The sequence below is a fragment of the Prosopis cineraria genome, unplaced genomic scaffold (assembly GCF_029017545.1).
Source record: "Prosopis cineraria cultivar Desert tree isolate PC_DT_omini unplaced genomic scaffold, ASM2901754v1 PC12, whole genome shotgun sequence".
NCBI lineage: Eukaryota > Viridiplantae > Streptophyta > Magnoliopsida > Fabales > Fabaceae > Prosopis > Prosopis cineraria.
This window is the reverse complement of record NW_026555343.1, coordinates 5,291,524-5,435,702: the sequence shown is the minus strand read 5'-3', so window position 1 is coordinate 5,435,702 and position 144,179 is coordinate 5,291,524. Positions and strand designations below refer to the sequence as shown.

General features: G+C 32.3%; 9 protein-coding genes and 1 pseudogene across 12 annotated transcripts; 4 read left to right on the top strand and 6 right to left on the bottom strand.

The window, feature by feature from the left end:
- The first annotated feature begins 7,141 nt into the window (after window positions 1-7,141).
- On the top strand, window positions 7,142-12,350 carry LOC129288337 (putative disease resistance protein RGA1). The gene is made up of 5 exons (XM_054924857.1): window positions 7,142-10,434; window positions 10,596-10,659; window positions 10,979-11,129; window positions 11,229-11,291; window positions 12,042-12,350. The coding sequence occupies exon 1, from the start codon at window positions 7,142-7,144 to the stop codon at window positions 10,430-10,432; it is 3,291 nt and encodes a 1,096-aa protein (XP_054780832.1). The 3' UTR covers window positions 10,433-10,434; window positions 10,596-10,659; window positions 10,979-11,129; window positions 11,229-11,291; window positions 12,042-12,350.
- An 11,533-nt stretch (window positions 12,351-23,883) lies between these two features.
- On the top strand, window positions 23,884-26,357 carry LOC129287521 (uncharacterized). 3 transcript variants are annotated; one of them, XR_008587725.1, is made up of 3 exons: window positions 23,884-24,590; window positions 24,669-25,841; window positions 26,131-26,357. XR_008587725.1 is itself a non-coding variant. In XM_054923709.1 (2 exons), the coding sequence occupies exons 1-2, from the start codon at window positions 24,069-24,071 to the stop codon at window positions 24,801-24,803; spliced, it is 657 nt and encodes a 218-aa protein (XP_054779684.1). In that variant the 5' UTR covers window positions 23,884-24,068; the 3' UTR covers window positions 24,804-26,357. The 3 variants fall into 3 exon arrangements, 2 of the variants coding, with proteins under 2 accessions (XP_054779684.1, XP_054779685.1); XM_054923709.1 differs by having other exon boundaries at window positions 24,669-26,357; XM_054923710.1 differs by having other exon boundaries at window positions 23,889-24,590; window positions 25,522-26,357.
- An 8,617-nt stretch (window positions 26,358-34,974) lies between these two features.
- LOC129288611 (probable sodium/metabolite cotransporter BASS3, chloroplastic) lies at window positions 34,975-38,118 on the bottom strand. Its single transcript, XM_054925278.1, has 5 exons — window positions 37,583-38,118; window positions 36,844-36,939; window positions 36,443-36,749; window positions 35,990-36,237; window positions 34,975-35,525 (listed from the first exon to the last, which is right to left on the bottom strand). The coding sequence occupies exons 1-5, from the start codon at window positions 38,110-38,112 to the stop codon at window positions 35,288-35,290; spliced, it is 1,419 nt and encodes a 472-aa protein (XP_054781253.1). The 5' UTR covers window positions 38,113-38,118; the 3' UTR covers window positions 34,975-35,287.
- A 31,422-nt stretch (window positions 38,119-69,540) lies between these two features.
- Window positions 69,541-72,340, top strand: LOC129288669 (uncharacterized). Its single transcript, XM_054925377.1, has 2 exons — window positions 69,541-70,061; window positions 71,235-72,340. Exons 1-2 carry the CDS (start codon window positions 69,659-69,661, stop codon window positions 71,930-71,932), a joined length of 1,101 nt encoding a protein of 366 aa, XP_054781352.1. The 5' UTR covers window positions 69,541-69,658; the 3' UTR covers window positions 71,933-72,340.
- A 549-nt stretch (window positions 72,341-72,889) lies between these two features.
- LOC129287952 (fimbrin-2-like) lies at window positions 72,890-81,630 on the bottom strand (annotated as a pseudogene).
- Window positions 81,631-86,009: 4,379 nt separating this feature from the next.
- LOC129289425 (uncharacterized) lies at window positions 86,010-88,842 on the bottom strand. Of its 2 annotated transcripts, XM_054926196.1 has the most exons (5): window positions 88,467-88,842; window positions 88,161-88,379; window positions 87,709-87,738; window positions 86,599-86,763; window positions 86,010-86,408 (listed from the first exon to the last, which is right to left on the bottom strand). In XM_054926196.1, exons 1-5 carry the CDS (start codon window positions 88,470-88,472, stop codon window positions 86,355-86,357), a joined length of 474 nt encoding a protein of 157 aa, XP_054782171.1. In that variant the 5' UTR covers window positions 88,473-88,842; the 3' UTR covers window positions 86,010-86,354. The 2 variants fall into 2 exon arrangements, with proteins under 2 accessions (XP_054782171.1, XP_054782172.1); XM_054926197.1 differs by lacking the exon at window positions 87,709-87,738 and having other exon boundaries at window positions 88,467-88,830.
- Window positions 88,843-112,675: 23,833 nt separating this feature from the next.
- On the top strand, window positions 112,676-113,606 carry LOC129289477 (putative lipid-transfer protein DIR1). Its single transcript, XM_054926248.1, has one exon. It carries the CDS (start codon window positions 112,691-112,693, stop codon window positions 113,060-113,062), a length of 372 nt encoding a protein of 123 aa, XP_054782223.1. The 5' UTR covers window positions 112,676-112,690; the 3' UTR covers window positions 113,063-113,606.
- Window positions 113,607-115,118: 1,512 nt separating this feature from the next.
- Window positions 115,119-118,938, bottom strand: LOC129288335 (laccase-17-like). The gene is made up of 6 exons (XM_054924855.1): window positions 118,804-118,938; window positions 118,526-118,677; window positions 117,802-118,046; window positions 117,392-117,520; window positions 116,293-117,267; window positions 115,119-115,437 (listed from the first exon to the last, which is right to left on the bottom strand). Exons 1-6 carry the CDS (start codon window positions 118,936-118,938, stop codon window positions 115,307-115,309), a joined length of 1,767 nt encoding a protein of 588 aa, XP_054780830.1. The 3' UTR covers window positions 115,119-115,306.
- Window positions 118,939-121,559: 2,621 nt separating this feature from the next.
- Window positions 121,560-133,294, bottom strand: LOC129287576 (AUGMIN subunit 3-like). The gene is made up of 18 exons (XM_054923782.1): window positions 132,779-133,294; window positions 132,380-132,416; window positions 132,021-132,124; window positions 130,433-130,628; window positions 130,178-130,244; window positions 129,513-129,616; window positions 128,693-128,777; window positions 128,315-128,369; window positions 127,548-127,679; window positions 126,909-126,978; window positions 126,171-126,228; window positions 126,030-126,085; window positions 125,334-125,486; window positions 124,697-124,805; window positions 124,444-124,585; window positions 123,935-124,010; window positions 123,211-123,306; window positions 121,560-122,003 (listed from the first exon to the last, which is right to left on the bottom strand). The coding sequence occupies exons 1-18, from the start codon at window positions 132,952-132,954 to the stop codon at window positions 121,872-121,874; spliced, it is 1,848 nt and encodes a 615-aa protein (XP_054779757.1). The 5' UTR covers window positions 132,955-133,294; the 3' UTR covers window positions 121,560-121,871.
- A 2,951-nt stretch (window positions 133,295-136,245) lies between these two features.
- LOC129288334 (uncharacterized) lies at window positions 136,246-142,084 on the bottom strand. The gene is made up of 5 exons (XM_054924854.1): window positions 141,990-142,084; window positions 139,153-139,597; window positions 138,293-138,454; window positions 137,185-137,287; window positions 136,246-136,638 (listed from the first exon to the last, which is right to left on the bottom strand). Exons 1-5 carry the CDS (start codon window positions 142,082-142,084, stop codon window positions 136,532-136,534), a joined length of 912 nt encoding a protein of 303 aa, XP_054780829.1. The 3' UTR covers window positions 136,246-136,531.
- Window positions 142,085-144,179: the final 2,095 nt, after the last annotated feature.

The window sequence follows — 144,179 nt, the reverse complement described above, 5'->3', positions numbered from 1 at the left end:
AAGAATCCTAGAAAATTGCCTACAGTTACACCGAAAGCACACTTAAGTGGATTTATTTTAAGGCCTACTTCCCTTATTCAGAGGAAACTAGTCCTCAAATGCTCAATATGATCGTGTGCCTTCTTAAATTCAATCATTATATCATCTATGTATACTTTCAGACATTTTCCTATCATATCATGGAAGATGGCATTCATAGCTTGCTAATAGGTGGCCCTGATATTTTTCAAACTAAATGACATGACTACCCATTCAAATGTCCCAATAGAGCCCGGGCACCTAAAAGTGGTTTTGTGAATGTCTTCTTTTATGATAAATATCTGATTATATCCAGAGAAGTAATCCATAAATGGTAATAAAGCATTCCCGGCCCCAGCATCTATTAACCTGTCTGCAATAAGCATTGCACACATGTTTTTAAGTGTGGCCGTGTTTATGTTTTAAAAATCTACACAAACTCATAGCTTTTCATTTTTCTTGATTACTGGAACTATATTTGAGAGCCACTGGGTATACCTGCAAGGCCATATAAATCTAGCTCGTATGAGGCATTTGATCTCCTCCTTTACTCATAGCTCTACCTCAATTGACATTCTTCTGGTGGGCTGTTGGTGCGATATGTAATTCAGCTTTATAAGAAGCTTGTGTTCAACTAGCTATCTCACCAGCCTTAGCATTTCATCATAGTCCCATGCAAAGCAATCCTTGAACTCTTGCAGTACTTGCTTGATGGCATTCTTTTGTTCTTCATTTAATAGTGAGCTAATGAAAGTGATCCTCAGCTCCTTTAAGAATCTAAGGTTTACTTGTTCTAGTAGATCTTAAACCTCCGAGGTTATGTTTTCAAACTTCAGAGGTGCAAGGTCTAGCTTGTGCAGTTGCATTACTCTCTAAATTTCATCTTCATATACGACTTCGGTCCCAAGGATTTTAGGTTCGTAGTCTTCCAGTCTCTCTTGCATGTTGTGCAACTATAGTTTTTGGATGGCCGTAGCTATTACGGCCTTTCTTTTATCTGACTCAGTTATCTACCAGTTCTATGATGGACTTATGCCTCTACGATGCCAAAGGCACTATAGAGTTCGTTATTGTTTTACAAGAAAGGACTCTGTTTGGATCCTCTTGTGTCCTTCAAAATGTGAACGGGCCCACATCAGCGTCATAATACCTCACATCTACAAAGTCAGTGACTGTCGTGAATGGTTTATCTTTAGCTCAGACCACTTCTACCTCTTTCCCTTTCCACATAAGAAGCATCTAGTGTAGTGAGAAGGTACGCATTCGTGATCATGGATCTAGTCCCAAACTAAAAGGGCCTGATACTGTGCTGTAGTGCTGATCATAAAAAAGGCCATCAAGGATTTAGTCTTGATGTCAACCTGTAATGGTAATACGTCGAGGACCTTAGAGGCGGTCCTGATGAATCCTACCACAGACATCTCAATTGGCATCAAGTCTCGCTCTTCTCACCCCATCTTGAGCATCATACGGGCTGGTAGTATATTCAACACTGAGCCATTATCCACTAGAACCTTAGTCATTAGCTTCCCATCGAAGTATGCCTTAATGTATAAAGGCTTCAGGTGTTAGGTCATCTTAGCACTTGGTTTCTTTAGAACAGCCCATTTCGGCTTTCCTTCTACAACTTGTAAGGTGACCTGGTAAACGGACTCTACAACCTTCTCTTTTTATGTTTGTATCTTTTTAGGTTTATATTCTTCCTCCTTTTTAGGTTCCATCGGGCAGTATCTATACAGGCCTGTGTACGTCGGCCCTGAGGAGTTCTACTAATACTGGTCTTGGGTCCTACTGGTGGTAGACCAGAATTGAGAAGGGAGCATTAATGAAACCATGCAATAGAGATTAAGAGGTATCTCTCTAATGTGAATAGTCCCATCATACTGATTTTTGTTCTCACTCCCCTTGTCCTGATCATCGGTGGACTTCCTTTTGAACTTGTTAGTTTCCTGCATGTTAAGGCCTTCTTGTACCTCAGTCTTCTGCTACTTGAGGTATCTTTGTGCAGCTTGGTTTAGCTGGAGACGTCATTTCTGAGTTTTGGTTAAGGCAGCTGGGAATTTCTTATGCCTCACGACTCTCCATTTTAGATGTGGCACATTACTAGGTGGCGTAATGAACCTGCCTAAGTTCGTAGTGAATTTTAGTTTTGAAGGAAGCTCTCTTATGCTCTCTGATAGCATCAATGGCATTAAAGGAAGGATGTCAGGGCTTACATCCTATCCCACCGGCATTTTGTGAAAGGTTCACCTGCTCCTGGTGATGCTGAGTACTTAATGAAGAAGTTGAATTTTCCAGATAGCTCCCCCAAATTATCCCAGACCACCTTACACCCATCTGGCTCTGTCATTATCAGTCCCCCCGGGCCAATATCACATCCTGAGGGTTGTTTGCTGTTCTTGGTTGCACTCTGCTGGTTGTTAATTTTTGAGCTGCTCGTGGTTTCTCCCAGATGATCTCAAACTACCTTAAAGTTATCCAGGCTCTTTACGCTTTTCCCTTCCGAAGCCAACATCCTGTCTAGAAGACCTGTTCCTATTAAACCAGTCCATAAGTTTCTCCAGGCTATCCTATACTGTCCTTGAGCTTTCTTGAGCTACATCCTCCTTGTGCCAAACATTCCAGGGCCTCCTATCTCTCCACTTACCATCATTTCTCCTGATCTATCATCTGCCAAAGTTTATCTCCTCCATGTTGACTATGGCAAATGGTGGAAATGAGCCCTCGTCTACGACCATAGATTCCTCCTTAGGGAACTTAAGAACCCCTTTATTGATTCGGTCTTTGATGATGTTCTTGAAGCCCCAATAGGCCTTAGTGTTGTGACTCCACAAGTAATAGTACTTATAGTATTCCTTCCCTCTCTACTCTTCTTTCGAAGGAATTTTGTGATCAGCGGATAGAAAGATGAAGTTTTTTTAGGGAGAAAATCAAAGATCTCCTCTATTTTAGTGGTGTTAAAGGTGTACTGTATGGCGTTCGGCCTTTGAAGAATCTCTCTTTAGCCTTCCTTATCAGGGTTGGGCATGTGTAGTTGCCAACATTTTTTAATTTTGCCACCACTATGTCAAGGTCCCTAAAGTAGGTTCCTGTCGTAGTCCACCGGCGATGATCCTCTTTTTTGAGCAACTCCTTATATCCCTATACTTTGGCTGCGAGCTCGTAGAAATCTTGAAATTCCATCCCTTAGAATTTCTTTCAGAGCTATATATCCAGTCCTGCTTGTGTCAGTTTGACGAATTCAGTTTCTAAAAGTGACACATGGCACCTGTTCCTCAGTCATTTGAACCTCACTAAGTATTGGTCCGCCTTCTGCCCAGCCCGTTGGGTGAGTTTGTAGAGTTTCGTTATGCTGACCTTTGGCTCTACCTTATAGAACTGTATGTGGAACTTCTGCTCACTTCCATCTAGCTGATGATTGAGTTGTGGGGCAGTGAGGTATACCATGTAAACACCGAGCCCATAAGAGTGTTAGGGAACAATCTCAGCTTTAAGTTGGTAAAGTTCTTATAGTTGGCAATCTCCCCATATTGGATTGTGAACCTCCTGATGTGCTCCAGGGTCAATTGCATTCCGTCTCCTGAGAGTAGTGTGAAGTCAAGGATCCTATATCCCCGAGAGTACGGGTTATCCCTATCTATGTACTCTAGATATGGCTTCGAGAAGGTAAGGTGGTCAATTGGCCTTAGCCTTGGTCCATATATATCTTGAATAGCGTCCCTCAGGGCTTCCACATTCACCAGCTAGTTCAAAGGCACGTTCTGACGCTCCGGGACCATTACCATACCCCTAGGCAACTCGTACCAGGCTCTTGTAAATAATACAAAGGATTACTTAAAGGATTAGTATGAGCAAAAATGTGGGGGTTAAGGATGTCCCTTACAAGTGGGCGGCCCCGAGGGCCAACACCTATATTTATTCCTGCTTGTTGCCCTCCATATGGCCCTGGATTTAAGCCTGCTTTTAGAGAAGCGCTTCTCAATGATGCGGTATGTTCTTCATGCCATCATGCAAAGCCTACATCATGATCTGATGTCGTTCTTTGTCCCTACATTATGACGTTTTCAGGGACAGAGCAAAGAACCTTTGGTTCTCTTCCAACTACTTATCCATCTGATCTTGAATTCCCTATAGCACTTCTGCCATAGGACCGTTGGATATGATCGTGGGTTTGCTTGTCCACTTTCTGGCTTTGAATCAGGGATTGTACTACTACTTCCTATCGACATCGACACTATGTGCTCACGATGTCCAGCCGCTTCAGCATCAGGTATCAAGTGTTTTGACCCTGCGTGTGCAGAGGTCCCTTCTGGTTTGTGAGAACCAACACCTATTTCACCAGTTTTTTTATCTTTTCTCGTCCTTGCCATCTTTGTTACACAGGTCCCATCGGGCGTGCCAAATATTAATCGTCATGAACAATAAATACCAGGCATGCTAGAGATGCTGAGTCTTAATTGATAACAAAAGGGTCTCGAGCTCCCTTACTACAGTTCACTCAGATGTAAAAGATACATAAGGCTTTGGTAGAACAAGTGTTTGATTTTTATTGAAATGCAAAATGTTACAAGTCTAGATTGAAAGTAAAACTAACTGATAAAACTACAGGCTAAAGGTGTAAAATGCAAGTCTTTGATCGAGTGTTGACTATTTTCTTTTATGTCTTCGTCTCTTATTTATAGTGTTAAAGTGGTGGTAGCCTCTTCTTTAAGACTTAGAATGTTTTGTCGAAGAATCAAAGATCTCATAAAACTCATGGCACAGTCTTTATTCTATGTTCTCCATTTTTGGTAATTAGCCCATCTCACCAGGATACTTGGGCATGATGTCCGTAGATTCTGGCATTACTTGGGATCGTATCTTTACATGCCAACAGTCCAATGTTTTAACAAGTGGGATTTCAGCATGTTTATTTTATTGTTATTGAGCTTTGGGGCTAGCCCTTTTGTTCAGATTGAGCCTGACTCTTCAGTTACTCAGTCCAACTAACTCTATGATCTATTTGAGCAACGTTTCATATTTTAGCCCAAACACTTCTCTTTTTTTTGTTAATCATTTCGTTCTCCGAACTCTGTTTTCAAAGAAGCTAATTACACTATTTTTATGTATCAATTGTATTTTTTGTTATACTAATTGTGTGTGGCTTGTGATTTTTGCAGTGAAAAACCTCCATTTGTTTTTCCTTACATGAATGCATGTCAAGTCCTCCCCATTGACAATTGCCATTTGTTTAATCTGTCCAAGAAGTGCTATCTTTTATCTGTAAAGTGCAAATACTTATATATGTCAGACCAACAAATGTTTTCTATTATATATTGGTAGATTCGTTTTTTATACATTTCCCCTGCTAATGTTTTTTCTAGTATTATATATTTTTTGTTTACTATTGTTTTTATCATTGCTAATTAAATTGTCAACATTACAATATAATGCAATTTAAATAGTAAATGAATCATTATTATATATTTATTTGTTAAATATATAAAAAAAGAACTTAATAATATTATATCTAACATTATCAATGTTTACACCGTAAAGCTCATGTGATAATTTGCATATTTAAAATTAGTTCTAACTAAATCATTCAAATATTTTTAATTATATTAAAATTAATTTCAAAAAAATAATATTTAAATAAATATAATTATATTATGGAAGAATTACATGCAAGTCACACTTAACACAATTAATTACTCACAAATCCATTAACGTCTAAGCCTAGAAGATTGAGAACATATCTCGTAAGCTCATTGATCTAGGAGTAATTAATTGTGTTGAGTGTTAAAGTAATTTTTCCTTATATTATAACATAATTCATTATAATAAAAATTAATTATATTAGTTAATTTTCTTATAATCAATTATATCCCATTGAACAAATAAAGACATTCCTCTTCCTGTGCTCCTCATTCTCCTAAACGTGATCCCGAAATCGAAGTCGCATACGGCCTCCCCCCTTGATCCCTCCCTCGTCCTTCGGTCCCTCCTCACAAATCGCGGATGGTCCCTCCTCGGCCATTAGCTGCCGACGGCTTGACCTCGCGTTGCAGTTTGATGGACCTCTGCTTGGAAGGCCCCTCAGGAATTTCATGATGGGAATTGCTGCAGCAAAGCGCCTTGAAGAAACCAAGTCCCATGGCTCCCTCGATCTCTAGCTCTAATTTTTTTTCAACTTAATCTGGCTGCCTTTTCACTTCAATTAATTGAATACGATAATCACAGCTGGATAAACGTTATCAGTTAATCAATTTATCTCCAGTACAGTTTTTTATTATTTTTTTCAAGTTCACGAGACCCAGCCAAATCTAGATGGCTCGGTTTTCTAATTCAAGAATCAATTAATGGCGACCGATGTAGGTTTCTTGGAGGACGTTAGGCTCTTTCCAAGAAGCATCCTATGTGATAGAGTATCACCAAAATTAAGTTACAAGGAGCAATTCACAAGTCATCCTCATAATATAATTAATTTGAACCTTTCCTTTTATCAAACATTTGGGTCATACTCATGGTGTGAAAAGAATCGTTGATTAATCCTTATATTATCTCATTATAAACTTTATTTGATTAATTAATTGCAGAATCATTGGTTCGTGCTGTCACCCCATGTGGCTTAGATCGCACTAGTAGACACTGACAACAATTTGATATTTTTAATTCACAAACGAAAGTTATATAAAATTGAAAATTTTAATTATTTCGCAAATTCCTAGCTAGGTGCCTCATCAAGTTTAGAGCAATTTTCTTTCAAAACAATCCGCACAACTTTCTTGAGCGGTAAAAGGAGCCCAAGGAAAGGAGCATTAATTTACTGTCCAGGAAATTTTAAAATGTTCGTTTTAGTCTATATTCAACAATTAATGATATTTTTTTAAGTATATTAGAACTAACCTCCAAAAAAGAATAACACGTTTAATCAACGTAGAATTATATGACGGAGAAAACTTGAAATATTACCATTGTATTTTTTTCCCCCCTACTTACAGTTCTTTCTTCGTTCCAGCTCTATATAAGCATATATATTACTTGAACTTTCTTCCTTGCTTGTTGCTGATCATTATCAAAAAGCCGATCGAGTTCCAGTTTGATTCTTGTGCTTGATCTCCTTTTGTGTCCTTTTTGAAAGATGGCTGAACAAGTCCCATATGGTGTGGCTACCAGCCTGATCAACACGTTGGCTTCATTGGCCTTTACAGAGATCGCATCCATTTATGGGGTCGAAGATGACATTGAAAGGCTGAAGGAAACTGTTGAAGCCATCAAAGCTGTGCTCGTTGATGCTGATCAAAAGCAGCAGAATGATGAACTCATCAAGCTTTGGATAAGGAAGCTCAAACAAGTTCTCTACGAAGCAGATGACTTGCTCGATGAACTCCACACTCAGCATTTGCTACACATGAGGGATGGAAAAGGAAAGGTACGCGACTTCTTTTCATCCTCGAATCCGATTGCTTTTCGCCTCAAAATTGCTCAGAATATTCCAAAGATTCGAAAGCAGTTTAATGATATTGCAGAAGATGTGGCTAGGTTGAATTTAGATCGGGGAGTTGTTGTGATGGGGCATGGTGAGAGTAACTTGAGGGAAACAAGCTCTTTTGTGTACCATGAGGATATTATTGGCAGGGAGGAAAACAGGAAGGACATAATTGAATTATTGCTGAATAGTAATAATGGCAATCAAAATGCTTTCTTGGTTGCTATTGTTGGTATTGGGGGTCTAGGTAAAACTACTCTTGCACAATTGGTGTTCAATGATGCTAGAGTGAAAAACTTTTTCACAAAGCAGATGTGGGTGTGTGTTTCTGAAGTCTTTGATGTCAAAGAACTTGTTAAAAAGATATTAAAATCATTAGTTGGCCGTATAAAGGATGATCACTCATTAGAATCGCTTCAATATAAACTTCAACAAAAATTAAGTGGCCAAAATTTTTTGCTAGTTTTGGATGATATTTGGAATGAGGATGGTGAAAAGTGGCAACATCTGAGACAATATTTAATGTGTGGTGTTGAAGGTAGTAGGATTTTGTTGACTACACGTCATCAATCGGTAGCCAACAACATGGGTGTTAGAATGCCATATGTTTTGAGAGGTTTGACAAATGATCAGTCTTGGACTTTGTTGAAAAGATTGGCATTTGATAATAATAAAGTAATCACCCAAAATCTTAAGTCTATTGGCAAAAAAATTGCTAAAAAATGTGCCGGGGTTCCACTGGGGATAAGAGTCATAGGAAGATTGTTGCAATCAAAATCAAATGAACGTGACTGGGAAGCTATCTTGAAAGGTGACTTTTGGAAGAAGTTATCTGAAAATAATGATTCAATTATGCCAATATTAAAGTTGAGCTATGACAGTTTGACAATTGAATTAAAACAGTGTCTAGCTTATTGTTCTTTATATCCAAAAGATTGGACATATGAAAAGGATAGTTTGATTGAATTGTGGATGGCACAAGGCTTCCTTGGATGTCAAGAGGAGCAACAATGTCTAGAGGATGTTGGTGAAGAGTATATTCATATTTTGTTGATGAAGTCATTCTTCCAAGATGTTGAGATGAATGAATATGGGGAAATACAATATTTTAAAATGCATGATTTGATGCATGACTTGTCCCAATTAGTTGCCGGCTCAGATTATTGCTCAAATTTTGAGGATAGGAAAAATGTTACAAGTAGCCCTATGCATGTTTCTTTTGAACAGCATAACTCCAATTGTTCATTAGACATGATGGGTGCAAGTAGATTGAGAACCATTCTTAAGACCAACAAAGTCTCTGGAATGAGTGATCCATCTAATTTATTAAAGTCCAGGCGCTTGCGAGGTCTAGATTTGTCATTATATAAGATGAGAGATATGCCTGAATCAATAGGTAAAATGAATCATTTGAGGTATCTAGATCTCTCTTATTGTCTCAGTTTGATAAGTTTGCCCAAAAGTATAAGCAACTTAGTCAATCTGCAAACATTGAAATTGCGTGGGTGTAGCAATATGAAATTTTCCATAGATATTGTCACAAAACTGATAAACTTGCGCCGACTTGATATAGAAAATTGTGAGGCCTTCGAAGATGGGATGCCAATCGGATTGTGCAAGATGACAACTCTGCAGAGTTTGTCAAATTTCGTAGTGGGGAATGACGATAAGAAGAGAAAGAAAGCCAAATTGAATGAATTGCAAGAACTTAACCTCAGAGGTACGTTAGTGATTAAGAATCTTGGTTTAGTCAAGGAAGTCAAGGAAGAGTCCAAGGATGTTAATTTGAAAGCAAAGAAGAACCTCATGTCTTTGACACTTGATTGGGGACATATAATAGAGGTGGAGAACGGTGATACTTTGCAATTATTGCGAAACCTTCGCCCTCATCCAAATCTGAAGGAATTGAATGTGCACGATTACTCTGGGGAAAGGCTTTCCAATTGGCTTCTGTCACTTAGAAATCTTGTTGAACTAACTATCTCAGGCTGTCGTAGCTGTGAATACTTGCCAGTGTTGGAAGGATTGATTTCTCTCAAGACGCTATGCATATCAAGTATGGATGCTTTGAAGTACATATGCTATGAAAGATGTTCCTCATCAATGGCAAAAGACACAACTAGCTTCTACCCATCTTTGGAGGATTTAAGTGTGAGTTTTTGTAAAAGATTGAGGGGATGGAAAAGGGAGACAGATGTGAAGAATAGTGGAAGAGATAATGAGAAGCATCATTCACTACCACCATTTTCTTGCCTTTCATCTTTAAAAATTTCACATTGCCCAAACTTGACTTGCATGCCTACCTTTCCAAATCTTGCGAGGCAACTCGAGTTTAGTAACTCTAACACAGAGCCATTGCTAGGCACATTAAAGATGAGTAGGACTGGGCCATCTACACCAAAAGAATTGGATGCGTCTTATTCTCTTTCCATGCTCAAGTATCTATGCATTGAGGAGATAGACATGAATGCATTTCCAGACGAATGGATGCAAAATTTTACCTCTCTTCAGCATCTTAGTATCAAGCGTTTATCAAGTCCAGAAAAACTATTTCATCAAATGCAACATTTATCTGCTACACTTGAACAACTCAGTATTTCAAACATTGACAAGCTTCATTCATTAAGGGCTAAGGACCTTCGTTGCCTTCATTCTCTCAAACGAATCGAGTTTGAATGGATTCTTAAACTCAAGGCTTTGCCGGAGTGGATTTGCGATCTCCAGTCACTCCGATCAATCTTTATTTCTGACTGTGAAAGCTTGAAGTCACTTCCAACACGAATGCGTTGTTGCCTCAATAATTTACATTCACTACATTTGAGTGGAGAAGATATGCCTTTAATGAAAAGATGTAAGAGAGAAACAGGAGCAGAGTGGCCTAACATTGCTCATATTCCAAATGTAGTGCTCGATTTCCGCAATTCTGAACGCGCAAACTTCTGAAGGTAAGCTCAATGTTAAGAAACCATTATGAATATTGAGAGTGTGTGTGTGTGAGAGAGAGAGAGAGAGAGAGTTGTATATATCTACTTTATTTCAAGGATTAAAAATAATTACTCAGTTTTTTTCACCTTCACTCCTTTTGCTAATAAACTTTTGGCTGCAGCTTGCCATTTTTCAAAGAGAAGAGTTCACAGACCATGCTTTGGTCGTTGCATATTTTGAGCAAAGTAATCTACTGCTACTCAATTGGATGATTACTTGTGTTTTGCCAACTTCCTTGTGTAGCCTTCAAAGTAATTATATCCGGCTACGTGGATTATAACATTTCAAAAATATTTAAAAAATTAACGGATTACTTAATGATTACTTGCATACATTTTCTCTGTTTTTACTGCAAATTTAATACATTTTTCCTACTTTACTTAATTTGGTGTCTTTTCTTACCTGATCATAAATTCATGGCTTCAATTTGATTTTGAAAGTTCTATGTAGGTTTATTTGCAATTTATTGTATAATTGTATGCTAATTATTATTTCATAACGCAGGTATTAAATTTGGATGCAGTAATTAAGAGGAAGATTTGTTAGACTCTTGAGCTTACTCATACCAAAACATGCTTGATACTTTCTATGAAGGCAAAGCTTTTTTAATTTAAATACATTGAATGTCATTGGAGAGAATAACAAATCTAGACAGGTATAATAGAAAGAACCCTAGATTTTCAACACAAATATTTTGTTGTTTCCCTTGTTATTATTAATCTAACACTAATTAATTATTGACACTTATCAATAGAAATTTCAGGTGAAGATGGCCATGTTCATATTTGATTCCTGGGATAGTCATGATTACTGCTTTGTAAGTTGTTTTCTTATTGAGATATAATGAAGGAAAATACTTATGATTAAAGCCTATTTGTACAATTTACAGGGTTAAATGACAAATTTGACCTTAAATTTTTTTATTTGGTAATTTTCTTAGTTCTTTTCTATAATTTATGAGATCATTTTTTGTTTTTTTTTTCAACTACCAATCAAAGTTAATATTTGTTGATAGCAGGAGTAATATTGCATCGTTTTGAAATGTTGAAAGGTAATATTGCATCAAAAATGAGTTTAGGGCTTCAAACACTTTTGAATTTATAGTTTAAAGGCAAACTTTCCCTTTAATTAACCCTAATTTATATTATCTAGAGAAATAATTGGGTAAAGAATTATACTATCATGTCTTCTTTTTCTTCACTGATATGTTCTTGTTCAATCTCGGAATTGGATACATGTGACAAGCTAGGAAACTAAATTCCTATAAAAGTTTAATGTAGAAATCAGCTACAATGGATATTATCCCTTACTGTTCAAGCTGGAAAGCCAGTGCAAACTGAACTATAACAATAATATAATTATATCCATGCTTGCTTCTATAAAAGTCTAATGTATTCATAAGGTTAATTCTTAGAGTTATGAATTAGTTAATTAGATTTGGACGCTTAAGTTGCTGTTCGCCTATAATTAGTGGGGAAATTAAATTTCGGAGAAGTCAGCAATTGATAAACTAACATATATGAAATTTGTGGCATTTATGGGGTTTTTTTTTTTTTTTTTTTTACAGGGTGAAGAGCTGATACTTGAAAATCTCAGGTTTCATAGCTTTGGGTGAACAGTAATATCACTTAATTAAATCGAGGAATCTCCATGATGAAGGGTAAAGAGCTTATTGGAAGTTTATGATTGTAATTTTATGAGGACATGCCATATTTATCTTTGTGTTTAAATGTCATTTAAGAATATTGTAAGGACTTTTGATATAGTGGAATTTTTCGGATTTGGTCCCGTGGTTTTTTTCCTCAATATTTGAGGGTTTTCCACGTTAAATCTATGGCGTCTTCTTTATTTGGTTTTTATACATTAATTTTTCATATTTTTAATACATTTGCATTGGGGGCTGAGTTTAAGTAAATAGCAAATAAAAACCATATATAAGATATGTAAATTAAAGATGTTTCACTACTCTACCTTTTTACATATTTGACAATCAAAGACTGAACTTGAAAACAATGTTTCGCCTGAAAACAATGCTTAGTCCTAAATTGTAGAATTTTAATTAACCAAATAAAGAATAAGATAGAATCCATGACATATTCCACTGACTTACCTCACAATTAACTTAATTAATTTTTGGAACTTTTTGAATGGAAAAAATTGCAAACTCCTATTTCTGTATTCCAACAGGCTATTAATATCTTATATTAATAGGTGGAACTTTTTGACATATTCCACACACAAAAATATCTTATATACAGTGTATGTGGATTCCAACAGGCTATTAATAGAGATCAAGCACTCCCTCTGTTATCAAATATAAGAATAAATTAAGTGAATATTTTGTTATCAAATATAAAAGATATTGTTAACTTCCATAAATGTCCACTGTCATATTTACAAAAATGTCCCTCATCATGGATGAAATGCCAAGTTTACATTTTTTTTTTTTTTGGGTAAACAAGTATACATTATTATTGATGCTTTAATACCCTCACATGTCATTCAACCTAACAAACACTTCATGAATAGGGTGGGCCCAAATCGGAAATGACAAAAATGAAATGGGTACTGATATGTTAAAGTACTGAACATTAGTAATTAGTAATGAAATAAAGCTTGAAACTAATTGGCCCAAACTCATGAAAAAAAAAAAATAATCTTTTAGTCATTTAACTTTAACTTACCTATAATTCAGTCTCTCAATTATAACTCACTGTACTCAATCTCTCAACTATAAATTGCTACGATTCAATCATTCAACTTTTGTCTCACTTATAACTCGATCTTTATTTTTTAATTTTTTTAAAAAAATTTCCTTATCAAATAAAAGGATAAAGGAAATGTTCATATTTTGCTCTAAAATATCCTCCTCTTGCTCTTTGACATGGGATCTAAACTAGCATAAAAAAAATAAAGCTAACAAAAGTTGAGAGATTGAATTAAAAGTGAGTCAAAAGTTAAGGGATTGAGTCATAGGCAAGTTATAGTTGAGAGAATGAGTTGCAGTGAGTCATAGTTGAAGGATTGAGTTGCAAGTAAGTTAAAAGTTAAAAGATTAAAAGATTAATTTTATCAAAACAGAAACAAAAAAAAAATAAAATGAACTGGCTTGTGAATGGACTGGAACAACATGCTAGGCCATGTATCACTCATCATGGCCCAATCTAGACTGATTTTGGGAAGAAGAAAATTTTATTTTGGTCTTCCACGAAATATAATTTCTTTTTATTTTTCTTTTATTATACCTCTTTTCAAATATTTACATTAAATCTAATAAGTCACATTTGAGATCAGACTAATCTGAATTGAGTTAGATAAAATCATAAATGCGTCAAAAATCTTGCAACATGTTATTAATACAGTTTGCATATCAAGCTGGGCACTAAGCCTTAGACCACAATGGCCAATGTTTTAAAAATAGGTAAAATAGTAGTTTAAAAGTCAATGACCAACTATGGTCGAGTTAGTTATAATTAAATTAATAATTTTTTATTTTATAGATTAAATACAAAATTAGAAATAGCATTTTGTAAAATATTATTTTACAAATTTAAATTAATATTCAAGAACATAGGTCTTTAAGATTACATTAAATCAGTTTAATATTCAAAAATATACATTTATTATATAAAGCAAATGACCAATCATGCACTTTTGCAAGACTTACCAAGACTAAATTAAAAAGACAAATTTTGAAAAATATATATATATATATATACAGATGAATAACTGGAAGTTTAAAGATTAAAGTGTGTTGTTACAAAAAAATAATTATTGACTTAGGTATAATAAATCAAGAAAAATTTTGGGTAAAAAACAGAAAAAGAGGAAGAGCACCGTGGGAACTGAGAATGTCTATGGGTTTAAAATTTAAATTTTCTGATTCTTGTGAATTACTTTTTTAAAAAAAAAATTGACTTCCCCATCTATAGGGACGGAACCAGAATTTTTAATTATGGGAATATACTGTAATTGAAGAAAAGATATATATATATATATATATATAAAATATAACATGAATATTTCAACATACATATTTATATTTAATTTTATAAATATAGAACCAAAATGTATATATATTTTTATTTTTCAAGTTTTACTCATTAATTCTTCAAAACAAAAAAATTATCAATAATCATATTTGTGGTAAACTTTTCAACAATCTCCTTTTCAATATAAACTATTATTAAATTGGTGAAAAACACATGTTTCATCTTGTTATGAAGTCATTAATCAATAATTTTTTGCTTAGACATTGTTTCTTCATTCCTAAAAAATATGGATTGTAAAATATATTATGTAAAATATTAAAAAGAATAAAAAATAAAAAAATCATAGCACAAATTACATGATATTATATATATATATATATATAAGGCATTGCAAATCAATTGCACAATAAAATAATAAACAATGAAAGAACAAGTCAGATGGAGATTGGGGTGGCTTATTACCTGAACATTGTCATTTGTATTTGCCCAATTGAGATACTGCCAAGGTTATGAGATTGGGATTGTAGCCAAGGTCATCAATTCAACAAGAATGGGATAAAAATAAAGAGAAAGGGAAGACTGAAGCAAAGCATAGAACAATTGCTTTTTTGATTCACCAATTCAACCAAGATCATCACTTAATTGACAGTGAGATAATGAAATTGCTTGAATATTTAATAATGGGGTCACGGCAAATTCTCATACAATAGTATATGACATATATTCCTCAAATCGAATGAGGAAACTTACCTAATATAATATTAATATATCATATTATATTTATATATAAAGAAAACATATTTTTTAGATATTAATTTTTTTAACATTTTATACATTAGTTTATATTCATTAAAAAGAAAATAAGCCTTATATTTAGTTCAAATACACACACAATATATTTGGTAAAGTTAAAAATATATAACTCTTATATTTTATTAAAAAAAATTAAAAAATTAAAGAGGCCGTGATCTCCCGATCCATCCTTATCTCCATCACGGCCTAAGACAAGAGTATGCAATTGGCAAAGTTGTACACCAAGAAAAACTATCGCGCTAAATTATATTTTCCGTTTCACATGAACATACATATCACTTTTCAGTTTTAACTTCAAATATATATATATATATATATATATACACTAAATCAGGATTTATTATTGACACATAAACTGAATTATATATAAGAAACTTTATTGAGAGGAAAAATAAAAAAAGCCAACCTTTGCTTTCCCATCACCATGTGATTTTCTTTGATAACAGGGAAAATGACAAGTAGGTGCCTCATAAAAAAATTAATGTCAAATTAAGAATTTTAATACTGGGATATGAGAGAAAAATGTTTCATTATTCTAAATTTTTTAATCCCCAGAAATCACCAAAAGAAATAAAATATTCACAGGAAATTATTCACAGAGTTTAATTTCGGTTTACTTTGACAACATTGGTTGCTAATAATGTTAATACCCTTCTAAAATAAGTCATGATCATTTCTGAGCAAGTTCTTACTATATTTTCAACATGATTAATAATCATAATTAACATGAATAACTTTGAACAATTGTATTCTATACTAATAGAATCCATGATTTGACATTATTTTGCTTAGGTGAATGAACAAGTTCTAACAAATCTATTTATTTATTTCTCTATAGTTTTGGGTCCCTTCACTGATAAGATTATATTGACCTAATACCTAAATAATTAGATAGATTTTTTCAAAAAAAAAAAAAAAGCTTCAACGTTGACTTGGTTAACCAATTGGAGTTTATTTAGTAACAGAGGAAACCTATATGATTTTATCTTATAGGTAGGACAGCAAATTTGAATTCAATTGTTTACCAATTTACTAGCTAATTCGTATTCGTTGAAATTTTTCTAATAAATTTATTTAGTTCTAGAACAATTGCTTTTAACTAATTAAGTTGCACGTGGATTCAAATATTTATTAATAATACAAATAATTTAATCTTAAAGGAAATTTTTTTCCGTATATTCTGGCCGAATTTTCATCTAAATACATCCTACTGGCTGAATCGTAAATTATGCTTTACATAACTTCCTATCAATCAAAATTTGGCAATGATCCACCAGCGAGCGTTTGGTCTGGTAATAATAATAATAATAATAATAATAATAATAATAATAATAATAATCACTTGCATTGTGACAAACCAAAGTTTAAATTTTTGTTAAAAAAATGTTTATATTTAGTACTATATTTAGTACCCGATAATGCCTCTAACAATAATGTCTCCAATAAAAAAAATAGAATAACAAAAGGGAATTTGGCAATGATCCCGTGCAAATATTCATGATTATCAAGAAAATTATTTATATGTGTAAATAAATAAATTTTGTTGCGCATGATTCGAAGTTTTGAAGACCTGACACTATAAAATATCTATTTAAACCTTAACAAGTTATCTACTCAAATTTAAAAGTTGAGAACTTGAGATGTTTAATATCAGCTTTTGAGTGTCATAAATTTAGACGAGCCGCCGCAAAGTAGCAAAGTTTAATTAGATTCTATATATTTTAATAGGAGAGATTCCATATATTTTAGCTTATTCTGTTTTTGTTGGGAAAAAAAGGTTATTCTGTTTTTTTAGAAAAAATGACAATAAAATTATTTTGAGTTATATAAATGATAATTTGGTTACTTGAAATACCATAATTTCACTAAAGTCATTATGAACTTTTTTATCATTAATAAATTTATATAAATGATTAAATTATCTTTATTAAAAATAAAATGATCATAAATTTTGTTTAAATAATCACAATTTTTTTTGTTATATTCACAACAATATGACATCAAATTACCACTTCATATCTCAAATTCCTAATATTGCTACAAATGTTGGAAATAACAAATAATGATCACAAATTTTGTTTAAATAATTATAACTTTTCTTTTTATATTCACAATGCGACAACAAATTACAAGTTTGTATGTCAAATTCCTGATATTGTTACAACTGTTGAAAATTAATAACAAGTAATTATCACAATTTTTATTTAAATAATTAAATTTTTTTTTTATATTTACAACAATGCAACAACAAATTACAACTTCTCATGTTAAATTACTAATATTGCTACGAGGACAATTTAGTTATTTATATAAATTTATTAATGACAGAAAAATTGTTAAAAACTTCAGTAGAATTATGATTCTTTTAAAAGACCATATTATCATTTATATAATTTAGAGAAAATTTATTGTCATTCTCCCTCTTTTTTTTTATCATAACTTGAAAATAATTTATTTCTTTAACAAAATTCACGGGCAAAAGTAAGAGAATAAATAAAATATCTAGAAACAATGAGACATGCTATTTAATTTTTTTTTCATAAGGTGAGTTATATTATTTTTTAACTCACATATAAATAATAAAAGCTTGTTATAGATTCGATATATAATTAGATATTCTCATAAAAAAAATTGATTTGCAAGATTTTTTTAAACAAAGATTAACTTATATTCTCGACCTAAAAAAGAGAAAATTCATTTTTTTATTTTTATTGAGATTATATCATTTTTATTTAAAAAATATTTACAAACTCTGTTATTAAAATTAAAAATATATACCCTTCATCGATTGTAATAAATTTGGGTATTGTACTAAAATAATTTCATTAACTCAAATGCATTATTTCAACTAAGATACCTCCATCACTGGCCAAAAAAAAAAAATTAAGATACCTCCATCATATCTAGTAATTCAACAGAGTAGATTTGGTGATAAAAAAATGTATTAATTGCTGGGAACCAAAATTCTTATTTAAATCCAACTTTAATAAACTGGCTTACTGGCATAAATTGAGTTTAAACGAAGCTTTACACGCATGATGGAGACATATATTAATATCTCAGTTGTTCATTGATTGATATGTTTAAAATTTATTAAACATTTGGTGGAAGAAACAAAATCTTTCATTTATATTTGTATTTTTGTACACTTGAATATCACTCGTTCATTGATCGCCACCATGAAAGTGAAGGTATTTATATCATCAAACAATAATATGGTTTATTTATTATTTTAAAAAAATACACCTAAAATGCATTTAAGTAACTAAATAGATTTTTTGTTATGAAATTTAAAATTAAATTAGAACATACAAAAATAATACATTAGAATTTCATTTGTAATTACTAAAGAACCTATATATAATATTTAATGAGAGTAAAATTAAAAAAATGTAAATTTTTTTGAGAAATTATGGTTTTACCTAATTTCTTTAAAAACTATTACCATGTTCTATATTATGATCTAAAAGAAGTACTTTTTAAAAAACTAAAATATAAAATATGTTCTAAAAACCTTATTTGATTCAAAATATGAGGCATTAAGTAATTTTTATAATTAGAACTCTTTTTAAAAAAATGATGTGCATTAGAATTTAAATTGTAATTATTAAGGCATATATATTATATTTAATAAGATCATAATTGAAAAAGTGTACTTCCTCTATTAAAAAATGTAAGATATTTTTAATTGAATTTTGCTTTTCAATAAAATAATTATTTATTTTTAAACTAACAATATCTTTTCATATTTATCCCTATTTAATATGGTGTTTCACCCTAAAGTAAATAAAAATAGTTTATTTAATAGGAGCACTTTTGGAAAAAAAAGTAATAATTATACCTTAAAAAATTAAAAATATCTTACATTTTTTAATATTCAACCTCTCAAAAAATACCTTATATTTTTAAATGAAGGGGGTAATTTTTTAAAAAATTAAGGTCTTGTTTAACTTTTTTAAAATCATAAAATAGTTACTAATATCCTATATTGTGATTCAGAGGGAGAAATATTTTAAAAAAAATAACAATATAAATCAACTAATATAAAGTTTCTATCAAGTTGAATTTTACACAATTATGATAAGTTTTAAATTTATAAAATTCATGTAAGATAAACATACTAAATTCTATAAAAATTCAATAAAAAGTTGGGGGAATAAAATTACAAAAAATTAATAACCTACAAGTCCTCAACAATACAATTAAAGACTACAATATCTATTAACAACTTAACAGAATAAAATGACCCTGAGTTTGTGAAAAACATCAAAGTAATTCTGTCTAAAATTAATAATGCAGTTAAGTCTTAAATTAATCACTGTTCATAATTGTGTATTAACTCAGACAAGACAAAACTATAATGATTGTGTACTCCATAAAACTACACTCCTTGTCACGCCATCCGCATCTTGTCTATTGCGTGGACTTTGGTAAAAAATAATTATTCCCAAACAAAAAACTTGATTCTTTCTTTTACGTTTAAAATTAGGAAAATAACACAGAGGAATGATTATAAATCCATGTTTGGCTATGTGGTCAAAATTCGCCCACATAGGGCAATTTAATAGGATTACTTGCCATTCTACCTTTTGGATCGGCAAACGCAGCCTTTTTAAACAGTCACGCGTTCCTCGCCTCCGATGACATAATATTCTTGCCCCTAGGGCTCAACCTCTATGCAAAGTTCGAACGACGTCGCTTTCATGGTTCATGCATATTCACGATTCTGATTCGTTTCTCCACGCTCCTCTCAGGCGCGTGTAGTCACTATTGCCGTCTTTGCTATTTTTGAACTCCATCCCCACCCCATGTGGCCGAATACACTGATCCTTCACGTCATTTAGGGTTTCGTCTGGAAATATGCCCTCCCAATTTCTTTTAATTACAGATTTACACCTCACCCTTATGTCTTGTTTGCCTGGCTTTTGTTTTGGGAAAATTTTACTGTAAATAGCTAGACCAAAGATAATGAAAAAAAAACCCTTTATATTTTTAAAATTTTACTACAAATCTAAGATACTGAATTAAAATTAAAATTTTCTGAAAAATGATAAGATTATCTCTATTAAAATTATTTATTATAACTTGTTTGTGTCCTTACTACATCTACATATGGTATGTTACTTGTTAGATTATTGTTCATTACTTTATTATACTTATTCATTATAACGCTTTCACTTTAATTAATTAAAGTGTTAGTTTCATGTTAGCATGACTTATTCATGTCCCCATTATATGTAGTTTATTGTTCTTTAAGTCATTGTTCATTATACTACTTCACTTTCTCATTACAAATGCATTCACTTGACTTAATTTTAAACATTGCTTTCATATTAGCACTACTTGTTCATATCTCTACTATATATTGTTCATTATCCTTTAGACTATTATTCATTACTCTACTTTACTTGTTTATAGCATTACCTATTTATAATTCATTTTTTCCTAAATTTCTTTTCTCTTTTAATAGAGACAATTTTTTCATTTCATAGATAATTTTAATTTTAATTCAATACCCTAAGCTCTTGCAATAAAGTTTCAGAAATTTTGGGATTCTCCTTGTTATTATCTCTGCTTCAGAGGTTTTTAGTCAAATTTTCCCTTTTATTTTTTATACAATCATATGTATCATTACCTACTATTTTCAAGTTAAAATTCCAGTATCATTATTATTTTGACCAAAAGTATTATTAATTGGAAATATCTTCCTTCTATAATTTTTTTCCCCGCATACCGCAAGATTCCAATCCTTAATTTACCTAACCTTAGGGTGAGCAAGTATATATGATTCATATGCATTCTAATCTAATGTTAAAATTTAAAAAATAAAGCATAATACATATGAGAATACGTGGAACTGGCGACTTTACTCATCTGAATGTTTTATACTTCCACAAATGTATGTTACATTTAAAAAGAGACAAAGAATTTATATAATAATATACATTATGTTAGCAAAGTTAAATTATAAATTATTCAAAAAGTTAAATTATAAGATCACGTTAAGTTAGCGCCTAGTTGGCTTTGTTATTTTTTTTTTCCAAAAAATTATTTTGCAAAAAATTTTAAAAAATTAATTTTTAAAATAAAATAAGATGAAAATTTGTTTAATTATGTTAATTTTAAAATTTAAAAGTGTGACAGTAATTATCACAATAGCCTTTAGTTAATCATAATTAAAGATAATTTATAATAGTCAAATACTCCCCGTTCAAAAATGTAAGACATATTTAATTGAATCTCACCTCTTAGTAAAGTAGTTACCAACTTTCAAACTAACCATATTTTTTTATATTTATTTCTATTAAACACCTTACGATAAATATAAAATCGTTATCAATAGGAATACTTTAAAAAAATAATTATTATATCTCAAAAGATTACAAATGCCTTAATTTTTTAACACCTAACTCTTAAAAAATGCTTTACATTTTTTAACGGAAGGATTATAATATATTTTAAAAATAAAAACCAAAACGAAAACAGTTCTAAAATATTTATCCAAATTTTTTTATTTTTTAAAATAAAAAAATTAAGGAAAAGAATCAAACAATTGTTTAATTCTATTTTTACACTATTTTTTTTAATTTTTAGAAGCTTATACGATAAGATAAACATGAATTTAACGAATTCCCATAAAAGTGGGAATCTTGAGTTATAAATTTTTGTTAATTAATCCAATTTTCTAATCCCAACTCCGAAGACACCATAGTTCCAGTGGAGAAGAATTATTTCCATTTTACATTCATTTTAAGAAAATATCCAAATTAAGACAAAAATATACAATGTGAATCCTCATTGACATATTGGGGAAAAAAATCAACCCATATCGCACCACCCATGGTACATATCTTAATTTGGTGATCAAATGACTATTTACGTATGTCAATTGTATTAATCATTTGATATTTTAGTGGAAAATCTCCTTTCCTTTTACAATCAAATAGTAGAATAAATTACTTTTGGCAAAAAAAAAAAATAGGATGCATTATTTAAATACTACTTGAAAACGTGTTATACTTTAGGTAAAATGGTGTAACTATTTTAGACTTTTAGTAAATACTCTATTACAATACAATATCACTGACATGTTAGTTTATTTTGTCTTTCATAATTTTTATACACTTTATTGAAAGCCATGTAACAAGTGTTAATAGAATAAGTATGTTAGCCTTAAAAAACATGCGTAAGATGCATTTTCATAAATTTGATTATCTGACATTCTAATAATGAGTAAGAAATTAGAATAAATATTTCCATCCATCTTTTTCTTTTTACAGAAATTTGTGTTGAATGATTATACATTTATGGCATGAACAATAAGTTCTTTTGTCATTTTTTTTTTTTGGATTTATGGAACGAATGTTTGTTGATCTTGACATTACTGTCCTTATCATCGTGTCATCTTAATTGTATTTTTAAAAATAATATAATCATGTTTAATTTAAATAAAATAAAATAATATTATATAAATAATAAGCACTATATTTTTTTTTTACCATTTTTAGATTACAAAAAATAACTTAACATTTTTAGGTTAAAATCTTCCATAACAAGCGGTCAAACAGAAACTACAGGATACTAACTAAATGTGGCATGTCTGATTTGGTTTCAGTTTTCACATTCCAAAAATCATTTGTGAAAAATTAGTTTCAAAGAAACTTTGGAAACAAAATTTTCATTTTTTTTCTTATTTTAAGAATAATGCATATGTAATTTTTTGAAAATTTCTAAATATTTGGTTTACTTCCATATTTTTCCAATGATTTATTTTCATTCAAATAATGACTACAAATATTAAAACATAATGGTATACATTAAGAATATTATTGTTGTTAATTTTAACAGTAGTATAATCATCAATTAAATCAGCTTACAAAAATACTCATAAAAATACCTTCTCTATATGTTTTTACAGTAAAAGAAACACAGGTTAAAATTATTTTTCAAAGAATTAAAAATCAATACATGAATAATTAATACACACACTCATATACAAATATCCATATAAATTTTATAAAAAAAAAATATTCATAAGTCATAAATAATAATATTATTTCTTTAAATGTCTACAATGCACAAGAAATGTATTTAGTATAATGATAAGATTTGTAATAGAATATTTTATTTAAAATTTATTTATATGAGTTATTGTATAAATTCTGTGTAATGCAAATACAGTGTGTGTGTATAAATAGCCAGTAAAAAAATAATTCCTCCATTTAAAAATATAAGATATTTTTTGAGGAGTTGGATATTAAAAAATTTAATATATTTTTAATCTTTTGAGATATAATTATTACCTTTTCTTCTAAAAGTGCCTCTATTGATAGTGACTTTATATTTATTATAAGGTATTTAATAAGGATAAATATAAAAAGGTAAAGTTAATTTAAAAATAAATAATTATTTTATTAAAAGATAAAATTTTATTAAAAATATCTTATATTTTTGAACGAAGTTTAAGTTAGATTTTCTTCAAAAATAGAAGTGAGGCCAAACAAGGCGTTAGGATTCTAATCAATCGTGGGATCAAACGGTAGAAGATTGTAAAATCCAAGGACCCCACAGACCACCAATAATTGATCATCCTCCTAATCCTCCCTGTATTCAAGCTGGCGCCGTTGTCTCCCTCTTCCTGCTTCTCATCTGTCTCTCCCTGCTCTTCATCCTTCCTTCTATTCCTTCATTCAGATCCTTAAACCCGCAATAAGTATCCACTTTTCTTTGCTCTCTACCTCCAAGTTCCCAATCCCAATGCTTTAACAAGCTTCAAGCTTCAACAAACAATGGCTTTCTTCTCTAGCATTCGTTTTCTTCCTCCTCCTCTTCTTTTTCTACTTTCAATATGTCTCTTATTCTTTCTCACATTCGCAGCAGCTTCGAGCTCTGCTAAATTGTCTATCTATGAAGTTCTTCGCGCCCATGGACTCCCCATGGGCCTGCTTCCAAAGGGCGTGAAGGAATTTGACATTGACAAGGAAGGTCGCTTCTGGGTGCATCTAGATCAAGCTTGCAATGCCAAATTCGAGAGCGAATTGCATTTCGAGCAAAACGTTTCGGGGACTTTGAGTTATGGCCAGATGGGGGCGTTGTCGGGGATAACGGCGCAGGAGCTGTTTCTTTGGTTTCCGGTGAAGGGTATTCGCGTGGACATACCGAGTTCTGGGTTGATTTATTTCGATGTAGGCGTTGTTCGTAAGCAATTCTCTTTGTCCCTTTTCGAGACGCCACCGGATTGTTTGGCGGCTCCGTCTGGAGAGGCGGATGGTTTCCAAGATGGGTTGATCATGGCGGACTCTGTTTCCGAGGTTTGATTAATCCGATTCTTTCATTTTCTTTGGTTATTGTTTGATTTTCGATTGATTTAGTGTTTATGTTGATGCCAGCCTCATGGAGCTAAGCTAAACATAGATGGTGTGTCGAATTGGATATATATTCAACCGATACTGCGCATCAACTTGTATTTAAATATAATATATCTTGTCACGGTGATAGTGTTTGTATGGTCTCTTGAGTCTTGATATTAGTGGTCCTTAATCTTGGAGGAAGAGCCAGGAAGGAAGCTCTCAGATTAGCCAACTTCAGCAGTTGTGGTTTTTGGTTTGGTGGAGGGTCATGTTCCCAACTATTCCTTCATGTGATCTTTTCCTTTTCTTTCGGTGGTTAAGTAGAGTCTCTTAAAAACACTGAATAATTGGTTAGGTTATGCTTTTGTTTTATCTTTGTCCTCCTATGTTGTCATGCAACAATGGAAAGTTGCCTTTTGACTTTACAAACCGAAGAAAAGGCTTTCCACTACTATTCTACTTTACTGCTTCATTCATATATAATGTTTTCCTCGGACCTCAGGTGATCATGCCATGATGTTGGGGTCAAATATGAGTAAAGAGTGATAAAAAGTCTCACAATGGATAGAATTAGACACAGACTGGTTGAAGAGGTATATAAGTAGAATAAACTCATAAATTTTAGCGTGACTTAATGTTAAGGTCAAGAATTGATATCAAGCTCATTTATATATTTCCTCTCAAAGTCCAATGAAGAAAAAGATATATTGAATCTTTCTAGTATATGAGGTTCTCTCAGGTCTTCTTTTGATATTAGGATAATGACCTTTGGTGTGTTATGTGATGTAATAGTTTCACACAACTGATACAATTTCTGAATTCTATTTAGTGTATATCTTTGGAAACAATTAATTGAGCTGAATATTCATGCTGCAATCTATTCCTTGTGCAGAGTCAATCTGGAAAGCTTCAATATCAGCTTGATCAGGAAAATTTTGGAAGGGAGGTTCTGTAGATGATGTAAGAGGAGGTGAATGAAGTTGTGTTGTAGTTGGATCGTCATGGGTTCTCCAATCATATAGTATATATCTTTGGAGAGTATAAATTAACAGGAGCAGTGTGGTACTTGTTTGTCTTTTCTTTCCTCATATAGTGCAGAGTTAGTGTAATAGAGGCAGCCCCTGCATCTCAGTGATTAATTGACAAGATACTCGAAAAAAGTGCAGCAACATAATAAAGCTAGACCAGAGCATTTGGTTGAGATGAATTCGGGTAACAAGTCTGAAAAGATTCTTGCTCTATGTCAAGTTTTCATGTTAGTATAGTTAGTTACATTTTGAGATGAATCAAATTGTGCATTCTATCTTCAAGAATATAATGCACTGATACAACATATTTGGTGTGTTACAAACCTGCATTTCAATTGTGAACTATGGTTCAAGTATGAGTAGTTTCTTAGGGTTCAAATATTCAGATTGAGTGACTTGACGAAATCTGATGTCTGATTAGGAAGCTTCAATTTCTTCAAGGAACTTATGTTTCAACTTCTTCTTGTGCTCAGGTACATACATGGTGGACACAATTCAAGGCAGAGGGCTTTGAGTAATTTTGGTCTTCTTGTGTATATTCTGATTTGGTGTTCTCTGTATATGGATACTTTTTTTTTTTTTCTGAGAAACAATAAAATTTTATATTCTGGAATTTTCATCTATATCTTCTCTTTCTGTGTTGCCGCTATAATGCAAGACCATCATGTTGATAGAAATTTACAAACTGGTATTTTCATTATGCTTCCTTCTCTAGGTTCGCAAATGATCAGATGCATGAAGATATTTCTGTGTACAGAATCCATGAATTTTTGTTTTTTTTTAAAGGAGAATGACATTTACGTCTCTTGTAACTTGTTAGAGAATTTTTAATATTTTGGTTCTTCTTCTTTTTGGAAAAATATATTGTTAAAACAGTATATTATGGTTGTCAATCTATAAAAGATCATGTGTTCAAGAAACCAAAGTGTTAATGTTTTCCTTACAAGAAATGCAAGTGTCATTTTTCCTTTGAAAAAAAAAAGGATTAATGAGCAAATAAAACTTTAAATTTTTGTTCGAAAATCGTTTTAGATTTTAAACTCTTAAAATATATAAAATAAATATTAAATTTTTAAGTTTATAGTAAAATAAACCTGACTGTTAATTTTTTAACATCATTACTATTCATGCAGGTACTATTCATGATTTATTTTTTTACAAATTCAACCTTGACTATTACAGTATTTGTATGGACAATAACAATATTAAAAAAACTAACAGTTAAGTTTTATTTTACCATAAATTTAAAAATTTAAAATTTATTTTGCATATTTTAAGAGTTTAAGGTTTAGGACGATTTTCAAACAAGAGTTCAGGTTTTATTTACTCATTAACAAAAAAAAAAGAATAAATAATGAATGAATAATAATAGATGCATGGTTTTGGTTTTATATAATACGTTTGATGATTTCTATAATATGTTTATCTCAAGGAGGGAAAATCTTGTTCAGCTTTCCCTTGGCAATGGAATGGATCATGCATTACATATTGTTACAAATAATTTAGGAAAATCACAATCATCCATCCTTATGGTATCATTTGGTTTTGTTTTAGTTTCTATAATTTTTTAGTATTTTCTGTTTTTATAATTCCAGCAAAATTGAGTAATGCTTGTTAATTAGGTTTTTATAAAGACTGAAAATATTAAAAAAAATTACAAGAATTAAAAATAAAATTCAGTAAAATTATAGGAACTAATAATTATATTTTTTTTCAATAATTTTACTCAACATAGCTTTTGTTAAAAGAGCTTATATTGCTTTGTTTGGTTTTGTCCCATCCGAATTAATTAATCTGATCTCATCTAATTAATTATTCTAATTAAATTGCGATTCCACTAAGAGAAAATAGATTAGTCAATTTGCTTTGAGGGCGCATTTGGTAATTGGCATGAAATAGGAATTGAAAAGGGAATCAAAATGAGGAAGTTCTCTTCTATAAACATGAGCATCTCTCTCTCTCGGTAATTGGCATAAAATAGGAATTGAAAAGGGAATCAAAATAAGGAAGTTCTCTTCCATAAACATGAGCATCTCTATTGGCATAAAATAGGAATTGAAAAGGGAATCAAAATAAGGAAGTTCTCTTCCATAAACATGAACATCTCTCTCTCTCTCTCTCTCTCTCTCATCGTCATCTATCAGATACAATAAAAATACTTATCATCACTTTTTTTCATTTTTTTCATAGGGTTAATGAGTGAATGGGACCATGAATTCTTACTTGAAAATTGCCATAGATCATAAATTCTTAAAATATGCAGAATAAATCTTAAAGTTTTAAATTTATAGCAAAATAAATCTTGAACGCTAACTTTTTAACAATGTTATTATCCACACATGTATTGTTTAGGGTTTATTTTTCTACGAATTTAATCCTGATTATTACAATACTCGCACGAACAGTAACAATATTAAAAAAGTTAGCAGTTAAAGTTTATTTTGTTATGAATTTAAAAGTTTAGAGTTTATTTTGCATATTTTAAGAGTTCAGAATTCAGGACGATTTTCAAGCAAGAGTTCAGGGTGCTATTTGTTTATTAACCCTTTTTCATATACAAAATATAGCCTAACAGATTTAATACTCTCTCTCAAAGAAAATTCTCCAATGCAAATGAAAAAAGAGTTGATAGCCAATTTCACTTATAAACTATAGGTTAAGAAATGTATGGGATTTTAAACTTATTTTTTATATATATTTTCTTTCAACTTCAAAAAATAGTAGAATACTGCCCTCACTGATAACAAATGTTAATAACTATTAGTTATTAGAGAATTATTAAAAATGACATAAAAAATGATGGGAAAAAAGGACCCAAAATAATATGAAAGGATCTCAAATTATAAAAAAGAATTAAAAAATTTTCCTTAGTCCTTTTCTATAATTTATTGGTTAACTGATGGTCAAAACTAACATTTGTAAATAGTAGTATAATATTGTATCATTTTTAAAAATTGAAAAAAAATATCATACAAAAAATAAGTTTAAGATTTTAAATGTTCTTGGTCCTATAGTTTAAATGCAAACTTATCATTTAACTCAAGGGAAAAAAGAGAGAGAGAAAAAGAAAGGTGAGACGTAAACATCCACATTTTGGAAAAATATTTTCATGGACGGTTCAAAAACACAAAAGCAGACAAGACTAACATTCTTTTACTAGATTCGGGAATATCGAAAGAGGGCATTTGACACCAAATGGGAAGAAAGAAAGCTTATGAGAAAAGAAAGAATGTTGTATTGTGAAATAGGAACAAGATAGATTGGAGGTGGGCTATAGTCAGTATTAAATGTAGAGTTAATTGGGGACATGCGTCTGGGAGATATTTATGACAAGAATGAAGGAACCAAAGGAAAGTAGAGTTAATGACTCCCAATTATATACTTTATTCGTTAAAAAATATAAAATATTTTTTAAAAGGTTGAATATTTAAAAATGTAAGATATTTTAAAATTTTTGAGGTGTAATCATTATTTTTTTAAAAAGTGTCTCTATTGATAATAACTTCATTTTTATTGTAGGATATTTAATAGAGGTAAAAATGAAAAGATAAAGTTAGTTGCAAAGTAGGTAACTACTTTATTGGGAGGTGAGATTCGATTAAAAATTTTTTATATTTTTAAATGAAGGGAGTATTTAAATTATATCACTCTCAAGCTTAACTATCCCATAACTTCTAAAACTGTATTTTATTGTATTATTGGCTTGTTTTTAATTTCAAGATAGTACCTAAATCATTTGTTAAATTGGAGGGTAAAACTGAAAAAAGATTGATATTTTCACATTCCATTTGTTTAATATTATAAAGCATTTCTTAAAAAATAATATATTACAAAATGTAAGAAATTTTGAATCTTTCAAAATGAAATTAATAAAGTTTATCCAAAAATACCATTAATTAGAGGAGTAATCGATAAGATTTTTTTAAACTAAGAATCCTTATTAAATAAGAATAAATGTAAAAATAATATAATTTTAAAATAATTAACTATCTTATAATATTAAATAAAGAGAAAGATGAATAATTAAAGAAAACTATGAGGCTTTGAAGAGTCACATTCCTTGATGTATTGTTGTTGGAGAAGAGGACAAATAGAGTGAATTTTATTTTGGGAGGATTGAACAAAGTTATGAGGTGTGTCGTTAGTGGAAGTTGGTTGATGAACTCAATCTTATCCCATAGACATGCTCAATGGGGGGCTTACTTATGTTGTCTTGGTATTTGACACTTAAAAACTAACAATTGACGTCAGTCAATTGTGTGTGTGTGTTGCTGTGATTGGTGAGTTGTGTTATAATTAATTAATGCTTTATTTATTATGCTACTTTCATTTCATGTTGTAGTTATTACAGTATTGCTCGATGTTTATTATAAAGCACATCTGATTATTTTATTAAAATCAAATTGAGAGGATTAAGTTATTAATTTTATTTAAAAATAAAATAAAATTTTAATTTTATTCATATTTAAATAAAATTTTTTAAATTCATATTACGTTTTTGCTCATAATTAATGAGTTTAAATGAGAGTAATATTAAAAGAATGTACTCCTTTCAACCCTATTTATAAAATAAAGAAAGAACATTTTTCTCATAGTTATAGGTTATGTTATTAAATTTTTATTATAATTTTTTTTTTACTTTTCATTAAATGTTGGACAAAATAAAATATGTTATTTAAATGTATATATTTGATATGGGTAAAGTTAAAAATTTATTAAATTTTTAGATAGAGTTAATGATTTTTAGAATTTTTATTAGTTTCATTAAAACATATTAAAAGTGACTTATAAATAGAATTAAAAAAGTAATTGATATTCCATCAAATAATTTGTATTATGAACTGAAAGAATCTTTTTAAAAAGCGTTTTATAATAGAAAAAACAAGGAGTATATAATAAAGTTAACCTCCAAATCATTCAATAAAGTTGTAAATTTTGGAAGGATAGTCGTGAATTTGTTATAACAAAGTTTTTCATGATAGTGAGGAATTTTTTTGTGAATTTAATATAATGAAGATTAATTATAATTGGATAATTGTTAATGGAATTATTTTAATTTAGTTGACATGAAAAAGAACTTCTTATTATGTAGATAACTAATAAATTTCAAAAAAATTATATATGTAAATTTTCTATAATTAAATTGTAACTAGTAACAGTAGTTGTGAATTTGTTATAATGAAATTAATTCTAATAACATAATTGTTAATAGAGTTGTTCAATTGAAAGAAATAATAGTAGCTTCTTCCTCCTCTTCTACTAATGCAACTCCATTGACAACTATTCTATAAAAATTGATAATTTTATTGTGGAAAATTCACGAGTATGTTTATAACCGAATAAACCCATTGACAATTATTCAAATTATAGAATTAAAAATTATCATTTTGAAATTAAGAACTTCATTATAGCTTATTCATAATTATCCTTTTGAAACTTATTAGTCATTCACATAAGAAAAATTTTCTGTTTTTGTCAACTGAACAATAGATCTATTAACAACTTATTAGGACGGACAATTTTACTATAGCAAATTCACAAAAATATTTATGACTAATCCTTTTAAAATTGATAATTCCACTATATCCACTTTTACCCAACGAAATTTACAATTTCCTTAAATGGTTTGGAGGCAAAGTTAATTATATATGTGTGTATAATATTTTGCATTATAATATTAAAAGATATTAGGGATCCAATGTCTGATTTTTTTTTTTTCAATAAATTAAAAATGTTACAAGTGCAAATCTTATCTTAATCACTTTAAAATCATTTCACTTTCAGGTGCCATCGGTTGAGAGTGGCTTCAAACTAATGCCGGTGACTTTAGCAGCCGCTAGTGGTGACTTTGGCTGACAGCCATGATACTGTCTCTGTTTTTATATATATAAAAAAATTACATCATATAATTTAAGAAATTCAATTAATTATAATAATGATGTCTAAAAATAAAAAAAATAAATTAAAATGTCTTGTGTTAGTAAACACAAGTATACATTAATGATTTTTCATTAATGTAAATCATGAGGGTTGATTTAAAAAATATGTAATAAATATTTATTAAAATGAATAATTTTGCTTATAAAAAAATATAAATAAAAAATAATAATTTCTCTAACAATAAAAAATAAAAGGAGCAGAAGGATGTGACTTCAAAGGCATATATGTAATTGTCCATCAAAATTTATTTTGAATTGAGGACTTAGGGACTACGCGAAGTTTCATAATTTTTAAAGACTAAAGTGTTAAAAAAAAAAATTCTTCCACAGAACTTGAATGAAATTCTACAAATTTTAAATTTTACTAGATTATTTCGGAGATGAAATATTATTAATATATCTTACAAATTTATAAAATAGTCTTATTATTTATTTTTTCTCTAATTTTAAAAATGCTTTGTTTTATATAAAATCCAGTTAACTATAAATTAAATTATATTCCATAGTAGATATTATTCACTGATTAACTTGAGAGAGCCTAATCCAAGTGTTTGATTTATTATTTTTTTTATCAAATCAATCAACATGCAACTCTCACTTTCTATTGTGTCATTTATTTGTATGATATGAAATGTCATTTTAAAAGTTTTTATATATTGTTTAACTTATTTTCTTCCCGTTAGCTCCTCCTATAATACAACAAAGTTGGAAAAGGTCGTATTCTTAAAGTCGTTATTAAATATTGATCCACAAATCGAGAAGCCAATTGATTATCAACAAAACAAGGGAAGCTGATGAAGCATCCTAGCTTGAAATTTGTCGTCTTATATGTGAGTGAGTGATTGTTAGGTAAATAATTCAAGAAAGACAAAAAAAAAAATTGGGAAAAAGAGGGATGTGACAAAGGCAACAAACCATGTGAGGGTTGTATCAACCTGCACTGCACCCGTCAATATGTGAATGTACTACGTAGGGCCCAAGCGTTATGAGTACAGAGTTCAAGAAATTTTTTGAATGCGTAGTCAAACGTAAACCTATTTCCTATTGACTTTTACTATCGTTCGGCTTATTTGTCTTACTTTTGGATCAGAACCAGACCTTCCTTCCGTACCCACCCAAATTTTTAATACATTTTTTTAGGATAAAATTACGAAAAATTAAAAATAAACCCCATACTGTTACCCCCTCTATTTAAAAATATAAAATATTTTTTAAAAAGTTAAATATTTAAAAATATAAAATATTTTTAACCTTTTGTGATGTAGTCATTTTTTTTTAAATGCCCTGTTGACAATAACTTTAGAGTTATTATATGATGTTTAATAGGAATAAATATATAAAGATAAGGTTAATTGAAAGTAGGTAACTATTTTATTAGGAGTGAGATTGATTAAAAATATCTTACATTTTTAAACGGAGGGAGTATTTATTTACAAATAAATTCAAAAAAATTTTAAAACTACAATCAAGTTCCTCAAAATTTGAGTGTAATTTATGATTAGAGTATAAGGACAATACTGCCCCTATTAATTTGACTTTCACTTACAACTATCAATTCACAATTTACAAGTAAAACTTCATGCTTCCTTCAGATCACAATATAATGCATAGCTAATTAATTCATGATTTATGAACAATGTTAGTTGAAATATTAAATTCTCAAAAATGTCAACATCTTACCATTTATACCCTCATTAAATACCCTAGCCTTGATAATAGTGATTAAAATTTTAATGCATATTTTTTTTAAAAAAATAATAAATGAAGTAAGGGTATAATTGGAAAGACAAATATAAAAATTATTCAATATCCTATATTTTGAATCAAGCAAGGTTTCTAAAAAATACATTATATTGTGGTCTTGAGAGAGTAATTTATAAGTCAAATTTCTTATTTAATACTTGATATAATATAGTCTTTTATAAAGTCAATTATATTTACTTAAGTTATAATTACATGGTGAATTACATATTTTACATCTCAATTAGACCAATTATAGTTTTAAATAGAGATAATCAACTCCAAAGAGACTTCATATTATATGAAGTATTAAACGAGAAATTTGACTTTTAAATTGTAAAGTTATAGTTGTAATTAAAAACCAAATTAATAGGGATAGTATTGTAGTTTTTAAATTTTACAAGACTTATTTGTAAATAACTCTACTGTATAGGTCCTATTTGTAATTTTTTCATAAAATTATAAATATTTTTTTATCAAAATAAAATTATGCATATTAATAAAATTTATTAAATATATTTTATAATTTTATTTTTTAAAAAATACAAATATAAATGTCTAAAAATATTATTCATTTAAGATAACCCTATTTGTGAAATATTAAATAGAGAGAAAAAATATTATAAGGAGGGAAAAGTAATATATTAGAATAGGTATACTTTATAAAATTTATTTTTATTAATATATTTTATTTTTGGAGTAGAGAAAGAGAAGCATATGTTTGTTTTCCCCTTTTCTTTTGGGCCTAGTTTGTCTCTTGGCATCTCCTCCTTGGTTCCCTCCTAAACTCGTATTAGCAATTTTTTTTTTTTTAAAAAAAGAATCTCCCTATGTGAGTACTGGAGGGAGACTTTTGAATACACATAGAAACAAACTAAACTTGACATACCTAGCAGGATCGAACCTGCCATTTATCACTTGTATTTAGCAATGTTAAGCTTCATGGCACTAGATCACAAGATCATTGATAGTACAGTTTTATTTCACGTTGATTTTGACCCAAAAATAATGTGATAGTAACGCCGCCTTAAACTTGTGAAATCACTTTTGCACTAGAAAATAAACAAGCAATTAATCCTCATAATGTGATCTGTTTTATTTGCTACACTTCTATGTTATTGCCATCAGATCATTCTTCACAATCCTTATTATAAAACTATCAACAAGTCGTCTAATATTTTTTTTTTCCCTAAATGCCTTTTACTCCAGTATTTTCTATCTAAACAACTCCTAACTAATTCATTAACCTCTATCTAATAAGCTTCATTGATAGTAATTCAAGAAATTTAAGATAATTAACTAATTTTAACTGAATTTCTTAATCTACAAGGACTTATCAAATAACCTATAATAAGGATGAAAGGAAATACATCCTAGCTTGGATTAAGAACCTTACTTTCCCTAACAGGGTAGATCCATGGTTAGTGACTTTTGTTTGCCAATCAGCAATCAATTACCATCCTTTGATTAGCAGAAGATTTGAGTCTAACAGAAAGGATTAGCATTTCACGTGATAAACTAAGATTTGAATTTTGTTGGGAGAAATACCCACATTTAATGATCAACAGGCGACAGTCCCAAATAAAATTACCTCTAAATAGAAAGAGAGCGCAGTAAGCAATAAAATATCCAGCAACAAGAGTCCAAAATTCTGTTAGTAATGTATTAATAAATAAAATGGTTCGAGTCTGTACAGAAATCAGTGCAAGCAGCTAAATAACAAAAGGTGGCCTTCTCTACATATAAATACATCCATTTCTATGAAATTTCAGCTCTGATCATGTGTATATTATGTTGTCATTTTAACCTATTTCCTAGTAGGTTCATATATGACTGACCTTTTGTACAATTCAAAAGCTTTCTATATCACTATCATTCCTAAACATCTCTAATGAGTGGCTATAAATTAGACGAGAGCTGTCAGACTGACTTAAACTGCAAGTAACAAAACTTAACCCTTCAAAGTAGAATTGGGTTGCAGAGGAAGTAATGATGGAAGGTCTCTTATTCTGAAGCCATTTCCCCAGAAAGAGGCAAGACAGAGACCCATTATGGCCATAGCTACTACAGAGCATGCAGGTGGAACTGCCTGACTACTTCCCAAGAACTGGGTTGCAAGAAGACCTGCAAGTGTGGAGCTCTGCATTCCTGTGCATAGCGAAATCGTCCGGCTTACTTTTTCACCTTGCCTGTGTGATAATTTGTGGTGTCAGATATTTCAAGGTAATATATTTGCATGTAAGAATGATGCATACAAATATTACTTTTATAACTATTCAGTGGTACTTCTCTCTTTATTACTTTTTATATAGCATACAAAGATCGTCTGATAAAAACATAAACGCTTGATATAGTCATTCGGCTTCATTTTTAAAACAACCTAAAAATTTAGCCAATATTAAGATAGTCTATCATCTGCTATCATAATATTCATCTTATGATCTTAACCCAATGAATATTATCATATAACAGAATTTGAACCTCATATAGTCAGGTCTATAAAGAATGAGCAGCTGTGACTGACTAGTCACTAAAAGGTCGCAATAAAATGTACAGTTAATATCCAAGCCTTAAATCTGCATCTAAGGAATGGAATTTGGACTGCTTTGATTTTGTTTAGTTTCTAAATTTCAAATCTTGGACGTGAGCATACCTCAATGTTGGAATGTTTGAGATCCAATATCCTAAAGTGAAGGCAACAGCATGAAATGTCAGCACAGGAAAAACCAACCGAAGACCTTCGCCAGACAGAATCTGACTCCGGTTTATAGCAAGTGGGCTGCCAATGCACATCGAAGTACATATCATTGCAACAAAGGGCATCACAGGTTGAAGAACAGATACAACTGGCTTTGCATATGTATTGAGCAGAAGTCCAAGAGTAACTGGAACAAGAACAACCTGCCAAATATTTCCAACTACATCCATCAAATTCAAAACAAGTAGAAGATTTTGAAAGCACTTAGCTGGTGAAAACTTCTGAAGCGTGGAAAATGTGGCAACTGGCAGCTAAAGCAAGCTTTGCAAGTGGTGGGGGTCCACTAGCACAGTTGCTTTGGCAAATTTCTCCTTGGTTAGACAGTTTTCCTTGTAGGGAACTAATTACCTGTAGGATTGACTTTGAGATGGCAATGGCATCAACAGGAACTATGGATCCAATAACAAGACCTGTTAATACAGGTGTTAAAAGAACTGAAGCAATTGTGGTACAGCTTGTCAGGAGAATGCTAAGTGCAACATCCCCTTTGCTTAGAAAGCTTGCATAGCTGGATAGCTGAGCCCCCGAAACACAAGCTGTGAGGACAAATCCAGCATAAAACACCCTTGGCATGCCAAACGCCTTTGCGATCAAGACACCAAGAGCAGGTTTTAGCACATACTGTGCAATGAACCCAATGGAAAGTGGTAAAGGTCTGCCACAGATAAGAGAACAATGAAACTTGCAAGTAGATTCATGATTTCATAAAGTTGAATTAAGCAGAAATGAGGCGGTATTGAAAGTCACACCTTTTAAATGCAAGAGCAAAATCATCAATGGAAAGTTTTATTCCAATAGACAACATAATCCCACCAAGAGCAGGGGCATATAACTCTTTAGATACCCTGGAGAAGTTGAAAGCTCTTAGTTCTTCCATTATCAAGCTATTTCAATACATATTTTTTTCTTCAATTTACTCATAGAATGCCAAATTATTGACTTCAAGAGCAACCAAAAGAAGAACGAAATAAAAATAGAAGAATATCAACTTCGTTTCTTTGAGAAGAATAGGAAAAGGGGCAGCCATGGCAAGTACCACAAACAAGTTCCCAATACTCTCTTTAGGAGCGTTTTATCAAACACGTTAAACCTGTTAGACATTACAACAACAATAACAACAACAACAACAAGCCTTTATCCCATTAGGTGGGGTTGGCTACATGGATTGCAAGAGACTATCGTGCGGTTAGACATTCTAATAACAAAATATCGTCACCACTCAATAATCAAAACAGTTAAATCAATTTACTTTCTAATTAAAAAAAGAAAATTTAGCCGTCAAAGTATGAAAGGCAAGGTCCAAAACTCAATTATGAGAAGTTGAACACAAACAATTGAAATACCACGTTAACAATGGACAAAGGATAATAATAATAAATAAAATCAGCGCGAACAGTTTCAATCGTTTTCCCCCCTCACATAAAAGTCCAATTCAACATGATAAAAAATTAACATCACATAAAAACGATAATCACCGAGAAAACCCACCAAGTAAAAGTGGAAGGTTGAGCTAAAGCAGCAATTGCAGTGGCAAGAACAACAAACGGAAGCATCGATGACAAAACCTGGGACCAATCCCTTTTACCCACGTCAACTACGGCACTCGAATCAATCCCAAAATAAAGCAAGGAAACATTCCCTTTCCTTCTGGGCAAACCAACTCTTCCTATGAAAGGCGAGGTCGAGCAAGCGTACGTCGGCAGAGTGCCATTGCCACAACCCCTCGGAATCTTCAAGAATGGATAAGAAGAAGAAGGACAAGAGGGAGAAGAGCATGCAAAACTTGAAATTCGGAGCTTAGGCTTAGCGTGTACTGTGGACGACAGAATGGGAGTTGACAGTAATGAAGAGGAACAGAGAGCTCTTGCCATTGAATTGAGAAATGGCGCTTTCACCGGCTCTAATGGTGTCGCCGGCAGTGGCTTCTTCTTGCCGGCAAGCTTCCGAGAAACCAGGGGAAGTGGGAAGATAAGTGCGTGTTCTAGAGCGTACGGCAGATGAAGAGATAGAGCGAGCATCTTATATCTATGCCTCTCGAAAAGATTAGCGAGAATCACACTGCGAGCCTTAAAATAGTAAAAAATTTTTGTTTTACACCCAATATATTTTGATATAGGCTCTAGGGCTTTTGTGATTTTTCTTGAAAGTAAAAATATAATTTTATTTTTTTATGATTTAAAAATTTAAATAATATATAACATAATATTTATAGATATATAATATAGTATTCATAAATTTTCAATACTATATCTATGTGCATTCAATTGATTTGTAACTTAAAATATATAAGTCAAATAAAATATATATATATATATATATATAATATAATATAATATTCATGAATATACAATATTATATTCATAAATTTTTGACACAATGTTCATGTGTTTAGTTAATATATAGATTAATTAAAATAAAGTCACACAGAGCATATACAATACAATATCTATGAATCTATAACACGATATTCATACATGCACAATATAATATTCATTAATTCTCAACACAATATCCATGTGTGTCATGCAGAATATTCAGTTGAGAATACATGAACATTATATTGTACATTCATGAACATTTTATTATATATTATCTGCGTCACTTATACATTTTATTAAATATATTGATTAATTAAATATATATAAATATTGTGTTAAAAATTCATGAACATTATATTATATATCAATAGACATTATGTTGTACATTATCTAAGTTTTGAAATTATATAAGGGTAAAATTATATTTTCACTCTTAAAAAAATTACAATAAGGGCCCTTAGGCATGCAAGGTAATATCAATATATTGGGCCGTCAGTGTAATTTTCTACTCTTTTGCAGCTTGCTGTGGGATTCCCTAAAAGTGTATGAGCAAGATCAGACACGTGAAGGTACACGATAGGTTGTAATCGGTTTGGACAGTGGGCTTTAATTTGGCCTTTGACTAAATTCAGTTAAATGTATACAGACGGCGGCATGAATTTTAGGTGTTTGTTACCCCTAAAATTATGATATTATTTATAAAAAATAAATTATAATATTTATTATATATATTGACATGTTAATGCAATTTTAGTCTAAAAACCATGATAAATGTTGTAAATATTAGTAATTATTTTAATTTAAATAATAATTATTTTTATTTTGATAATAATTAAAATGAGATAGTAAATAATGAATTTTAATTTGTACTTTTTTTAATTACTAATCCATTTCCTTTTTAATTTAAATTGGACCATTATAGTTATTTCAAAAAATATTAGCATAAAAAAAGGTCTCAAGATACTTAAAAAAGAATTACTACATTTTAAAAGATTTCATTATCATTTGCATATTTTTTTTGGAATGTTTTAGTCATTTTCATCCATATTATTATAAGTCTTTTAACTTCAAAGATGAAATATTTCAGTTTTTACTCGGTCCTTATTGTCAATGTGGATTCTTGTTAACATTTTAATTGACATGTAAACTTGATGTTGGGCCTGCTTATTTCATTAATATCTAAAAAATGAGTAATGTTCACTTGTAAATAATATAATTTAATATCAATAGAATGTTCTATTTATATTGAATGATATTTTTAATTAAAAAAAGATGGGATGAATTGGGCTTTTTTAGAGACTCACAAGTTACAAGGATTATAGCATGTTTTTATGTGCAAAGAATGCTTATAAAAATTTTTAAAAGTTGTCCATAAGTAAAGCTTTTTATATTAAAGGCCGTATTTCAACTCAAGACTTTATTAATTATAGACTAAATTCTTAGCAAATAGAACTTTGTTGACACATTGAATGATTTTGTATTTTCATTAGTTAATGTAGCCTTAAGAATTATATAAGTGTGCTAATTTAGTCCAACCTCATTGGTTGAACTTATTTGCAATAAATAGAAGCAGTCATATTCAAAAATTTCTTCCACATGAACTCTGATGGGGTAATGTGTGGTTCTCCTTTTGTTCAATGCATCAGAGCCGTTTTCTTTATTTTTGTTTGCTTCTCGTATATTCGCATTAAAACCACAAGCTCCTTTCTGTATTCGCAAAATTAGGAATCACGTGACAACGGACTTTGACGTGTACCTTTTTTTTTTTTTTGTTGGGGTATTGATTGGGATCAAATCAACTTCATCTTATCTAATGTATAAGTCGCCTTCTGGAAGATATTCATAATCTTTTTTGCAAGTTAATTTCCATTAAAAAATAGATTATTAATTATTTTCTTTCAATTTCACCGTTTCATAATTTTCGATGGATAGAGAATAAAAAATTACATGAAAGAAATCATATTTTTATAGATGATGTCTTCAATAAGGATAAGTTGAGAATTTTTTTTTTACAATACTAATAATTAGGATACATTTCCTTAATTTTGATAAAATAGTTGAAAATAAAATAGTTGAAAATAAGATAACTTATAAATAAGATTAAAGAAAATATTCCTTTTAATATATGGCCACTTTTGCTTCAATGGAATAAGCCTGATAGAATGAATTGGAAGAGGGATTCATAAAGCTTTAGGTTTCTCAAAAATAAATGTTTGTCTAATTATTAAAAAAATTAATTTAATATTAATATTTATGAGATTTTTGCTTATCATTTTCTCAAAATTTTATCGTTTGGTGTATGGGAGTGCCGTGGCCAATGGAATGGCGCACACTCTCATTTGTGGCAAAATGGCCATTTCATCATAGGACCAGAGAAATGGAATCTATTCTTGGAAATGACTATAGTATCCGCTTTTTATTAATTTTTCGGACAATCATGCCTTGCTCCAAGCCGCTGGTCTTCATCTCTCCTTCATTCATCACTTCACCATGCTTCCTCTTCCTCCTCCATCATACGGTGCCACCCTCCAATTTTTAACAAAACTCATGTCTAAGCCTCCTTCTACGCTCGTAGCACCACCTGTAGGCCTACTATAATTAACCAACTAATTAAACCATACTATCATGATAATTAATATTAATGTTTTAAGTTAACTATTATCATAGCAGGAAAGGCTTGACTGTGATTATAAAAACAGGATCTCAATGAAAATCAATTTTTAAAATCATTGAGTTTATAATATGTAAGATCAAAGTGGTCTAACCAACGGAAACATGAGGTAACCCAATTCAATCCATAGTCCATCCATGGACAATAATATCCAAATCATAATTTAACAAGTATATCAACATTTCCAAAACCAACTCACGACACAATAATCTCTAGCCAAACATAAGCCCTACAAGCTTGATTAAACTAAGTGGCTAGTTAGGTAGGGTTCAACAATATAACCAACATACTCCCTCTATCCATATATATAAGATGTTCTCTAAAAACTTATTTTGTCTTTAAATATAAAGGTTATCATGATTTTTTAGTAATTAAATAATTTTGCTCTTATATTAAAAAATAGAGTAGATATTAATTGTGTGTTTTACTCACCACCACAATGATATTAACTGTGACATTATTATGAGAAAAATTGAAAAAAAAAATATTATGATTTCATATGATTTCAACTAAATAACAAATTTTTATTGATTTGTAAAATTCAATTGAAAACATTTTGTTTATAGAGACGAAGGGAGTAATTCCTAACAGTCCGCACTAATCTCAACACAAGCTTAAACTAGCTTAGTTCATTGAAATGGCTAGGCAATCAACGGTTCACATCATAGATCCGAATTGCAATTATAATGCTTAGTAGTTCCTTAGTTGGCAATATATAAATAAATCCAAAACTTCTACACATAAATTAAACAAGAGGCATTACAAACTATGAATAACTAGTTGTTGGCCTCTGGTTCCTTTCTTTTGCCACTAACCAAAACATTACCTACAAAGTATTAAACAAAGAGGTGAAAAAACATCTTAGTAACCAGAAGATCCTAATTATACAAGCATAAGCATTTAAGATTGTGTAAAGTGTGTATGAGCAAATATAATTCACATTATCACATTAATTGGGCATGCATGATTATTATGACCTCGTATCCCTTCCTTATTCCTTTTGATCGAGTTTATGGGTTATAATTCATAATAAGACTAATCCGTGTAACCGAATTAGTTCAAGCTCTCCATTCTCCAATATTTGAGGGATAACTTGACCAAAGGCCACCACTCCTAAATTTAAACTATAAACTTCCCTACTAATTAAATTCTCACAAGGTGTCATTTGTTGCTGATAATAAATATCCACTCCCGCAGTAAATATTATCGACTAAGCCAAAACCACACCTAACTCCTATTAAAATAGGTGTCATAGCTATATAACATTGGTAGCTATCTAAGTGTTGTTTATGAAACGTGAACTTATAATACAACAATCTCCTGTTTAGAATGAACTCTTGTCCATTTCACTTTTATAGTCATACCATTATGTTCATTAGTACATGCATGCATAATATCATTATAATTGGCATATTTACCATGCCAATAATATCATTCTTTTCATACATCATACTGAATTTCATAAACATAGGCATTTTTCTCAAACTCAATTCTTAACATAATCAAATTATTCTCATTGTACTTAATTTATCCACAACTTCCAACAATTTAACTTATACCCACTTTACACTTTTTTTTAAAGCATCAAAGGAGCATTTTCATATATAAATATACATTTCACAACTTTATAATACTAAAAACAGTTAGAACATGCATATAATAGAATTTAGGTTTTCAGTTATCCCCACCTCTTAAATAATTCAAAAGGAGCACCCATGGATTCTTGGTACAACAATGCTCCCAAATGCCCCAAGAGCTCAAGAGAGTTAGTCTACAATTTAGACAACTCAAATTATCAATTTATAGCTGAAAACATGATTTTCCTAACTACTCAGTTTACTCAAAAATTCCAAAATTCATTTTATTAAATAACTTTGCTATCTAATAGTTCCATTAGCTTCATTAGAGGTTAACGAGTCTAATTAAACCCGTTATCCATTTACTTAATCCCCAATTTCCTCAATTTTGAGGTCTTCCAACTTGCTCAAAATCACAATTAAATTCAAACTAAAAATTGTAAATCAATTAAATCTCAATTCTAACCTATATAAACACAGACCAATCACTAACTTCATATTTAAATAGTTAAAATATCATTAAACACATCAAAGCCCTCACTTTATTACAAATTTTAACCTCAAATTCTCTAAATCAAACATTTGAACAAATATAAACTGAATATATACTTAATATACCTCCATTAACATATTTAAACTCAAATTAATCAGTTAAAACTATCTCAAATTTAAAATTATAGGAAACTCAATTCTCCCACTGTCAAAGATTGATAAAATAAGGAGGAAAAATATACTTAAAAATATTTAGAAAATTTAAATCATCCTCAAACTATTATATAATGGAAGCTACTTGTAAAATTCCTCTCCCTCTCAGCGTGTCGCTCATAGCTTTGCTCTGCCTAAGGCGAAGACCCCACTAGAGATGCAAAAAGATGAGGGGAAAATGGGGTTGAATTGAAGGGAAATGGGTTTAACCTTTTAGCCATATACTTGGTATGAGGGAATTGAAGGTTGGTTTTGGGAAAGGCCCATATTGATATGTTTGGTATGAGGAATTGGGGCTAACTTGGGATTGCTTAATCCCACTTACATGGGATTATTTAAACCTAACCTCCCCCTCATATTGGGAATTCAGTCCTATGGTTAGAAAAATTTCAGACAAAACTATCCTTAGTTATAATTATTTTCAGACAAAATGCCCTTTTGAATTTCATCACTTGATCTCATCGTAATACCTCAGCAGATTATTCTCTCCATCATCACGAAGCCTTGAATCTGTGGATCTCCATAGCCGCTGTGAAGCCCTCCACCTTTCAAACTTCATCCGTCTGTCAAGAACCTCTATCAGGTACAATGGACATCATCAGAATGTTTCTTCACCATTAGGTACGATGAAATATGCTTCCAAAGAATCTTATTCCTCAAAACTAGGATGAGTCATCAGGATTTTATTGCTCATATAGCCATGTGATTGGAGAATGGAGAGATGGCCTTCTCTTTTGGAAAGAGATTTCTTGTATCATCTTGTCTATGTATAAGGGGAGTTGGGAGGACTTTTTCTTGGTTGGGGCAAGGGGTGTGTGCACCCGTTTTCTCCCTCAATGCCTTCAAACAATTCGCTCTACACTTGCTCCCCATGCTTCTTACTTGCAACTCAGAAGAAGAGAGTGATCATGACAAAGGAGGGAAGGGTTGGTAGGGAAGCCTCCGCTATAGTTGGAGATAAATCCGGACTATGTAAATTTATTCGGATATCCCACATTTAATAAAAAAATTTATAAATTATAAAAAATTTTATAAATCTATTCTAGGAAATCTAGATACGATATTAAAAATTTATTATTTTTATAAATTAACTGTTTAGATATACTTTAAATAGTGCAGCTTTAATATTAAAATTTGGACTATCCATCATAAATCTGGCTATCTAGATTGGTGAATAGATTTATTAAAAAATTTTATAATACCTATAATTTTTATTTTAATAAAATAAAATAAAATCTGGACCATGCAAATAAATTTGAATGGTTCAAATTTATCTACAATTGCAATGGAGGCTTCCTGTCCGGAAATGTTGGGGTCAGATCACGATAGATGAAGGCATTTTTTTAGGGCTAGAATTTTTTTATTAATTATAAGGGGTATTATAATCTTTTCATAAATTACATTTAATTGAAAAACAAAATGAATGTAAATATTCCCTGCAATTATTAATCTATATTAAATAAAATTTTAAAGTCTCAATCTCACTCTCAATTCTAATTTCAATTTCAATCATCCCAAGTTTAGGCTTATGTGCCAAATAGAACATTCAAGTCATTAAGTATGACATAGTGGGCTTTAGCCCATGTGCTACCGACTTTAACCATATATATATATATATATATATATATATATTTATTTATATATTATTTATTTATTATTTCTTTACTTATTTTAATATAATTTCTGATTACCCTACAAATTTTATATCATGACCTAATAAATCTATAAAATTTATTTTCAAGAGTCTCATAAAAATTCAAATGATTAAATTTAATTTATATATTTTTTAAATATAATTTTTCGTAATATATATATATATATAATTAGAATCACTCAAGTGGAGAAATAATTTATATAGTTTAATTTAATCTCACTTAATCTTATTAACTATTTTTTCCTAAAAATTATGTATGGAAATTAATATTTCAAAATTTAACTCAAATAATTACATAATAATTATCATGAATAATTCTCTCATAATATTACTCAATTCCTAAAAATAAAAATTGAGATGTTGCAAATCAACAAATCAACAACTATTCCATCAACATACTAACATATTTTTAAAATTCATTCCTATTGCTAACAGATGTGCCCATTCATTAGCTCAGTTTTATCACAGCCTACCTTTGATTTTAAACATAATCAAACAGATTTTTTTTATTTTTTTTAAAAATAATTTTTAAAAATTGATTCGCACAATAATATTTTTTTAAGTGAAAACAAAACCAAACAAATCCTTAATTATCACACAAGAGGTCCATTTTTTCCCTTTATATAAGATGAACAATCTCAACGTCCCGGTTAGAGAAAATCAAAGATCTCATGTCAATGATCTCGTCTAGCAAGGATGATTGATATGTACTTATAAACGCCGTATTTTATTCAGATGCTTATAAATAAATAAGATAATATCTATAATAAAATAATAATAAATAAATAATGAAAAAATAAAAAATAAAAAAATATTTTATAAAAGCAATCACTATAAAATAATAAGAATGAAAATAAAACTAATTTATTATTTGAGAATATTATTTGTATTTTATTCTACAATTTATTATTTTTTCACCTTCACAATTTATTATCTTATACATACACAAAATATACGTGACAATTAATGTCTCATGCCTATCAATTTTAACATGAATCTCATATCCACGGTCATGTTGTATCATGGATCTCATAATTATTTTTCATCGTGGTCCTGCATGATCTTTAAATATATAGAAATTAAAATAATATTACTACTCATCCAACTAGAAATTAATGGTAACAAATGAAAATTTTATCACATGTAAGAAGATAAGATAAGGATTTTTTTTTTTTAAAAAAAAAAACTTCACCCCGCATGGGGAATATTTTACGTGCGCGACTTTTTCACTTTCACTTGCTAAAAAAAAAAATGATGTTAAGGTGTTAATTTGTCTTTTAATTTTTTTTTAAGTACACTCAGACTCCCTCGAATTAAGAGCAGCATAATATTACCTCTCATGTATTACAAAAGGTACGATGACTCATCTGTTAAATATTTATTAATTTGACCAGTAGTTTACATAAAATTACAAAAATAAATAGAAAAAATTTTTAAAAAAATATTTAAAATTAAAATAATATTTTTATTTTTTTTACACGTATAAGAAATAATATTACTCTATTGGAAAATTTGTTTGTAACTTAAATGATTTAACCCATATTAATTTTTATGAGTTTTTTCCTATCATCTTATAAGTATTTTTTTTATAATTCTTTGTAATTTTTTAAATCAACTAAAGATCAAATTAATGAATATTCAATAGAGAACAACATTACTCAATTTTTAATATATGAGCAATATTGTGCCACCTTCAATTTGAGGTACCTAAAGCACAAAAAAAAAGAGAAAAAATTGGTGAAAATGATCAAGTTGGAAGAAAAATTAGTCCCAAGGACCAAATACAACTAAAGGATCAAGACTATTTTTATTCATTAATAATTTGAGCAAAGGGTTGGAATACTCCTATATGTTAAATTTTTCTTTTCAAGAAGGCACAAAATACTTTTGCTAGAGCTCTGGTGGCCAAAGCTCCGGCTATCGGAGCTCTGGTTACTGGAGTTCTTGTAGGTGAAAGTACGCCTATCGGAGCTCCAGCCGACAGGTGATTGAAAAGTATCACCGAAAAGTGTCAACATCTCTTAATTACATGTAAACATCAAGGATTACATGTAAACTCAATAACTAGAGGGTGTAAAGATTTTGACTTAGGGAGCAAGGGTTCTAGCTTAGGCACAAGGGATTTGGCTTAGGTGTAAGCCTTCTGGCTTGAGGTACAAAGGTTATGACTAAAGTGCAAGTCTTCTGGCTTAGGGTGCAAGGCTTCTGATTTAGGTGCAAGGGATCTAACTTAGGATGCTAGTGTTCTGGTTTAGGGTGCAAGGCTTTTGGCTTAGACAATTACATGTAATATCTTGTAGATTACATTTAAATCAAATACATAGAAAGCATACCCTTGTCAATCCCCCAGAATTATATGAAAATGACTAAAGTTTACATGTAAATCAATATGGAAAAATTCACAAGCATGCCTAAGAAAAAATTTACATGTAATCTTTAGTGAATTACATGTAAATCAATCACATAGAGAGGATGCTCCTGTTAGTGCCTTGAATTTACATGTAAACTACCATTAATTACATGTAAATTGATATGGAAAAAAAATTTGCAAGCATGCCTAAGGAATAATTTACATATAAGCTTTAAAAGATTACATGTAAATTAAACATACAAAGAGCATACCACTGTTAGTGCCCTTGAATTACATGAAAACGACTATGAATTACATAAAAATGACTAAGCCAAAAGCTTTGCACCCTAAACTAGATTTCTTGCACCCAAGTCATAGCCTTGCACCTAAGCCATAACACATGCACCTTAAGCTAGAAGCTTTATACCCAATTCATACTCTTGCACCCAAGCTAGTGTTGGATAGGGAGGCGCAGTGAAAAATTAAAATTTTAAAATTTCTATCCTGATATGGACCAAACAAACTCATTCAAGTCAAGATAGATAGAAGAGTTACCTTTTAATTTTTCAAACTTGACGTGTGTTCTCTTCAAGTGTTTGGATCTCAGGAGTTGAGAATGTAGATCTGCTCCCTCTACTAGTATCCACACAAATAACTTTCTAACTTGAACAGCGTACTAACGCTCCCAACGTTCGTTCTTCTTTAAATGTGGGTTTTCCTTTTTCTAGGGTATTTCATGGCTCTCAAAGTGTTTAGCCATTATAACTTTTCTAACTCTCTCCCTTTGCACATCTCCTTCTATCTATTATATATAGATTAGGGTTTTTGCTTTCATCTTGAAGAGCCAACCGAAATTTAAATTAAATTTATCTCATAAATAAATCTATAATATCATATTTAATTTGAATTTGTCTTATAAATTCAAACTATAAAATTGATATGATATTCTTTCATAGCATGTTAGTTATTAAATTTAACCTATCATATAAATTAAATTTAAAACTAACATAACATAATATAATATAACATAAGATAATATTATAATATATATATATATATATATCACATATACATATTATATTATGTATATACATATATATTTCAATATATATATATAATATATATATATTATATTATGTATACACACACACACACCACACACACACACACACACACACACCACACACACACACACACACACACATATATTTAATTTTATATATCATATACATATACATATAGATCAAATACACACACACACACACATGAATATATATATATATACACACACACATAATATACATAAAATTGTACTTTGAATTTCATATTTTATATATATATATATAAAATAAATATTCAAATATTATATATATTTATATATAAAATTCATTCACCCTATATTACATTTATTGAATTTAGACATATTTTAGATTCAATAAACTTAGACATTATAGCTCAAGTTAGGCTGTTTTTGTGTGTGACCCCGTAGGTCCATATAAAGTTGGCAATAGGCTAATTACGCTACTAGCCCACAAGTCACAAGTGATCTCTAGCAAGACATTGCAACTACCCAATTCATATAAGGATCAATGATCCGATGTAATCTATCATGCAACCGTATCACATCCCTTTCGTCACGCGATATTTCGGTCAAGTGTGAGACATGGAATTGTCATTGTCCTTTACCTAACCATTACTTTTTCGATCTCTGAGTGGACTGACTATAACAATGAAAAAATCCTTTTCATTATGGTATGACTAACATTTTTTCAGTCTTACTCATCAAAGGGTTTAGTAATATCTCTTACTTAATGTGAGGGACAAATTTCATCTTGACCACTTATATTTCTCTACATGAATATCACTAAATTCAATCATAGCCTTTATGATCACCTGGTCAAAAGTGACTTTTGACTAGATCAAAGTTCAGCGGTCATCATGTAGGAATCCATGATGATCTCAAGTCAAAGGGCTTAGTAATATGGTTACATGTGTGATAAACTTATGACTTGTACCATGTAACTTTCTCATAACAGATCAATCTAGCACCTTGTACTCTTTCAAGTGCTTATGACTTTGATTTGTATTTCTATAATTAATCAAAGTCATACTAGTCTTATTTCATTTATGATCCCTCATAGATGACTGACTAGGAACATTTAGGACAATCATTATAGTTTGTCCAAGGATACAATTATCATAGTAAACATGTAACTGATATGATAACAAAAGAAAAATTCATTAAATAACAATGTGCATAGTACAATGATTAGCCCTAAGGTACAATTTCCAACAGCTAAAACCCTTATATTGTAAGGTAAAATCCTTACACCCTTTGATTTTGGTACTCCAAATCAAATATATATTATGAGGAGTAAGAACAGCATTATACCTATGTTAAACTACATCACCCCCTATACAAAAAATAAACAAGACAACGATCACAATAAGTTCTCTCTTTTTAAGTATTATACATTATATAGCAAGCCATGTTAACTTGTAAAAGATACAGATTCAATAATATAACATTGAGAACAATTGAATTGTCTTAAGAAAACAAGTAAATGTGAAAAGTGAGAATAAACAACAATAATTTCAATGAAAGAACATTAATTCCATTAGGTTTGTTTCATCTTTCTTTCAAATACAATGAAAATGATAAATAAAGACTGTAGGGCACCTCATATCAAAAATATACCATAAGAGCTTAAGAATAACATTATGCCTATGTTAAACTATCTCTTATCCTATATAAAGAAAAAAAATAGGGGGATGATTATAAGTACACTTCAATGTGTAATCACAATTTCATTCAATCTTTAAAGAAAATTTCTTGATCAGCATTTCCTTATGGCTCATTTGACCTATGATATGCATAAGTTGAATTTGCAAGAGCTTCTTGACTTGAACTTATTTTTTCTCATATTTGAAACCTTATGCTTAGTGCCTCTAAAACATTATGCTTGAAATAAAAATTAGTAGCCATCACAAGTGAATCATTTATGCCATGCTACATTCTGGTATAAGATGTTTATCTAAAATGGAATGGGTTCAGTACTATTACCAATTCTCAAACTTATGACTTTTATGTCAAGGTACTTCTGCAAGGGTACAGCCCTTTCTTCTAGCATTCTACTCTCTACAATAAAATGGTAAAAGGAATATCAACATAAAGGACACTGTAAATTATCCCATCATTAATATTAAGATGCAAATAGAAAGTAAAATTTATTGCTACAATTGATGTTCAATCAAGTAATAGAAGATATCAACACATGGCAAAAGGAATCATTATTGGAGAAGCCTTTTTATCAATAAATATCATTATTAAAGCCTTAAAATCAAATGCAGCAGCAAAATCTTGACAAGATATTATTACACACTTTTAAAACAATTCCACTACAAAAATCAGATAGTAAACTTCCCACATATTGCAACTTTGAAACAAGATTAACAACATCCAACTTCCACCAGTGCAGCAGTACTATTGATAGTTTCTATGCACTACAAATCAACAAATGATGTTTAATTTGTAACCTGAATGCAACTAGACCATACAGTTCAATTCAGAAAATATTCACTAACTCCCTTTTAAAGTGAATGGCACGACTCCTAACAAGCTTAACGAGCTGGAGCCGTGTTGCACAGCAAATTAGTAATAGAATATTCAAGGAAAACAACCCTAAAAGTTGCACACAACAATATGAGGTGCAAAGTTATTGTTAACCTCTAGAAGTTTATGTTATTTCATCACAGTTTTCTTAGATTCTAGTCCATTTTGGTTTATTTGTATATGTTTTTATTGCCCAATTTAGGAAAATGTGCATTTTGTTTTAGGCTTGTGTTCTTGGCTTTAATTTGATATTTTTAGCCTAATTTCATGTTATTTTGATTAGAAGCATTTTTGGAGCTTTGTGGATGTTTTTGGAAGGCTTTTGGATGAAGAAATCAAGAGCAAAATGAATGATTTTTGTTAGCTATAAAAACAGTGCAAAACTGCCAAAGTCGTCTCAAAGTCGTGACTTTCATTCGCGACTTTCATCGCTGTCAGAAAAATGCTGCGTTTCATTTATCAGAAATTAGTTGGCTAGGACACATATAAGCTGAGAGCTCGACCCAGAACGTATTCTTCAGACTTTTAGACACTTTTAGAGCTTGGTTGTGCTAGGATTTGGGCATTGGAAAAGTTGGGATCAAGAAATTGAAGCTTTGAAGACATTTGGAGCTCATTTTCTTTGGTTTTTCTATTCCTCTTCCCTTTCCTCTCTTGTAATCTAAAATGGGTCCACTTATTTTGTATATTTGTAGCTTGTGGATGATTATGAGTGGCTAAACCCTTTGTTCTAGGATTATTTTGGAACCCTTGTATGGATTAACACTATATTTCTCCTCTCTTTTTGTGATTAATGATATATATGTGTTTATTTTACTCTTTCCTTAATGCTTCTACTTGATTGGCCACCATTTAAATGTTGGGTTCACTTAATTGATGCTTGAGAGGGCTAGGTTGAGTGTAGAACTTGGGTAAAATTGTGTAAGAACTTGATATTTGCATGTTGAATAGATGGTTTTGCTAGTAAGATAGAGATATACTTGCTAGCCTTGCATAGCCACATTAGGGTTGGTTTTTAAATTGAGTTTTTATTAATTATAACTAGAGATTGTGCAATCAATTTAACTAAACACTTGTTCATGACTTGAGAGAGCTTGTCCAAGTATTTTTAGAACCCTAGGTTAGCACTTATTTTCATTAAAAGCATTTATGAGAGGAGGTAATTTTGGTGTTATAAAATGCAAGGGGGACAATTAATCCTAGGTCCTAAATTGTGTTGGAAGTTTGTGAATCGCTCACTTTTCTTTATTTTCTAGAGTTAATTTCATTTGCAAAATTATTTTTACCTAACTTTGTGTAGCTCAACTTGATCAAATTTACTTAGTCTTTTGCTTGATCATTGTTTTTGAACAAATCCTCGAGGGAACGATACTTTACTTTCATTATATTACTTGCTACGATCCGTACACTTGCGGTAAGCGACAAGTTTTTTGCACCCCCAAACTTAAATTTTTATTCGTCCTCGAGTAAAACAAGTAATAAAAACAACTAGATTGACCAATTATTCATCTACTAAGCATGCATGAAAATATTCTCACTAAAATATTCTCACTAGTTGCTCCAAATATATATTAAAGAGGACAGCAGTGAAATATAAAGGAATGCCCAATTCACAAATTAAGATCATGCTTTCCAACAATTTAGAAATGTGTGTGTGTGAGACTAGAGAATGATTTTCCTGCAACTATCAAGTCAAAATGTAACAACTCAATATGCATGGAACAAGCTCAATATCAAGACTTCATATGCCTAAACTCTTCTTCTCTCTCCACTAAAAGATCACTTCGCATAATTCAAAATCAATGGGGCTTTGTAAGCTTATAGCGTGACCGAAGGTTTTGGGCTTATTGAAATGAAAGAATAAATGGAATTCAAAGAACTTGAGATAAATGACAATGAAAAGCCAATCATTCCATCCTTGCTAGCCCAATACTTTCTCCCAAACTTATCCCAAATACCATTCTTTGTACTCCAAATTTATTGATATTGAAACTCTTTTTTTTTTCATTGCAATTTTTTTTCATGTATATTTCTATTTTTTTATACTTTTTTTTAGAAGCACAATTAGTAGAATTCCAAACTTCATTTCCATTCCTCACACCCAAATTTACAAGAACAACACCTCCTTGAATAACTAAACTAATCTTCCCCACTGGCACAATAATTTTTTTTTCACTTATCTCAAGAGTAAGGTAGTTCATGGTTTTTCAAGTTGTAGAGGCTTGGGTCTAATGTAGGTTTTAAAAAAAATAAAATACATAAGATTTTCAATTCCAGGCTCAAAAAGGGGTTCAAGTGGAAATGATGCAATAGGTAGGCTTGAAAGGCTCAAACACATTTGAAAGAATGCCCAAATCATATTTTAATATCATGCAAAGTGATTAAAATGCCTCAAGAGATTCCAAGATAGGTTCTAGAGTTTCTCAATTGAGAAAGAAAATGCACATAAACTTGCCACAAAATTTTCTAATAGAGGCATTCAAATCATTGTCTGTTTTAAAAGTGCAAAAGAAAATTTCACAAATTATTAGAAAGCAAGCCTTAACCCTGCAAATCAAGCATGCTAAAATATTTATCACAACTTCCTATAAAACATACAGTTTAAGCAACATTCTATCATTGGGTCACGCATTCTGTTCAACAAATAATTTCTCAATCTAGCTCAAATTTTAGAAAAGAGGAACAATAAATAGCTAAGTTTTAAAATTGAAGTTCATGTCAAATCAACCAAAATAATACCCTCACCCCCAAACTTAAATTGAACAGTGTCCGCACTGTTAAAAGGGTAAAATGAGGGCCCTCTCTCTACAACTTAACAACCAAAAAGAAGGTGCATAAGAGGCATAAAAATTTAGAAACTTGTAACACTATAATTGAGATATATCCACAGGCAATCCAAAAATACAACTAACTACACCAGCATGTACATAAATTATCATAGAGTAATTAGTTGCAAGAGATTAGTTAAGGTATCACATATTAGCTACAAAAAGATCAAAGTTAGCCCTGCACAAAAGATATTAGAAGATCATGGCTAACCATATTTACCCAAAAAGAACTAATCAACAGCTAATTAGAATTAAAAACAGAAATAAAAAGCAGTAAAGTAAGGAAGGGTGAAGCTAATCAGCGTGAGTGTCCGAGTCTTGGCCAACATCAGTATTAGCCGCCTCTTCTTCCTCTGGCAAGTCCATCTGAAATCTCTGATACAAGAATAGCTCAATGTGGTGGAGCTTAAAGTCAATTCAATCCAGCTAGCTCTGGAAGCCCTCATGCATGTTCTGGATGAGTGCTATGAGGTTGCTCAGTATAGGCTCAACATGAGGTGGATCAATATGCCTCCTACCATCCGCAGCTTGATCTGGTACCCCTCTTGGTCCCTCAGCACATTGAATTTCTCTATAATTGAACTTTGGCAAAGGAGGAAGTATGAGATCCTTCGGATAAGTGGGAACCTTCTTCTCTAAGCACACTTGAGTAATCAAGTGTGGGAACCCAAATGGCTGCTTGCGATATCTGCTTCTAGGCAACTTTAGCATATACTCAAATATGATTTTTGGAAAGTCAACAGGTTGCCTTATCATCAAGGTATATAACAGGGCAGCTTGATCAACAGTCACATCGCTCATATGGGTCACTAGGATCACATTAGATGCCAAGAAGTGCCACCATATACGAGTTTTCTTGTTCAGATTATAGCGTAGAATACTCTTAGGATTGCCATAGGTGTCATGTTGCCAAATATTTTTGTCAGGAAGGCATAGCACTCAGACTACATCATCAAATGGCAATTGAGTTTTATCATTCTTGTAAATGGTATACTGGCACTCTTCTATGGGAGAAAGGTTGTAAACCTTTCGAAATGTATCCTCAGTGATCTCTACCTATTTGCCCCATACCTTACATCGCAAGGTATCCTTGCAAGCAACGTAGGCATAGAAAGCTTCCACAAGTGGCTGAGAGGCATGGCTCTGTTCACGGATGAGGCTAGTGGCATGATATACATCATGCAAATCATTGTAAAATTGCTCAGACCATCTCAAAGGAAAAGGTCTTTCTTGAACTATTTTTCTCTCCTTCAAATTTTGCTCAAAATAATATTGAATCGCAGCAGTAGCAAATCGAGTTTTATCCCATCCCGATCCCTTGGAACTTTCACCAACCTCAATGACCTTAGCTTTTTTAGAAAGTGGGACACTTTTCTTACCCATTGCCTGCATAATTTCTCACAACACAACAAGCTGAGGCCACAGATAACAAAACAAAAATAATCCCTAAATCAAAATCATAAGAGCACCAACATAAGGAAAAATTGTGCCACCAATAGCCAGAAAATTCCCCAAGCAATATCCAATGAATGAGCTCTTTTTTTTTAGTCAAAACATCCGGCAAGGCAATTTCAATCAATTCCAATTAAAACTTTTGATGTAACAAGTAAGGTGTCACAAGCTCAAACACTTGGTCAAAATCATGGAATTCCAGAATTGATATGTGAACATTAGAACATGGATTTAGCTAACTAAAGTAGGTAGATCAATCCTGGGTTCCAATTTTAAATGGAAAAATTCAAAAATGTATCCTGAAGCAATCATTAACATACACATATGTCTGTAGCATCATCTCCAGATATTCTTGAATAAAATCCATCAACCAGTATAAATCAACCTCAAAATAGCATTGCATTTACACACATTTGCAAATAAATCACAGAGTATAATGATTTCTAAGCTACCATAAGAACAAATGCCTCACAGAACTAAGAACAGAACAAGCTTTAAAATTTCATACTACAGTTGTGATGCCATGTGCTAGGCTCTTAGAATGCGTTGAAGAAATACAGCTGAGCTTGGCAGCTAAACGTACAGCCACGTTCAGAATCAAAAGCACGACAATAAGTGTTGAGCATAAATCATAATCATAAGCTCAAGGTGGCCAATGAAAGAGGCTCACAAAATAAATTCAGCTCATTTATGTGCAGAGCAGCACATTTAATTATCAATATTTTAAAAGAGAATTTTTTTTTTCAATTTCAACACCCAATGCTAGAATTCCCAATGTCAATCATAGTTCAATCAATACAGTCAGAAATCAATCCAGCCACAAAAACAATGCTAATTTCTACAGTATTATCCTCAAAAGACAGGTTGCATTATTCAAATCTTGGCATGAATGAGTTCAATTCTAGCAGCACATTTGAAATCACAGAACCTAATATTAAGTGAGAAGCTAATCGAAAGTAATTCCAGCAGCAATAATAGCTCAACAAAGTGACATACCTCAACCAGCTATAGAGTGACTAACAAAGAGTAGAGAGGCACAACATACGATTAAGAGAATAAAGGTCAAAGCAAATAGCTTGGAGAAGAGGACGTTGTGGTCTCGTGAGCAAGTACTATCTTCAAGACTTGAAACCACGAATAGAAGTTCTTCGAATGAGGCAACAAGCTTCAACCAGTGAAGGGAGTAGATTAAAGATGGCTCATCTTCGGTAGAGGAAAGCAAAAATCACAAATAGAGAAAATGAACTAGAAGAAAACTGAGCTACAATGGAGGGAATGATGGTAAAGGCGAGTGGGTTAGAGGAGAACTAGGGGGTGGCTGACGATAGCTATGGAGCTGAAAATGCCATGGCTTGAACGAAAATGGCGAGCAAAAGAGATTCAAACTTTAGATCTAAACGCTGGCGATTGGAACAGGGATTGGAGAAGAAGATTGCAGCAGAAGGAGGAAGAAGGGTGGGTGCAAATGAAGAGGGAGACTTACGAGTGGTAGACGATGAGAACACAGTAATGCAGCAGCTTACGGCGAGGACGAAGCTATGGCGAAAAGCGATTAAAACAGTAATGGTCAACTATAATGGTGAAGGCTTGGGCGAATGGCGAAAAGGAAGTAGAAGACGCAGACGGTGGTATGGAGAACGAAGCTGGGAGATAGAGGCCGGAGCTTCTGCTGGTGGAGGAGCAGGAGAACGATGGTGACTGAAAGTGAGATGTAGAAGCGTGAAGAGAGGGACAAAACCAGACAGGGAAAATAAAAGAAGGAAAAAATGCAAGGTTAGCTCAGGTCAGACATGAAACTTTTTTTTTTAAATGAGGCAGATTAAGAAACTTCATGAAGAGATTCAAATAAATATATATATATATATATATATATATTTGAAAAAGAATGTAAGCTACGTGCAACTAAAAGTGTGGAATGGAAGAGCTGAGTTTTTTTTTTAGAAGAGAGTTGCAGAACTAGAAGGATAAGAAGAAGAAGGAAATTTTTTTTATCTATATATATATATATATATATATTTATATTATTATTATAACACATAAGGGAAAGAAAAGAAAAGGACAGAAAAGAAAAGAAAAAAAACATATATAAATATTATATATATTATTATTATTTTATATAAAAAAATCTAATTTTTTTTTTCAAAACAGGTCTAGAGGAGATGAAAGTCGTGACTTTGAATTTAAGACTGAAATGAAAGTTACGACTTTGACCTTCTCTGGAATCTCAAAGTCATGAGCCTAAAGTCATGACTTTTGTCAAAACTTTCTTGACAGCAAAATTCTGCAGCACTCTGTTTTCAAAAATTTGATTTGTTCACCCCTTAAAACCTCTTCCAAGCGCTCAATTCACTCCAAAATCAATCTCTAACCATCATTCATCAACCATACACAATTTCCTTCAATTTAAATGCAATCAACCCCTGAAAAGAACTATTTTTCATGGGAATCAAACCACAAAAAATTGTATTTACTTCAATAAGCTCAAAATAATTGCCAAGACAAGTTTATAAGCATAAAAACAACTTAAATAGCTTGACTTCCCTGAATTTTTTCTTCCTTTTGTGCTCTTTTGTTCTTTGGTAACATTTCTTGCTCCTTCAAAGGCTTATACTTCCTCATATCTTCTTGTTAACCTGCAAAAGAGATAAGATCACATATAACTTCACCAAAACAACTAAACTACAAAAGAAAAATCAAAAGATAAGGTTCAAAGCTTGGGTTGCCTCCCAAGTAGCACTTGTTTTATAGTCATTCAGCCTAACTCTTCTCTTCTTTAAGAGGCATCAGATAAGGGCAAGGTGATTGCTTCACGATCTACCTCACCACCTCAGTAATGCTTCACTCGTTGTCCGTTGACTTTAAATCTTTCTCCTTCACTGCTCTCTAGCTCAATAGCACTATAAGGAAATGCTTAGACCACATTAAATGGTCCCGACCATCTAGACTTGAGTTTGCCAGGAAATAATCTCAATCTAGAGTTGTACAAGAGTACTTTTTGGCCTGGCTCAAATGCTTTGCATAAAATTTTCTTGTCATGCCATCTCTTTGTCTTCTTCTTATTTTGCCTAGCATTCTTATAGGCATTTAACTGAAATTCATCAAGTTCATTTAGTTGGAGAAGTCTCTTTTCATCCACGGCTTTAAAATCAAAGTTGAGCTTTTGAATAGCCCAATAAGCACCATGTTCTAGCTCTACCGGTAGATGACATGCTTTCTCAAAAACTAACCGGTATGGAGACATGCCGATAGGAGTTTTGTAAGCCGTTCGATAGACCCACAATGCATCATCAAGTTTAGTGGACCAATCTTTTCTTGCCACTCCTACCGTCTTTCCAAGTATCTTCTTAATTTCCCAATTAGAAATCTTAGCTTGCCCATTAGTTTGAGGATGGTAGGCAAGTGTAACCTTGTGCTTGACACCATATTTCTTCAAGAGAGATTAAAATTGATTATTGCAAAAGTGAGTACTACCATCACTCACAATGGCTCTTGGTGCTCCAAAGCGGGTGAAAATATGCTTCTTCAAAAACTTGAGCACTACTTTAGCATCATTAGTGGGAAATGCCACTGCTTCGACCCATTTTGAGACATAGTCTATAGCCACAAGGATATATTGATTGTTGAAAGACATGGGAAATGGTCCCATGAAGTCTATGCCCCACACATCAAACAATTCTACTTCGAGCATGTTGTTGAGTGGCATTTCGTTCCTTATAGAGATATTACCCATCCTTTGGCACCTATCACACTTTAAAACAAAGTCATATGCATCCTTGAATAAAGAGGGCCAATAGAAACCACTTTGCAAGATTTTAGATGCTGTCTTGTCACCCCCGAAGTGGCCTCCATAGTCAGAAGAATGGCAACATCTTAGAATTTCTTGTTGCTCACACTCAGGAACACACTTTTTAATCATTTGGTCGGCACATTATTGAAACAGATAGGGTTCTTCCTAAAAATATAACTTAGCATCATGGAAAAACTTCTTCTTTTGATGAAACTTTAAATCAAAGGGTAAGATGCCACAAACAAGATAGTTGACAATGTCTGCATACCACGGTGTTTGAATATTGTCAACCTTAAAGAGTTGCTCATCAGGAAAAGCTTCATCAATAACAACATTACATTTAAGTTGAGCATCAGTACTCAACCTAGAAAGATGGTCCGCCACTTGATTCTCAGTACCCTTCCTATCAATAATCTCCAAGTCAAATTCTTGTAGAAGTAGTACCCATCGAATTAACCTTGCCTTAGACTCCTTCTTGCTGAATAGGTACTTCAAAGCTGAATGGTCAGTGTAAACTGTCACCTTAGTACCTATAAGATACGATCTAAACTTGGTAAAAGCAAACACCACTACAAGAAGCTCTTTCTCAGTCGTGGTGTAGTTTTCTTGAGCATCATCAAGTGTTCTGCTAGCATAGTAAATTGGGTGAAGTACTTTTTCTTTCTTTTGGCCAAGCATAGCACCCACAACAAAGTCACTAGCATCACACATCACAATGAAAGGCAAACTCCAATCAGGAGCCATTATGATAGGCACAGACACAAGTCTTTTCTTCAACTCTTCAAATGCTTTCAAGCATGAATCATCAAATTTAAATTCAGCATCTTTCTCAAGAAGAGTGCAAAGAGGCTTGACTATTTTGGAGAAGTCTTTAATGAAGCGGCGATAAAATCCCGCATGACCAAGAAAACTTCTCACACCCTTAACATTAGTAGGTGGAGGAAGTTGCTCAATCACTAAAATTTTAGCTCTATCTACCTCTAAGCCATTTTTGGAGACTTTATGGCCAAGAATTATGCCCTCTTTAACCATGAAGTGGCATTTTTCTCAATTCAATACCAAGTTAGTCTCTTCACATCTCTTCAACATATTGGCCAAGTTGATCAAACACTCCTCATATGAATCCCCAAAAACCGTGAAGTCATCCATGAAGACTTCCATAGTTTGTTCAATCATATCAGAGAAAATTGCCATCATACACCTCTGAAAAGTGGCTGGTGCATTGCATAACCCAAAAGGCATGCGCTTGAAAGCAAAAGTTCCATAAGGACAAGTAAATGTCATTTTTTCTTGATCCTCTGGAGCTATGGCAATTTAGTTATAGCCTGAATACCCATCAAGGAAGCAAAAGAATTCCCTTCCAGCTAATTTGTCAAGCATTTGGTCGATAAAGGGAAGAGGAAAGTGATCTTTCCTAGTAGCCGCATTTAGCTTCCGGTAATCCATGCATACTCTCCACCCAGTGACAGTACGAGTAGGAATTAGCTCATTGTGGGTGTTAGCCACTACAGTCATGCCTTCCTTTTTTGGAATGCATTGAACTGGACTTACCCAAGAGCTATCAGAAATAGGATAGACAATGCCTGCTTTAAGCCATTTTAAGATCTCCTTTTTCACAACTTCCTTCATAATAGGATTCAACCTTCTTTGATGTTCCACAGAAGTTTTATGATTATCTTCAAGAAAAATCTTATGCATGCAAATTGAAGGGCTAATACCTTTATGTCGGCAATAGTCCACCCAATAGCTCTCTTGTGAGCTTTCAAGACTTCCACAAGTTGCTCTTCTTGTTGTTCATTCAAGTCCGCAGCAATAATCATTGGCAAAGTGTTGTTAGCTTCTAAATAGACATACCGAAGATGAGAAGGTAATGTTTTCAACTCAAGATATGGTGGCTCTTCAATAGAGGATTTCAAAGATGGTCTACCAAGAGAAGATAAATCTAGAGATTCAAATTGGATACAGTTTCTAGGATAAACCAGTGATGCATTCATGATAGCCATACACTCTTCTCCATCTTGAGTCTTTAATTGAGCTCTTAGCAACAAGGCTTCCAAAAAATCATTAGGAATTGCCTCATTGAATTCTTCTTGTGCAACTTGATCAAGCATATCAACAAAGAAGCATTGCTCAAGATCATTGGGAGATTTCATCAGCTTGTGCATGTTAAAAGTGACTTGCTCATCATCCACCCTCATAGTAAGCTCACCTTTTTTAACATCAATCAAGATTCTAGCGGTTGCCAAGAATGGTCTTCCTAAGATAATAGGAATATCACGATCCACCTCACAATCAAGGACAATGAAATCAACCGGAAAAATGAATTTATCCACTTTTACAAGAACATCTTCAATAACACCATGTGGATAAGCCAAGCTTCTATCCGCTAATCGTAAAGTCACGATTGTTGGTCTAGCTTCACCTAACTCCAATTTATTGAAAATAGAGAGAGGCATAAGATTGATACTAGCTCCAAGATCACATAATGCCTTACCCAAAATTTATTCCCAATATGACACGGAATTGAGAAGCTACCGGGATCCTTCAACTTTTGAGGTAGTTGCTTAATGATATTCGTACAACTCTTGGTTAGAACAACCGTCTCAAACTCATTGAACCTTCTCTTTTTAGAGAGCACATCTTTCATGAACTTAGCATATTTGGGCATTTGCTTCAAAGCTTCCACAAAAGGAATGTTGATATGCAATTGCTTGAACATATCAAGAAACTTTTTGAATTGGCCATCTTCTTATTACTTCCTAAGCCTTTGAGGAAAAGGTGGTGGAGGCACATGTTTTAGCTTGGCCTCTTGTGGCTTTTTCTCATTGCCAACCTTTTTAGCTTGATCTTCATTCTTTTTCTCTTCTTGATTATTCTTCGAGTTGTCACACTCTTCAACCACAATTTCTTCATTAATCACTTCATTATCAACAACCACCTTAGTAGTACCACTACTCACATCACTTGTACTTGGCATAAGAATTTCGGGTAATTGCATCCCACTTCTCAAAGTGATTGTTTACACTCCTCCTTACCATCCCTTTTAGGATTTGGAATAGTGTCACTAGGGAGATTACTTCTTGACATAGCATTTATTTGTGAAGCCAATTGCCCCATTTATACTTTGAGATTCTTGATTGTGGTATCATGAAGAGTAAGAGTTGCCTTAACTCTTGCAGACTCTTGATTACTCAAGATTTGTGCTAGCATCTTTTTCATTCTAGACTCCTCTTCTTTAATCGGCATTGGCTTTGGTGGAGCTTGAAAACCCGGAGGGTGAAGTGGCTTGACATTAGAGGATGAAGGTTGATTTGAAGAATTCCCTTGACTCCATGAAAAATTAGGATGATTCCTCCATCCTGAGTTGTATGTTTGAGAGTAAGGGTTGTTGTGAGGGTTTTGAAACTTGCCCATATAGTTGACAGACTCAGTGGTCATATAAAGAGGACATTGATCGGGCATGTGCATATCATTGCATTGATTGCACACAGTTGGAATGGCTTGGACAGCATGCACATTATGAGAATTTCCCCTTTACATTTGAGATTCCAACACATCAAAACGCTTGTTCATTGCATTCAAGATGGATACAATCTGGGAAGAGGAATCATCTTTAGCACTAATCACCATTAATGTATTCCTTCTATCCGTGTTTTGAGTGTTGTTCGCAGACAATTAGTCTAAGAGGCAAAAAACTTCATTGACAAGCACATTCTGATATCCCTCATTTGTGATAGAATCAACTATGGCCTTTGAAGATGGATTTAGACGATTACAGAAGATCTGAATCACTACCCATTTATCCACCCCATGATTAGGACATTTCTTCATCAACATCTTGTATCTCTCCCAAGCTGCATAGAGATGTTCCTCTGGATATTGCTTAAAGCTAAGAAATTCATCTCTTGCTTCTACCGTTTTATCATCAAAGAAGAATTGGGCTTTAAACTTGTTCTCAAGATCCTCCTATAAACCAATAGAACCTTCGGGAAGACTGTTGAACCATTCTTTAGCCTTGTCTTGTAGAGAAATTGGAAATAACCGCAAGCGCAAAACATCTTTAGGCACCCCGTTTTGTTTGAAAGAATCACATACTTCCACAAAAGATATCAAGTGCTTGTTAGCATCTTCATTAAATAGACCATGAAATACACCATTCATTTACAGCATTGTGATCATGGCAAGCTTGATCTCAAAAGTATGTGCTTGAAACTCCGGCATTTGAATACAAGATTGAGTACCCCTCAGATTTCGGTTAGCAAAGTCATTGACTGAGGCGGTGTCATATTGGTCTTCTGCCATGTTTCCTGATTGAGTTTCAGTTATCCATAAATCAAATTCAAGTAGGTAAAAGTAAAATAGGCATTGTATAAATAAAATTATAGTTATGGATCTTTTCAAAAAAGAAAACAAACATGTAATATGAAACCTATGCTATGTACTATGTGATTATGCACGATAATTTATGCGTTACAGGAATTCAATTGAGGTACTATGTCATTGTCACCTAATTTCTATGGCAAAAATTCACTTGTGAGATACTATGTTATCCACAGATCAAAATCCAGTAGGTTAAAGTAAAGGAGGCATCGTATAAATAACAAGACATAAGTCCTTTTAAGCAAAGAAGAGATTCAGGTGTGCAATGTGTAACCCATGTTGTGCATTATGCAATTATGCATTAGAATTTTCTTGAAGCCAAGGCATATGTTTGATTACAAGACCATGCATTAAGGAACAAAAGCTAACTAAAAGGAGTTACAGATATTGGAATTACATGAGTACAGTATTTTAAACTAGTAATGCAAATCATTTAACGGTTGAAAAATTCATACTGTAAGATGCATCCCATAAATAGATGTGATCAAGAGTTATTTAGCTTAATACATTTCTAGCTAAATTAGTTACTTGTAGGGAACACTATTATTACTAGTAAAAAAAAATGAAAGAAAGCTAAAGAAAATGTTTTATTAGACTTACCCCTATAGTACATCCCCTACAAGCATCCAATCACCATCTTTATATTTATAAGTAATAACGTATTCAAAACCATGTAAAAGGTCCCTCAACTTGCTCTCACTTAACATTTCTCTGCATGGGCAGCGTTGGGAGTGTAACACCCTCAAATTTACAAACTGATTTTTTTTTTACAAATTATTAAAACCATTATCATGGTAGAAAAATTTCTACCATGGTACATCCAAGACAATATACCACAGGTCTTAAAATATCTCAAAAAGCAATTAGAACCATGAGGGACAGACAAGATCTTCATGGCATGATATTTAAATCAGGTTATGAATCAAGAGGGACAAACATAATCCTCTTAGTCATATAAATGCATTTAATAAAAAGGATTAGAGTTTATATGTTGTCAAAATAAGAAATATCCTGTTGGCATAAGATACATTACATAATACAAAATGAGAGGCAACATAAAAGATGGTGTGTCATACACCAAAGTTACGCCTCTGGTGCTTTCTCGGCCGAACTCGCTCTTGTAAAAATGTTAACCACGGAGAATGAGACTTAAAAGTCCCAGTAATCAAAAATTAATATGTAATGATGCATGCGGATGTAACTAATCATGCGATTGCTAAATGGGCACACAAAACATTTAACCGAACAATATTTTCAAACAAACCAAACAAGTATTTAATTGCATGACTGCACCTTATATCCTCCTTTGGCCATGCTCGGACGCCAAATCACCCGATCAAAGGTGAGTTGGACCAAGCGACACGCCACTCATTGGGTCCAATGAGGGCTTACCATGTAGTAATAATTAACCGAACAGAAATTCTGATTAACACCATACATTAAAATACCCTGACAAGTCATGCATCATTAAAATATCCAAACAGAAATATATCCAAACAATAATATCTCATCATGATAGACAAAAATAAATTTTTAACCCACTTGGCAATAATTTCAAACAAGTATATACAGTATTTATTTCAATAATTCATAATTTTTCTAAATAATAAAACAACACATAACCATTCACAAACACACCCGTCACAACACATTAATAATGGTTACCTTGTGTCTTGAATAACAAGTTCCCCTTCACAACTCCTCTTTCACCATTATTTTTGTCAACACAATCTGCATAGTTATTTGATAATACTATATATTAATTTATATTAAAATAAATAACTCTAATTTAAAGAGTTAGAAAGTCTTAGATCTATAATCCATATTAACATTAATTTAAGATTTATGCCTCATTTAACTTTTCAAATTCTTTTCTAAAATTCTCGTACCCTAATAAACTATTTTTGAGCCTCAAATTACTTCTAGTATCACAACTTCATCCTTCTATATTCTAAAAATTCGTCCAAAAATAAATTAAAAATTTTAAAATTATCCTGAAGCCTCAAATCACCTTTCTATAACCTCAAAAATACCTATTCATACTTAAATAAATATTTAATAATCAGAGGTTCATCCCTGCATCTCAGATTCAACATAAATTCAGCCATATAGATCTAGATTTTAACTCAAAAATTCTTAAACATGAGTTTCAACCTCAAGAAAATATTCTATAATATTTATTATATCCCTAAGAGTTTTAACCTATATTTTTAATCTATCATATCATCAGATTAACTATCTTATAGAAAAATCCTAATCAGAATATTTACTCTATTCTATAAAATAATCATATCACTAGAAAGCTAATATTATTTAGAAAATAACTATAAAATTAATTTTGTACTTAAATAATTTTTTAAATGCTAATCTAAATAGGAAAGTTGGAACATACCTGAAGAAAAAGAAAATAATCCCCCCTTGCGAGAAGACGCGGAGCAACGTGAGAGGAAGAGAGAAAAATAATATAAAAATAAGATTTTAGGTCCCACAATTATATTAAAAAAACTATAGGTCTGAATTTAATTATTCAAACCTTTGGGTCATTAGTTGCAATTTTCACAAATTGCACCTTGGGCCATTAGTTGCAATTTTCACAAATTACAAAAATATTTCTTTTTGCTTCCTTCTGCGTCTCCTTGCCTGTGCCTCCTCCCTTTATATGTGAGGAGGCACCTCACCTTCCCACATCTAATCGATGTGGGACTTTTACAGTGCCCCCTTTTTTTTCTTTTCTTTCTTTTTTTTTAACTCACACACACACATAATTTTTTTTAAATCTTAAAATATTTCTTATATAATTTTAAACCTAATTTTTTAATTCATAATTAAATTTCTAACCATATTATTATTTCTGAATAATCTCAAATAATATAAATTTTTATTATTATCATTTTTTTAAAAAATCAGGATGTTACAGGGAGAATCCCTGACGGATAGAAAAGGAGAGGTGTGCAATGAAGGATCAAAAAGCAGGCATAGCAATTAGAGGCTGAGATTGGGAAGCTATAGCATCGCTATTGGATTGGGGGTTGGAGATTGGAAGTGTCGGTGAAAAAGCCATGGGTGGCTTGTGAATCTCCAACGACTGCATGAAGTTATACTAGTGCAAGAGAGCAAATGGCAAAGGGAAATGTGAATCTGGAGAGGAATGTTTTCTTTAAATAATGCAATGCGAGTTTGAGAGTGATTTATATGGATGGAAGTGAAATGGCAAAGTAAGGAAGACAGCTTGGAGGAGCAAAGTCGCCAAAAATTGTCTAACATTTACTAGAACGCTTTCTCCCAATAACAAATGGCATTTTCATCCATTCCCTTCATCATTTTCTGAATAAAATAAAGGTCCTTCTACTTTGGAATGGTGCAAAGTTAGATAGTTTTAAACCTTCTAGAGGATTGAGGCAAGGGGACCCTTTGTCTCCATATTTATTTGTTTTGGGCATGGAGAAATTATCTCATATGATTGCTAATTAGATTGAGGTAGGCATATGGAAACCTATAAAGTTAGGGAGGCATAGGACTCCAATATCGCATTTGCTTTTTACTGATAATTTATTATTATTTTGTGAGGCGGAGGTGGAACAATTGGAGGCCGTGCTACAGTAGTTAAAAAGTTTGGTGACATATTCGATCAAATATAAATCCCTAAAAGATAGTTGTGGCGTTTTTTAAAAATGTTTCACAGGCAAAATGTGAGGAATTGGTACGTTGTTATGGTTTTCAACCAATTCCAGAGTTGGCCGTTACTTAGGCTCATATATAAATGATGGTTAAAGAACTAGAGGTCAATATCAATTTTTTGTTGATAAGGTATAAAAGAAACTAAGTAGGTGGAAGGCACAAAGTTTGTCTTTAGCTGGCCGACTTACATTAGTTTAATCAGTTATACAAGAAGTTCCTGTTTTTACCATGCAACATGATATTTTACCTGTAAGAGTCTGTCAGGAATTGGAACGGATGCAATGAGACTTTATTTGGGGGTCCACTCGTGATAGGCGAAAGGTTCATCTAATGGGGTGGGAAACTGTATATCGCCCGAAAGCATTGGGAAGCTTTGGGTTACAAAATTTAAGAGTGATAAATGAGGTCATATTAAGTAAGATTGGATAGATGATACTTGTATCCCCACAAAAATTAAGTTCTTAAGTCCTTATAAGTAAATATGGGCAAAGCGAGCTATTAGATCAACAATGCATTGTTAAATGTACCGATTCTATTTTATGGAAGAAAATGGCTGAGCTTTGGCTGTGTATACTACGACACATTGGATGGGAGGTAAATAATAGGAGTAAAGTGAACTTCTGGGTTGATAGGTGGGTGGCTAACGGTACACCTTTAGTTGACTAATGCTTGATGGTTCCTACACCTTTTGAATTATGGAAGCGTGTCAAGGATTATGTCGATGAGAAGGGTGGTTGGAGATTCGAGGAGTTAAAGGCTTGGTTACCTAAGGATATAGTGGGCCAAATTCAAGCAACACTACCTCCTTGTATGTCTATAGGGGAAAATAGAATTCGTTGGTTAAGTAGTGGTTCTGATGATTTTAGTGTTGCTACAATGTACAAGCATCTAAGTGGGTTTGACCAACATGAGGGAAACAATTTTTGTATGAAAATTTAGTCTTGAAAGGGTCTGAGACATATCCAAATGTTCTTATGGTTAGCTGCTTCAGATCGATTACTAACGTCTACTCGAAGGTTTAATGGTATTGTTGGGTCGTCTGTTTGTTATAGGTGTGGCTTGGTTGAGGAGTCCTGTTTGCATGCATTAACGGATTGTTCTTATGCACGTAATGTGTGGGAGTAGCTGATACGAGGTATGCATTTTTTTGATTTTTTTTCATTTAAATTTGTGTGAATGGTTTCAAAAAAATTTAGGTGGTAGTTTGATGGGGGAAGCGTGTAATTGGCATTTGATATTTGGGGTGGCTATGTAGTTCATGTGGTCTTAGAGGAACAAAATGATGTTTGATCCTAACTTTGATTCCTCTGAGATTTCTGCTGTGAGTATTTTGTAATTTGTTGAGGGGATTCAGAAAGCTTTTGATATGAATGCCAATATTTGTCTTAAGCATTGGGATGATATCCGGTGGTGACCACCTAAAGAGGGCTGGTTAAAGCTCAATATTAATGGTGCTGCTAAGGGGTGGCTTGGGGACGCTGGTTGTGGAGGGATCATATAAGATTCTACTAGTGACTGGAAAGGGGGTTTTGTTAATTGAGTGGGTAGGTGTTCAACATTAGAGGCGGCATTATGGGGCTTATGATTTGGGTTCCTCTTGTTAAAAAGTTTGGGTCTAAGGAAGGTTATCACTGAATCTAACTCTACTGCACTTGTACATATGTTGAAGCAGATGTTGTCATGTTCTTGTGTGAAGAATTGATTCCTTCATCAAATCCAGACTATGATTGATGCTAGCTGGCATATCCGCGTGACACATACTTATCGGGAAGGGAATTTTAGTGTGGATTGGTTGGCTAATTAGAGCCTCTCATAGGAATGTAGACTACATGTTTTGAGTGAGCCTCCTGAAGGCTTAAGGCTTACTTGATATACTGTATAGGGATAGATTGGGCTTGACTTGCCCATGGTTAGTTTCAGTCTAATTTCATTTGGACTTTGCCCCTTTATGTACCAAAAAAACAAAGGTCCTTCAATGTGCTTTAGTCGTTAAGCATAATTTAGCTTTAAACTTGATCTTTTTCACCAATTTTTTCAAAAAAAAAAAAATATTTAAGAGCAAATTAGCACTTCAATATTTTTAAATATCATTTTTTAAAATTGCTATAAAAATTGTTTCAAAAAATCAGTAAATTACTATACTATAAAAAGTAATATAAAAATTCAGAAAAATAATTTGTGAGGATTAATCAGTTAAAAGAGAATAGTTTTATAGTTTATAGGGAGAATTAAATTCAGATCTCATATAAAAAAATTAATTATTATAAAATTAATAATAATTAAACTATATCTTTTTAATTTAGTTATTATAAACTTTATAATAATTAATTTTTTTGCGTTGAATTTTAATATAATTCTCTTTAATTTATATTCAATTTAAAAAATAGTAGCCCAGCTCGAATATGCCAGACGCCACCGTTCGTGTTGAAGCTGGCCCATCTCCTTCTGGTTCTTTGCTATCGTCAAGTCTTTCACTTGTTGTTCACATTTCTAGTGCGCTAAGCTTTGTTCATATTTCTTGGTTCATCTTAACTCTCGAGTCATTCTTTTCATGTCGATTACAACCCCAGCTCTTTCTTCTCCAAGCCTTTCCTTCAAACACTATGCTCTAGCCAAGGTCTCTTCCTTTTCCCATCCCCATGTCCGTCTAAGTCACGCTGTAATTTCAAATCCCTCTTTTTCGACGAAAGCCCAATCATATAATCCTCAATGTAGATGGAATTATATTAGAATTTCAGGTAAAATGCCTAGATTTTCGCTGGGGAGGCATCTAGGGGTTTCTGCGAACGCAAGGGGCTCCGAAGGTGGGCTTGATAATGGAGTTAGCGAAGCTTCTGGTGTTGATTTGGATCAGGCTGAGAAGGAGGCTCGAGCCCAAAGTACCATGCCTGAGCGGTTTAGGTACTTGACGAAAGAAGCTCCTGACCGTCCTGTTCGGTGGCCGTGGTTTGTAGGTTGGTGATTCTTTTTTGACTCTTCTTTTATCTCTTTGTGACTCTGCTCGGTTTTATGCGTTAGCTCATGAGGAAAATGCTTGAATAAGGGAGAAAAATTACGAACTTAGGCCATTCATTTAACTGGTTCAAAATTTGTTTTTTCAGTAATTTTATCGCGTATTTTGGTGTTGAAAATGGAAATCTTACCCTGCCTAGATTATCTGCAAATGGTAGATATTTATTCGAGTTTGGATAATGCAGTTTGGCTTGTTGTGAAGATTTCATTTGATAGCGGTGGATATTAGGATGTGGGAAACGAGAAAATTTCTATACTTTCATAATGTAGTGGCATGCGATGGCATGTTTAAAGCATTTGGACTGGCATGTTTAAAGCATTTGGACTTTATTGCTTTGTGTGTGTGTGTGGAGAGAGAGCCTTTATCCTTTATGCTTATTGGGAAGTCGGATCGAACACCTCTGTTTCCAGCTGGAACTGCAAGGAAGGGATATATGGAATGATGCAATTTACTCTTCTTATGTAATAAAGACATGCTAGAAGATGGATGAAATCATTTAGAGTACTAAATTTTGATTTGTTAAGTGTGCTTTGACTTCATTAATGTTTCTGAACATTTTTGAACATGTTTGTCTCTTCTTTCTTAGTATATCAATCTCCTGCAAATGAGGATTCTTGACATTGAAAGATAATATTATAGGACTTGATTCATCCCCATTTCACTATATTGAAAGAAATCTGTTTTTGCTTTAAGTTGACAGAGAAATGATCAAGAGAAAGATGTTAAATTGCATCTATAAACTATTTCTTAGTACTTTGTTGACATATACCTGGCATCCTGGCTAGTCCATGTATGCAGGTGTTTCCTTCTTGGATGTTACTTCTCTCCATCATTATGGAAACCTTGATTTGTTGAAGTTAAGACTTCGAGAGTACTATGTTTTATTGTAGCCATTTGGAAACTTGTGACCCCACTGTTTTTTCTCTCTTAAATTCGGATCCTCTTCTGCACAGGACGCTGTAGTATTAGGATAAGAAAACTGAGCAACTTTTAAAATCAGAAGCTTATCTCCCCAGCTTCTAATGAATGACATCCTGATCATGTGTTGATAAATGATTCGAACTACTCTACTATATTAGCAATTTAACATGTTTTGATTCAATGTTAATTACAGCACTGGCTTTCCTTGTTTATGCTTGGAGAGCTGTTTTATTTGAACTATCAAACTGGAGGAATGCTGCACTTGGGATTGTTCGTTTCATGGGATATGTTCTGAAATACATTTTGGCTGTGATCTTCCATTTCATCGGGGATCCTATCACTTTCTCAATTAGGTTTGTTGAGAATGCATTATACACAATTCGAGCTTTCTACTCTGGAATAGTTGCATATGCTCCGGTACCAGATCTCACCATCATCATTGTGCTGGCATCAATTGTTTTAGCAGTTGCAGAAGCAACTGTTCCACATTGCATCAACAGCCAACCGTATGTGTTGACTGTGTCAGGCCTAATTGGCTATGCTGCCGTTAGAGGCTGTATCTCAGAACCATTGTTCTGGACACTACTGGTAGGGTTGTACGCTTTTTCAAGACTTGTTAAAAGGAGAGACAACGTTTCATCAACAATGCCTGTTGCAGCTGTACTTGCTGCCATTGGCGAGCCTTGGATTAGGGTTCTTGTGTTGATTTCTTTTACAGGCCTAGCTATTTTTCACCATTCAAGAATGCTTTCAGAGGGAAAAGAAATTGCTGAAGTTGAAACAGCAAAGAGGAGGCTTCCGATTCCACTGCTTGCTGCAGCTTTAGCAATTGGTATCCGTGTTGCTGCCAAATGGGCTGGGTATCGGCATTTGACATGGATGATTGTGTGAGTTTGTTTATGTCTGCTTTGACCTATATGTGTTCATACTACAGAGAATAGAGCTGAGAGTTCTAAACAGTTTTGAGGTAACGTAAGGCATGTGGTTATCATTTGTTATCTTTGATTCAATTCTTTTTTGTGGTCTTTGTATGGTAATTGATGAGAGCCATCAAGCTGGAAAATTGTTGATTGTATGCTAAGTAGTGTGAAAGGTTTGTCTTTGTCTTTGTAATCTAATGTGGCTATGGTTACAGTTGTCCTCGCAGACCATGAAAAGATGCATTTGAGGGAACACGGAAAAAGCATTTTGTTGTGATTCCCCTCTATGAAATTGTTATATATAATAGATACGTGTGAATGCACGGTTCACCAATAGCTTTATGGCCTAAGGGCATACTGCTGGCTTTTGTTGGTGTCAGATCTTGGGTTCGATTTTGCATGCTATCTCTTATAATAACAAGTCTTGTCTTACCAGATGGTGATGTTATTTCTTGTGATGTGGAAAAAAAAACAGTGCACGGTTCTTTCACACTTGAACTTGGTTATGTCGATGCGTTACATTCAGAAAAGATATCCCTTTCTGCACTTGATCTCAATTCGTACACTTTATACTTTCCTCAGGTAATTTATAGCTATTAGTAAAATCGATATTAATTTTAAGAACTTAGGATTAGGTGGCTCCCCACCCCCTCAAAAAAAGAAAGAAACAAGCATTAAAGAGTTTTCATGCATTTTAGTTCGATCTTGATCGTGCGCTCTATTTTTACTTTCCCTCCGTTTTACTTCCGATGTATCTTAACAAAGGAACTTGAAATCGATGATAAGGACTTTACAGCCAGTGATAGAGATTAATTTATTGTTGGGAAAACAAGATAAAATTGAAGGATGCAAGCAAAACAGATCTGTGGATTTTAGGAGAAAACTGGATTTAATAGAATAAAAGATTATTCACAATTACAATTTAGAATGTTTAAGAATAAAATTTGCGATAAAAGGAAATATAGGATTTCAACAACGAATATTTCATAATCCCTAGGGGGGAAAATTGGATCAAGATCCTCTGAAGTCTGCTATCTAAATTTTGGTGAAGTTAGGAATATCATAGCCGTCAATTAAATCAAAGCTAGAGAATTTATGTCATGTAATAATTGAAACATTGTGTCGAGTTCCTTTTTTCTGACATCTCTTTTTTTGAAAACGTAATTACTGCTGTTGCAATCATTTTTCAGATAGATTTCTCTATTTTGACGGTGAATTAATCAAAATTTTTGGAGAACAAATTTGTTGGGGGAGAACCTATATTCCTACCTAGTGTTGGATAGTTGAATCATTTTCATTCTAAACCTTCACACCTCAAACTGAATCATAATGGAATTGTAATGGCTATAGAACTAGTAAATAGGAGATGAATGTGAGCTTTGGGGAGGGAAAAACTGAAAGCTTTCTGTTGCTAATTTTTATGATATTGAAACCACTCCTACCATTTAAAACACAGTATTTTGATCCAAAAAATTCTCTTCCCTGAAACTACTGATTCAATTGACGACTGTGATGGTCCCAACTTCACTGAAATTCAGGTGGTAGGCTTCAGACGATTTTGATCCAAAAAAATTCTTTCCCCTGAAACTACTGAATTGCCTAGTGTCAACCATTGATCTTTTGATCAACGATAATGAGAGTTTTCAAATACAAATATAGAAGCACATTTACATGCACCCTATAAGGATGAATCAGAATCTGAGTCATCAAGTGTTGAATCTGATGTAGTCTCCAGAAGACTCCCACTTTCACTGTCTGAAGTTCCCAATGTCCTTTCTTCAAGAGGGCGTTTCAAGAACCAATACATTATACTAGCTGTCAGTGTAAGGATCATCTTTTGATTCACCTGAAAATGTATGAAGTTCAGATAAAAGCACTAAGCGGAAATTATGTGCTTTGATTATTTATAAAGGCAAATCCATTTGTATTGTCAGAAAATAAGGGAAAGTTGATGAATATTCAGACCGAAACTCATTGTGTAGTAAAATCTAACTACCTCTGTGATGTCTTCAGGAAGCAAGAATATAGAACATCCCAGCTTTCTAGCAATGCTGATTATGTAGGTTGCGTTCATCTTTTTCTCCTCATCTGCATGACGCAAGTATATATTGATAAAATTTAAATTAAAACCAAGGCCAGGAAAACTTTCCTAAATTCTCAGGTCAGGCCAGACAAAAACTGCATAAATCTTATACATGATTGTGTAATGAGATTGACAAGTGAATCCTCGGGAAAGCATGCCATGCATATCAAGATTTGCAGGATTTATCCTTAATGTATGGAACTCACATAACAGATATCAAGATTTGCAGTATTTATCCTTAATGTATTGAACTCACAGAACAGTCTGAAAGCAGTCATCATCTCGCAAAACTTAAAACATGAAAAGAGTTGAAAGGAAATGTACCAGTTACTCCTTTTTTAACAAGACTCCAATCGACAGCTCTGGGCTGCACAGAACTAAGAAGTTGAAGGAAAAAAATTCCGTCCGACAGACTTTTATCCTGAAATTAGACATTGTAACAATCAGTAGTAAAACCAAGATCTCTTAAATCAAATGTACCTTATCCCCGAATAGGTGTCATTTGTCACAAATCTAAAATCCAAAATGCAGACTCGCTTATAAGATTTACCAGAAAAGGAATATATTGGTTGTAAGTAGTCAGAATGCAGCCCATTAAAAGGTTGATAAAAAATAAGGATGTTTTACGGTACCTTATCACGTACCAAACAGAAAATATTCCAGCAAGGAATGTGAAATATCCATATCAAAATTGTTTTTTCAGTCTCTTTGACTGCTGTAGGCTCTAAATGAAAGGATTACAAATAGATATCCAATACCTTAAAACTATCCATGCGGTTCTGACTTCCTGAGCTGCTCACTTTGCTGTTGGCCCACTCTAGAATATCAGCGTCAGTTAACTCCTTTCCATGAGTGTGAAGTCTCAAGTTCTTTAGAAGTTGTAGCATATTGCATCGCATCAGTTGCCACAAATAAGCTAAATATAGAAACATCATTATCGCATTAGACTAGATCAAGATTTACTAATTCATGTTCAGATATTGAATCCTGGAAAGTTTGATTGTAGTATGTGACAGTTTAAAATGTTGGAATACATTCAGTTGTCAATTGTCAATAGATTAACTGATATTCTACAATTTGGAGGTTAATGTACCTAGGATTAATTTTTTATTTCCCTGCACAATGTCATTGCCAGCAATATTCACCAGAGAAAACCTGAGTTGTTTCCCTAGTTTCACAACTTGGTTGCAGTTTTCTACTTTTTTGAACGGCATCTTTATTGGAGGCTTGTTTGCAATCTTCCAATTGACAATCCCCGGTGACACCTTGTCAAGGGTTTCTAAAAGTACCCACCTGTAGAGAAGAAATAGTAACCCAAATCAACAATTTAAAATGTCAAAACATACATAGGCATTCAATCTGAAATTGTTGGCAAAGGATTGGAATGGGGGAGAGTCCAGCAAGGCTATAAGTAAAAAAAATTATGCAAACCTTAAGATAGTGAGTTTATGAGTCCTTCTACTTATACGCCATTTATTAAGCACACATCAAGTCCAGTCCACTCACACATGATATCCTAGCAATCTCCCTCTAAAATGTGAGTGCTTGCCCAATTTTAAGTCCCACACCAAGTTAAGTCTGCTCACACTTGACATCATAGCAATCTCCCCACTCATGAGTACTTGCCCAATTTTATACATCACTCATTAAGTAAACATCTAGTCAAGTCTGCTCAACATGGCATGCTTGCCTAATTTCTGGTCCCACATTTATTAAGTCCCCCCCTCACACTTGAAATTCTAGGAATCTTCCCTCCCTCAAGTGTGAATGCTAGCCCAATTTTGTTGCTCCCACATCAAGTGAATCATCTCAAATGTAAGTGCTTGCCCAATTTGCTTATTAAGTTCACATTCAATCAAGTCCATCTACACTTGGCATGCTTGCCTCATTTAAGTTGACTCACGCTTGACGTCCTAGCAATATTCCCTCAATATTCCCCCTCAACTGTGAGTGCTTACACAATTATATATATCGTTTATTATGTTTGAGTCAAGTCTGCTCACACTCGGCATTTATGGATCCTTCCATTTATATATGGCTTATTAAGTCCACATCAAGTCAAAATCAACTCATTCAGCTGAGGAGGATTCTGCTTTAACAGTGGCTAGTCTGATTGAGGGAGGTCGATGGAATCTGAACTTGATTAAAGATAAAATTTCTAAACAGGAAGCTGAGATGATTATGCAAATTCAATTCCTAAAAAGTGTGTGAAGATAAGCTGTTTTAGAACCTTAACGAAGGATGGAAACTATACAGCTAAATCTGGTTACAAGTTTGCGAAAAGTCTTAATACAGAGAATGTGCAATTAAGGTCGGGTTCTTCTTACCAGACCCGAGACAGTTGTAGAGGTGTATTTGGGGACTGAACAATCAGCCAAAAGTGAAGCATTTTATCTGGAGAATACTGAATGGAGCACTAGCCACTACTGAAGCATTATTCAAAAGGAAATGTTTTAGATCTCTATTGTGCATGGTGCGTAATGAGGAAGTAGAGTGAATCTCTACAGCATCTCCTTTTCTTTTGCCCTTGGACTACTGCATGCTAGTTTGGATGTCCTCTGAATTTTTTTTCCGACCGAAGGAATATTGGCAGTATAATGAGCTAGCTTGAGATGTTGTTAGTAACGGAAGGTGGGATGCGTGATGGTGGGAAAGCTTTATTAGCAGCCATGTGCTGGGATATTTGGAAGAGTAAGTGTTATTAGGTCTTTAATGGATGCAGGTCAACCCAAGGAAGACCATTGAGAGGGCTGTCAAATTGGTTCATGAAGTCTATAACTCTACAAAGTTGAAGGAACGGGGTTACAGGAGGAAGGAGGTGGTAATGAATAGGAGTCTGGTGTGGAAGGCAAGTTCAGTCAAAATTAACAGTGATGGTGCTTTTCAGGGAAAGGGTAAGATGGAAGGGATAGGAGTGGTGTGAAGGAAGCATGAAGGGACGATTCTTGGGGGGTTTTTGTGCACCAGTACTTGCCAATTCTGGTTTTATGACAGAATGCATGGCACTTAGAGAAGCAGTGGAGGCAAATAGAAGGTTCAAGGACACACAGGGACTATAGAAGTTGATTGTGAAACTTTGTACAAAGCATTTGACTTTGAATGCTTTGAGGGGTGTGACTGTCAATGCCTTAATGTACAGGAGAAGGTGTTAGCACTTAATGCTGCGGATCATCTTGTAGCTAGTGGAGCAAAGAGGATGAACCCGCAAGGGTGGCTTTCAGTGGCACCATCTTCTTTAGAGGTTTTCTTGAATTCCAATTCTCTGTTTGTTAGCAGGGATGATGTCTGGCATGGCAGTGAGAGAACAGGTATAGGTTAATTGTTTCTTTTCTTGTTATACTGACACTGTTTCTGTTTTGCTTTGGTAAGTTGTGTGTTAGCCTGTACTGGTAAGTTTTTTTGAGTGTTTTCTTGGCTTTGTTATTGTTGTTTCTATACAATTTTTTATGATTAATAAAATTGAATCTTTTTGGCCGAAAAGAAATTATCAGTCTATAATAAAAATAATTCAACAAACTAGTTATTGCTCGGTATTTATCAGGAAGATTAAGTATTTTAGAGAAAGCACACCCGTTTGTGACGTCTTCAAAGACATTGTTGATATATGTTGAATTGCCAAGACTGTTAATCCAAAGGCGAAATGCTCTCTCTTCTCTGGAGTCTTGGGTATCATCCGGCAATGTTTGAAGGAGAGGAGCCTGAGTTGTCTGGGTTGAAAATCCATTCCTTTCAGAGAAAAAAAAGTTAGTTAGTCTGCATATATCAAACCTTTCCGACATGCCTCTGGTGCAGAATGGCTTTCACAGGATATCAAAGTCATAATAAAAAATAATAATAAAATAAAGAAGACAGAAAACTAGAGAACCAATTGAGAAGCAATAAACGAGTACTACAGGTTTGAACGTCCTTGGTCGCTTTACATAGAACACAAGAAGTGATAAAAATGTGGCCAATGCATGTCATTCAAATAATATTAGCAACGTTGACACAAAATATGCTCAATTCTTGAAAAACTTAAATCTTCCCTGATACTTGAGGTACAAACCTTGTCCCTTGGTACTAGCTAATACCTTATCATGTGGCACAGATTGTACAACATATAATACGATCAATGTCAGACTAAATATACAACTTCTTATATGTATACCATGTGTCTTTGTTAGAAGATTCTCACCTATTCTGGAAAATATGTGCGACGAAAGCAAGGTTAAGGTTTTGGCAACCTTCAACTATATCTCTCGCAGTCAAGTATCGCTTGCAGCCCATCTTTTCCGCATGCTCAAGAGCTAACTTCGCTCTTTCAAAAGGATTTTTGACGGCAAATGTTGATGGATTAGTGTACTCAGGAGCAAGGACGTTTAGAAGATGAGTGTAAGCTTCAGCGTCCTGCAGATTCAGAACCACAGAGCATAAGTACAAAAGATGTTTAAAAGTTCGTTATAATTATTACTTCTTAATACTGATTGGATTTATTTGAGATAATTTGTTGTACTTCCAAAGTCGTCCTTTTACCTATGCCACAAAAGCAGGGGACAAACTAGTAAACTGTAAAAGAATCCTATACAATAATTTTTAAAAAATTACATTGAAGTTTACAAAAAAAAATTAATTACTGCAAGGTTTATTGTGTACCTTGCAGTAATTGATTTCCTTATATGGGGACCTGGTTGTAATTATTCCATAATTTTTTCTTCTAAATCTTATATGACTTGATGTTCAAAAAATGTTATGCCATAGGATTTTTTGCATTATTTCTTATTTACAATCTTATGAATAATTTATTAAAGGGAAAAACTTATAGAAACTGCCAATCAAAAGAAATATGATTAAAAAAAATCCCATGAAAGCCAGTGGATGAAAAACAACTTTATGTACCTTGAGCTGTCGGGGTCAGAAAAAGAGTGGTTGTTCAATAAAGGGCAGTTTATGAATACATTCTAATTTATAGTTTCTCACTCACCTTTACATCAGAGGAGAAGTTAGTGATTATTTTCGCGTACCCTGCTTTCTTCAACTGGAAATTCATCCACCTTAACAACATTTTCTCTGGTGGTAGAGTCAGTAATTCTTCCATGTCCTATTAGTTTAAAAAACAGAAAGATGAGTATATAAAACAAATAATTTTTCAATTACTTCATTCACCTTAACCGTGAAAGAAAATATTTACCTGGCTATCATCAGCCAACTCCACCAACTGAGGAGTTTTCTTTAGGTCGAGGTTTGCCAATAATTGTATCTATTACGATCATAATTTGTTTGCATCAATAAAACTGAGTATGATTAGCATCTCTATCATCTCCATTCATCGCGAGATGAGAATGCATCAATAAGTAATATTCTAGATTTATTCGTATAATTCATATATAATATGACAAAATCTTGAACAAATCTAGACCACAAGATGGAAAACTTCATTTACCCCCATGAATTTACCTTAATAATCTGTGAAATCAATCCAAGCACCAGATGACGCTGAAATCAAAGAAAAAATAGAATTATTTCAACTGGGTTAAAAAAAAAAAGCAAAAATCAAAAGCTAACAAGGTTAAACAAAAATGCAAAGCACGGATAAAAAAGGGGATATTCAGTAGATACAAACAGACTCCTTGTTCCATATTCAGTAGACTAGGCATATTATCAAAATTTTCTCTAGTTGGTACTCTTCTCTCACACACAATTGAAACTTACATACCACAACCAGTTCAAAATAGGTTATGCCTCTTACAGAACTTTAAAGCTCATGATTTATTGAAATTGTTTATATCTACTACAAATAACACCACCTTTCCAGAAGCGTGTTGTTATACCAGAAGAAACACGAAAATTCTAGGAATTACCTCCATACAGTATTAACGGGTGTGACACTTACAAAGGAGTTAAAAAAAAAAAAATTGATACACAATCTATCACATCATGAAAATACATGACACAGATAAGTTACAAACTGATCTATCAAGGCCGATTTGATGTATGAAATTTGCAAAGGCATACAACATACCCGTCCTTCAATAAAGTCCTGTGTGCCAATATTGACTACTGTACATCCAATTGCTTTAGCAGAGTTGAGGCAAAGCGTATGGTTTTCATTCCTTTCCCATGGATTGAGTACTCTTTTAGTATTGATTGCCCGTTCATCAATTGTGCCCGGAACTGCCACATTGATAAGCTTACTGCAACAATGTGTAATTATTTTTAAAACAGAATTTTCATGAAGTGAAAAATAAGACAATTAATGAGCAAATATGGTACCATAGAAGAACACCATCTTTTGCAATTTCAAAGAGATCATTGGTTGAAGGATCAATAGGGAGGTATCTCTTGAGAAACTCATCTTCAGCAAGATAGTTATTATATGTGCAACATATGACGCCTTCTCAGATTCACTAATTGTGTGAAGCAATGTGGTGGTAGCCGCTTTCAGAAATGCCGAGGAGTTCTTTGGGCTGCCTACTATTCTAGAACTTGCAAGAGTTTGTAATTTCAAGTAAACCTGTCATCGATTTAGCAACATTATTTTTTAGCATTCAAATCAAACTTTGAAAGCAAGGGCAAAGTTAACAATTCTCTATACTCCTCCACTTCGGATAAGATTCCCTAACAAGGACAGAATTCTGTGAAAGCTTCCTTTGCTTTCCCTTTCCTTCACTTCCATTATCTTCCACACAAAAATACCTTATAGTAAGGTAGACCCCAATTTCTTAAAATGCATTTTACACCTCACTGAACAGAGCACTCGTCAGCCTTTCAGTGATAAATTGTATTATATTTAGATTTAGATTGAAAAGAAAAAATAAAGTCAACGGGACCAGGGGAAAATTGCATTTGAAACAGATGCATCGTGAAGATGATATTGCTATCTTGAAATGTTGCCATTAAAGATGACGAAACTCACCTTGAGAAATGACTCAAAATCCACCTCCTCATCTGCATTCTTATACAAATCCTGGATAGAAGCAGCTCTCTCCTCCTCACTCAGATTTTCTCCCACCACTTTTAACCTCGACATCTTAGAAGCCATGTCCCCAATCGCGAGCTTCTCACTCTCTTTCCTCATGTTCATGAACTACACCAAACATAGTCAATTATTACAGTCCCCATGAACAAAACACGAGAACAGTAGCAGAATCCAAATATACAGGATAAACAGTAACGAAATAATATACATGCATGAGATTGAAGAGTTCGCTTCAATGCTTTTCTGTGAATTAAAAAAATAAGGAGAATTGGAACCAAGATGAACTTACTTGGGATTTTAAGCTGCGAAGTTCAGCTTGGGTAAACTGATTTTGAAGCCCTGGATCAGAAACAAGAATTCCCCAGTGGCCAGACATTTCTGTGTCTGCTTGTGGCTAATCAAATTTTCCTCCTATTTCTGATATTGGTGAAAAATGCAAATCGGAAAGAGAGAAGGAGAGTGCGAGAATCAGAATCAGAACTCGGTATCAAGGAATAATGTTCTCTCCCTGTTCCATTTCCAAAGACGATGAGAAAATTGGAAGTGAAAGAAGAGAAGGCGATCTTCGACACCTTGAGACGGAGTATTCAAAGTTGCTCTGGGAGTGAGGAGAGGGGGGAGAGAGAGAGAGAGAGAATTCAAATTTTGACGATATGGCTCTTGTTACCGTTAAAGGCGATTTCAAATTGTCATGTAAGTTTGAACGCACATAATCTCAGATAAATTAAATTGAATTCAATCATGAATTAAGGGGTAAGCCCCAAAAGTCTTTGAGAACGTAACTTAAATTATTAAACTATTATTAAATAAATAGTGACCTCATAATGATCACTGCCTTAATCATGAATTCAAATTATTATGGTAAGGTCTTGCCCCCCCCCCCCCCTTTTTTTGCCCCAAAGATATTATTACGGCAAGGTCTTTTTAGCCTAACCATACCTAGCATTTTTAATATTTACCTTAATTTAATTTAAGCGCTTAATACAAGACATTGGAGTGTTAAATTTAAACAATTTGTTGGCCAAAAGAAAGTGTTAAAACCATTTTATTTTATGTGATATTATATTTACTTTAATCTTTAAACTATTAATAAGTTGTTAAAACAAAATGTATACAATAATATTTTAGGAAATGTATTGCACTTCTTTTATGATGAGCGCTCTTATGTCACAAGACATATGGTGTGTGGATTAAGAGGCGAAGCTAACATGGGAAGAGATTTTAAAAATATTAATAAATTATTTAGTGAATATTTATATGGAAAGTTTGTATATGGAACCAAATAAAGTAATATATTTTATAATACATAAGTTTGATAGTAAAAATCTTAAGTTTATTTAAATTTATTGTTTTTCGGAAATTGATTGATAATGTTAAAGTGAAGAATATGACTCCTCTGATGACAATTCCATCTTAAATTTAAACACAAAAAAAAAAAAGATAGATGGTATAAATAATATTCATAAAATGTCTCCCCAATAACTTCACCCACGGTTGTACAAAGAATTAGATGGAACTAAAATTCAGCTTAATTTGAAGTCTGGTCTTTTTTATAAAAAGAATCAGATAGGCAACCTGTAGTCCAGTCTGGTTTAGTAACAACCCAAAGCTTAATAAGATCAAACTTAATCTATAAAACTAAGAGACTGATCCTATTACTTTAGTGCTCACTTAACTTTTTTTTTTCTTTTTCCTATACGAGAGGTAATTATCTATTTTAACTTAATAAACTCAATTAAGATAATAAAAATAATTATAATCATAATAAATTCATAATAGTTTCCAGCAACAAAAAAATACATATTTCAATTACAATCCAAATGGTTCAGATTATTAAATTATTAATTTGAGTGTGCAATCGTGCCAGGAACCAAACTTTTTTAATAGTTTTAACTTATTATTATAAATAACCAAAAAATTAATTATAATCATATTAAATAAATTTAATAGGACCAGATTGGACCAAGTGGTCCAGATGCCCAGTCTCTTATCCAATCCAACCTAAAAAAATAATCTAGTCTTTTTAGTATTTTCAATTTTAAAGGACCAGGTTTTAACAGGATCGGACAAAACTGAATATTCTTAAGTTAGACTGGATCGAATAGGATTGGAGGACTTCTGCAGAACTCTAACTTCACCAATTCACTTCCTTTAATCACGCCACTTGCTGGTGACCTCTAATTTCATGAGTGTTTGAAATTTTTTTTACTTAGTAAGTATTCACATCAATCATAAATTTTCATCAACGCTGGCTCAAAATTTTATATTCTCTCCTAAATATAATATAGTACATTTTTTAAAAAGTCGTTTAGTTTAAAGTATAAAATATTTAATAATTTTTATAATTAATTTTTTTAACTATACTTCTATTTTATTTATCAAAGCATTTATATAAAGTTTTAATGAGAACAAAATTGACAAAATGCAAATTTTTTTAAAAATGTAATGTTTTAATTAACATATTTTTAGAATCATGAATAGGTTGCCAATACCATATATTTTGGTTCAGAAGGAATACTTAACAAAAAATAAATGAAGCAATTAGTTAAATGGCAATTTTATGAGATTGTATTTTAATCTAGTTGATCCTGTTAATAAGTCACTTCCACCATTTTCACCCCAAAAAAAAAAACCTTAAATTTTATTAACTATGTTTAAATATTCAACAAGTTTTTCACTTTCTCCCATTAAAATACATACTTTAAACATAAAATACTCTAATATTTAATAACTTTTTCGATATTTAATAGGAACAAAAAGGTAAAAATAAACACAATAATTATTAAGGTACCTACAGATGAAATGCTTGAAGAACATACATAGATAAGGCTCCAAACTAACTTGACCTAAAATAAGGGCATGTACAAAAAGATGATCAATAGTATTTTTTGCTCTTGACATCCAAAAACAGAGTGACATTAAGATGATGTTTGCTTAAGATGTCACCAACTTTGCTTCCAAATGAAGTGTAGATGCTTGAATGGCAGATTGAGTTTCTTAAACAAAATTCCCTATATGATGCTTAGAGTCGTCAAGGGCAGACTCTTCCCTTTTAAGCTTGAAAAAAATTCAAGATCAGTCCGCTAATTTAAAATGTAAAATGATAATTTGGGCTTAAAAAGGTCAATAAAAGGACCCACCCTAGCCCTTTTTATATTTTTTAAAATTTTAATATTTAAAAAAATTAAATACTATACTAATTTTAAAATCTTAGCCTCATTTCATGAGGATGAAGAATGAATATATGAAAAAATTAATATCTTTGCAACACTAATAAGGCTCTATAATAAGAAGGATAAAATTATATTGATATTGATAACAATAAAAATCATCTAAATTTAACTGATGATACTAACAAAGTCTAATTATTATCAGTATTAATTTTGTAATATTTTTTTATTAGACTTAAATGTGTTGTTTTGTAATGTTATGTGTATTAATTTTTTTAGAATTTTAAATATATTTTTTAGATTTTTAAATTAAAAAATGAAAAAAAAATATAGGGCCGCGTTGACTAAAATGAAGCCTTGAAGTATAGTCAAATTTAACAGGGTCAGTCCATTTAAATTTTGACCTTTCAAAGGCTAGCCTTTTACCCTAATTGATCGCTTTAAATTGATGATAAAAGTTACAAATTAATACATGTCTATTAGGTACTCTCCCTAATTTTGAGGTACAAGCATTTTTTAGGAAAAATCCATGTACCAACAAAGTCGCCGTTCCATAAATATATATATATATATATTATCATTAATCTCAATTATCAATGCACTTTACAATGAGTGAGAGATAAATTTATATAAAAATTTAGGTTGATAAAAATGAGGAGTAAAATCGGCATTTTTTTTTACATGTATTAAGTTATTTATATTTTAAATCAAAATTAATTTTAAAAAATGTTTATATTTTAAATCAAGACAGGGTGTATTGTCACCAGAACTGCCTTGCCATTTCAAATTATTGGTTACAAAGGATTCGAGAATACCCTTCCAAAACCATGACACATTATAAGTTTGTTTGTTTGTTTTTTTCTTTTTTAGTTTGCAGCCTTTGATCGATCACTATTATTTGATCCGCAATGTATTTGCCAATAATGAATTGGATTCGGATTCCATGATCCTCCAAATCTACTTTACACAAGAGAGCTTGATTCATTTGATGAGTTGGCCTTATCCATGAACCTCCGTTCCTAATGGGAGTGGAGAGAAGATCTTGCTTGGTAAGCTTGTAGCCAATATTTCACTTAAATACAAGTCAAAACAATTCATTAATTTAAAATAAATTTCACCAGTTTAATATTTTATCCACATCTCGTTATATGGCCTGGCAAGCGAAATTACAGATTTATGATGGCCAGCCTTCCAGCCATTTTCCAAGTCAACTCTACATTTTCATATTAAAAAATTAAAAAATACTCACTCACGTCCATAATATAAACAATTGTTTTTTGTATGATGAGCAACAAATAAATTTATACAAGAATTTAAAATAAATTTTCCATTTTATTCCTGATAATTATTAGCTTAAATATATATTTTTGTTTTTACTTTTAACCCTAATTATTAATACACTTCATGATGGGTAACAAATAAATTTACATAAAAATTTAAATTAATAAATATCAGGGTAAAATGAAAATTTTCTTTCTTTTAAACCGAGATTTGTGAAAAATATATGTTTATATTCTAGGGTAGAGGGAGTAATGGTCATTATCTTACTTTAATCAAGAAAAAGGCTGCTAAAATCGTTAAGAGTAAAGTTAAATGTGGACTCTCTTGGCCACCCCAACCAAAAATAACACAAAAGAATAGTGACTCCCTTAATTGTTGATATTTTGGTAATTAGCAATTAGTAGAATTACTCAAAACACCCCGTTTTGATTAGCAAAATAGTAAAAGTAATCGGAAAAAACAGTGAAAATGGAAATAATGATAATGAATGGTCTGGAATCGATTCAATAATCAAATAATATGATGGTGGTACCAATAAAAGCAGTTGATGAGGAAAGCATTGATGACGAAGGAATATACTCATATAAGTTGAACTTTTGTCCCTTTCCTTTCACTTTACACAGCTCTTTCCGTCACAAAAGTTCACTCCTACTCACGCCAACACCAAAATATTTCACCTCCTAATTAATTAAATAAACCACAAACAAAATATTGCACTACAATAATATTGTTAATTAAACTCGAACCCTTCCATCATAACATCAAACTCAAGAAAAATCCCTAAAAGACGACCTTCCATAATCATCATCATCATCTCCTCTCTATGTACATTGGATTCAAAAGAGCTCATAATAAAGTAGACCAGAAAAACATCATCGTCTCACTTTTAGATTAATATAATGGTTCAGAAGGAGCAAGTCGGCATCAAGCAGCTGGAAAAGAAGCCAAACCCTCGCTTCTGCATCAACCAGAAGGAAAAACAAATGAGAAAAAGAAACCAAGAAACTTTTTGTAAAGCTGGCAAGAAAAGCCATAAAAGAGGAAAGAGATGGAATGAAAGAAGAATTTTCTTCAGGTTTGTAGTCTAAAGCTGCAATGAAAATTTCAGACTTTTCAGTGAGCAAAAGAGGAACTAATGTTTCACAGACCTTTCTGGTTTTTGCATAAAGAAGCTCTGGTGATATTTTATAGAGGTCCTCGTCCACAGGTTTTGGGTTTGGCTTTTCAGGGCTTATTGTTGATGTCTCCTTCACATCACTACTAACCCAGTTCTGCTTTTTCCCTTCCTTTTCATTCTGTTTCCGCACCTTTGCCTGTAAAGTCTAGAAATCTTTAATAAACTGAATGAAAATCAAACCAGTCATCAAAATGATCGAAGATTAATAGTTAAAACCGATCAGATCATTGACAAATTACTACATTGACCTGGTCAATACACTAGTCAACGGTTTAATAATTCAACCAACCAATACTATACTTATCACCATGAGTCTACAATTAACTGATAATCATTTACTGATATATAAATATTTCAAAATTTTCTAACAGATGACAATAAGACTAGAAGAAAGAGAGATTAACGGCATGAATGATGCAGGGTAGGAAAGCTAAGAATGTTTGAAGTTTATAAAGTCAGAAACATAATATTCCAACATGTTATATGAATTATGATTCTTTTTTGAGACCTCTTTATCTTTGTTGCATGATATATACCAGAAGATCCCACGATCTATAAGCGTTTACTTTATTTAGTGACCCACTGACTCTTGACAGTGACGATAAAGCCAAATGTAAATTTTATAGTGCAAAACTTTTTTAAAAGAGGAAAGATGAAAACAACTTAATGACTCGGAAGAAAGAGATCATTGATTATGATGAAAGATAATTTATTTTAAAAGAATTTGTCAAGGATTCCATAAGAGTTAGCACATACTAGTATCTCGTGAACGAGCTTGTGGTTTTTAAAATTATCACGCTTTCGCGTGAATTATGGAAGTCATTTATGGGTACGCCCCACTTCGAGAGTGTCCCTACCATAAAGAAACCAATTACACAGGCTAAAGTTAGCATTTTGCATCACCCATGGCCTGCCCTCATCAGAAAGATGAGGCATGCAGATTCTTTTCCAGTACATTATATATGTATAACATAGATAAGTCTACAAATTTACTCTTTTTGATAGTTTTGTCTGTGAAGGTTAGACATTAACTTATTTAAGTTCTCAAAAGAATATTAAATCTTCAATGCATAAAAGTTACCTCGAACGTTGAGTGACCTGAAACGTGCGTCTTCAATCTCGTAGGTGGAAAAAATACTTATTTAATCCTCAGTCTAGTATTTTAATAATATGCAAATAATAATGTGAATTTCACGCAAAGTTATCAGAGTCATAATACACTAATTCTCAATAAGTTGTCTAAAGATGAAACCTTTTGTCACAATAATAATTATAAAAAATTCAAGTTTTAAACGAATGCTTAGAAAAAACTTAGATTTCGCTGTATCACTCAGACAAAAAAGACTGACCCTTCTTCAAGGTTCAGACACCAGCACATGAAAATGAGCAGGACTACAGAAAGAAATTAAACTCAAAGATGAGCTTATGGCCAAAGAGAGACGAAACATAAACATAGTATCAGATCATTTGAATAGAAACAACAATGATGATTTTTGTTGGTTGAAAAGCATCGTTAGATACATAGAAGCATACCCTTCTGCGAGGAACAACGATCATGGCGGGGATAACAACATCATTTTCATATAAATCCCCAGCAACGTACAAATCACGCTCCTCGGAATCATCAGAGTAACTGTTTCGCATTAACCCAGCTTGTCTAGCAGACTCAAAGCACTGTGTGAATTGAAGGCTTTCATCCCAGTCCCAGCTTCCAAATGCAGGAACCTGAGTCCTCTTGTAGAAGTAATTCTCCTGGCAAAAACCAAACCCCAGGAATCAGAACCTCCAAATCACAACAACAACAAAGAGAGAAATTAAACCAGAGCTAGAGAGACTTACTTCCATGGCAGCCGGAGCAGAAAAAGAAGTAATGACAATGATAAGTTTTTGAGAATATTGAGGTATCTTCTTTTCCAACCGAGTGTGTTGTAGTGACTTGTTTCTCTCTTCTATGTGTGGCGTGTGCGTGGGTGCGAGCGTGGGAGGGTATAAAAAGAGGAGGAGAAGGGGGGGTGAGAGAGAGAGAGAGCGTGCGCGAGAGAGAGAGAGAGAGAGAGGAGGAGAGTGAAAAGCAGGGTAAAATTATTAATGGAGGGTATGGTGTAAAGCAGCAAGAGATCAGAGAGATGGTAAAAAGAAAAGTGGTAAAGCAACAACCCAGATAACGAAGTTTCACAGGAACAGACAGAGAGACAAACGGGCAAGGTATTAGAGACAGTGACTGAGAGAGAGAATGGTGGGTGGGTGTTTATGAATGGGTCAGTAGCTTTTTTTTTTCCCCAACGGCTGCCGGTACCTGGCATAATGAATCTGCTCCAGCTTGAGACGAGGGAACTCAATGACAATATTTTAATATTCGGCTTGAACTGTCATCCAAATGTAAAAATGACTCGAGTTGACTTGTTAATCTATTTTAACATCTATCTAACCATTTAAATCATGAAAACTGTAATTTTTTGATATTTTTAATCTGTCGTTGTTTGACTGGAATCTAGACTAAATCTGTATGAGTTGCTTTTAGGCAACAAGCTCCACCACTAAGCATTTAACGGTGTTACATTCTCTGGATTCAAACACAAGTCTTTTAAATAAGAGAGTACTCGTAGGTAGGTTGCTTTTGTTTGGGTCATTTAAAATTCTTTGAGTATGAGAGGAGGAGCCGAGAGGGACTGGAGAAGTGAGAGACTGTACAAGATAGGTAGCAATGCTTAAAACGTTGCTTTGGACTGACTTGTTCATGGCTGAACACACGTACGTACATTCCAATGTTGGAGAAAAGGACCAAAGATAATAAGTTTGCTTGGTGAAATTACAAGAATAGGCCATCTAAGTGTTGAAAAACATTTACATGTGATGGTTAAAAAGGATGGGGCATTTTGGTGTGATGGTGAAGGCTTTGGCTTGATTTAAACTTGTGTCTCAACTTTAAGCAGAGAGGGGTGTCCTATTGTCCTTCAGGAGAGGGGCTTTGCCTTTAATGCACATCTCTCTCTCTCTCTCCCCCCCCTGTGCACGAGAAAAAGTGACAAGGTTGGTTGTTTCTTAAATGAAAATCTCAACTCAAGCATCGAATCCGTCACTCCTTCACACACTGTTCTTGAAAGATATTTTTAAAAATTTATATGTTTATTTTAAAAAATAAAATTATTACATATATTTAAAAATATTTATTAACATATAAAATTTTATCTAAAAATATATTATAGTTAATAGTTAAATGCAATAACTATGTATAAAATTTAAAAAATAGGACCAAATTCCTAATTAATGAAATAAATATGTATTGTGAAAATAAATTTTGACTTTCTAAGAGGCAACTTGAAAAAACCTTAAATATAATATTTGTAAAAATTATTTTTTATTTTATTCATTGTATTTATTAACATAGGTTTTTTTCATTTACTGTAAATTTATAACCTTCTCTTTCTAATTTAATTCATTATTTGCAATTGGGACTAAGGATAAAGTGAAAAAAATAACATATTTTCATGAGAATAAGTATATAATTAAATTTTATTGGTATATAAATTATAATTAAAATTTACTTATATTTTTGAATCGAAGAAAGTATACTATTTTGATTTTATTCCCTTCGTTTAGTATTATAAAGCATTTTTAACTAGATTATACCTCTCAATAAGTTAGTTAGTTATTTTTAAAATTACACATTATTTACATGTTTGTTCTTATTAAAATAAGTTATCTCAATTAGAAAATTTTATTAACTACACCCATAATTGTAGGTATTCTTTAAAAATCTTATTACTTGCACCTTGAAAAATTTAAAATGCCTTATATTTTTTAACTTCATACTTTAAAAAATGTTTTATAATATAGAATAGGTGGAGTATTCATAAGTCACTTATAATATATTTTATTAAAACTAAGAAAATTGTAAACTTATTAACTCTGTTTAGATAAGTTTTTAAATTTATCCTTATTAAATAGATATGAGTATATTTTAATAATATACTTTCTCTCACTAATATTTAATTGGAGATAAAAAATCATGATAAAAATTTAATGTGAGAAATAGAACAAGAAGAGTACTCCCTCTGATTCCTATTATAAGATGTCTCTGTCTACAAATTTAGTGACATTTAAATTTGTCACTAAATCTTTATACTAAATCAAAAATTAGTGGCAAATTTTGTTGATTAGTAATAAATTTGTTTGTCAATAATTGTAATTTTTCTAGTACGATACATTCCTCTAACCTTCAATTGAACTAGTAATTTAGGCTAAATTAGAAAAATATTTAGAACCGATCTTAATAAAATAATCATTTTTTAATATTTGAGAGTATTCTAGCGGCTCAAACATGCTCGACAAAGTTCAAGTTAAGCCCCATTGGGTTTATTAAAATTAATATTTATGTCATATCTTAAATATTAATGAACCCCTTAATTCATTTTAGTAAGAGAAATTAAATTTTGATTAAATAAAATGAACTAAAATTTATATATCATATGTATTATTTTTTAATATATGATATATATTTTTGGAAAAATGACAATTAAGGACCCCCTAAGGACATTAATTCCAATTGGAGACCGTCAAATATAAAAATCTCAATTAAGGACTATGGTCCTTAAATGGGATAAAAAATAATCTGAATTATCAAAAATGCCCTTGAGCTCAAAACAAATCTACCCGCGCACGCTAGAGCCCTATTTGTGCTCTGTTTTGGCGTCTCCCTCAGCTGCTGCTTCTCGTCGTGGTTCAGCTGTCTTCTTTATTGTTCATCGAGTTCTCCATATTAGCTTCAAGGGTGCGAAATCGTTGCTAAGAGGTCCTCCAATCTTGCTCCCATTTCTGTAGCATTAGTTCGGTGTGCATCCTCTATGGTCATTGCCCATCTTTTCTTTTCTTCCTAGGTTGGTGCCCTTCTCTCTCTCCCCCTCCCTCCTTCTATTCTTTTGCTAGCTGAGCTCAGATACTAGCAATGAACTAGAAATTGTAACATTTGATTCACTTGGTTCCTCTTTTGTTGGCTAAGCTTGTATCTTGGTTCCTCTTATTTGTGTTCTGTGTCCTTCTTATTGCTTCACTTGGTTCCTCTTATTTTGCTGTAAATTTGTAACATTATTTTGAGCTCAAATATGAGCTCAAATACTACATGTTGAGCTTAGAAATTTTTTTTATGCAATAAAAGTTGCAATTCTTTCTTGATGAAGAATGATGAGCTAGGATAGATAATTACCTATCTATGATATTTGTTTATGCACAGGATATTATGTTCTTGTTCAACATAACCCAAATCCACTTGTCATGCTATCTTTTCAGGAAAAAAAGGGAAAAAGAACAACTTGAAGCTATCTAAAATTTATTACGTGACTAAGCTGTTCAAAAATTATTGACTACAGTTCTCTTTATCTTTATACACTTGCTCTATTTGTCTAAAGACAATGACATTTGCCTCTCCTCTACTCCCCTAATGGCACTTCTTTGTTTTTTAGACCACAAATTTTAAATAGTTCACACATGTAAAATATATAAGATCTAGATATAATGTCTCTGATAGCATTGTCAATAATGTTAAGAAATTTTATTTCCCAAATTTGAGATTAGTCTTAAACATTCTTTTGATTTTTAATTTTGCCAACCTTAAACATTTTTTTGATGCTTGAGTTGCTTCGACCTTAATTGATTTACTTTTACAACAATTATTGATGTTGAATTGATGGATGATATAACTATAATTGATATATTTCAACCAATCATTTTCGAATCCCATTGAAAATAAATATTATTTTGGTGATGTCAACTGAGCTATGGTTTATTTACATTCTTTGTACTATTTTTGGAGGTAAAGGTTAAGGAGGCTATGACTATGACTTTCCTTGACCCTCCCTGTTCTATGGAGAAAATTAAAATTTAATGTTTGGTAAATTCAATAGCATTATTATGTGTATTCATTAGTGATGTTAGATACATTCAATAGTAGTTTGTTTTTTACCCTCATTCTTTGTGTGCAGGATAATGGCTAAAACAAAAGAAAATTCTTTAAGAAAAAAAGTTGTTCTGATTTAAGCAAGTTTAAAGAGGCGTATTATGGCAAGTATACAACCCAAGGAAATTATTTAAAGAAACTCAATGCAGAAGCAATTGCAGCATGGAAAAAATTATCGTCAGAAGAACAAGATCACTATAAGCGTCTAGCTAAGGAGGAAAACGCTGGTGTAAAAGCTCACGAGATACGTTGTTTTTGACCTTAAGTATGAAAAATGTGATGAATTTAAATAATGGTGCTGACTTGTTTTTCTTGGACAAATTCCATTTGAGACAAGGTGTTCTCCGACAAAGATGAAGGAAATTTTTGATTATATCAAAAAGTAGAAATCCTTGAGGGATAGGGTTAATAGAATAGGTTTTAGTAAGATTTCAAATATTAAATATCATAAGTTGCCTAGAGATTTATACGACAAAGTGATGAAGGCATTTGATCTTCCTACATCATCCCTTTTCATTAAAGGGATCAGAGGAAACTCATCAATGGCAAAGCAGTTCATGCCTTACTTGGCTTGCCTAATCATGGGGAGATGATTAATATGAATGGGGATAAGAATAAGTTAAAGTCCTTAAACAAGGACTTTAAAAGAGTATCCTATAATATAATAAAGGACAGGATACTCTCAAAAAAGAAAATGATAGATTTGAGTTTTTCTTTGTTCTCTATTGCTTAGGGAATTTTCCTTGTCCAAGTTCGAGTTCCAACATAAGTGATAAACTATTAAAGGTCATGTTTGAATTAAATTTGAGAATTGTATGTTATGATTAGTCATCCTTCATACTATCTGAGCTTGAAAAGGAGGTAGCCGAATATAAAGCATGGGAGAAGAAGAATAGGCACAAAAAACTGTTGGTGGATGCTTATTTCTTCTTCTGATATGTGGATGCATTAAGATATAATTTGTTATAAGTTAATTATTTTGAACAAAATTTTGTGGGTTATATGACATAGTTGTAAATATGCAGATTTTCTACTTTCAAATGTTTTCATTGGAGCTAGTTGAGGTGCCATCGCAAGAAGATGCTCTGGAATATTAGACAGAGGAGAGAGTGACAGCACGAGTTTAACTTGGGAAGGCAAGTGATCATGGCATTTTATATCACCCTTCTTGAGGACATGACAGCTTCTCAGTAAAGCTTCCAGAAATGAATTCATTTTATGATCTGGTAAGGGAAAAATGATGATTGTTAATTAGCAAAGTTATGTTTTATGTAATTTTAAACATGTGATATTTTATATGGTGTAGGATATAAAAGAGATATACAGAGATATTGTGACCTTTACATGTGAAATTGCATAAAGACTCCTCAAGCTCTAAGGTAAAAGAATAGGAGAGAAAGTTGTTCAAAAACATGATGGTGAAGAGGAAGACGATGAAGAGTTGGAACATGACGACAAAGAAGAGGAAGAAGAATCGACAGGAGATGAAAATGAAAAGGAGGGAGAATTTGGAGAAGATGAAAAGGAATAAGAGGAAGGACAAGCAAAAGGAAATGAAAATAAAGAGGAAGGGGGATCCAGAGAAGATGAAAAGGAAGAAGAGGAGGGACAAGCAGAAGGAGATGAAATGAAGAAGAGGGAGAATCAAGTGCACAAGAAAAAGAAGCGAAAAAGCAAATTAGAAAATAAGATTCTAAGGGTGAACTGACACTAAGAAGGTCATAATGACAAATAGTCAGTGCTATTCGTTCACCCTTTTTGGATGTTAAAAGGAAGGCAGAAAGAGGACGCGAAGAAAGAGGACAATGTATAGAGAAAGAAGTTTACCAATACTGCACAAAGTCTATTCCACTAAATGAAGGACATGAGTATGATATTCAACCTTACTAATTGATATGGTCATAAGCGATTAGTTGATATAATTTTATTTTATTTAACAGGAAAATTGTGGAGATTGAACAGTATTATCTGACAAGATATGAATGCAAGTATCTAGGTCTTAGATAATGGATCAGTTGTTCGATGAGAAAGTGTGCTAGTTAAAATAGATTAAGTTATAGTAAAATTTTAATGTAACTATTATTTTTTATGCAGGTTGTAATATTAATTGCAAAACTTTTAGTCAATGAGTAAAAAGAAAAGGATCAAGTTGTGTGGCGAGACATTTTTGATCTAGATTTTGTGATTTATCTTATGGTTTAATTCCTTTGTTTTATTAGGTGCTTACAAGTTATAAGTATTAAATTTTTTTCATTATAGGGAACCATAATTCACCAATAAAAAAGATGAGACTTGGATAGTCATTTAAAGGACTTTATGTCAACTAACATCGGGTATAACATAAGAGATTGCAATTTCATTTTTTTCTCTATAGTGTTTGCATTGCATTGGTTTTGCTATGTTGTGGAGTCAAAAACAGCCATAATGTATGTGCTGGACTCGATACTACCATCTGATAAAGAATCAAAGAAGAATATAAAGAAAGCAAAATAAGCTCTGTTACCAAAAGAGAAGTAAAAAATGGCATACTTCATGGTATGCCTTTCCCCATATAATGTCATATAAAATTTTATCGGTGAAAGCTTCTTATTCACTTTGTTATTATTATCAAAAAAATACATTTGTAGAAATATTAATGAAACTGAAATCTGAAGTTGTTGATGACAATTATGACCTAGAATTGAAAGTGGTGCCTGTGGAATAGCAACCGATGACGTGAGTAAAATAGCTGAAATTGTGTACATGTAATTATGTGTATAGTTCCTAACTAAGTGTTGATAGATTTTATTTTTTTTTGCAGACCTGATTATGAATTGTGTGTCATCTTTTGCCTTAGACAGTGGAATAATACTACATGAGAGGAATGGGGTGGCCTTACTATGCCTTCATTAACAATGATAGGAACAAATATTAAAGTTAATATATAATTCCTATGTGTAACAATTTTGTGTCTTGTTAGTTGACTTTTATTTGATTGTGTTGGAACAATTGAGTTAAATGAGGAGTGAGATATTGTATTGGCTGGTGATTCATCCACACAACAGAGTGAGCTCTCAAGTCATGACGTCCATTTCAAATGCTGCGCATGCAAGATCCAAAAGATTGAAATCATAGTATAGACAATTGCGATATGTAAATTACATCTTTATGTAATTAAGTATTTTTCTATGGCTTCATATATATAATACAGCAATTAATCTAAAAAAACTTTTGCTACATATACAAGAAATTTGACAAACCATTCTTGATTTTTATTGACTCACGTTACTTTCAAAACCTACGTTCGGCTTTTTCCCAAGTTATGTTACGGAATTCCCAAGTAAGGTTGCTAGAACACAACTTGTGCCAAGTGCCTTATCCTTAGACAATGAATTCTTAAGTCACATTAGGTGCTTTCAAAACCGATGTTCGACTTTTTCCTAAGTTAGATTAGGAAATTTTCAAGTGAGTTTATTAGAACTTAACTTGTGCCATGTGAGTTTTCATCAAAGAATAAATTCTCAAGTCACGTCAAGAACTTTCACAACATACGTTAGTTACTTTCCTAAGTTATGTTATGGAATTCTCAAGTGAGGTTGCTGGAACACAACTTGTGCTGAGTGACTTATTCTTACACAATGAATTCTCAAGTCACATTAGGCTCTTTCAAAACCTACGTTCAGCTTTTTCCCAAGTTAGGTTAGGACATTCCCAAGTGAGTTTGCTAGAAATGAACTCGTGGCAAGAGACTTATCCTTAAACAATGAATTCCCAAGTCACTTTAGGCACGTTCACAACATACGTTAGTTACTTTTTCAAGGTAAGTTAGGGAAAGTGAGGTTCATGGAACCCAATTTGTGGCAAGACTTACCTTTAAACAAAGATTTTCCAAGTCACGTTAGGAATTTTCGCATTATACATTAGCTATTTTTCCAACTCCGGTTAGGGAACTCTCAGGTAAGGCTGCTGGATCCCAGTTTTTGACAGGTATCTTTTGATATACAATGATACCTAAGTGGGGTTATTCATTTCATAACATATGGTAGGAATTTTTCTTAGTTTGGATATGAAATTCCCAATTAACATTACTGGATCTCATTATCTAACAAGTCTCTTAAATGTATGAAATACTGTGAAAAAATTTAATCCCAAGTGAGGTTCTATGTTATCATTAGTAACATTAGCAATATCCTTATGCTATGTTGGTGAATTCAGCAATCTTATGTCATGACAACATTTACACTTACACATATTTAAACCTGAAATATGCATCAGCATTATATTACACTTATTTCAATACATGTACATCATAGTTGCATCTCTTTTTATACAAAAATATTCCATTACCTAAATGGTACCTATGCAGTCTGCTTATCAAAAAACAACGTAGACTACAATCTTATTTACATAACTTGTCACATCCACAAGCATAAAAAATTTAAGGTTAGTGTCTATACAAAAGGTCATTCAACAGCAAATGTACAATATAAATAAAAACCATATGTATTTCAATTTCAAACCAATTAATATACATATGTTCTTACCCCCTTTCAATCCCTACATTGGATTAGGATTCCTATATCTATTCTTGGTATGTCTAGCTTGATTACATCTTGAGCAATGATACCCTTTTTTGTTCTAAAACTGTGACTCTTTTCACTTAGTGGGTGGTCACCCTGGGGACATGCAGTCAGTGGTGGTTCTAAAAGGATATTGTTTTCATAATCTTCATAATGTAGCTTGGTCAACTGAGGTATGTCGATGGTTTCCATCAGAATCATTATGGAGCTGTAAATTTTTTCTTGTGCACGGATAGTGTAACATTTTTCAACATATGAATACACATTACCATGAACTAATTTTATTGCTGCACATGCATGTGTACAAGAAATTCCTACCATCTACCATTCTTGACAAGAGCATTCTCGCAATGTTAGATTCACTCTCAAGTCATTGTTTCCTACCTTCACCAGTATCATATTCACACTATAATGTTCAGCCACCATAATTTCAACTCTCAATACATTCTCCCTCAACTTTGCTTCAACACGAGGTCCAACTTTGTTTGACCAATTTGCTATTTCTATCTTGATGTTGTATAACTTCCTTACTAATTTTTCTTGATGCTCATTTATCAATACACATATATGATATTTTCTCTCTTTCACTAGCTAAGCATTGAAAGATTTAGCATGATTTGTTGTTTTGTTATCCCATCTTTTGTATGAAAATCTTGCTGAGGCCCAATGATCTATATCCACATTTATTTCTAACCATCTTACCAACTGTGGGGAGAAAACCATTAAATGACCAACACCAACATGAAATTCTGTTTCTAACCTTGCATATGTAATATTATCCAATAACGTAAGTGCATCTTCCTTGGTCATCCCATCAATCCTTTGCATGCCTCTGTTAATTTTTGTAAACTCGAAGTTATAGTTTTCTTTGACATGGCGATAACAAAAAGTATGTTGATTGCCATCAAATATTGCACGCACTACACCAATAATAACATTATACCTGTTTGGCACTATAGTCAATTGAACTTGGTGTGTGATCTTTCTCACATTTTCAAGAAGCCAAGCCCAATTATCATATGTTTCTCCACCCATTATTGCATTAGCCAAAGGGAATAAGTCATTATTTACATCAATTGCAGAAGTTGCTAATAAAGTTTCCTTATATTGACCACTTAAATCACTTCCATCAATAAATAAAATTAGAGGAGCACTTTAGAGAAACCCTTTAATGCAGCATCCATATGCAATAAAAAGTTTATCAAATCTGTAATTTGTCAAGGCAACCCACTTTGCAACTGTGTCTAAAGGTCCGTCTCCTTCAATGTCTCACAAAGCCATGGGATTAACATGTATGATTGTTGTGGAAGCCCATATATTTCCTTTAATGCTATATCCTTTTCCCTCAAAGCTTGCTAATATGTGAGGTTCAACTCATACTCTTTGTAAAGGTCTTGTCTAATTTTATTTAAAGTTTTCTTCACATTCCCCCTCATAGCATCAATGATGATTGATGATGTTAATCTTAAGCTAGCCTTTTGCTTTAATAGGAGGTTGTCTTGAGAAAAATGCATGTGTTCGTTGTGAAATTTTTTCACATGCAATATAGAGGTTGTCTTCCTAAAAGCATAAGTTGATATTTTTCATTTACAACCATCAATATTACATTTGACAATCATCTTCTTAGGGTTGTTTCTCACAAATATGTAACCAAACCTATGAGCAAGGCTGTATTTGTACAGTGCTTTTCTGAATACAATTGCATCATCAAATGTCTGGCCAGTACGCATAAATAAATCCTTTCATTTTACCAAATTAACCTCAGGCAGTAGTGTAAAAGCATTTTGTGTTAAACATAGCAAAGAGAGTGATATACTTTCAAGCTCTTGCCTATAGGGAGATCCTGGCAGTGACCATGGTAACAAATCCTTCATCCTGCATTCAGAATTACTCACAGTTCAATATAAATATGATTAAACTAATTAAAAACACAAATAACTAAGAACAATGACTTACTCCATCGAATAATCCATTGCTTCATGTATTTCATTATCATTTCTCTCAATATACACATGTGCTGACTCATCATTATACTTTATCAAATGTTGTATTCCCCTATCGTCTAATAGATCTATGTATATGTTTTCACTAAGCTTCACTGTAAATTTCAAGTCAGCTGCACCATTTTTAACTCCTGTCACTGATGACACCATCTTCAATAGCTCTTCATGATTTATGCCTTCTCTAATCAATTTAAAAATTAATCTCCCACCTTTATAGGTCATCTTTCCTTGTGAATCTTTTACAAAATGTCCATCAACATAAAAATAACAAAATACTTCTTTTGTTGAAGTACTTGCCATATGGAAAATAAACTTAAAACAACTAGAAGCAACATACAAATTTCTTACTTCACGACCATCCTTCCCAAAATCCCAACTGTGACTACAGTGATTTAGCATCCATGTTGCATTTTTCAATAGTCACACGCTTTTCATCACAGATTAGAAAAATTCAACATCCATATTACATCTTTCTTGCTTTTCACTCCTCAACTTTTTCAACAGTATCGTTCTCAAAAATCATTTATTGTATTTGTCTATATATATATATATATATTCTATTAATCATCAAGAGGATTACTTTTTCCTAAGTATAAAAGAAAGAGAAATGGTGTAGGATAGCATTTACAAAGACTAAAACATTTTTTATATGCGTGAAGACAGAGGACGTGTAAAAGAAATAGAAGAAGATGTAGATTTCTATTGTATGCATGACAAAGGACAAAATGTAAAAGAAGCAATGCATGTAATTACCTATTAGAAGAGAGGAGAAGATGATGACCCAGATGATGATGCACTTCATTAATTTTTTTCCAACATTTTCCGCAACGAGAGCACATTAGACCAGAATTTTTCACATCTAAAAACAAGAAAACAGAGGACACAAGATTATCTTTTTTCTTGTTACCTTTCAGTGTTTAGTGAAGTGGCAATTTTGTAAAGTCAACTTTATTTTTTATCCTAATTGAGATTAATGTCCTTAAGAGGTTTTTAATTGTCATTTTCTTATATTTTTTTAAAAATAATTTTTCATTTTAGTGATAAGACAAGGCTAAGTTTGAATGAGATTGAGCTTTGGCTTGAATTTTTGGGCCTATTTGATTCAGCCAAAATAGGCATAAACAATTAAAAAATGATTATTTTACTAATCTCCATCATAATTCTTTTTTATCTTATTTCTCTTCGGCCTGAATTACCACTTTAATATAAAGCACGGAGAAAAAGATTGGAGTAATGAAGGAGAGAAAACATGGAGAAGAGAGATAACGTGGGGAGGCGAGAGAGGAGATGAGGTGAATTGGAAGTGCAAGCTCACATATAATATTTTATTATAAAAATAACACTAAATCAAGTTTAGCATGTTCACAGACCATAAAAAAATTAAAAATAAAAATGACCCATATAATAATTATCAAGAATAAAAAATGAGATTTTAAAAGTAAACTTTAAGAACAAAATAACCCTTTGTATCAACAAAAAAATAAAATAAGGGGATTGACCATGCAGTGAAGGGGAGACTCCAGAGATCGAGGTGTGATAAATAGGGCGTAGAGTTGAGTGATTGAGAGGGTCAGCTATTAGCTATTAGTGGCGCCACCCATACGCTTCTCTCTCACACACTGACCATTGTGCTTTGTGCATTGTCTTGTCTCTGTTCTTGTCACGTTTAATTATTCAGTATCTCGCTTCTTCTCTTCCTCTCTCAATTAATTCTAAGCTCACATCTCCTTAGGTCAACACTCGACATCGCATTGAATGCTGCAGAATTCCAGCCCTTGTTGCTTCAGACTTGCAGACCAAGCCTTGACTCCTTTTCCTCCGTTCAAACCTCAAATTCCACCGTAATCTTTCTTTGCTTTCATTACAAGGATAAATCCTTAGCATTTCCTTTCTTTCATAGGTATCTGTATTTGTACCGAAATTCAATTATTAGCCCCCCATACTTTTTTACATCACCTTTCACATTACTCCTTTTACTTTTCAAACTTTCCACCTGCTTTTGACTGTTCTATGTACATGTGGCGTCCTTTGTGTCATTTCTTCCTTGTCAGTGTAATATACGTAATGCTAATGTAGAATTGCAGGTGGCATGTCCCTCCTGCACGTCAGCTTCTTCAAAATTATATTCCAGAATAAAAAGATAAAACAACTAACATTGTTGGTCCTGCTACTTTTCAACATACTTAAATATTACTCTATGTTTTTTTTTATTACTCTTACTCCCTACAGTCATTATAATTTTAATTAATTATGATCATAGCGACTTATTGGTTATTAATATGTATCTAAATTTTGTTACTTCTTAACTTGCTGGAATTATGATGAGATATATTAAAAATGAGTAAAATAAAAAAAGCAACACATTAAATCAACATTCTTAAACACTTAACATGCAATGTTTCACAAAGAAGGCACAATGGCTAGGGCAAAAAGACATAAACTCTTTATTTGAATGGAAAGAAAAATAAGAAAGATAGTAAACTAGGAGAGTAAAATTCTAAAAAAATAAAAATAAAAAAATTATTATTTTTAATTTTTTTATATTTTTCTTTTCTTTCTATTTTTTTTCCATTTTTCTCTCTATCTAAAGCAAACCAAAAGATCAGTAGCTATCTTATTTGTATAATGTGTAACTTATCATAATTTTATCAACTTAACAATATAATTAATAGATTTATACATAGTGAACAGATTTAAACATAATAAATAAATACTCTCTCCATTCAAAAATATAAAATATTTTTTAAAGAGTTACATGTTAAAAATGTAAAATATTTTTAATTTTTTAAGGTGTAATCATTATTTATTTTTAAAAGTATTTTATTGATAATAATTTTATATTTATTATAGGATATTTAATAGGAATAAATATAAAAAATAAAATTAATTAAAAAATAAATAATTATTTTATTAAATGATGAGATTGAATAGAAGACTATAATTTAAACAATTAAGAGACCAATAAAAATATATAAATTATTTTATTAAAAAATGAAGGAGAAGAAGGGATGTGATGTAGAGGCAGTAGGGTACCCTACAAAAGAATGGTGGTTATCAGTTGTTCAGTTGACCTGCGGCTAAGGTTAGACATTAGTCTTGGCTTTTGTTTTTTGACCGGCAAATTTCACAGAGATCACAGAATCAGAATGTTGGAAATTAGTAGCCTTTTTCTTTCTTTGGAGCTATAACGCTATGTGTATCTTATCAATGATATGTTTATAGGGTAATAATAATAGTAAAATCTGAACCTGTTGACTTGACTGAAGAAATTTAGGCTGGCTAGGAGTCTTCAAATTTGAATCTACTGATGTCTATGACCTCTTTACCATTCATCTACAGACTGCAAAATAGGAAACTAATTTCTATAGTTTGAAATGAAATATATGCAACGTAATTAAGGTTCAGTTTGAATAATCTTAAAAGTATATATATATTTTTGTTAAATTCAATAAATAAATGAATTTATAAAATAAATTTTTGTTAAATATAAATTGAAAACCAAACAGATATACTATCTAATTTTAGGCTATATTTGGTGTAATAAAAGTTTGAGGTGTAAAAAAAAATTTATGTGGAATAGTGTTTGTGAGTAAGGTCGAGTAACCTTTTTCCTACTTGGTATGCATCAAATAGTTTTTAAATTTTTAAGAGGAAAAGAAAAAAAGTCTCCCAACCCAACGGGAAACTACTTTCATCGGGCAAAATACTATTATATTTAGAGTTGGAAATTCTAGCTGATCAAGTTTATTTGGGCTTGAATTCAAACAAGTCCAACCTTTTTATAAGCTCAAATTGAGAACTGAGAAACGGGCAAGTTCAACACTTATAAGCTAGGCCTATAAGGGCCTGAGCCCTTAAACTCAATTTTTTATTTTCACTCTTTTTTTAAGGCCTGGCCCTTATTCGAAGCGCTTAGGGCCCGGGTCCACAAGTCCTGTTTTGAAAAAATTAAAATAAAATTAAGCACTACAAAGTAATTAAATATTTTAAAATTAAAAAAAATCAAAATCCTCATAATCTTTTAAAAATTAACCAATATACATTTAAAAGTCTAATAATAAAATTCAAATTTTAGTTAAAAAACAATCCATTTTTTATAAATATACAAACATAATAATTATATGAAAATAAAAAATATCAAAAATTTTATGATGTACATTGATCTTTATTAAATTATATTAAATTAATTTTAAATAAATTAAAATTAATAATAATATAATGTGTGTCGGATCAGGGCTTCAAGTAAATAGATCCTTGGCTTCAAATGCATGTTCCACAAAAAAAAATAATAATATAACAAGACTTGAAGGGTCGCTTAGGCCTGAACTCCTTTTTTACAGGGTTTATTAGATCAAGCTTTCAAGCCCGATTACTTTAAAAAAATCATTATCAAAGCTCAAACTCTTATTTAAATAGGACTTTCAAACTCGGCCTTTCAAGCCTAACCCTTATTCTTGACTCTAGAATTGACAAGCCCGGCCTAAATTCTTTTGAGCTTCAGGCTAGCTCGAATACCCGCACTGCAAACCTCTTTTTTTTTGTGATTTTAATGCTTTTCTTCACCTATTTGCATCAAAATAATAATCCAACACATACTCAAATTCTAAGCTAACAATCTAAGTCCACCATACTAGTTTAACATTCAAAATAAACAATCCAACACAATAACAATACAACAACACATTCAACACAATATTAAAGTTAAAAAATAACAATAATCAACAATACAAATTAAAGTCAAACTAAATCCAGGTCTTGTGGCTCTTCCTGTTCATCATCACCATCCAAAACTACATTTATACTCTTAATGGTAGACAAATCCATATTTGGATTTGGTTTAAATGATTCCTCCTCTTTCTATTCCTCCCTTTCTTCCTTTTCCACTTCCTCTTCTCCCTCAGTCCTTTCTTTTCTTCACTATCTGCAACAAGACAACAAAGGAGAAAAATTTAAATTATAATTTAACGAAATCAAATTTTACTTAATAATTATATAACAAAATGATCCTATATTTAAATTTATATTACCATCATATTAAAAACCACTTAATCAATTACGAGTGCAAATAAGAGTTTGAAAATTAAAAGGAAGAAGACTACTCCAATATTTTGTGAGAACACGTGAGCCAATGCTGAAAGTCGATTCACTTGTCACTATAGTGATAGGAATGCTAAGAATATCAGCTGCCATCTTTGAAAGGATAGGAAATCTATCCTTATTAGTGTTCCACCAATTGAGCACGTTTAAATCTTGATATACATGGGGTTGAAATATTGCCTCATCTAAATAAAATTTGAGCTCAGACTTTCCAATAGACATAATATCCATGCTTGTATAATTAATCCAATCCTGCAACATGTAAAAATTTAATAATATACCAACTAATAAATTAAAATAAAACAATAAAATTAATAATAACATGAAATTAAACTTACATCTAAAACTCCCGAAACATTACTGGTTATGGTTGAAGTTGAAACATTAGAACTTAATCCATCTTTTGTATTGATTAAAATATATTTCAACTTGCTTTGAATGCTCCCAATCTTGGTAGTGCAATTTATAAGATCAATCCTTGCATATATGTACTATATCATTTCAATATTTATTCATGGATCAAGCATAGCTGCAATTGCAAGGATAGGATTATAATCATTTTAATACTTGTCAAATTTTTCTTTCATTCTTTAAGCCATTTCTTGTATCACAAGATCATTATTTACCATATTATCATCTAACAAGATTTGAATCTTTAATACTTGAGTGAAATACAAGTTTAAAGAGGGAAAAGATGTCTTAGACATCAACCTTGTCATAACATCAAATGGCCTCAAGAAATTATACATCTCTTCTCCTCTCCTCCACTCTTTATATGTTAGGAAATGAATGAAATTATTGTCAACACATGCAAAGCTAGTAAAAACTTGATGGTATTGTAATCCACTCTTAAGTATTACAAAAGTAAAATTCCATTTAGTAGGCATATCCATCCTTGAGCCAATGTCACCAACCTCTTTAACACTTTTTCTGAAAGTAATTGCCCTTGCCTCTGATTGTTTGACATACTTAATGCTACCTCTAATCTTGTTTAGAGTAGTGCTTGTCACTTTTAAGCTCTTTTGAACTATTAAATTTAAGATATGGGCATAACACCTTTGATGAAAAAACTCTCCATTACAAATCAAGCTATTATCTTGCAAAGCTAACCTTTGTTTCAAAATGTCTTGCATTATTATTTATAGAGACATTATCTAAAGTGATAGAAATTACTTTCTTAGTAATCCCCCAATCAATCAAACAATCATAAACTTTTCTAGCTAATTTTTTTTCCAAAATGTGGAGGCTTCATCTTATAAAAAGAAAGTATTTTGCTATTCAATTATCAATTTTATCAACAAAATAAGCAGTCAAGCATAAATACCTTCAAAGGTTATATTAGTCCAAAAATTAAAGGTTAAACAAATTCTTCCAACACTTTTCAATAATCTTTGCTTCAATGCTTCTTTATGCCCTTAATAAACTTTTGTAACATTAGACATAGCTATTTTTTGAGTAATGCACTTTACACTAGGATTCAACATTAAAAAATAATACTTAAATCATTTATATTCAATCATGAAATAAGGCAAATCATGTTCAATATCATCATAGATAAAACTTTTCACACATTCTTATCATTAAGTTTTCCAGACCTCAGTTTTCCTTTTCTGTCCATCATCATCAATCCAATATCGTGATACTTAGTAAGTTGTGGACAATTTTTAGCATGTTGTGCTAAATAAGATGTGCCATCAGCCCCAGATTCTGCAAAGTCTTTGTTACAACCATTACTTCTAGCTTTTACTTTCCCGTCAACTACAATTCTAAAAGAAGATTTACAAACATCATATATACAAGTTTTGATTTTTTAGCAACGGGTGGCTTCCCTTCTTTCTCATAACTTGTTCTCTTACTAGAATTACCATAACCAATAAATTTCTTACTTTTAGAGGTAGCTGATTTAATTATAAAGGCAAGTAATTTTTCTCATTGTTCTTTTGGGAGGGAAAAATATCAATTGCTTTACCTTGCCACGCACATTATCATCTACCTTACTACTAAAACTACCACATACATTTTCACTAGGTTTCTTCCTTTAACTAGAAGACATGTTTCACTGTATAGAATTGAAAATTAAACATCAATTTAACCATTTAAGTATACTATGCCTTCATTAAAGTTACAACTGAGGCTTAAGATCTTCAATTCCACATAACAACACAACTGCATTGAAATTCAAGCAGAGGTAGACTCAAATATCTTAAAACAAGTTTAAGCAAACACAACCAGAGGCATACTCAAAGCTAGCTTAAAAACAAGCTCAAGCAAACACAATTAAAGATTGGTCAAGCAATTAAACAGATAATGAGCATGCCATCAGAGATCAAAATGAGTAGAGATTTTAGTCTTGAGCAATCAAACAGATCAAAACAGAGCATGACAGTATGCATGAGAGAAAAAGAAAGAAGAAGAAGAAGAAGAAAACCTCTTCAATCTTCAGCTTGTCCAAGTGGATGTTGTGGCCGTGGGTTCTACTCTTTTAGACAAAGCTTGTTTTGACTGTGGGTTTTAATTTTGAGCAAGGTGAGTGCAAGGTAGTGAGAGATTGCAAGAGGTTGAGAATGAGTTGATGGCAATAGTGATTGCGAGAGAATGTGAGATTGTGAGAGATTGAGGAAGAGGAAGAGGAAGAGGAAGAGGAAGAGGAAGCAACAACGGCCGATGGTGATGGGTCTAGTCTTCTACAGCCTTCAGTTTAGCATATCAGTTCAGTGTGAGAAGAAGCAAGAGTGCAAGACACTGTCACAAAGCTGGGAATGGCCAATGGATGACTGAACAAATGAGAAAGTAATTTAGGTTTTTTTTTTTAACTTTTTGAATGCTCAGCAGCTCAGGTACTCCCATATTAGCTTTATTTAAAAAAAATAGAGACAAATGGGTATTCAGGTTGGCTAGAATTTTTTTAGGCTATTTGGGTAGCCCAAATAGGCCTGAAGTATTAGTTTTCTCCCAAAATGCTAAGCCTAGCCCAATTTTTTTTAAGCTTATTCGAGTTGACCCGTTGGGCTCGGCCTAAATTATTAACTTTAATCATATCCTCTAAAATATAGTGTTAGGATGGGCGAGAGGCCACCTAAAAGATAGGGGGAGGGAGAGAGGAAATAAATGAGAGTAGTAAAAAAACATTATATCTTAATTTAAAATTTTAATGTTTAAATTTATAGATCATTTTCTTTTATTATATGTTAATTATTAAACTTAATTTTATCTAATGTGAGACTTCTCATATAAGTTCAATTCTCAAATAAATTTTTTATTAAATATATGAAGTCTAGTATATAAGTATTTCTCTTTTAATTTCAAGGGTTAATGTCTAATTTTGTCTCTGTATTTATTTTTCAAGAGCGCTAGGCACCCTATACTCCTAAGTGAGGCAATTTTCTCCTTGAAGTACTTTTTTTAAGGTCCAAAAAACACTTTTCTATTAGAAGAGTGTTAAGTTTTTTGTTTTTTGCTAACGTGAATGTGCGTAGGGCCCACATAGACATGTAAGACTTTGATCATGTCCTTTAGTATTAATTTGCTCCTGAACTCTTTTTTTAAGAAATGTTGGGTACTCTAAAGTTTTTTTTTTTGGAGCATTAGGTACCTTAAAATTTTATTAAAATAAAATTTATTAAATATTGTCAAAATATTAAATATTTTCATATTTAATAATTTAAATATTATTTTTTTATAAATATTCATTCAAAATTTATAAATTACTTTTGAAACATTAACAATTTAAACTAGCATTTTATAAATTTATAGACGACTTCTTATTTTTATGTATTGATCTTTGATCTTCTCTTTGAGACAATGCACAAATCGTTGCCTTTTGTGCATTTTAGAACTTATTTATATTTTTAATATTGTCTAAGTTTCTTAAATTTTTAAGTCATTTTTTTATAATTTTTTTAGTCAACTAACGATATTTTCCAACATATTACATTACCTAAATTTAATACTCTTTATAATTGCAATGTTAGGAGTAAAATAAGAAACATGACAAATTAGGACAAACATTATGAGAACAAAGATGTTCATTTGAAAGATATCACTTATTATAATGCGTTACAAAAAGAGTTACTTAATAAGAGAAAAATTAAGAGATGAGAAGAAAAAAAAATCCCTTTGTTAATTTGAAAATTCATTCCTTTCATTTTAATACAAAATTGCAACATATAAAAAATTATTAAATTGGGTGGTGTAATATTTTAAATAAAATACTTAATATTTTAATAATATTATGAAATTTTATTTTAACAAGATTTCATGATACCCAACGCTCTTAGAAAAAGACTTTGAGTGTGTAGCGCTCATAGAAAAAGAGTATAAGGGTAAATTAATATTAAAAAATATGATTAAAGTCTTACATGTCACTGTGTGTGGGCCCTACACACGTGCCAAGTCAGCAGAAAAATGGAAAACTTAATTGTTGACTAATAAAAAGGGTTTTTTCTCTTCAAAAAAATAATCAAAGGTAAAATAGTCTCACTTAAAATATACGGTGCTTAGTGCTCCTAAAAAATAAGTATAATAATAAAATTGGACTTTAACTCTAATTTCAAAGTACTTTTAGTTAAATTACAAAGATTAAATATAAGATAAGGGTATCCGTCCATAATTATTTTCTTTCCCCTTCGTGGACTTTGCAGTGGAACTAAGTAGAATAAAATATTATTAAATTAACCCCCCCACCCAAAAGTACTTTCCTTGATAAAGTGAAAGATGGAAGAGATCCAAATCATGTTTAGTATTTTACTAATGTTTGATAGAAAAGTATTCTCCACCCATTTTAGTAATTGTTATGTTGCTCAAAGGTATGATTGGTTTGAGAAGAGGAGAGGAGAATATTTTTATATTATTTATTTAATTTTGTTGGAGAGGAGATGAGGAAAGAAGCTTTTAATAATTCTTTATTTAGTTTAAGAGGGAAGAGAATGGAGGGTAATAATCAACTTACTTTCATACCTTTACATAATTTTTTTTTAAATTTTTCTCTCATATAAATCTATTTTATTTATAAACACTAATTGCATCATTTCTAAAAAATTACTCCAATCTTAACATATTTTTATACATGTATTAAAAAGTTGATACATGTTTTTATTCAAGAAATTGCCACCTCCAATATGGCCTAGCTACCGCATATCACCACCATGCCATTCATGTCTGATGGCATCGAGGCTTCGGACCTAGCTCAAAATTTACATTTGCCACTAGTCCTACATCCTTGTATTAGAGCAATATATGAGCAATGGACATTTTTTTTAATGAAGATATACCCTTAATCAAAAGTGATTACAAGCAAGTTAAGTCTGTCAAATAATCTTCTTTCATCATCTACCATCTTAATACAGTAAGGTGAGAGTTGATCAAAAGTAGTATAACATATAAAATCATTTTGAGCTTGGGTGGCCAATAGATGGACACAAGTGTTGGCCTCCTTAAATGTGAAATTTAAATGAATGTTCCAATTCTAATAGAAATAAATTCTAGCCTAGTTGTTAATTTCTCTAAACGAATGATGAGCAATATCATTTCCAGTGATCAAGTTGATTGCTTTAACACAATTTGTATAAACTTGTACATTGCTAAAATTCCTTTCCCAACATATATAAAGATCATAAATAATACCAATTACTTTAGTAATAGCAGAGTCGTAATTGCCTATATTCAAAAGCCACGTACCCAATTAGTATTATGATTTCTGATAACACCTCCACACTTACCAACTCCATCCTTATATGATCCATCAACATCAAGTCTTACTTTGTTACAAAGTGGTCTTACCCAAACATCATAAAGACGATTAGAATGTCTTTGCACTATGGAGGATGTCCTAAGGATATGGAGGTTACTTTTGACCTTGTAGAGCAATTTCTATGCTAGTACTTTTTGCCTCTTCATTTGAAAAAGCTTGTTTGCATTTAGAACACCATATTTCCCAACAAATATTTCAGCATGGGGGCAATCTCTCAATAAGTGAATAGCATCTTCTTTTCCTCTGCATCCCAAATGAAGAGTGATAGAGAAAATGAAGAGGGTGTGGCTTCTTGTCGAAGAAGGAGGAGGAGACATGGAAGGAGGAAGCAGTGGAGGAAGGAGAGATAAGGGAGTGATGAAGGAGGCTATGAACTTTTTTTTTTAATTATTGACAGTCACAAAATATAGCAAAATTAATGAGGGTAGATTAATCAACAAATTTGGCTTCCTTATAAAAAACTCCAATTTAGAGGGAATCAAACCCCTCCCCTCCCTACCAAAACCCCACAACCAAATACACTATAAATGTGAGCAGACTTGAGAGTTGAGTTGACATAAAAAATCTCACATAAGATGAAATTATATTTAATAATTAATATATAATAAAGAAGAATGACTTACAAACTTAAACATTAAAATTTTGAGTTAATATGTAATGTTTTCTATTGCTTTTGTTATTTCCTTTCTCTCCCCCTATCATCGGGTAAAGATAACCTTTAACTTTAAACAATGTATAAAAATCTGTGTCTTTATTTAATTAAAAGCAAAACACTACTTTAAGTAAGTATATAAGTTTTTCCCATTTGAAAATATTAAAACAACCAAAGGGTATGTCGGTAAAACCATAAAAAATACTTATATTAATTGTTCATACGCAAAATAAGGGGGAGGAGAGCAAAATCTCTCCCCTTCCTTTCCCTCCTCTTTGTTTCCCCCCTCAAACCAAACAATATGTATCAATCTCATAGGCTTTTAAGACCTTCAATGTTGGTACCCATAAACTAAAGTCTAGCTGCTTTCATTAATTACCACATATAGTATAGATAACGTTCCTTTTATTATTTCAGGTATGCAAATTCTAGACAAGGAGGATAGTTTAAAGTTTAAACTTTAAAGAGGACATGTCCTTTATTGCCCATGCTCTTGAAGATGGAAAGAAGGAAAAACAAAAGGAGGAAAAAGGTGTATCTTAACTCTTGTATAATATTATATATGTTCCAGGTTCAGCACTAAAGTTTCAAAGAACTTAAGAAAAAGAATATAATCCATTGTAAATTTGAAATTGACGGGCAAAAGACTTCACATTGTCTTGCATACAAAATAAAAAATCAACGCAAAAAAATTATATAGATGTGATTGTTGCAAGCATAGAAAGCTTCATGTGTCGGAAGTAACAAATGAAATTATGTTTGAGTTGAGTGGCAAAGAAATGCAGTTCTTCCAAACAAATGTCGAGGATTGAAGTTTTGAACGACATGCACTGAAAATATCATGTTTTAAAAAATTATGTTTAATTAATTAGACCCGGCAAATCTAAAATCTACCTAATTCAATACTATAAAATCCCCGTGGGTGAAACTTAAAACAAGTTACATTTAAAATAAGTTAAATTATACTAACATGCGTTGGTTCTAGCAAGTAAAAAAGGTTATAATTATTTAAGTATAAATTTTTGAGTTTGAATTTGTGTGCATACAAAAATCCTTTTTAAAAAAACTACCTTCAATTGAGTTCAGCAATGCTCGAATTTGATTCAATTAAATAGTCAATAAAAAAATAAATCACATTATCTAGCTACTATACACTTGGTAAAAAAAAAAAATTGAGAGTTGGGTCCAATAATTTCCTAAAGCCATAATATGTTTCTAGGTCTAAAAACTATTTATAAATATACTTACAAATTGTTTATCAATGAAATTTTTTTATCAAGAATAACACTTTAACCCATAACTTTGTAAGTCATTGAACAAATTAATCCTTACTATATATGGACTAACCTTCAATGGTATTGTCTATTATTATATATTTGATTGTATCAATTGATGATTAAAGATTATACAGTGATAATTCATGTGGGGAGATCCGTGACAATATGTGAAAGGGGATGCGCTGAATATGATTTTTCAAGGTTAAAAGAAAGAAAATAAAAGGACACATGCTTGAAACTGAAAAAAGGAAGCACTGGAAAGGGCAGCTAGACGCCAAATTCCAACCAGAAATATTCCTCCAAATCCTTTCACGAGCACATCCACTTTCTGGCCACCATTACTTGTCTTCATCTTTCACTTTGAGTATGTATCCACTTTACCCTAACCCGCCATTTCTTTTTCTGCACATTTCTTAAACACACACACACACACACGAATAACATATTAGGTTATTAATGTTAGTCATCTTATTAGTTTTAAAACATAAATTGACCATTAAATTAATTGGGTAGAAATTTCTCAATTAACTTATTACTTACACAAAAATTGAGAGTTAAATTCCTAACCATTTACTCAAGTGACAAGATTCATTACCCCACTATATTGGGTATATACTTGTTTTCTAAGATACGAGGGAATCCAATGACCACGGTGCCACTTTACACTGTAGAGAAAATCCCTCGTGATCTCAAATCCTGCGATTCACGGGTCCGAAACTTGTGGCTCTGCTTTCTTCCACATTCATATTTTTACCTTTTAAATACCCAAGACAATGGAACTATATTCAAGAGCCATTATTCTTCATCATCATCGCAAAGTAAAGAAGCTGAACAAGACGAGGATGAGGGTTAACACCGCGGCGCTAGTGGTGGTGATAGTGGTGGCGGTGATGTTTGTGGGAGGGTCGAGAGGGTTGAGTCTGTGTAACATGAACGAGGAAGGAATAGCAGCCTGCAAGCCATCAGTGAGTGAGCCAAATCCAGTGGATCCATCCACAGAGTGTTGTAAAGCTCTCTCAGGGGCAGACTTGGAATGTCTCTGCTCTTACAAGAACTCATTTCAGTTACCACTTCTTGGCATTGATCCCAATCTTGCCCTTGCTCTTCCTGCTAAGTGCAACCTCACTCTTCCTTCCGATTGCTAATAATTAATTAACTCTTGATCCAAAGCACCTGGTCGTCTAAGTGTGTTTGTGAGTGTATGTATGTTTGTGTTGTGATGATTTATCATGTTTTCTAAGATCTTGGTGTAAGTTTAAGGTTTGTGTTCCGACATCATTAATGGCCACTGCGTCTGCTTTATTATTACTCAAAAATGCCATGAGTTCTTTATTAATGTGGCTGAACAGTGGTAGTAATTGAGTGGTCGGCCAACGCTGAGGAAACATGTGGCAACAACCAGGTCTCTTGGGCAAAATAGTATGGGTAAAAAAAAGTGCAAGGCTACGACAAAATAAAACCAAAGTCAACTTTGTTTTAAGAGATCTCTTCATCTAAGTGGCAGATCATTGATTAGGATCCTAAGTTCGAAATTGTCTTGTTATGTCTGAAGAATACAAGTTAGTCAGACATGTATATTAGCCTTTTATAGAGAGGTGATCAACTTGATGATTTGTTTGTAAGAGAGAATAGGAAATTTGTCTAATACATTAAGAATGGGATTTTATCATGTTCAATCCCATTAACCAATTTGGCGTAATTAAGATTATATATTCTTTTTAAAAATTATATATAAATCCAAGAGACACTAGCATTTAACAATACAAGAGGTTGGTGGTTGGAATTACATATGTATATGTATTACAAAAATTTTAATAAATTTTGAAAGAAGTGAAATATCTAACATCTATATAATATTTAAAAAAAAATTAGCTTTAGGGCCGCCTACTGGCCCCCCTCCCTCCACCTTCATTTAAATGATGAGTTTCTCTCTTCTACTTTTTTTTTTACTGCAAATTTAAACTGTTTAAATTAAATTTTTATTTTTAAAAATTTTTAAATTTAATTTAACAGTTCAGATTTATAATAATCTCTCCTTTACTCTTCTTTGCAAAGGAGAAAATTCAACTTCCCATATAAACCAATACGTATGATATGTTATGTGCAAGTTGCACCATTAAATAACTGATAAACCAATAATGTGTGTGTGTATAAAACTTTATGTATTTGCCATACTAGGCCTTTGGTATAAGGATAAACTTGGAAAATGAGCTAATAACTAATCATAGCCTTTAAAAATCATTTCCTTTTTTATTATGGACATTTCATCCCCAAGTAAATTGTGAAAGGTGAGATATTCATAGTGCGCATTAATGTAAATGAGGTTGAGACTAGTCATCATTAGTTTAGGCTGTCAAATTTGTTAAGGCATCCTATAAAATAATTTAGATTTAGTGAGTGACCTGAATCTATTTAATGAATATTTTAATTATAGTTATAAATAAATTTTACTAACATTTAAAAATTATTAAAATATATTTTTTAAAAAAAATTAAAACATTCCTCATGATTAATACACTCCTCGCATATGAGATTCTATATTTTGTAAGTATTATAGGACAATTTTTTTTAATACATCCATTCAATTAAATACATTGATTGTTATAATTATACTATGCCAGATATTGATTGATTGAATGAGTGTACTCCAGCCAACATTTCTAGACTTTTAATTGTCATCAAGTGAATAATTAAATTTCTTTTAATTTAAATTTACTTCCAACATTTGCCATATAATGTATAATACTCTTTCCCTGTTCTAATTTATAAAATACTTTTACAAGTGATTTGGTGTCCTAAAATATAAAATATTTTAATAAAAAAATTTAATTATACCCATTTCAATATTACCATTCCCACCTTATTATATTTTCTCTTAATATTTCACAAATAAAGTTCTATTAAATGAAGGATATTTTAAAAATTTATATTATTATTTTTAAAAGTAAATTATAAAATATATTTAATAAATTTTATTGATATATGTAATTTTATCAAAATATGTCTTGTAAATTGACATTGAGGAACTATGTTTTTTTTTTTTTTGAGAAATGAGATATTTTGTACCAAAGTTGTCTACATGCATGTTAGACAACTCATGACAATATGATTCTCAGGGACCACACTTCTTATTGCTTCATCATGTCGTCTTTGAGTTGGTGAAATTTTCAACTGAAATCCTCAATGATGTTCAACAAAATGTTTCATTCCTTCTGATATCAAATTAAAGCAGACAAAATTCTTGGATCCTCAGATCTTTATAATTCAATTGCCTAAAACAATAAAATTTGAAACAGCAAGTTCCACAGTGAATAAAAGAATATTATAAGTGATTAACCCTAGCTACAATTTAAAAAAAAAAACAAAAATAAGATATTTGAAGAGGTTAATTAACATTGGGGAAGATCAGACGGTGGGTGTGGCAGCTTCTGATGGTGTCCATTTCCATTTTGAACAATCCAAGCCATTTTCAAGCCCCAACTTGTATGCACCTCAAGGTGACAGTGCATGAACCACACCCCTACAAGCAAAAACAACACCACCGAATTAATAAATAATATATATTAATTTTATGATAATTTCAAATTAATCCTATGTACTAATTAATTGCATTATACATACTCCCTCCGTACCTAAATGTAAAAGTTAGATAACTGATTTAATTATACTCTCTCTAATCCTATATATAACTCATCTATTAAAAGAATTTTGTGGTCCTAAATATAAGTTATACTGCAAAAATTTGTATAGCATTAGTTAATATTGATTTATTCCAAATATGCTCTTTTCTTAAATTTCAATGAGGAGAAAAATAATGTTTGTTTTTAAAATGTATGGCATTTATTAGCCATGAAAATGAAAATCAAAGTAATTTTAGACAATCTCAACTAACTTTTAGTTTTAGTTCTTGTGAGTTAGTTATATCTAACTTACAAAAAGGACAAGGGATCCAGCAGAGATTAAGAAAATTACTCAAGTCAGTTATTTGTAAAATAAATAGGGTTAGTTTCTTTAAAATATCTCTCTCAATCATTTGCATTAACACGTGAATTAATAGGCATGGTTTAAAAAGAATGTTATAAATTTATGAGATAAATTTTCTGGTCTTACAATTTTTTTATAAAAAAAGTTTAAGTAAATTAGGTCCTCATTAGGATTAAAATATGCCCCCTGCTTAAAAAACACTTATATAAATATTTAATATTTAAGTAAGGTTCTCACATCATCGACAAGATTTAAACTGGAAGATTTTTAAATTATGAACCTAATATTTACCAATGGAACTAATTAAATTTTTATTGATTGTGGTCTAAACAAGCGACTCAACAAGCTAGGATTAAAGTGAGTAGCATATATTTTCAGTTGTTGGACTAACCTGGATTGTCTGCGAGGAAACGAAGCGCCACCCACCCACCAGATGGTACACCTACAGTGTTCCTCTCAGCTGGATCAACCACGTTGAACTTCAAAGGGTCTTTTTTAGAGTCAAAATTTCCAATACCTTGACCCACCACAAAGAAGTTAAATCCGTGAAGGTGAAGTGGATGGCTCTCTGCACCAATAATGCTCGTATCCTGAAGAACAAGCTCCACGCTCGTGTTATAAGGCAACATCACCACTTTAGTCCCACTGTTCACCACAATATTGCTCGGTGGGGTCCCAGTATAGTTGAATTTGAAAGGTGGGTTCGCCGGAAAATCAGTTGTATATACTCCTTTTGATTTGTTGAAGAAATGGGCTTGAAGTAAAGCCACGTTTGGCTGCACGAAGGAGACATTGTTAATGGAAGCTGCGACTCTTGTGTTGTTTGGTCCTTGGCACGTTTGGTTCTGTGAGCACTTGATAATCCCTAAGCCTACAGTGAAGAAGAAGTGTCTGTCAACAGATTTTGGAACTTTTGCCGGGAATTTTGCGTTGGCTAAGCTTCGAATCTTGTTGTTGAAGTTCATTGAAAAGGCCGAGTCATTGAACTTTGGAAGCGATGGTTTTAGAAGAGGAAGTTTTTTGTTGTTTAGGTTAGGGTTTGGTGGTGGTGGTGAGTTTTTCTTGTAATGGAGAATTCCGGCGGCGGTGGTGTTATCGAAGGTAGCCGGACCGGTGGCGTAGGGTCTAGCGGCAATGAGGAAGGTGGCGTTTGGTGGGTTAGGCTTTGTTTTGAGAAGGACGTTCATCGTTTGGCCAGGTGTGATGAGGACAACGTTTGTTTCGAAAGGTTTAACGTAAACAGCATCAGCTTCTACGACAGTGAATGTGTGGTTGGCAATGCTAAAGAAAAGCTCATCATTGAGTGCTGCATTGATCAGACGAAGCAGATAGGTTTTTCCTGGTTTCACGTTAAGCTTGAATGTATCTGCATGAAGAGCAATAATTCATATATATATGTGTGTGTGTGTGTAGAAAGACAAGTTCTCATGAAGTAATTACAGTTGAAATTTTTATCATCCATGTGAGAATTAATCACATGACATTGATACCTTTAGAAGAGCAGTTGTAGAGAGGACCAGGAAGGCCATTAATGGTGTAAGCATCAGAGAGATTGGGTGCTGAACCTGTTTGCATTGCCTGATTGATAACAGCTTCTGTATCTGCTTTCCACCACTCTCCTGCAATTTCATGTAATAACATCCATGTCAAAGTAACTGAGTAGTGAGAGAAGTTAACTTATCAAATCAATATATGTGTACAGGTTTCATAATATATCAGTATGTTTTCAATCTTTAAATTTTAAAATTGATTTCATCTCAAGTATCGTGTGTGTGTGTGTGTGTGTGTGATATTTAATAGCGATTTGAGATGTATAATCTATGATATTATAATAGAAACTCAAATCATCTGTTGCATCGCAGAGAATTGGCTTTTTATTATACAGATCATCATTGCTTACCAAATGTGAGGGTTTGTTCTTTGAAGGGTTGGGGAAATGGATAAGGAACATGCTTGCTGGGGAGGATGATGATGGGACCATAAAGAGTTGCTCTTAGCCATGAAATGTGAGCATGCCACCATAATGTGCCTCTTTGACCACTAACTGTGAAGTTATAAACATAAGATTGGCCACTTAGAATTGGGCATTGAGTAATATAAGCAGGTCCATCTGCCCAACCATTTCTCAATTGTCTCACACCATGCCTGCAAATTTATGTCATCATCATAACAATTTTAACACTTTTCTCATAAGAAAGTTTTTTCCTTATTGTTTTGGTAAGTCTAAAGAGTAGATTCTGTCGATAGCAAATAATAAATCCCTCGAGACATTGAAAGTAATGAGTAAACCTCTTCCAACTAAATTGCTACATATATAAGAATTGAAGTATATAAACTCTCAATCACTTGCTTAAATGATGAGAGCTCCTATTACTCACGCCAACTTTAGTTGGTCAGAAGTTTTATTAATATTTTATATCTATCTAACATAAATTTAACATTAAAAATTAGATCAATTATTGAATCGTTCAAGGAACATGGTCTATTAATCGTGGTTAAACTAATCATAAACAAAACATTTCATTAAATTGATCAAGGTATTGGTTTAATGACTTATTAATTCAACCAATCGAGTTAACCTAGTTTTCAATACCATGCAAACTAAAAGTATAATAATAACATACCAATGGATGGTGATGTTGTTCTTAACATGGTTAACAACTCTGATCACAAGCCTGTCTCCTTCTCTTGCTATGATTCTTGGCCCTGGGAACTGCCCATTGACAGTTACAATGCTCTTCGTTTGACAAAGCCTTGTCAAGTTCTGCAATTTGATCTGCACAAAACAAAACAACAACAATCATGCACACATTATTATATGTAATATAATAATCCTAACATTGTTGCATATATATTGCACTATGGATCAATTGAATTAATAAATGAAATGAACAAGTCATACTTCAAAATTGTAGTGCCTTGTTAATTGTGAATGCTTTGCAAGTGTCGCGTCTGGCAAGAGCAGAAGAGCACAAAACACAAGACAACAAGCAGCTCTCAGCAAGTGTGGTCGCAAAATAAACCCAGAAGAAGCCATTGATGCTGACGATGATAAAATTTGTTTGGATGATGAGAAAAAGAGGAAGTGAGGGAGCTTATATATAGTGGGAAGAAGTAGTCAGTGGGTTTGGATGTCATTTGGTGATTGAAAATGATATGTTGCAGACAGACATGGATTTGTTTCAGAAATGAATCCATGTTCGATCCATCTACTTGCTAGCATATATTAGTGTAACTACGTAAGATTCAAGCCAAGTTAATCATGTAATGTTATGCGAGTTGTTTAGAAAATGACTCTCACTTGTTCAATTTGGTCCAACAAATAATACATTCTCTAGCGGTTTCGCTTGTGTGTCACTGTTCAAGATCTTCAGGATTGCCTTATTCTTTTCAGATTTTTGAAGCATAAGAATAACAGACTTTTATTTTCGTTTGTCTCAAGTGGCTCGAGTTTCAAGTGAAATAAATATATAAAAGTAAACTCTCTTTTACCAATTACAAAGATTTGACTGTAAATGTGAAGATCTTATTGAGTAATTTGTAATTGAACTCATCTGGGGGGGGAACAACTTATGGGATTAGGTTTAGTAAAAAAGATTAGTCTTTTATAATGTTGCAAATTAAAGTTTGAATTTTCACTAAAAAAGGTATTTACATTTAATGTCCAACCGTTTCTTAAATAAGATTGACTCTAATGGAAAGATACATATGAGCAATTAAAAAAAAAGAAAAAACTTTCTTTGGTGATCATTTTCCATTACTAATGTTAGAAATTTATGTGTACGCTCATATTACTTAATCTATTAGTGTGCTAAAATGGATTAATTAGTGTTCTCTTTGAAATATTAAAGTTCAATCATGTTATGTGATTATATAAATGATAAAAAAAAAAAAGTAAACCGTTTCAAGTTTTCGTTGGTTGATGCACCCTTAATTAAGATTGAATTAAGTGATTCAACACTAAATTCCAAACGTTCAGACGCTAAAAAGATAAAGATTTATTAGGAAAGTAAGAATTCTGATTAAAGAAAAAGGACATTAGCTATTTTATTTTTAAAATAAAAAATGGTTAGGTATGCTACCAATAGTTTGAAATTGAAACGATCAAAGTGATTAGCTAGCTTAGTTTGTTGGGATTTTGAATTTTTTACAATTACAAATTAATCAATATCTATATATTTATAAAACCTTTTAACAAGTCATGTATTATTCGCATGCTATGAAATAGAGTAAGATTTAATTTCTGATCTCTTCCACGCAATATATTGCAATATATAGAGGCAGCTATTTGCACATAATTAATTCAGTTGGAGAAAAGGTGTATAAAACAATAACCTTTCTAGTGTCACTTTAAACATTTAATTTGATTTGTTTTAGAATGAGGAGTTTGAAAGGTGTCAAGAAATAGTATTACATTGAGATTTGATCGATTTACTGTAATATTACAAATAGACCAAACTAAATAAAGCAACCCTGTTGCTGGTAGTCAAAAGGCTTCAACCTCCTACGGTTAAGACTTGCTAATTAAGGCAAAAAAAGAAAGCTTCAAGCTAAGTTAATTACACCACATTGTGTCGGTTGTTAATATTCAAATATATATATATATATATATATATAATCTGTACAACTCTAACTGCTTTTGATGTTACAGCCGTTAATCTCCCTCTAAACAAAATACTTGTATTATTGCATCCGTTCATATGAGAATTACGTTGAAACCCCCCATCCCCACATTATTATTTTTTTTAACGCAAACATAATCAATATTATAAGATCAATTGATAACTTATACTTTTTTCATTCAAAAATGAAAAATACTTTTAAGAAAAAATTAATTATTTGATTTTTATAGTTTTAACCCAACTGTAATTCACTCCCTAATGTTTTAATTATAAGAAGCAAAGTTCAGAAACTAATTTATAACCAAATTAATTTTAAAGACTAAGTTATAACGAGTTAAAATTAAAAAATTAAATTATAATTAGGTCAAAATTATAAGAATCAAATGATTAATTTTTATCTATTTTTAATTAAATTCTGCCTTTCAGTAAAATAATTAATTGTTTTTAAAATAACATTATCTTTCTATATTTACCTTCATTTAATAAAATGTTTTGCTTTAAAATAAATATAAATAACTTATTTATTATGAGTATTTTTGGAAAAACATATTACTTCTATCTTAAAATACTAAAAATATCTTCTTCTTTTTTAAATATTCAACCTTGTTATTTTTTTTAACAAAAAGAGTAATCATTTTGCTATGCTAAATTGTCAAAATGAATCTTGTAGTACTTAACTGTGTTATGGGACATTTGAATATAATTATTTTAAAAAATTGCCGGGTGCTCAATGTTGTAATAATTTGATTAGAAAGATTATTATTTCAACAACCACCGAGAAATTAATTTTGGAGAGACCACCTTACGAGAAATGGTGGGACGTAACATAAAATTTACGATCTGTATAAAAAATGAAAAATGTGAAAATAATTTATGCAGTTCAAAATATAATAACTTAATCAAATAAAAAACTCAAAAGTGCACTTAATTATTTCCTGATTATAATAATTATAAATTTACTTAGGTGAAAATAATTTATGCAGTTCAAGGATTCTATAATGTTATCTTCAAACTTTACTTGGGTACCCATCAAAGAGAAGGTAGAAGAAGGAGCTTGAATAGAAGGGCCATGAACATCCTTACTGTTCAATACACACTCAAATCAAGTACACAGCAAGGCTTTCTCATTTGACAGTAAATATAACATAACTTTATATACACATAATCACCAGCAAAAATGTCAAGTTCACAACTTACAACACAGATGATCCATAGCTCATTCCCCATTTGGAGAAGACGACCCCACAGGAGCATCTTCTCACTGCTGCATAAACTATCAGAGCCAATCTAATTGAGACTCTAAAGAAAAGAACATATGAAAGGAAAATATACAAGACAAACCATATTGTCAGGAAACTTGCAAGGCCCTGACACGAGCAGTCAGTTCCCTGACTTGGCTCTTCAAACGCTCAGGATTGCAAAAGAAATCAACAAACACTCGCCTTTGGAGTGCAATCTCTTGTGTATGATGTTTCACAATCTGTGTGCAAAAGAAGTTTCAGTTAACAAAACAAACATGATTCACAATATTAGGAGTGTGTCAATCAGGAACTTTCTAGGATTGTCCTTCACATTCAAAACCAATGCAAATTTTACTTTTAACTAAATAGTAAAAGAAGATATAATATTTCCAAGAAATACACCAGGGTGATGGAAGAGATACGCTTTAAGAATCAAGAAGGAATGCAACATTTGTGCAGCAGATTCAGTATTTTAAATTTAGATATAGCGTGGCACTGAGAATTTACTTCAATGATACCAACGGTCCCTTTGCAAGAGTTACTACATGGAAATAAAGGTATTTCGAATTCTCAGCTTCAGGGAATCATGGAGGCCACTGATGACCGATAAGTATGTTGAAACTCTAACCAATCTAAGGCGATCCAAGAGCTTTCCCAATCTGATGAATGTTCTCTCCTGGTTATGATTGTTTTCTGTGAAAATTACTATACAAATTAGTTCTTAAAATGATCTGGATCCTCCGGTTCACATCTGATTTGTTCTTTCTTCAAACAACTGAACTAGCCTCTGGGCTATTGCAATGACAAAGATAGAACACTGAGGATTGGAGGGCAAGAAAAAGTTGACAAGAAATGAAGAGAAAAGAAAAAAAGTAATAAGTGAAACGGTGAGCATTAACTTTGTTATCATGGCACTGTTAACCTTGATTTGCTCTTAATGATAATGAAAGGTATCATACTATGCCCTCCCATCACATGAGAGGATATGGATCCTTCTTAAAGAAAGAACCAAATACTGAGTTTTCTATATCTCATAGTAACACCTATTGCCAGAGGATTGGGCTAAGAGCACAAAGAATAATACAGCAGAGTCTGACTACTACAAAGTAAAGATCATATATTTTTTAAGAAAATCCTATTGCATATATGAGCACAAATTCCAAGATCCGGATGCATTTTTCAATAGTCATGCAGTGGGCCCAGATGAATAAACCACTTATGAGCCAAAGGTTCAAAGCATCAGATTGAGTCCAATAACCTAGATTACTTCCTAGAATCAGACTCTGAAATAATTGATTAGATGGACTGATGAATGCTGCAGCTATAGTGAAATGTTAAATAACTACTCCAGGTAAAACATATCACTGATCTTAGCATTTGCAGAAAGACATTTAAGTGTGCAGACGTCCAATATGAGAGAGCCTTAAGGCTTTAAAGTAAAATTACCTCATTCTTTTTTACATGCTCTAATGTCACCTCTTCCACAGCAGCTGAGAGCTTTGCATTGATCTTTTCCATATCATCGAGCTCTTTCATTAACGGCTAAAGAGATTTGATGGAACAGTCCCCACATTAGTCGCAATACAGGAAAAATGCCAAGGGTACTGTCTTAAGCAAAGACATCTAATTGAAAATAAAAAAGAAAAGGAGATAAAAAATGCTAATATGCCCATTTATTTACAACTTTGATCCAGAGTCTAGAGATGTTCAGAAGCAATAAACTGTATTAAAACGTGAACATCACTTCAACAACCTCAACTCACAATATTACCCTCAGTGACTGATATATTAAATTACCAGCAATCTTCCTCCTTGTAAAGGAATCAACAAAAATAATTGCAGACATTGCTTTTGCAAAGATCCAAAAGCACCACTATAATTTCACTTTCAATTAAGAACATGTTATTCTTTTTGCATCAGTGATAAATTGAGAGATCAAAACCATAGATATCTAAAGTCAACACAAGGAAGCCAATCTAAATTGAGCAACGCCTAGATATGCAATATACCGCCTCCCTTCACCCATTTAGTGTGTGTGTGACAAGAATTTACTAACCTTTTCATTTAAAAATACACGTTACATGATCTAAAATATGGAAGAAGATAAAAAATGCTAGAACACTAACAGAAAAAATCTTAAAAGACTTGGAACAGATACAGAATGCCATACCCGAGGTGTCAGTATTGGCTGTGCTGTTGTTGAAGATGCAAAGAGCAGTTGTTGGAGACTTTGTATAAGTGTACATCTGCAGAGTTATTCAAAAAATAGAGATATAAAAGAAGGGGTCGACCCAAAGAAATAAAAAGAAAATCAAGCAAAACGCAATTAAATGCAACAGAATATTAAACAAGGCATAATACAACCATCAAAATCAGCAGAAACAAGTCTAATTATAATACTTCACCTTGAACATATTCCATTTTATAGGCACATTATGCTGGAGCAGTTATGCAATAATTGTATATTATAGTAGCTAAGGTTTTCTTACTCTTTATATCATATATCACTTCCTTGTTCTTCTTAGTTTTAGAACTCACTTGGGCAAGCACTTTCTAGGAACATATGGCTTCAGGGTGCTAAAGAAGCCTACCATCTTAAGGGTCTTTTCACCTTATTCTACCTATTGCAAGACTAACGGTTATGATGATGAAGATGACGTATTTTAGATGGAAACTTACAATTCATTAATACACCTATTTCTATCTTCTGGAAGAGAATTCTCTAGATCTGATTGAAGGGTCATCAAATCCGAATGGAGAGCGGATATCTGCTGGACAATGCCTGGTGCTGATACATATGTTGATATTGCAGCTTGAGCATCTAAGAAACATGGTAGGGAAAAAGTGAATATGGATTCTAGGTACATTAGTAGTCTAAACAAGAATGCCATAACTGAACTAATTACACTATGTTGATGCACGGAGTTCTTACTTGAATAAACTTTTAGGAGATCTCTAATAGCATGCAGAAAATGATCGCTGTCATGTACTCCCCCTTGTTCTTGATCTGACGCAGCTTGAATCAATGCCAGGCAACAACCCTGCAGTAATTATAAGACTAGAGTTATCAACATAAGGAGAATCAAAATAATACTCAAGGTCTGCATCATAATATGTAATATAATTCTAAAACCACACATATGTTGGTGATAAAAGAATGTTAAAAATACCAAGATAGCGGAACTCATGTCCCAATTAGTTTCATGTTTAAAGAATCCAATTCATAGTTTGAAAATAGTACTTTAAAGTACACTCAAAAGTACAAGCAAAGCATAAAAAGGAAAAACTACTTGTGTACTATAACGTAATATGAGTATGACACTTAAACATCATCATTCCCGATTCAACCATGTTCAAATTAACCAAGCTTCCTAAAGCATGACTGCAAACAGCAATTCATGGACAAATCATTAGCTATTAATACAACCAATTGTAGCATGTCTTTCCTATTTCAGTATATACATCTTTGTTGAGGCCACATTATCACATACATATAGCATGCTTGAGAGAAACTAAAAACAAAAATTATAACAGAAATAGTACGATAGAAAAATATAGGAAAAACGTACCACCCGTCCCTCAGTTGCAGACAAGTATGTTTGCAGCTCAGACTCAACAACTTTAAGCAACGTAAATGCTCCAAGCATGTTCTTCTTTTCCAATTGACAGGCTATCTTTAAGAACTGATGCCTAGCGAGCTGATTGATGAGATGGTTTATGAACTGCCAAAAGAATAATGGAAGCTCGTTACCTTATCAGGAACACATATAGAAATTAAAATGTTATATCTTGTTCAAGGTACTTGACTAATGAAATCAAATCAACTATGCATCTGTATCATCTTCAAAAGCTGATTTCCAGAAAAATGGATGGTGGTGGTAGTGGTGGTGATTAAGGATAAAGATATTTTAGTAAAGCGGCGATCAAATTGAGGTCATAGAACTCAACAAAACAAAACAATCCTGCTAACAGTATTAATACGACAATGAATGACTTTCCAGTATCTCCAAGCCCAAACTAAATACAACTCTTGAAAGAGAATGCTAAGTTCAGGAAATAGGTTGCCACACACCTGGTTTTAGTACCCATATAAAGCCATGTATATTCAACTGAGTTTAAGAATTCAAAGTAACAAATAACTAAATTTCAAGTAATTGCCAATAAACTAGGTAACAATCTCAACGTTGAGGATGTATGCATGAATCTACTCAAAATAGTCTAAATGCAAAAAGCAATCATAAGTACAAATAACAAGTTAAGCTTACTGCTTTCTGCCGATTAATATAGTACTCTTGGCGCATGACCTTTAAATCATAATCACCTGCAGCAAAAGAAATCTGAACCATATAGGAAGAAAATAATGCAAATTGACATTCTTCCCAATAATTGAGTGATTCAGAAAATACCCTGCAAAATGTATGTGTCTTGCAGTTGAGCTAGCTCCCAACACAGATCTGGAATAGTCTAAAGAAGAAAGTATACAAAATCACATGAATGAGTGTATTTATGACCACAAAAATAAGCAACAAATACAAGAAGAAAGGGTATCAGAAAAGAATTGGAATGTAATAATATCAATTCATACAGATACACAAGAAAGGGTTCTCTATTAATTCAAACAGCAAGAAGAGATCATAAAATCAGAGAGACAGAAGCCGGTCAGCTAGGGAACAATTCATCAATGTCACTGTTTGGATCATCCACCATCAAAATTCTATTTATTTCAAGTAAACATATATTTTCCACCACTTGCTCTCATTAACTGTAGGTAGTGCCTGGATCATAGCTACCACGAGCATTTTACAATACATTATATCACATTTCCTAGTGCCTTGGATGTCCTAGTATACAATACCACTATCTATATTTAATATTCTCATACTTTGAAGTATAAACTTAAGAGTAGACCAGCATTTATGTGAACCTGCTAGAAGATCAAATAAATACTTCTGAAACAGCTCAAAAAAAAAAAAAAAAGCATCTTCTAGATGTTAAACGCTGCAGGCAGTCAATGCTTAAAATATCAACATAGTGCCAGAACTCATGGTGAATGATGTGGCTTGTTAGCCATTACTGTCAAAGAAAATTTCAGGTATAGCCACTAGAAGGTACAAGTCTTGGACACAAGCTTTGTGGTCACGAACCTCAGAAAGAAGCTTCTCTTCTCTGTGACGAAGATTTGAGAGTTCAATATCCAATTCAGAATGTTTTCTCCTGCAAAATATGCCCAAAATGATACAAAAACATACACTTGCAGGATATAGGACCTGGCAACATTTATCTAAGGAAAATTATTTTTTCATCAACTCTCACTAAACAGCTGATATTTTGACACAAGTTAAACCTGGAACCCTGTTCAATGTTCATTGATCTAATCTGGGCATGATTGACTTATACATCATAGTCTGGGAGGACGGAGGAGTGATGAATTCTCGATTATCCTTTTATATTTATTTCATTCTCATGGGTATTATTTTAAGCAATCTTTAGTAATGAGCTTGTTGTAAATTACCTTCAATCTATAAAAATGTGTATCCAATGTTTGTGAATCATCAAGAGAATACAAAAATTCCTTCTCACGCGGCTATTTTCAGAGCTTCTCAAGCTCATTCCTCATTCTTAACTTTTTTCTCTCTCTTGGTAAGATTCATTCTTAACTATTTATTCAGTGAATGGTGAGTGCCACTAACATTTTTAAATGCATGCTACAGAAAGAATCTTGCACATAGAAGGCATGAAGCAATATACAGAAATTATTAAACACTACAACTTGGGACAAGTACCTAAGGGAATGAAGATCAAGATGAATATGAGCTTCATCTAAGGACACTTGTGATTTTAGTGTCACTAAAATAGCTTGCTGCTTGGCATTCTCAACCTGAGCCTCCACCCATTGTCTTTCACTTGTTCCAAATCTGTCAAAATTTTGATCAGGCCATAATCGATAAAAGTTGCCGAGAAATTTAGAAAAATAAGTCTTGCATTCAGTCTGAAGGGATCAGGCTGCCCCAAAATCAGCTCTTTTTAATAGAGGCTATTATGCCATCAGAAGCTACACCAATTTTGTCATTCAATGTTAGCCAATGAGTTTAATAGGATTAAACACAACGGACTTCACGTTAATTCCCCCATCCATTACACCAAAAAATAATAATAATAACAGAAACGTAACCTTTTAATGGCAGAGATATATGCAAGCAAAAAGGTCTAACAATATAGTTGAGGGTAACATGGGTTTAAGGAAGGATTAAAGAAAAAAAAAACCCAAAAGCGGATTTACCCAAGATTCAGATAACCAAAGAAAGGTGCTACTCAAACAAGTAACGCGCCATAATCTTTTAACGGTAAATTTGTACAAAAGCTTATCATTTCTATATCAATAACAATTTCAGCAGTAAAAACCGGATACAAGATCAGATATTCATACATCATACAAGAAGCTTGTCAAAACCATGTCACAAATATTTCCAACAGCGCAACTTAATTTATATTATTTATTCACAAATTTACAGAGGCAAATTTAAATGCAGACATGGAAAGAAGTACATACATTGAGCGAAGCCGTTGCAACTCAGACACACGTTGATGATGTGATTTTTCTAAATCTGCCCAACCACAAAACAATTCAGTGTTTTTAATCAAATTACAGATAAAAAAGAATAATTTTGTATGAAAAAGATGATAATTCAAACACATGTGCAAGCACACGCACATATACATGTAGTTCAATGAGGTCCAATATTAGTCATAATTAATCATATACAAGGATATTAAACTCCTTTTTGTGAGATACCACGAGTATCTTTCACTGACAATAAAAACTAATCTCCATTGAGGTAGTGACTAGCGAGGGCAAATGGTATACCCCTCCCATACAGAACAAATAGAAAGTAAGGCATGGTAAATCATAAGAATTAGTGCAATATACCTCTAACATAAATATTTGAGATGTCATCAAGGCTGACCCAGGAGCATTTGGATTTTCCCTCCTCAGCTACTAGTCGGAATGGACCCTGCTCTCAAATAGATATCAGATAAAAGCTATGAGGCATAACAAACAGAATTTCACCCCCAAATAAAAAAAAATCATCCAGGGTCTCCAGAAACAAGACACAAAAGATGGGTTATGACCAAATAGATAGGTGAGTTAGTTGAAATGCCACAAAAAAACCTAGCACTTAAAAAAAATTGGTAAAGACCACCAATTTAAGATTTCAATTCCAGTTAGGATTAAATAAAGACTATAGAAACTTAGTTGAAATGTTTGCCTTAAATGATAACTTTCAAGCTATGATTCCTTTACATTATGTAATTGATAAAATCCCACCATCTAAAAGATGAAAAGATCAAATAATAGTTGTGAGAACAGAGACAAGAAAGCCAACTAAAACTGCTTAAAAGTGCAGAGGAGGGTCAATGTTCTAGAAAAATGAACTGAAATGTATTGATCAATCTGAAGAACATTGACTACGATGACTTCATATATATTCACACATCACCAGAACTGAGTAACTAAGTATAACTGGACTAAGAAAATTCTAACTAATTGGCCTACATATAATCATATACTATCAAGGAGGACAAGATCATAAGTACTTTACCCACTTATTTAGTGTATAAATTGTATTGCCCATGCAGTGGAAATGAATCTTATTTTTAAGGTAAACAGCATACTTAATTGATCATTTTTAAGGAGGAACAATAAATGGTGAGAAGCAAGCAAGAAATATAGTATGCTGCCAACTTACTGTGTCTAGTTGCTTAGAAAACCACTGATTTAGCTCCTTTAGACAAGACGAATCTCCAAGCAAGTATGGATGAAAGTCAGAATATGCTAAATAAATACCATCTTCTGCATTATGAAGAACATTAACTAATCAAATTTTAGGGGAATGAATTGAACAGAAAAAATAATCAAGGAAAAAGGCCAAAGAGGAAGACTTGTAGCAAATCAGGAATCATTAAAAAAGTATGTCAATATGTCCTGACAATCAGATGGGTCAAAAATGATGATCAACCAACAAAAAGGTTCTTGGATTTTTTTAAGATCTACATGTAAAATTTAGATAGACTTCCGTTTTCCTTCTTTTCTGCCTCTTAGATCTCCTGGGAAGATGTTTATAACAAAGATTTTCTATATAAGGAATTTGAAAATCCAAAACCAAAACTTGTACAGAGAATCTTGTCACTTCATTGTTGCTTAGTGTGATTCAATAGTGGTTCTTTCAGAGAGAAAGCTCAAGCTATAGTTATCAAGTCACAAAATATCAAGTTGTTAATTGAGGATTGTATTTACACCAATACAGCAGCACACTTAAAAAAAAAAGGCCAAAGGACAAAATGCATCAGAATTTCCTAACAGCATAAATAGTATACATATGACAGAAAATTTTAAATAGAAAGGGATTGTTACCTTCTCCAGAATGATAATGAGCCAGCTCTTGTGATGTGGAAGCAATTCTTCCAAGAACTGCATTCATCTGAAAAATAAAAGAAATTGAATGCACAAAAATATTAGAAGTATCATTGAAGCATTCATCTTGTGAGCTTACAACAAATGGGGCTTCCCGCTTCCTAGAGCCACAAATCAATCAATCTCACCATAAAAAGATACATCACAGCTAAATTCTCAAATCAGATAAAAATATGAAGGACTTTGGCAAAGCACCTGTAAGTTTCTTGCAGAAAGGCTATCATCTATCGTAGCGAGGTGTCCATTCACGATAGATGTGGCAGCAACCCGTGCACGTCTCCCTTGTATCAAGGTCGAAGCTTGGCTAGTAAGCATGTCAAACTGACATCGCAGGTGCTTTAGCTGTCTTTGCAGGTCTAAAGCTTCAGCTTTATATGCCAAAGTTGCCTCCCTGATGATAACAAGACATCCATAAGGAATAAACGTACAGACCCAAAATCTTGCTAAGAGATGATATCCAGAAAAGATCAAGACAAGTTAATTCAGATGTATAATATTGAACTAAATGTTTGACATCTTAGATCAACATATAGAGGACTAGTCGTCAATTATTCAGGAAGTAAATAAGAAACTCATGTACATAAGGTCCAGATCAATGGGTTTTCAGAATCTATATCTTTTATCATGCCCGAAGAAATCATGCAGAATCTTTGTGTGATCCTGAAAGATACTGCATTTATTTCCTATAGCCAAAATGTACACCATTCTAGTGACTAGGTGAAGGGGGGAAAAAATGCTCAAATTGAATCCCTCGCCACCAAACTCACTAAACACAGCCACATCCCTTTCTTCCATTTGCAATCTGCATACCCATCCAACATACCCACTTGGAGCAACCAACCATCATTTCCAAGTAACTCAACCATTTGATCAGGAATTAGCAAATTTCTTTGGTTTCTTTAGTTCAAAGTTAATCAGGGTTGCTAACAGCATCCACTAGAGAGGTCGCGAGATTGATGATTCATTGTAGCTCTCCTCCATTTCTCTAAACTGGTTTTGCGAATGTTTGTTGTGCAGATGTTTATGACCATTACATCACATTATCTTTTTCAAGACAAATAAAAGTCCAGCCATTTCATGGTTTTTCAATTTAATCAAAACTAGTCATAAGATGATGAATAATTCAATGATCCAATTGATGCTGCTATTGATAGTGACAGTGCCAAATTCAATGGCAATGAGATCATGGATAGGGAGGAACGTATGGATAGAATTTGTAATTAATGATCGTGATTGGTGATATTGTATTAGTGGATTATTATTATAGTTTTTAATTTCGTGGGTTGTTGATTTTGAAACTTGTGACTTGTTCTATGGAGTCTTGTGAGTTTTTAGGCTTTTAACCTTTGACAGTAATGTACGATGATATGTTGACAGAATTATCCTTACTACTGAAATTTAGATAATTACATATATTTTTAACTGTTTTATATCACAAGTTTTAGGATCTTAAATCTATTGATCCTATCTTACCAAACATTATATTAGCAAAATAGTGTGTGTGTGCACACGCGCGTTTGTTTTTTAGAGGCAACTTTTGGCAGTGATTTTTAAACAATAAATAATTCCAAGCTTAGGCATGGTCTATAGTAACCTTAGGTAAAGAATACCTTGGCTACTTATGATCCCCAAGTGTATTACATTTTTTTTTTTTTTGGCAACACCCACTTACGATTTCAATGTTTCTGCGCCCTCAAAAACTACAAATATCATTCTGTTGCTATTTGCCAACTCACTAATTAACTAATTAGTAATTAAACAAACACACAAATAAATGGGATACCTTATATCCTTCAGTCCTTCTTCAGTGCCAAAAACAGCCTCTTGGTTATCTCTCCTGGCAGAAAAGGCTGAAATGCTATCATATGCGGAGTCCAAATCTTCCCCCTGTTCAGATAAACATTTTCAGTGCCCGTTTCCCAAACTCCAGCATTGGAATGGACATTAGAGTTTAGTTTATAAATTGATATTATCAAGTAGGTGGATACACACTTAACCAGGCTAAAAAGGTTTGAACCGTCGATTTCACCAGAAGATCTCATTAAGGAACGAAAAAAGAGCATATCTTATAAAAGATGCAAAAAATATGTACGTCAACAATTTTAAAAGCACATTTCATACAAATGGGAATCAGTAAGCTACCTCCAAGAGCTTCCCTTCATGCTTAAATTGCTCAAACCTGAACCACAAGCCAAAGAATTAGCCAGCCACAAAAACCTTTTTCTAGCAACAATGTTTCTGCCATTTTTCAAATGCAGGTGCAGACTGATAACGAATTGCGTATCAAATATGAACAAACCAAATACAAATACACAAGGGAGCACAAGAAAACATAGGGATAAGCACAACCTTATTACATTGTGAAATACCTACTACAGTATAGTCTTCGAAGCTAATGCAACATATTCCCACCCCAGATTGTCAGATTAAAGGAGAATGATTTGCACAGGTAAATGCCAATTTATCCCACTAAGAAACAACAGACAAGTACGGGTTCAAGAGAAAGGAGGAGAGAGACATAGAGAGAAAGGAAAGCGTAACTGGGAAAGCTCGGGGAGAGAGAGGACGTTGGAGGGACGGAGGCTAGTGCAGATCCAATCCAGGATGGGGCGTGCGTCTTCGTACTGAAAGGGCCATTCAAAGCTATCAGGGTCCAATCCTTCGGCATCTTCGAACCCCAATTCAGCTAACAAGGAGCACAGTCTTGCCCCACTCATGATGTCAATGCTTGTCTCAGGATTCGTTGTCTTCGGCTCGCTCAGATCTCCATTTCGAAGGAAGACGACGTAGAGGAAGATTACGGTGCCGGCCTTCACTTTCAATGCGAGAGTGATGCTCTGAGTGGACTAGGCGGAGGTCCGGGCCGGGAAAATGAAGTTGAATTAAAAAGCAACTTAAAATTACAATATTGTCCTTCTACTGGTAGGCTCATACAGCATCAAATTTCGATTGGTTGGTCTTCAATCTAGTTAAGCAGCAAGGAAGACTTATTATCTTCCTTAACCTAGCTTGGCAAAAAAGAAATCTTGCACTTCACAAAGGGATTATTTCTCATCCAAGGGAAGTGGTTAAGGAATTTCAACAATTGTGCTTTTATCTTTTGGAAGTTTGTGTTTGAATCGGTTCCAATAAAAAGAAAGATAATGCTTCAAAAGTTTGTGATTCTGGGATGATGCAGAATAAATTTTCTCTGAGAAATCCTCACCTGCTTTGGAGTATAAAGATGAAAAAATTCAAACAAGGTTGTAGCACCTACTGTTTTGCTGCAATTTTCATCAATTCTGTGTTCATGTGAAGCTTTCTTTAAGAGTAATCTTCTTACATTGAGTTAAATTGTTTCAATCTGCTTTGCTTTTGAGGTATGCTAACCCAGATCAAAGGAGCAAATTCAAATAGGGCCTCCAATAAATATGGTCTTGCATTTCAACGCTATTGAAGGAAATTATTTCAATGCATTCTTCGAAAACATTAATTTTTATTTTCGCTAGTGCAAAACATTTACATGGTTGCTAACTATTTTTCTTTCGTTTCATTTAATGTTTCTTAGGATTTAGAACTCTTCACTCCCCCATTATTGCAAACTAGGTACTGTAGACTAATTTCATTTTATTAATTGATCTTTTTTATCAAAAAAAATTATATCAATACATGTATCAACATAAAATATTAAGTTTATTCAAATTAGTTTATTTTTTGGGCTTTATAAAATATGCTGGTTAATTTTCTAGCTATTTAAAAAAGGTATTTAGCATGCCAATGAATGTTAATCCAATTGCTAAGAATTTGATTCATAATCTATAAAATTATAGATTTAAATTCTATTATTGACATGAAAGTTTTATCGGTAACCAATCTTAAAAACATATTTTGATGAAAGTGAATTCTTAAAATTCAATTTATCTAAACTTTTGGGACTCAAAAATAAAAAAATTAAATAAAAATATAACTTTCTATTAAATATGGAGAAAGTTAAAAGTTTATTCCTTTATTTATAAAATTAATCATATAATTACATTTTTTAAATTTTGGTGAAGTAATTAGAAAAATTTAAAAAAGCCTAACCACGAAGTACACGCAGTGGAAGGGAATCTTTCCAGCTCAAGCTGATTCAGTCATTAACCTACAATTAAAAAAAAAAAATCAATTCTTTTTTTTTCAGAAAAAAAAAATCAATTCTTTAAAGTTCATATCTATAAATTTTAGTGAAGTTTTCTTATTGTTGGTATTTTTTTATTTTGTTATTTTTATTAAAATATAAAAATTTTCTCCCTCTTTCATAAAAGGATAAACTTCACATAAATTTATAGATTTTAATTTCAACGAATTTACATTTAAAACCCCATCACCATTTTGAGAAAAATACGATTTTAACTTCCCTTTGGGTAACTTCATATTTGTCCCCATGTGGATTGGCACTGTGTTTAACACAATACTTGACAGGAGAAGAATGTGGAGGGTAGGAGATTGGAAGAAAAAAAATAATATGTAAGACCCACATAATTTTACTTTCGAATTCTCTCCAAATATAGAAAGATTTTGAAAAAACAAACTCAACTTTCAAATTTATTTTTGCATCTTTTCATTTATTACATGTTGCCTTGCGCCATTTTCTTCTTAACGTTCTCTCATAATTAAATAATTTAAAAAATAAATTAAAATTGGACAAAATAATTTTTTTGAGAGTAAAAGAATTTACAATTATATTTTTATTTAGTCAATAATGTATAATAAAATCATATAAATAATATGTTGAATTATTAAAATTTATCATATATAAATATTTTTTATAAATAATAAAATCATTATTATTCATATAAAATTAACAATTTTTTTTTCTTCCAATTTTCTCTCACTTACCAAGTATAAAGAGAAAAAATTACATCATTCCACGTTTCCCTTCTATCCATTTTCTTCCCTCACACACTCTCTTTGTTTTTCCTTGCAAACCAAGCTTAGCATAAGGGTCTCATTCAACTTGGTGATATAATCTAGACGATTTATATTGGTAATCATTACAATCTTTACGCCCCTACTTGAGTTGGAACCTTGCATACTCTATTTGGATATAACTTTCCGGTCAAAGCTAACATTGTTTGATTTAAAAATTTAAAAATTACCATCGCAGTAACTTTTAGTTTCTACAAGCTTTGGCTTGCCTTTGGAACCCCAAAAAAATTAACATCGCAAAAGTCCATCTAAAATAAGCTTGCCAGTCCTTTGTTTTTTTTTTTTTTTGGACCTGAAAAGCTTGTTGGTCCTTGAAGCATAACCATAACATCTTTTTGCATTTAGGAAAAAGAACATTTGAACATTCATTGTCCCACACTACCATCCTCCCTTTTCCACGTGACCCCATCCATGGTTTCAACTACACATCACCTATCAAAATCTTGACCATTTTAAAAATTATTTCATTTTTCATTTTTCTGAAATGATAATTAATTTGGCAAAAAATACTTTTAGATCTTATCCCAGTCTTATTTGATCCCTATTTATTCAATAATTTCCATTATAAATAAAATTAAAAATAATTAACAAAGAAATTTATTAATAATTAAAAGAAAACTTTTAAAGATAGGATAAATGTCAATTTTGCCCTTAAAATATAGGTCTAGGAGCATCTTGAATCCTAAGATCTTTTTGATACAATATTCTCCTTCAACATTTGAAAACAATCCCCACCATTAATAAATGTTAACTTTGATTATTAATTAACTAGAAAATTAACTTAGTGAACCTTGGTTCGGGTATAGCAAGTTGCACAATACCAAGCAAACCTTGACTCAAGGGATCAGCGTGAAGAGCACCTCTTATCTTTAGTGTTTCCATTATCTTAATGCCCCCGCTTGGGTTATAAGCTATAGCCACATAGCTCAGCAATTCTCTAACAAAGTTAGAGCCTTATATACTACATATTGTATTCAATACTATACGATCTGGCACTCTGTTCTTTATAAGATGTTCTCAAGTTTCTAACTATTTATGCATAAAACTTGAGAAAAACAACGTCGAAAAGCCAATCTATTTTTATTAGGCATGCAACTCGATTAAAATGCTTACTCTCTCTCTCTCATTTTTTTAAACATATAGATCATATTTCCATTCAGATCACAGTTTTTCCTACTCTCAGAGGGCCTGGGAAACCCACCATCATGCATTTTGAACAAACCATCAGAAACTTGTAGAAGTTACTTTAGCAGCAGACTAAGCCACAAATGTTGATAGTAGGACTATCTGAAGAAGGAAGAATGATTGCACACCCGTTTCACGCTGCAGAATCTGATATGTCTACTCTCAACTCCTTCCATTGTGGCTAAAATATCGATCAGCATTTAGTGGCTGGTTCCAGGAATTTGCATCACGTGTATCAGACACAGCTCCACCATGCATGGGCGCAAAAGCTGCATTGAGATACACTAAAGTTAAAAGAGCACTAAACCCAAACTACAACATAAACATGGAAAAAAAATGATAATCATTTCAGAGTCTCTTGACTCACGTGGAAATGGAAGAAATAGCATGTACTTATCAATTAGGGTTATTAAGAAGTAACATTTCCTTATTTCCACTTGACTTCTTGACAGTGTCAATTTGAATGAAATTTAAAGGCTCTCACCATGTTTATATAATTAGATTGTTATATCAGTTATGTAGACAAAAGTAATAAAACAAAATTATAAAATAATGGCTCAAACACATCCAACCGAGTCAACTGTGAAAGCCACTAATAAAGCCACAGCAGGGAAATTGCAACAAATAATTTGAACATTTTAGAAGACTAACAAACTTCGAGCTTCAGGAAGAAAAGCCTAAACAATAAGAAACCCACACTGATAAAATAAGACTTCCATAGGCAATGGCAATTGAAGAAAAGATGTATATAATCTTGAACTTCATTATAATTGGTGATGTTGGATCACAAGCTGATTAACTAGAAAATTGACTACCTTTATCTCTCATTCTTCTCTCTCTGTCATACTCAAATTTATCCCGAATAAAGTTGACTTTTTCCCAGGTATCACCTTGCCTATTTCTTCCAAAACTCTGGTCCTGCATTAGACATAGAGATAATTGACAAAATTACGCACAAATATAGTGTAACATTTATACAACCAAGAAGAATTAGACAATCAAAAAGTGAAGACCAAAATGGCATCATAGTTTTGCCTAGTTCACCAAGGTACTGAAGGCGGCTAATAGTGATATACCAACATTAATATGCTCTAGGACTCTGAAACAAAAGCTGATTCAAGACCAGAAAAAGAGATGTTTAATAACACATTAACATGTTTCAATGACACGTCCACCAATGGAAACAAATCCATACTTATTATGGTTAGAAATTGCTCAAAATATATGTAAAGTAAAGTAATCCAACATTCGTCAAGTGATCTCACAAAGACAGAGCTGCAACACCAGATGCCACTTCTCACCCATTCTAGGCGGCAGACATGGAGGTCCATCATGTCGCAATGAAGATAGGGTCAATTCAAGAAAAACAAAATCCAAAAGCAAATCCATTTTTATGCATAAAACTCAAATGAAATAAAAAATTCAAGTAATTTTTTATGGCACTTTCTACATTGCCTCATCAATGAGCCAAATCTTCTCATAATCACAAATTCAAATGGCAAGATTGTACAAGAGCGAGAGATGACAAAAATTATCAGAAAAAATCATTCTGTGTAGTAAATTTAAAACATTCAATTGTACCTGACTATGCTGCATGTGAGGCACATGAGGCCTCCTATTCCTGAAATGGCATAATATAAAACACCAGAAATCAGACACCATCTAATTCACATGGTTGACTTAAAGTTTAAACCATAAATTAACCCACAAAAATTAGATAATACTGTCAGATAAAACCTTAGAGCCAATTGTCTGATAAAAATTGATCAGTACAAGTTGAATGAGTTGCAAGCCTTTCCTTAGCAATCTATTTCAAACAACATGTTTTCTCAAACTCATGCATGTAAAATTCAAACCGTTTTATTATCTCAGAAGAATTCAGTTTTGACCCATAGCAGGAAAAGAAGATATGTCAAACCACACCTGTAAGGGGAGAAAATCTTCATCATCATCTTCAGCAGACTCATAGTTTGCATGGTCTTGAGCAATTTTTTTAGAGTAGCCCTCATCCCAATAAAGTCTCTCCCAATTTTCCCTTAGCTCATTATATAATTCCATATATTTTTTGCACCATGGCTCGTGCTCCTTTCAGTAAAATGGAAGTATTTTAAGACAAAATAAAGGAAGTTTTGAATTCCATACCATATATAAAAAGAAAAAACGGAGGTGCAATTTTAAAGATGTTTGCTATAAGGTTCTCCAAACAAAACATTATTTGTCTGTGTGGGTGTGTTTTGGCACAGAACAGTAAATGACTGATTCTTTCAACCTGAAAAAGTTATGCATACATTATATTCCCATTAGAAAATATCATAGCGAACGCCTAGACAAAATTACCTAAATTTTGTCCTATAAATCATAACCAACACAAAAAATATCATGACAATTCCATAAAGCAAGTCAATGACACATGAGCATGACATACTCGTCCATCACATTTCTTGTATTAAGAAGGATAATGACCATGTAAACCTGAAACTAAGCATACAAAGGCAAGGCAGTGATAGAAGACAAGTTTCAACATGTCTCCATTCGTCCATAGAAATATATACAGCAATTTGATTTGGGTTTATCGTATATCAATTTTTTCCCTCCAGTACTGAAGAAAAGTAAATCAAATCCAGAATCATAATCAGTATAAGAATTCCGTTACTTATTTGCTTATTGTGGTTTTTAAAAGAAACCAAATGACATACTCAAAAGAAGGAAAATCACAACAAGAGTACTAGAATATCTAAAAACAACATTCTCTTTTGTCTAATTTTGAATTAGCAGGGGCTAACCGACTCCTTGAGAACCAGGCGAGTCCTTCGCATGAACTGCTCCCTCAGCTGCTTCCGACGCTTATTTGGGATGTTCTCTCTGGGGATAACAAAGCGCTCGCGCAAGGGCACGTTATCGCCTATCTCGTGCATTTCGCCGTCTACTATCCACCACTCAGACTTCCCCTCCGCCTTCTGAAACGGCAGCGGCGGAGTCTTGGACCGCCGTCTAGATTGACCGCCGGCGTAGGCTCTAGAAGACGGAATTGATAACCACCGCGGCCGAGGCATGGCACCACGGCTTGAAGTCGTTTCGTGAGAGAAAGCATGAAGGGTGGAAAAGCCAGTAACAGTCGTCTCTCTCAGTGCTGCATCCGGGTCGGTATAGAGATGTCGATACCTTCCAATCTTCCCTGGGGCGATACGGGTCGAATTCAGGTTTGTATGGGCCCGACCTCGTTTGTATCTTTACGGTATGTTTGGTTAGAAAGGAGTGGAGAAATTTTAGGCCTTATTGATAGCTTAGAATCATAAAAAAAGAAATAAAATTGAATATAAAATCTGTTAACATGTGATTTTGGTATGAAATAATTATGATTCTTTGGAATCTAGATTCAAGAAAATTTAGTAGAATCTAATTCCATCACATGCATCATGAAATCCGATTTCATAGTTCCCTTTCTTCAGTTTGCCCCTTCTCCCTCCTCCAATATAATTTTTTTTAATTTTAAAAAGGGCATTTTGGCCTTTTCTTATTTTAAGTACTTATATTTTATTAAAATTATATCAAGATTCCATCATCATACCAAATACACTTTTAAATCTAATTCTATTCCGATTCCAATTCCAATTTTAATTTTAATTTTATTAAAAACTCTTCCATCATACCAAACATGTTAATGTAGCAAAGGAAAGAGAGAAGAAAGGGTCTCCCAATTTGAAGAAAGATTTTGGTTTAAAATTTTTTTTTCCCTCCACCTTACCAATCACACCAAACAAGTCTCCCCTTGTTTGGTAAAGGGGGCTCCTCCCTTCCATCCAAACAAGGATAACATTGCAATTCTAATTGAAAATTGATTTCAATATGTATATATCTTTGATTAAATGTCTTACTTCCTCTTATATTTTTTTTTCAATGATTAAAAATTGAATTGAATTGGATGGTCAAATCAATCGAATTGTTGGCCAGTCAAGCTAACTATTTGGTCAAGCCAAAAAAAAAACGTCTAAAGAGTTTAGGCCGGATTGATAGCTTTGGACCAGTAATTGAACTAGAAACCAAGATCAAGCAAGGGATTGGGTCTTGTTTTTAAAAACCGAACAATGACTTTTCAAAAAACATACCCTTTGTTGTTTTTTATATTTGTTTATCAATTTTTAATATTTTTTTAATCATTTGATATTATGTTATATTTATAACTTGTTAAGTCATGATAAACTTAAAATATTTAGTTTTATTTTTAAGTTAAATAGCAATTTTATATTTATTTTTTATATTTAAATTATTATATATATAATATATATAAATTTTTAATTTAATTATTACGTTACTAGTTCAACTATTAGTCCAACCTGATTTGACCATATAAATTATGAACCACTAGCCTTTCTAATTTAATATTTGGTATGCTTATGAAAAAATTGCTTTTTTTAAAGGAAAAAATGATAATAAGTCCTACAAGAAAAATTAATTATAGTTAGATTCTTAACAAATTTTTTTAAAAATAAATTATAAATATTGATTTAAATAATTATAAATTTAAAAGTTTTTATTACATATGTGATTTTAAATTCTAAATATAATATTTAATTTATAATTTAAATTTTTATTTTTAATTTTTTGAATTAATATTTATAATTTATTTATAAAAAATTGATCAAGAACTAACAATTATTAATTGATTCTTTTGGGAGTTTATCGTCATTCTCTTTTTCTTAGTCACATCTTAAAAGTTTTTTAATATAAGTCATTTTCTTTTAGTTTTCGTAACTTTAAAATACAATTTTAAGAAATTTAAAAGTATCATCCATCAAACTTTAAAAATAAATAAAACATTTTAATTTTTATAAAAACTCTCCCTAAATATCAAATTACTTTTTTTTAAATTTAAGAAGAAAATTAAAAAATAATTTAATTTTATGAAATTATTATTATTCATTAGAAGTTATTTTAAAAAAAACCTAGAGGAAGTTATTTTATTTCGAAAATTACTCTTTAAGCTATTTAGGATAAGTTCGGAATTCAGATGGTAAATTTTTAAGATAGAGAGTGAATAAAAATTAATAGTTTATCTTCAGATGTCACGAAGATGAAAATAGTTAATAAATAAGTTTTTATACTTTTGCATTTGTTCAACCTTAGTTTTGACTTTTGATTTTGATAGCATTACATTTATGATTTTTCTAAATTCTAGTTTGGTCTTTACAATTTATTACTCTCTCTCTTTAAAAAATATAGTCGTTTTTTTTAATCGAATTTCATCCTTTATAAAGTTCTTACTTATTTTTAAATTAATCTTATCTTTTTATATTTATTTTTATTAACTATCATATAATAAATACAAAGTCACTATTAATAAGGAGCACTTAAAAAATAAAATTATACCTCAAAAAATTAAAAATATTTTATATTTTTAAATATTTAAGTCCTTTAAGATGCTTTATATTTTTTATTGGAGAGAGTATTGTTTATTTAATTGATAGTTTGGTCTTTCTTTTGACCTGAAAGGAAGTTTGGTCCCTTGTGGATCAGAATTTAGAAGTTCTCTTCAAATTTACTCCAAAATTGGAGTATTTTGTTTTACCTAAGGGTTTTTAAATTTGTTTTTTCATTTCCAACGATCCTGATCCCTCATTGCTTGGAGAATCCGAGCACAACGACAACATTTGGGTCTTGGAGGGTGGGACACGTGGCAGTAGGGTCCCAAGAACTCGAATCTACAGCGATTTTCATCTGACGGTCTACGGTGAAGCACCAGAAGAATGGCGGAGCACCTGGGTCTTCTTTCTGACTTCACTCCCTTCCCGCCTTTATTCAGTTGTCCGAAGGAACACTTTCCGAACAACCTTGGAGAATCCTAATCGTTTTCTGAGGCGAAGAGATGTGTGGGAGAGCTCGTTGTACTCTGAGAAACGACGACTTCCTTAGGGCTTGTTATCGCGACAATGGTCCTGTTCGTTCCGTCAATATGGACCGGTTGACTTTCTCTTTTTGTTTATGCCGATTTTGCTTTGTTTTTTGAATTGCAAATAATTGTTGTTTTGACTATTTTTGCAACTGAATAGCCAGTGAAGGAAAATGGAAGCTGGGGATATTATGTTAACTGTCACTTTTGTGAATTCACTTCAAATGGGTCTTAGTTTGATTTCGAACTCGCCCGCTATCGAGCGAACTTGTAATATTAAATTTGACTGCGTGCTCAGGTATAGGCCATCATATAATGTGTCTCCGGGATTTAACGTGCCAGTTGTTCGTAGAGAAGATGCATCTGATAGCGAAGGTTGTGTTCTTCATTGCATGAAGTGGGGGTAGTTCCCAGTTTCACCAAGAAAACAGAGAAACCTGATCACTACAAGATGGTAAGTTATAAGCTAATATTTCTTTAATCTGGTGAAATACGGGCAGTAGTAATTCTATATTATTTCAAATGGGAAGGTTATTCTAATACGCTTCTTCCTTGTAATAGTTTTAGTTCAATCTCAAACCTTCTTGTCATGACTATGTATTTATTTTGCAATATTGATGCCTTATACGAGTAAGGTATATGCACTAGTGCTTTAGCAACTTTACTTCTCACTACATCAATTTTCTGATTGTTTGTTCTGAATTATTTTACTTTATCTCTCTAGATATTCTAGAGAAGTTTGCCCATATAAGCTCAAAGTTGAGAACATCTTTCTTATGATATATTGGTATTTGCCCCCTGTTACATAATTTGACTTACCCTGTACTGGAAATCCATAGGTCTAGCAGGCAATCGCGTTTTTTCTTTGAATTTCAAGTTCAACTAGCCTGTCATTATGTCCAATTTGATGCTTAGTGGTCATTTAACAGTGAAGAACAAATGATGGAAATCGGTGAATCCATTTCACATATGGTTGGAGGGGTAGGAGAGAAATCTCTAAAAATCTTTTTTGTCATTGTGAATGAAAAATTTTCACAATGGAAAGTAAGAAATGCTTATATTTTCCAATAATATTGTCAGCCTCTTTATGAGGCTTCATTTGTTCAAATCGTTTGCTAAGTAGCTTCCATGTTTATAATTTTATCTATGCTGTTTAATTTTTTTTCCCTTTTTTCCCTACAATCTATGGCCAATTTGTGTTTTTGTCCTTTCTTGCATTGTTGTCAGGAAACTAATCAACTGAGTGTGATGCCTTGTTTCTTAGAAATATCAGTTCAGTAAAAATGTAGCATGGTTCTAAAATTTCATGGTACATGTATCAGGGTGTTCTTGAACAATCTCTAGAGTTTCTTTAACTTTAAGATAACTATAAACTATACCCCCCCTTGAGTCCTGTGTATTGATATCAATGGTGTTATGTGTTTTTCAGTTTTAATGCTCGGTCTGAATCTGTTGGCGAAAAGGCTTCATTTCGCCGCCTTCTCCGAAATGCAGGTGCCTTGTGGTTGTAGAAGGGTATGTTTAGCATTATAACCATTTTATGATGCATTCATTGTTGTTAGCTATTGCGTGAATTAGAAATGATTCCTATTATTGAACTTTTCTTTCAAAATCCTGTTCCTGTTCCCTTTAAGGCTTTTATACTGTGGGATGTATTTCAAATTTTGAAGTGCATATAAGATCTAGTTTTATCAGTTGTCTTTCAGGTTTTGCAAGTATAATCATAGTTGAAGTTGTAGCTGGGTCAATCTTATAGATAATTTTGATATTCATAGTTATAGTCCCTGAGCTTTTTATTTTTTCAGACCAGATATAGTCTTTGAGCTGAGTAATAGACAATAGTGATTGGAATGCATTTCCACGGTTTGGTGTGTCCCCTTTTTTTTCCCCTTTTCCCCGGCTTGTTGGCAACATAATGATGTT

Coding starts and splice junctions, on each gene's coding strand:
- LOC129288337 (XM_054924857.1), top strand. CDS start 7,142: ATGGCTGAACAAGTCCCATATGGTGTGGCTACCAGCCTGATCAACACG.
- LOC129287576 (XM_054923782.1), bottom strand. CDS start 132,954: ATGAGTGGGGCAAGACTGTGCTCCTTGTTAGCTGAATTGGGGTTCGAA. Junction 128,778..129,512: donor TTTCTAAGCAACTAGACACA/GTAAGTTGGCAG, acceptor ATTTGAGAGCAG/GGTCCATTCCGACTAGTAGC. Junction 125,487..126,029: donor ATATTAATCGGCAGAAAGCA/GTAAGCTTAACT, acceptor TTCTTTTGGCAG/TTCATAAACCATCTCATCAA.
- LOC129287521 (XM_054923709.1), top strand. CDS start 24,069: ATGGCTTTCTTCTCTAGCATTCGTTTTCTTCCTCCTCCTCTTCTTTTT. Junction 24,591..24,668: donor TGGCGGACTCTGTTTCCGAG/GTTTGATTAATC, acceptor TGTTGATGCCAG/CCTCATGGAGCTAAGCTAAA.
- LOC129288334 (XM_054924854.1), bottom strand. CDS start 142,084: ATGAAAATCGCTGTAGATTCGAGTTCTTGGGACCCTACTGCCACGTGT. Junction 138,455..139,152: donor GCCTGGTTCTCAAGGAGTCG/GTTAGCCCCTGC, acceptor TTTTACTGAAAG/GAGCACGAGCCATGGTGCAA. Junction 137,288..138,292: donor AAGATTTTCTCCCCTTACAG/GTGTGGTTTGAC, acceptor TGTCTAATGCAG/GACCAGAGTTTTGGAAGAAA.
- LOC129289477 (XM_054926248.1), top strand. CDS start 112,691: ATGGAACTATATTCAAGAGCCATTATTCTTCATCATCATCGCAAAGTA.
- LOC129289425 (XM_054926196.1), bottom strand. Junction 86,764..87,708: donor CAGGTCACTCAACGTTCGAG/GTAACTTTTATG, acceptor TAGACTTTACAG/GCAAAGGTGCGGAAACAGAA. Junction 86,409..86,598: donor TTTATGCAAAAACCAGAAAG/GTCTGTGAAACA, acceptor TGGTTGATGCAG/AAGCGAGGGTTTGGCTTCTT.
- LOC129288669 (XM_054925377.1), top strand. CDS start 69,659: ATGTCGATTACAACCCCAGCTCTTTCTTCTCCAAGCCTTTCCTTCAAA. Junction 70,062..71,234: donor TCGGTGGCCGTGGTTTGTAG/GTTGGTGATTCT, acceptor TGTTAATTACAG/CACTGGCTTTCCTTGTTTAT.
- LOC129288611 (XM_054925278.1), bottom strand. CDS start 38,112: ATGCTCGCTCTATCTCTTCATCTGCCGTACGCTCTAGAACACGCACTT. Junction 36,940..37,582: donor CAACCTTCCACTTTTACTTG/GTGGGTTTTCTC, acceptor CAACTTCTCCAG/GGTATCTAAAGAGTTATATG. Junction 36,750..36,843: donor TTTGCTCTTGCATTTAAAAG/GTGTGACTTTCA, acceptor TATCTGTGGCAG/ACCTTTACCACTTTCCATTG.
- LOC129288335 (XM_054924855.1), bottom strand. CDS start 118,938: ATGGCTTCTTCTGGGTTTATTTTGCGACCACACTTGCTGAGAGCTGCT. Junction 118,047..118,525: donor AACAACATCACCATCCATTG/GTATGTTATTAT, acceptor ATAAATTTGCAG/GCATGGTGTGAGACAATTGA. Junction 117,521..117,801: donor AGAACAAACCCTCACATTTG/GTAAGCAATGAT, acceptor ATGAAATTGCAG/GAGAGTGGTGGAAAGCAGAT.